Here is a 112,811-nt window from a genome sequence, read left to right as displayed (position 1 = left end):
TTAGGACCAGTAACACCAGTTCAGGCCAGGAAAAGAAATGTGCTGCATGCACCTTTGTCTCATGGTCTCCTTGCCATGGGAGACACCCAGAAGGTGCCTGAGAACTAGGATATTCCCAGCAGGGATGGCACTAGCAGAGTGCCAGCTCAGTGCATGTCTGCTAAGGAAGGACATGAGCACAGCCCTGACATGGGACTGGAGACATCAGCAGGGTCCCCATGGCTGAGCAGGGATGACTCAAGTTCCTGCCAGGTCTCAAGCACCATGGTGGTGCAGCAGGACACAATCATGGAATGGTGGGGGTTGGAAGGGCCCTGCAGAGCTGCTCCAGCCCAAGCCCCTGCTAAAATAGGTTCCCCTCGCTCAGGGGCCACAGGAACATGACCATGTGGGTTTGGAAACCTCCTGAGAAGGAGCCTCCACACCCTCCCTGGGCAGCCTGGGCCAGGGCTCCCTCAGCTCAGCACCAAAGGAGTTTCTCCTCCTGTTCCAGGGGAATTGTTTGTGTTCCAGCTTCTGTCCATTACCCCTTGTGCTGTCACTGGCCACTGCAGAAAAAAGTGTCACCCCATCTTCCTGACACCCACCCTTTAGGTACTGATCAGTGTTGCTGAGGTCCCCCCTCAGCCTTCTCCAGCTGAACACTCCCAGGTCTCTCAGCCTTTCCTCCTCACGCAGATGTTCCATCCCCTCAGCATCTTGGTAGCCCTGCACTGGCCTCTCTCCAGCAGTGTCCTGTCTCTCTTGAGCTGAGGATGCTGAGCCACAAAGCCCTGAGGTTGTTTCAAGGCCTCAGTCGTTCTGTTGGTGAAAACAGAGGTGAGAGGGCAGCACCTCCAAGAAAGGAGATGAAACGAGTCAGGATGGAAACTTAACAGGACTCTGAGTGCTCCGACTTCCCCAGTAATGAGAGTTCTGTGTGCGTGAGGGAGAGAGAAAAAAGCCCTCTGTGAGCAATAAAGACCTGTGGCTTTGCTGACTGGAGGCACTGGTGCTAATGAAGTCACCAGAGGGCTGGGATTCCTTCAGCAGGTCTGACATTGTCCTGTATAACTGCTGTTTGAACTCAGACCGAGGAAATGGCAATAAAGCCACACACCGGTGTGACCTGCCCAGGCTGCAGCTGATGCCTCTGGTTTGCTGGTGCTTGCAGAGCATAGCGGGGTGATGGGTTTGGGAACAGGGCTCAGGGGAGCTGCTTGGGGGATAGGATGCTCAGGTCACCCCTACACCAGGCTGTGAGCACCTACTGGGTGCTCACCAGGGAAACCTGAGCAAGCAGATGCCCAGGGGGACTGTGCCAGGAGCCCTGAGGGCACCAAGTGTGTGGAGATCAAAGGCATGAAGAGAAGGGCAGGGACAGACCATCAGACAGGCACTTCCCACATTTGATTTCATGCACACTCAGCACAGAGAGCCATCCTTGGAGACTACACCCAGCAAGGGCCAGTCCATAACCACGTAGGCTGCAGGTCGTTCCCTGAAAGCAATGGCTTTCTACACACAGGGTGCAGTTAAATACATACCCTAAACACATCATTAGCATGTTGGTGTTTAACACATGAATATAGTAAATAACAACCTAAACATGCACTTCGTAGATATCTACCAAAAAAAAAGAGCTCAGGGCCTTCATCTGGCACCAACAGCAGTGACTTTGGAAGAGGCTATTTTTGGAAGGCTCACAAATGTCCACTGGGCCCCCCATTTCTCACTGCAGCCTCTTTGATTTGAGCAGAGCCATCCAGGAGGAGCTGCCAGCAGGGACGAGCAGAGGGACGGCCCTCAGCCTCCTTTGGTGCCTGTTCTTAATTAGAAACCTTGTCTCTATGTCTCCCATGCCCTTCCTCAGGGTTAGTTGCTCTCACCTGCTTAATCCTGGGAGATTATTTTATGTCCTTGTTTGAAAAATAACCCAAGCACCCCAAACCCTTCAGCTTTCCTTCAGTTCTTTTCATTTCACCTCATTTAATTCCTTGCCAGCTTAATGACTTGGTAGTAATGAATAAAATGAAAATTAGGGCTTAATAAGTGTTAAGAAAAGACAAGGTTTTTTTCTTGCTGATGGAGTGTGCTGGTGGGAAAGTGGAGCCTGGGCAGAGCACAGAGATAACCCCAAAGCTCTTCCTGACCTTGAGACAGGTGATGCCAACTCTGAGCTGTGAGTGGTGACAGGGACAGGCTGCAGCCAGTCCTGGGAGAAGGATGCTGGGGGGAGGCAGAAGGAGGGGCTGGCACAGGGTGCTGCTGGAGAGGAGGTGACAGTGCCCAGCTCAGCATCCCAAACACCCCGTTACTTTCTGGCCAGGGCAGGGGCCAAGCCAGGGAGGCAGCTGTGTGCTTGCAAGCCTGGCAGGCTGGGAGAGCTCAAAGGCTGCAGCAACCCCCACATCAGGGGAACCCTGCACCCCATCTTGACAGGACAAGAGGAAACGGCCTCAAGTTGCCCCAGGGGAGGTTGAGATTGGAGCTGAGGCAGAACTGTTTCCCTGAGAGGGGTGTCAGCCCCTGTGCCAGGCTGCCCAGGGAGCTGGGGGAGTGCCCAGCCCTGGAGGGATCCCAAAGCCGTGGGGCTGAGGTGCTGAGGGCCAGGGGTTAGTGGTGGGCTGGGCAGGGTGAGGGGAGGGCTGGGACTGCAGCAGCTTCAAGGTCCTTCCCAATCAAAACCATTCTACGATTGTATCTGGGGAAGTGGCTTTGGTCCTACATCTTCTGGTGGGGTGGCACCTGCCAGGCTTGTGTCTAGGTTCCTCAGAGCCCAGCAAGGCTGTGGTAAATCCACCCCTGGGGCTGTGGCTACAGCACCAAAACTGCTGTAACATCCCCACACCAGTCACTGACCTGCTGTTGTCTGCCTGCAGGGCCAAATCCTTCTCTGGTCACCTTGGTGCTGGTGTTAGGCTGGAACAAGTGTCTGGCCAAAGTTGGCATCAGACTGGTAGAGATGTAACATTTGCCAGGGGAACACAGCCCAGCACCAGTGGGCGGGTTGGATGGTGCTTTTTGCTGACTCAGCTGGAGCTAGGAACATGCTGACTCAGCAGAAACAGTGCTGGCAGGAGCCCTGTAACTCTGGCAGACCCACAGCTGATGGTCCCTGGGCACTGCAGGCCTGAGCATGACCCTGGGCAAAGGCTGTGCTGGGGAGGGCAAGTCATCAGAGCAGCCCCTGCCACGCTGCATTAGCTAATTGGATGTATGCTCTAACTAACCAAAGCAGTGGGGCTGATGAGTACAACAGGAGAAAAAAGGTGCAGAACTGACCTACCACAAGACATGTTCAAGACTCACCTCTCCCCATGCACCCATCCCCTCCATGTGCCAACACCCCCTGCCACCCTCCTCCCAAACACAGGGCAAACGCTGCCAGGCAGCCTGAGCCCTGGCACAGCCCCAGCATGGACAATACTGATGATTTCCTAATGGTCCCTGAGAGCCATCTCTGCCACCAGCCACCTCATTGAGTAAGCAGCTCCTCCATCATCTCACTTGCAGGCCCCCCAGCCATCCCCTGCTCCCACTCTCTTTCTGGAGCAGTTTGTTCCTCCTGCTCCCAGGCACTGCCACTCTGGAGATAATGGACATAAGCTGGAACACAAACAGTTCCATTTAAACATAAGGAAAAGCTATTTGACTGTTGAGGTGGTGGACCCCTGGCCCAGGCTGCACAGGGAGGGTGTGGAGGCTCCTTCTCAGGAGGTCTTTGCAAGGAAAAGAGGGTTTCCCAGTGCACAGACTAGAGGCAGTTAAATGGATTTTCCCATGTAGGGCTCAGCCAAGCTGCTGAAATCCTCACCAAGGGTCACAGAGGTGGAGAAAACCCTGTAGGCTGAAGAGGAGAGTGGGTGAAGAGCTCAAAGAGATGGGGGGAAACCACTGAGGCTGAGGAAATTCCCAGAGCCAAAACCAGTTGACACTAAAGAACTATTAGAGAGCTTAAACACAAAATATAAGGAGAGATCAGACTCCTTGAGTTCCTGTCTGCCCTTGTGCATCTGCTCATGGCTGCTCTGTGGGACAGGAGACCTAAAACCAACTGAAAAAGCCCTGATTTTGTGGCAGGCACCTCCAAGCAAGCCCCTGTGGGGAGGAGGGGGTGGGAAAGCCCAGGCTGGTGTGGCTGTGGGAGCTGCACTGGGCTGGTGGGTGCCCACCCCTGGAATGGCTGATGAGGGGGTGGGTGCATCTGCTTCCAGGTGAGTGCATCGTGCTGGGAAAATAACTTGATTTAGATGGGGAAATTTATTCCTGCTGGCACTGTGTACTATAGATCCATAAATAATCAGCCCTTAAAAGCAATTGCTTCAACTAAATCAGAGAGGCATGTAAACATCCCAAAGCTGCATGAGTAATAAGGGGAAATTATACTGTAGAAGAGGTTTTGCTACTCGCCTTCATGGCTGTGCAGCGGGGCCTGTCCTGGACAGCATCTCCCCAGGGCTCCAACAGCAGAGATGCACATGCTGGTGCTGTGAAAGCTCCTCAAAAGCTGGTGCTGGAGAAGGAGCCTCTGCAATGGGGAGGGCTGGGAGCAAATCCTCTGGGAGTCCTGTTGCACCAGCTGAGTTCTTCAGCTCCAACCTCAACCTCTCCTGGGGCAACTTGAGGCTGTTTCCTCTTGTCCTGTCATTCATTACTGGGGAGCAGAGTCTGACCCCCAGCTCCCTGCAGCCTCCTGCCAGGGAGTGTCAGAGAGTGCTCCTGTCTCCCCTCAGCCTCCTCTTCTCCAGGCTCAACACCCCCATTCCCTCAGCCCCTCCCCAGCACCCTTGTGCTCCAGTGCCCAGCTCTCCTGCACCTGCACCAGACCCTGTGTGCCCCAACCCACTGCTGCCAACAAGCTTTTATCCATCACCAGACCAGAGAGCAGCACTTGGATTCAAAAGGATGCTCCAGCCCCCAAACTCTCTTTTTAATTGTTTTTTAATTTATTTTTTTGGTTATAAGCCTCATAAGTCTCCTCTAAGTCAGATCCCACTGTGACAAGCAGCTTCAAAGAGCCCCTCCACATTAGAATCAGCTGCTGCTCCCACACAGCCCAAGATCAGAAACACCTGCAGTGGGGATCGATGGCCTGATTAGGGGGGATTGATTGCCCTGCCTCATTAGCATATCGTTAGTGCTGGCCCCACGGCTGGCCCTGCTCCAGTGGGCCGTGACCTGGATGGATTAAACAGCACAGTGCTCTGAGGAGATGGGAAATCAGTGAGCAGAAGAGGGGGAGGCAAAACCCCCCCCAATGGCATCCACCTCATTACCCTGAGGAGGCTTTGGGTGCTCAGCACCCGGCACCCTGGGAGCATCACAGGGGTAGTCCCCAGGCACAGCATCCCTAATGGGGACCAGGGAGGGTTTCTTTGGGAGCTCCAGCCCTTTTGAACATTGACTAACAGGGTTTTTTTCAGTCCTGTGAGTCAGTAGCCCCAGATAGGATCCCATCTGTGCTGTGCGAGGCCTCGCCAGACTGTGTTTTAGGCCTCCATCCAAATAAAGCTGAAGAACTGGTTGGGTTTGATTGGTTGGGTGGTTGGGTTTTTTTTTCCTTCCCAAGTTTTGCACACAAAGGAAAGGGAGAGGAGCCCTGGTTGTTCCCAAGGCCCCGTCCAGCCTGAATCTCACCAGGACCCAGCCTGCAAATGGCTTACCCAAGGTCAGGAGGCAAGGTGCAGTGAAGAGCCTGTCCCAGCCTGTCCCAGCCTGGCAGTGGGTGACTGGAGGGGATGGAGAGCCCTCAGGGCCTGGCTTTGCAGGAAAATCCGGGTTTGTGCTAAAGACCTGGGCTGTGACACACCACAGCTCTGCTGTTGGCATCTGAGGGCACACAAAGCATTCCAGTTTAATCACAGGAGCTCTGAGAGGGGGTGGAAGGAGCATCCAGCTAGCTGGGCTAGCTGCTGCCTGACACTGGGGTGACATTCGCCCTGAGCTGAGCTCTGCTCCCATCCCTGGAAGCACTTTGGTTCCTTCTGGAGCTTTCAGACTCTTCTGTGGGCTGATTTGCACTAAGGCCCCTGCACATCCTCTGCTTTTAGGTAGGGAAAGTGATTCCCAGCCCCAGCGAGGGCAGGAGCACTGGAAATGCAATCATACAAGCAGCACCAGCTTCTTTGACTGCAAGCTCATTAAATGCTGGTGTTGGGCAGCAGCAAACTGGGTGTTTTGCCCAGGGCAGTTCAGGAGGAGCCTGCACCAGCAGCCAGCCCCAGGAACCCAGAGGGGTCACAGCCACGTCTGCAAGAGCAGGATTGTCAGGAAGGTCTGTTCTCAGCTTTTGAGCATCCAGGGGAAGTTCTTTCCTATTTTCTTTGTGTTTGCTTTAAAAACCCACCGTGCAGTGGGTTAAAGGAGCCAGGATGCTCGAGGACCCACCTGTGCAGCACGGGTGACCTCACATAGGGCCATTGTCCCCAGGAGGTGGCATTCAGGCATTGACACCTCTGTACCCATCTCAGGCAACTACACCAGGAACCATCATGGGCTGGACAGTGCCAGGAGCATGCAGGATCCTCCCCAGCCCCCTGCAGTGCAAAAAGGAGGGTTCCTGGCTTCCTCACTGCCCTTTGGGACACTGCTGCAGCCTTGGAGGCAGAGCCGTTCCCACATGGGATGACATCCTCCACGTCAATGCTGCCCATCAGCTCTCATTACACGGGGTGAATTATTGCAGGAGGCTCCTTGCTGGCAGCCTGTGTTCAGCCCTTTGCTGGATAATCTAACACAGCAAATTAATTAGCAGCGATGTGATAACGACCCGCGAATCTCATAACTCTAATTGCACGGCAGAGCTCTGGCAAGCACCATTTGATCTCCTATTGATTAATGAAACAGGTCCCCCCCCTTTCATGAGATGTCTCCTTTCCCACTGGCTTTTGTGGCACCAGTGTTGAAGAGGAAGAACTTATCTGAGGAAGAACCAGGGGAGCTGCAGCTGCCCATGGGAGGGACGCAGCAGCTGGTGGTTGTCACCTCACCCAGGGACTGTGTGCGTCCTGTAGCACCCCTCAGCTCCTCCAGGTATCCTGGGAAACAAGGGGCAGAACCCTGCTCCCTCTTGCTTTTTGGCTACAGAGTCCTGAGGAGGCACCTCTGAGGGTTCCTGGTCACACAGCTGGCATGGAGATGGATGGCCCAGAGCAATGCTGCAGTGAGACAAAACTCTCCCCTCAGCCGTGTGCAGTGGGACAGAGCAGGCAGGTATCTGCTCTTCACCTCATCAGCAGGGACCATGTTTCAAGCAGCTTTTTTGTTTCCAAGAAAAAAAACCTTCCTGAGCTTTCCCTGTGTTTTCACAACTGTAAGAAAGGCAAGTGCCCCCACTCCCCTCCTGTCCCACCTGGTGCCAGGCTGCTCTGGCCCTGAAATGGCAGCGAGTAAGCAGGATGGAGCTGAATTAGTGACCCTCCCAACCCCATCGCTTTACAGCAATCATTACACATTATTGTATGAATAAGTAATGTCTTGCCACTGATTTCCACCTGTTCTGAGCGTCTCCCTGTGATCTCTGTGGCTTTCAGAAGGGGAGATGGAAACAGAAATCTATTTTGTAGGCAGCAGAGATGTTTGAAGCCTCCTTCATGCAGCATTTCAAGTGTTTATCTCCTTCTCTCAGTGCAGCTGTGCCTCCTCCGTGGCAGGCGGGTGGGACTGAGCACATCAAGCTCTTGATGTAAAGTTTTCGCTGCTGCAGGTCCATCTCCTGGTCCAAAGGAAAAGTTGTTGTGAACATCATTAAAACCACTAAAGAGAGAAACAAAGCCCAGCAAAATTGGGTTGACAGCTGGATCCCAGAGACTAATTAATTAGCTGATTAACCGTCCACGTGTCCGACGTGGGTGGCTCCTGCATCGCTTTGCTCGTTAGAGAGGGGAACCTGGGGTCTGCAGGAAGGTGATGGGATGACAGATGAAGAGGGGAAGGCAGAAAAAAACCCTCATGTGCTTGGCATGGTGGGGATAACTTGCTGTTGTTTAAGTATCTTCTTTCTCCCCTATGTAAGAGGCAAAGAATTAACTAGGTTAAAAAAAGGTAAAGGTTGGTTTACCGTCCCCTGTACCCACCCAGCAAGAGGCAGGGTTATGAAACCATGGCCCTCAGGAAAATAAACCCACCCAGAAAAACTCCCAAATCCCCCCCCAAGGTTCCTCTTTCCTTCTTGCCAAAATAAGCAGATAAAAAAGTACTGTTTTGCCACCAAACCTGCCTCATGCTGTTCAGGTGTTCCCCTCCTTTCTGAAATTGGCCTAAATCCTCTATTTTAACATCATTTCAAAGCAAAGAGTCAAGATACTCCATTGTTGGAGTATTATGAAGAAACATTTTGACACACAACCCAACCCTCCATTCATCAACTCCTCATCTAAATCAGCACAAGTTCATGAATAATTTCCATCAGCCTGAAAGTGTTTCTGCCTGATGAGCCTCAGCCCGGAGCACCGGCACGGCCATGGGCATCCCCTCCCCGTGGCACAGACCCAGCAGTGGGATGCCCCTCAGCTCCTGGGAACCCAGCACCTGCAGGACTTCTTGGGAGAAGTAACCCAGAGTCCTCATGAGTCTTGTCCTGGGTTCAACATGGGGCAGATTTCATCACTTCTTGCTCCACAGTGAGTAAACCAAAAGCTGTGTGATGTAAAACCTCCCAACGTGCTTATTCCCAACATGGGGGTATCTCCTTAAACATTTTGCACTAGTTTTGTTCTTCTGGTAAACAAGAGCTGTCTGGAGTGATAAAGAAAATCTCACCCTGGAGCAAAAGCCATGAAATAGGGGCTTGTGTGGAGCCACTGGGTCCAGCCCCAATCCCAGCCCCTCCCCAGGGCAGAGCGAGGGTCTCTGCATCACTGGAGAGGAACTCAGCCATGCTGAGCTGTCTCTGGTCGCAGCTCTTCCCTCTCCACAGGGCTGCAGAAGCTCCCAGCTCAGCCCTGACAAGCTACAAGCCTCACTCCCTGGGAAGGGGCTTTCTGAGCTCAGACATCAGCATTTCAGGGTGATTTGGGAGGCAGGATGGCTAAGAGCTCCCATCTCATCTCCCTCCTCCTCTCCACTGCAGGCTGACAGCAGCATTGGTGCATGCTGCCCTCCTGGGCTTTCACACATACCTCAGCAGTGCAGGGGCTGCTTCTTGTTCTCATTTTCCTAAATAAACTTCTCTACAGCAAAGATTTTTCTGCCCTGGTTGGGATTACACCAGAGGGTCCCCCCTGGTCCCACTCTGCTGCCTCTGCGGTAAACTGACGCAGGAACCTGGGTCTACATCCTCTGTCTGACTTCAAACAGACTATTTCTTATCATTACTTTTTCCTTATGAAGTCTTTTGAACCATGTTTTTCCCTTCCTGGGATCTCTTGGAGCCAGCACGTGGGTGTTGAGTGAGGCTTCACGGCATCCAGCTCCACAGTGAGCAGTGGCAGTGGGGTTAAGATGGAAACTCTCCTCCTTACAATGCTCACAGCTCTGCACAGTTGATTTTAAGCTGTTGGTAAGGATCTCAGCAGGGCTTCCAGCTAACAAATGCAACCAGATAAGCTGGGAAACACTAAACATCAGCTAAAGCACCTGTATGTTGTCACAGGGCTGTAGCCCAAGGGCAGTTCTGGCAGCCAGGGCTGGCTGTGGGCAGTGGGGCAGATGCTCCCTGGGGGTTTGCAGTCTGGCTTTTCAGCAACACACCCCTGCCCCATACCCAAACACCACCAAGGAGTCAGCCCCCACTGAGCCTCTCCAGGTACTTTTTGCCCACAGCCCCCTCCATCCCCTCTCCCACCCATCCCACGTGCACAGAGCTGCTCTGACCCTCCTTTTCCAAGGGGATCCTTGTGCTGCCCATGGGGAGCAGCCAGCAGTGCTGGAGCTGTGCCACAGCCTCAGTTCCCAGGATAGTGAGGCAGAAACTGAGCTGTCATTCAAACCCCCTGAACCTCAGGGCTTGGGCAGCACAGGCTTTGCAGATGCCAAGCACTCAGAGCTGGATCTGAGGTGCTCCATGTGCACACGTAAGCAGGGGATGCCCTTGGGAAGCATCTCCCTTCAAGCAGAGGTTGTATTTCCACCCAGACATCAGACCATGCCCTGGCCCAGTTTGGCTGGTGAGATACTGCCTCTGCCACAGCCACCTGCAGAGAGCCAGAGGAACAAACCAGGCCTGTGTGTGGGGAAAAAACAAAACTCAGAAAATGGAGAAGAAAAAGAAGATTAGAAATGATAAATGGCAACAGAAACAACAACAACAATACACAGCTTTCTCCTCAAACTGTTCTTTTAGTCCCAACAGCGTCTGCTGCACAGAGCTCACGTCTCAGAATTCACAGCTGCTCAAAAAAACCCCAAAAAGCTCATGAATTATTTATCCCAGCTCAGATCAATCCTTCAGCGTGCTGTCAGGGAGGAATCAAAGCCCCAACAAGGCAGGCAGGGGAGGAAGCAGCTTCCAACCCCCCAGCCCGAGCGGCCAGCGGCTCTGTCAGCTGGTGTGCTGCAGCTCACCTCCCTCCCTCCTCATCCTCATCCCAGTGCCCATCCCAGCCCTGTGCAGCCGTGGTGCCTGTGCTGGCAGGAGTCCTGCACACGTGCCCGGCTTCTGAGCTCCTTCCAAGACCCTGCCTATTAATAATTGATGGCAAAAGCTTATTTTAAGGCATGTAAGTCACCTTGTTCCCAGGGAGGCTTCTCTCCCTCACCCCCAAATCCAGGCTGTTCTCACCAGCATGGCACTACTTGAGGGCCATTTATTGCTGGCTCTGCCTTGGCCACAGTGACTCCAGCTCCTGCCTGCAGCCTCAGACTCCTGAAATCCTGAACCTCTCCAGCAGCCAGCACCTGCCTCCCTGGGGGCTCTTTCCTCCTGCAAAGAGGAATTGCAGGAGCTGAAGGAAGGAACTTGCCCCAGCCCCACTGTCTCTTCAGGGCTCTGTAGTTGCAGAGAAGAGCAGAGGATTGGGGCTCACAGGGACTGGAAAGATACTGCTTGTTCCTCCTGTGTGGTAAAGGAGTCGAGGGTGGCATGGAGAGAAAGGAAACGTCAGTCTTTGCTTTTCAGAGAAAAACACATCCATCCTTGCAAAGAGATAGGCAACCTCCCTGCACAAAGGGATGCTCCAGGCTTTGAACTGCAACCAGGGGTGACTGCAAGCCCTTTCCTCACCCTGCCAGCAAGGCCTTTCTCACAGGAGGGGCAGGGAGAGCAGCCTGAGGTGATGCTGGTGCTGGGGTAGAGCTGCTTGATGCAGAGCTGCTCATGAACCTGCAGCTCAGAACACCATAGCCAAGCACCCCATTGTGTTAACTCAGTGCCTTACCCCCTTACCTTGGAGAGGGGTGGCAGGAAGGCATCCCTCCTGCCATCACTTCTGAATTTCAGGACATTTTCCATGGTTCCTGACAGCAGCAAAGAGCCCTGTACCATATCTGCTCCCAGCACTGCTCCCTTTGCCATGAGCTCCCCAAACCAGCCCCAGTTCATTCATAGGGCCCCCAAAACACTGTCCCATTCCCAGGGTGAAGAACTCGCCTCCTGAAAGTGCTGGTTTTGGTCTCTCCATCTTTCCCACTCCAAGCCTTGTGCTGTCAGTGCTCTGGTTTCAACCTCCTTCCCACAGCATCTCTCTTCCTAGAGCATCTCCACTCCAGGTGCACTGTTCCCTAATTAGTCCCCACGAAGCAATGGGCCTGTTGTTAACCTCAATCCTGCTCTCAGTCCAGAGTATGTTTTGAGATGCCCCACTAGATCCACTTCTCCAAAACCAAGCACAGTTTGGCAGTCAGAAAGGCAAGAGCAGAGGTGGGAGCTGCCTGCACCCAGACCCCATCCCCTGCCATACCCAGGGGCCTGGCACAGGTTTGCCTTTGCAAACCCCAATGAGGCAACTCACTGCCCCAAACCCCCACAAACTGCATTTCCCACTGCCTTAGCTTGTACCCCAGCAGCAAGGCGCAGTGGCTGCAGCAATTCTAGCAGGTGCTGCCTCACTCCCCACAGCCCACACCCCCGTGATGCTCTGGGGGAGCCTCCAGCACAGCCCCTGAATTCCCACAGCACCTTCCCCACTGCAAAGCCATTTATCACAGTGCACAAGCAGCTCCCTCGCTAAAGGCCACACCATGACAAAACGCCAATAGGTGTATTTACATTCAATATGTCCTGCTAATCTGGCCTTCAGAAAGCGTCTGCTGAATCTGTCCTTTCCTTCCTGGGCATCACCTCTTTAATCAGTCTCTCGTTACTGATCACAGATTGATTTCGGTTCCAGTAGCCAATAGGTTTTGCCTTGTAATTTTCAGCATCACGTTTAATTAAAGCAAGGTGGGTCTGACCCCATCAAATCATATCAAAGTCTGTCTAAGCCCCAGGTGAGTGAAAACACAGGCATAAATTATTGATTAATCTTTGTTCAGATTAATCTATCACTGCCTTTTCCCAGGCTGCACGAGGCTGGAACTCACGAGATGGTTGTGTAGCGGTGGCTGTTCTGGCCTGGCAAAAACCTGCTCCCCGAGAGCATCACCTCCCTCAGCCCCCTCTCCCAACAAACCCCAGCCCTGGGCAGGGAGGGTGCAGGCTTCACCCTGGGAGATGTTAAACCTCCAGAGCTTTGGGAGAAGGATGCAAACTGCAGAGAGAAGGGGGACTTTTTAGAACAAACAATCCCTGTTTCTGCACAAAGCTCACAGTAAAGGCCCTTGGGCTGGAAGGGCAAGTGGCTTTCCCTCATCTGCGAGGCCCTGGAGTGGAAGAGTCAGCAGGAGTGATGGTTGGGGCAGGGAAACCCTTCACCCCTGCCTGGTCACCAAGCAATCCATGGGAACCACCACAGAGCTCCCAGCTGGAGGTGAGTTTATGTCAGCATGCAGAGATGAGGATTGACAAGAGGTGGCTGTGATGGGGAGAGAAAACGGAGCAGACAGGAGGGGAGCTGTCTGGTGAGTGCTGGAGAGGTTTGCCCTGGGTGAGCACAGGAGGGTGTTGTGTCCTGTTTCTTGTCCCCTCTGGCTATTGGGTGAGAGCCTGAGCACAGAAATGATCCAGAAATGCTTAAAACCAGTAAGTTTTTAGTGGAGTGCCTGTGATGTGGCTCGGCCAGAGCCAGCTCCTCCAGCACTGCAGCAACCCAAACCCAGCGAGCAAACACGACTTGGATTATGAATAAAGATGGAGCCAAGGCAGCTCTCCTGCTCCTGCCAGCAATCCTGCCTGAATACTAATTGCTAGTGGAAGCTGAGACCACTTAAATGCAGCTTTGGGGCCAGGGTCTGGAAGAGGCAATGGTGTATTTGCACTGTTTGTTGGGGAAAACAGGTGGCTTTGCTGGATCAGAAAACTTCTGTTCTTGGAATAAACTTCAGATGCTGCCAAAAGCTGAGAGGGGTGAAGGGCTGAAAGGAAATAGCTGGAGACTGGGGAGGGATTGCCAGCAGCATGGGATCAGCTTGTGAGTCAGCAGCATTAGCTCTCACCTCAACAAGCAATCTGCAAATTGTGCAAATCTGCTTTTCACAGTTCACCTCACCTGCTAAATGGCCTTGGATTTACAGCTTGGGTGTTCACGCTTAAAAATGACTGAGTTAATGAAGAAGCAGAAGGGAGGGAATTAAAACAAACACAAGAGAGTTTGGGCTTCATTTGAGGAGGTGGTTGTAGCCATCCTGTGTGAGGCTTTATGCTCCACAATGCCTGGCTGAGCTCCTTTGGCAGTTACATCCCCAGAAACACCTGAGAGCAGCTCCCAAGCCGGGCATTGCCTTTGCTTCCCTGTTTCTCCACCTGCTTGCTGCAGCTGCAGCCCCTGTCTAAAGCCCTTGCCATGCAGGAGGATTCTTTGATCAGGTAAAGATTTCCAATCCTTCCAGATTAAAACTCTCCTGTCATCAAATGCAAACCGGACAAGGGGATCAGTCTGTGCAAGGAGAAGATGAAAGGGGCTGTGTTACCCCTCCCTCTGTAAAGTGGTGAGATCAATCCCAAGTTTCCACTGGGATAAAAGAGCCCATTCAGCTGCAGGTGAAACTGCCTGGGAAGGAGGAGGCAGGAGGAGAATGAATCGGTGGGAAGAGCCACCCCAGGGTTTACCTTTAAAGTATTTTTAGCACTGAGCTCGAGAGAAAAAGCTGCAACTGAATAGTTCAGAACAGGACGAGTAGAGGACATCTGCATCTTGTGGAGTTACCTCTGCAAAGGTCCTCAAAGCAGAGCTGGGACCAAAGAGGAGAGGAGAGGAGAGAAGGTTGCAGTGCATTCAGCTGCTTCTTGTGCTGAGCTTCTTGAAAGTGTGTGGAAGGAGGATGGCAGCTTTAAAGTGTCTCTTGGGGTCTCACCCCTTGGCTTTTAGATCTTCAAAAGAAAATCAATCAGCTTTGCAGGCAGGGCTGTGTGTGGGAAGGTACCTGTTAGCCCCACTCGTGTGAAATCTCAGTGTTCAGAAGCCCTTGGCTGATGCACTTGATAATCTTCAGCATTTCACAGAGCTGAGCCACCATTTAGCCCCTTCAGTGCTCTGAGGTCGAACCATCATCCCTCAGAGCAAAACAAGTGCCCACGCTCTGCTGGGGGCCAGGCTGCATGCCAGTCTATGCCACAGGGGCTTTTCCACAAGCACCAGCAGTCAGCCACCTTTTCCCACAGAAACTAGGAATGTCAATCCCTTTACAATCCTTAATTCAAATGGTGTTTGCTCTCCTTTGAGATAATGTCATCCTAATGTTCTCCAACTGGCTGCTATTCATCTTGCACCACAGAAGGACAGATCATTATGAATAGAGGGAGTGGGGGGATCTGTAGCACAGATTGATCAAACACCTTAGAAAAAAACCTGATGTGATTTATGTCTGTATTACACCAGAGATCAGGATATTCCTTTAAGCTGGTCCCTTAGCAAATCCAAGTAGGTGCCCCACACACAATGGCATTGTTTCTTTAGCTTGTAAATGCAGTGTGGATTCATTTATGGGCATATAATTCTATCCTGGTGGGAACACCACCTTCCTGTGAACAGTGGCTAAGGGCACTTGTCCAGTGCAGCTCCAACCTGTACTGGGCACCTGACACCTCCCTTGCCCCAGTGCTGCACATGGGGCAATGTCAGGGCAACTCTCCTTCCTTCCCTCTCCCCCAGCAACACCAGGCTTCATTCTCTTTTCCCACACAACATGGCTGTGAGACGAGCATCAAACAGCTCATCTCTTCTCATCCAGCAGCCCTCATCCCAGACCCCATGGAGCACACCACCCCTCCAGCATCCCTGGAGGTCTCAGGCACACGCAGCATCCCCTGAGCCTCAGTCCTCCAGCACATCCCGTGCTCAGACAATAGAGGACACTATTGTTACTAATACAATAGTGGGATCCAGGCTCTTTGCCCAGCCTGTCTCTAACCTCTTACTCCTTCAGAGGTTCACAGATGCCTACCCATGAGCCACCTCTATTTTATTCAGCCTAATAAAGCATCTTCCCTCGTCCCAGAGCATCACCTCATGAAGTTTAACAGCTGCTGCATTCCCTCCAAGAGATTGTTGCATTGCTGCACCCTGGGACCCATCCAAGATCTACCAAAGCCAGTGGAAAACTCCCATTGACATCAGTCAATCCAAGATGACAAAGATTAAAGCCTGTGATGCCTCAGGGATGAAAGATAAACATGTAACTATTTTCAGAAATGTACATCTTCAGGAAATCTGATTTTCCAAGGCCAATAAAACCCAACGTTGCCTGTTGTAATGAGAATGAGGCAAGTGTTCTTGTCCTGCAGACACTGAGCTCGGGGGGGAAAGCTGCTGACATCTAAGCACAAACTTGGAGGATGGAGTGGAGCTCCTGTGCCAAAAACCCTACTCAAAATCACAGCAAAGAACACCACACGGCTGGAGACTGCAGCCCTGATGGCCTTGGAGTGCACCAAGAAAGAACAGCAAATAAACACTATTTTTTGCATCTTTAACAGAGGAAGAGGACAAAATGCCACATATTCAAGTGTGTAAGTTATTTCTATGGAGTAGGAGCCTGAAAAGGAACAGCTTTACCTAACCAAAACAGCATTAAACCAGACCAAGAGCGTGTTTCTCAGTGCTTCAACAGTTTTGGGTGGCAGCACTGGTTTAAAAGGCAGCTGACATCTGTGACCTCCAGAGGGTGCATTTTTGTTTCTGGGGTCTATTTATTTATGTATTTATTGTTTTTATTTAACCACTTTGCCTCCTGAGTGCCCTTTAAAAGCTTTATTTTTTCCACACCTCCTCTCTACCAAGCAGTTTTCACACAGTGCTACAGCACTAGATGTGGGGAAAAACAAAGCAAACCCAGTTTTAATCTCCAGGGCTGAAGGTGTTATTTCTTTTTTGTTTCTATCACCATTATTTAATGATAAATATTTTCAGGACTCCTGATAACCTGGGTGAGGGCATATCGATTGCTCTGCCTTGTGCTAGAAGGTGGCTTGTGTTAAAAAAAAAAAGAGGTTACTCAGCTCTTTTCTAGTCTAGAGCCTGCTGGGAAAAGGCCTGTGTTTGGCTGCTTTTGAAGTAGTGGTGAGTCACCTTCCCCTCCCTCTATCCCCAAGAAAACCCTTATAAATGTTCTTAAACAGAAAAATGGATACTAACCTTTCTGCTGAATTCTGTAACAGTCCAATAACAGTAAAACAAGCAAAAGAATTGCTAACAGCAGCAAATACCTTAGTTTGCAAACTGTGATGTCAAATGTGGGACTATACCAAGGATTAAAGTTTATGAAGAAAACATCCAGATTTAAAACCTTTTGAGTCCAGTAGGTTGAGAGATGTTCTCCTCCTCCTCTACTCTGTCCTGGTGAGGCCTCATCTGGAGTCCTGTGTCCAGCTCTGGGCTCCCCAGCTCAAGAGAGACAGGGAACTGCTGGAGAGAGGCCAGAGCAGGGACACCAAGATGATCAGGGGACTGGAGCATCTTCCTTATGAGGAAAGGCTGCGGGAACTGGGGCTGTTTAGTCTGGAGAAGAGAAGGTTGAGGGGGGACCTCTTTAACACAAGTATTTGAAAGGTTTATGTCAAGAGGGTGGGTTGACACTTTTTTCTGTAGTGTCTTCTCACTGGACAAGGGTAATGGACAAAAGCTGGAACACAAGAAGTTCCACTTGAGGAGAAACTCCTTTGGTGCTGAGCTGAGGGAGCCCTGGCCCAGGCTGCCCAGCGAGGGTGTGGAGGCTCCTTCTCGGGAGGTTTCAAAACCCACCTGGACATGTTCCTGTGTGACCTGATCTAGGTGGACCTGCCTTAGCAGGGGATTTACTGCATGATGTCCAGAGGTCCCTCCCAACCCCCATCATTCTGTGATTCTATGAAGTGTGAGTGTTTCTTCCTTGCAGCGGGCAGTATCCCCTGCACACCTGCCAACTCCACTGGTATGAGCTGCAGTGACCACACTCACCTCTGATTTCCCCAATACAATTAACACAGCAGCCAGCAGAGTTGGAGCAGGACTTTTCTTCCTTACTGATCACTCACTGCTCCTTTTAAGGATAACATCATCCCACAATGCTGTTCAATGTTTCACAGCACAGCTTCTCCACTCTCTTACCTCAGCAACTTGCAGTTTTAATTTCATGGGTGTCTGTAATTATGTGTGTATAGAGGGGCACAGGGAAAACAGAAAGGGAAATCTTGAGAGCTTAACAGCTTTACTTTTTGGCATGTGTCGTGAAATGCTCTTGGTTTAATTTTGTGTTTTTCAGCAGAAGAAAAATATTTAATACAAAGAATCTAATTTGTCTGTAATCTTCCATGGCTGTTGCCTCCAAACCATGTGCAGTGGTGGAAATTGAATTGAGTGGGAGGGTAAGATCATGAGCACATCATACATCAGCATCAATCACTCCTCTCTGCAGTTACAGAGGGGGAATTGTCATCCAAACCTCAGAGGTGAATTCCCACGGTATCTGAGCAGAACAGACCTTTAGAGCATGGTTTTGCTCCCTTCCCTTAGCCAGGGGCACACCTGAGATAGAAAACCATGTTTTGGGAAATTGAGGAACAAGGGGAGTGTGTGAGGGTTTCATCACAGCACAGTCACCTCTTGGCTCAGGAGGAATATACCATGAGAGCAGGATTTATATAAGAGCTGGGTCAAAACTCGAGAGAAAGACAATTAAATGCCATTAAGCTTCCTGTGAAGGTCCTGTTCCAGCAATTCTTGCCCAAACCCAGCATTTTTGGACCTTACCTGCCCCTGGCTCACCTTGATCCCCAGGGCTGGACAGGCTCCATGCTCCCAGGGACCACGTTCCCTCCCTCCAGTGGGATGCAGACACCAGCCAGCTCCTCAGCAGAGGTTCCCTGATTTGCCATTCTCATCTGACACTTTGCTTCCCTTCAGGTCCCCCAGGACAGTTTCAGCCTCTTCAGCGACAGGCACCGATGTCTGGCTGACTTTTTCATCTGGCAGAACATGAATGGTGTCCACAGCTCAGCTCTCCCTGTATCTGCTCTATAGATTGCTCTGAACCAAGGGGAAGCCACAGCCCCGTTGTCATCCCTGAGCCCCGGCTGCTGGAACTTCAGCACCTTTAATAACCAAAACACCTCCTGCTTTCTCTGCAGCTTTTTAAAGAGGGATCATAGGCAGTAGTGAGGATATAAGGGAAGAAAAAGGGCTAAAAATACCTGAATAAACCCAAAAATGCACGCAGGAAATGCAGATGGTGAGAGACAAGGGCATGGCAGCGTTGCACAAGCACAGGCTGCCTCTCCCTGCCATCAATTTTATTTTTATACCAAGGCTGTGGTGAAATTTCCTGCTAATTATTGTTCACCTGCAGCTGCCGAAGCAGCAGCTTGCTGTGCAAACTCAACAGCTGAAAGGCTGGTACCATGGGTTAACTGTAATTGGGTACACAAACCCCGGCCTGCGCTCCTGCTTCACGAGTGGAACTCTTCCAACCACGCTCTCAATGCAAATATTTGCTCTCATGAATTCAAAATTCTCCCACCATGAAGATTTTTAACAGATTTCTTGTTTTCTGGAAATATTCTTCAGCTGATTTGCAAGAACTTGTTGGGAGATGTTGGACAACAACAGAGGCATGTTTAAACCCCAAACAAGTCTCAGCATCTGAGCAACAAAACATCTCCGTCCTTGATCCCAGCCCTCTCCTTTTTCAGAGCAACTTTTTGATCAGCACAAGCCTATCTATTACCAGCTCCAAGGACTCTCATTTTAAATTAGCCTCCTTATTAACATAAAGCTGTCCCTGGATTCTCACAATTCAACACACAGTAAGATTCACATTTACATTCCGCCCCCCCCCTTTCCTTTTTGCTACACAAACGTGGTAATCAGGTATTAGTGCCACCTTTGAGCTTCACAGAAGATGATAAAACCCCCCTGGTTGTTGCAAAGGCACAAGGCTCCTGCCCTGCCTGAGGGTTCCCTGCACTCCTCCTGTTAACAAGGAGCACATCTGGAGAAGGCTTTTGTTTTGATCACTTGAAAAGGAAGGAAAAAAGACGACCTCAAAAACTGGAACAAGTTCATGACACATACATGTCTTTATAGGAACTAATTATCTGATACTGGAATCAGAGTCCCTCGAAGCAAGAGGAGGTGACACAAACTCCAATGACTCTGAGCTTTGTTTCAGGGCTGTTGCTCACTAAACAGCCGACTCTGGCTGGACTCTGGCTGCTTCCAACCAGCGAAATACCACAGACAAAACAGCCGACTTCTGAGGTAGAGAAACTCAGATGAAGCCGTCACTTCCCCCATTTACTTGCAGAAAAACCTCTTCTGAAGGACAGCAGGTGAGTTTAGGAGAAGAGAAGCTCTGCCTAGCAATAGTGATAAACCAGGGAAACTGGATGCTTCAGAGAGGTTCAACCTCTGAGAGGTTCAGCCTCGATGGAGAAGTTTCCATGCAGAGCTGGGGAGAGGAGTCTGGGACGTGGATTAAGGTGAACTCACTGATGGAACCTGCTTTAAGAGCCAGCTGTAAGGTTGATCTGTCATCCTATTGCATTATCTGAACTAAATCCTTCAGATGAATGTATACTGAGGTCACACAGACAGAGGTGCAGTCAGCAACAGAAATATCAGAGGTGGGTAACAGCTCAGTGAATCAGACAACAACCTCCTGTTTAACCACCTCGCAGGGAGCACAGGGAGCCATGGCTCCCAGCTCTCAGGGAAAAAGCTCTTCCTCAAATTCAGTCTAAACCTCCCCTGGTGCAACTTGAAGCTATTTCCCCTTGCCCTGTCATTCATTACTTGGGAGCAGAGACCAATTGCCATGTTGCAATCATTCTCAGCTAACTACTCTTAGAAAGACTACTCACAGGGTGACTGCAGAGATAAAGGTGCCCAGTCCTGGCACTGCCTTCATGAACACCCTCCACTGACAGTGTCCTGGTTCCTTTGGAAGGTTTTGCTCGTGTTTGTAATTCACACATCTGGAGACATTCGAACAACCAGATGAGCCAAGGCTTGAAATGAGGATTCCCAACACATGCAACAACTTACCAGTTGTGCTCTCACAGCTCAGTAGTACCTAAAGGACCAGCGCCTAAGACATTCCAGCACAATGCAATGCCCTAAGGCTTCCAGTGAGACAAATAACCTGATATTTAAGATGCATTTTTAGCCTGAAAAGCAATTTGCAAACCCAAAAAGTGATTCCCACAAGCCTCACTGAAAGCACATGTACCAAGTATGCAAGAAGGACGCTTTTACCCACCTGTCAGCCCTGGGATTCAGTTCAGATGGATCTCCTTCCGTATCATCATCACCACCACTTAAAAACGTTTCACCAGAGAACCTGTGTCTCATGTGCAGGAACCTTTGGGTTTTCAGGGAACCTGAGCAGCCTTTGGTGGGTTTAGGTGAGCATGTCAATTTCTGGTTCAAGAACTCACAAGCAGCACAGCCTGGTACCCAGAGCCCTGCTGCTGTAGGTATGGTTGGGGTGCCAAACTGCTGCTGTGAGGCTTCCCCTCTTCTGAGGAAAATTTAAAGCTAGAGGACAGACCAAAGAGTAAAAGGAAAGCACCCCACATCTTCTTTAAGCCCCTCTCCAAAAGCTTAGGCAGGAATGATTCTGGCTTTTAAACAGGGGACTGTTCCTAGCGCTTCCCACTCTCTCTTACTGCATTTCTGGGTTAATATCTCGATGTGGATTGCTCTCAGTGGTGCACAGCTCCCAATTAACCTGGGGACTAATTCAAAAATATGTATTTGTTTCCAAGTAGACATTAAAAACTTTGTAAGAAGGTAACAAATATACAAGAAAGGGAAGAGACCTAAAAGGCTTTGGTTAGAAAATTAAAGTTGTTTGCCATGGCTTGATGGCTTAATCAGTTGATCAATATTGTTCACAGGGCAGGCAGGGAGGGAGCCATGAGCTGTGATGAAAAATGCATGAGGGGACAAGGGAGACCTGGGAGTAGAAAATTAAAAAGTCAGCCTGTTACATTTGTCCAATATTGGCAGAGAAATTAAAGTGGCTCAGGGAGGGGTGCTGGGAGGGAAGAGGGGCACAGGCTGCAGTATGCACTGCATGTCTGCTGCGGGTTCCCTTCACCAGGGCCTGCACATTAATTAAGTTCCTTTCTTAGCAAAAAGATGGATTTTGTAACCTTTAGCACTTGCAAGAGCCACCAGAACAGGAGGTGGGGGTTGCATGTGGGAAAATAAACCAGGATTTCTCCCCCTGGGGGATGTGACAGAAGATGGACTGTTCTGAGCAGGGTGACTGAGATGGCACTACCCAGGAACAGGCCACACGCTCTTCCTGCAGCACTGGGCGAGATGAACCCATCACCGTGTGATGAACAACGCTGCTGGAATGTACAGCTCTGTAACACTGACAGCCTCAGCCACTAAAAGCAGCAGTTGTTTCTGCAGGTAGATCACTTCCCTTTTCTCTCTCTCAGTTAAATTTGGCTGTGACCGATCCTGCGGCTGCGCTTGCCTTGCAGAAATAACCACCAGGAGAAATGCAGTTCTAGAAGATGCTCTAGAAGAGGTGAGAGCCAGCCACTCCTCAGGGACCACACTCCATGCTGTTTGCCTTTTAAATGGCTCAGATCTTAGAAACTGCAACAAACTCTTAACAACAAAAACGAGGAGGTTGCTCACCCTGCAATTAAAAGTGCTTTTTGCCACCTTGTAACTAAGAGTGGAAAAGAAAAATAGTAATGTCTGCTGTCCAAGCTACAAGGCTGAGGACAAACACCAAAATGCTGTACTGTGAGCATGGCTTTTTAGTTATCATCTCCCAGTTCCTATTCCTCACATTCAAAACTCAGCACAGCTTCTGTGTGCCTTGGAAACCTGCACCTCAGCAATAACCAAGCACTGGCCCTTCCCAGCACTCAATACTTGCAGGACAACAAGCAGAGAGAAGCCCATCCTGCATCCAAACTGCTGACATTCATAAAGCTTGGGAGGAATTTAGACAGTTGAATTCCAGTCCTCAAAATGGAAATATTCCCACCTGTTGCACTTAAGGGCTTGCAGGGGTGGACATCACTGTTTCTACCTACGAGAAGATAAGATTCACTCTTACTGCAGCTTTCTGGGGGAAGGAATGTGACAGACTGGTCTGTGTTGCATGTCTGTAAGACAATTATCTTGTGCCTACAGTGAATCTGATGATTCTCCATCAGGCTCACCAATTACAGGTTTAAAATTTCAGGCTCAATTAACACACAGCCTGGCTGATGCTGTTTTCTGCAACTAATTACCTGCAAGTGCCAAGACACGATTCCACGTGTAATACTTTTGTGAACTTCAGGATTTGCTTTCTACACCATTATTTAAGTATAAACAGCACAGAGCAGCTGGCAGCACTGAAAGCAGACTGGATCCCATATTACATTGTTTTTATTACCAAAAAAGAAATGCTTACACTATCAGAACCCAGGCCTTCCAATTAGCACAGCAATGGGATGGATAGCAGGGCCACTTATTTATAAGACTTCATCTCAACTAAGATGCACACATTGTTCTGTCTTGGGTGATCTTTGTACCAAAGTGACTACTTGGGTCAAATAACAGCAGGAAAAGTTTTTTGTGAGGTAATTCAACTGCAGCTGGATTTGAAATGGCCATTAGCCCACTGCCATGGCAATATTTCAGTCTGGTGAGGGGGAATAACAACAGATGAAGTAGAAAAAGCAAAAAGACTCAAGTCTCACTTACCAACATCCTCAAACCAGAAGGTGCTTGTTCTTCATACTCAATGTTGGGTCTCCAAAGGAAGCCATAAATATGATTTTTCTTTTCAAGTTCCTCTTTCATACGAGTCAGTCACACTGTCCTCGCAGGAAGGAGCTGCTGTCTTTGGGAGCTCAGTCTTTTATGTTCCCAGCAAACACAGTTACTTTAGTACCATTTAAGTACAGGGTGATACTCAAGTTTCCTCATTTTTCAGTCTCCACAGCTATGAAACAGGCTGTTTCATAAATGCTGCAGGTTCAAATTAAATCAAGCAAGTGCTTTGAAATCACTGAATATCATGTTCCAATCAGCTGCAGAAACAGTCTCTCCCCTTCATCCCCTTCTTTCTATTAAATGTGATTAATTCAACACTCCTTGATGAAACCCAAACTTTGCCACTACCAAAGCGTCTGTGAGGGGTAGGTAAAAGGAAGATCAAACATTAGTCTGCAGCACTACACCTTGGTGTCACTTATTTGAAAATTAACTGAGTGACAAAGCTTCTCCAGACCTCCCCTTACCAGGTCCCAAAAGCAAGCTTATTACTGCAGCCTTTGTGGCTTGTAAAAGAAACAAGAGTGTGCTAGCAAGAATGACAGTAGAATCAAATTGACTATTGGGAGCTGACAGTTGAAGCAAAGTCCTTAAGAAAATATGAGACAAGACACTTGACCTGCCACAGCCCCTGGCCAGTGAGTGCTGGCCTGTGCCAGGCCCAGTGACCTTCCTGGTCTGGATGAAGGAAAAATGGCTGAGGCTCATAGGAGCCAAACACTCCCATCCATTCTAAGTGCCACGATCACTGGGAGAGATCTTACTCTTCACTGGTGTGTTGCATGTTAAAGCCTTTAGGAATCATGCTCTATGTGGCTGTGCTGCAGAGGCTGCGCTTTAGGGCTCAATTACTTTACTACTTTCAGTTTGAAAACACGATGAGTTACACACACACTCACTGCCTACCACAGGTTTTCTAACTACTTAATACGTGTCATTACTATTTTAGTACAGGGAAACATCTGTTTCCTCCCCACCTTAGAAAGTACATTGCATCTTCCAAGCTGCCACATGTCTTTGAAATTCCATGTTTAATCAACGCTATAATCTCTTCCACCAGCTCCCAGAGAAGCAGCCTTGCAGCAACCACTGCCCTCCATCCTATCAGCATGTATATTTAAATGTTTCCAGCTTTTTCCTAAAGAAAAGAGCAGTGTCGAAAAATCCACACCAAAGCCAAGGATTTTGTTGATCAAAATGTGAAATAAATAGCACAAATTCTGGAATACAAAATTTATTTCAAGCTTAGAAAAGTCTGCAACGTTGCAAATTCTGTCTCAAAACACAAACTGTACAATGGTACTTTCATTAAGGTTTAGAATAATGATTATTACGGCCAGATCTCTCCCAGATGTATCATTTCAGCTCAGAAGCATCAAGCAATTGCACACAGCTTCTTACCATCTTCTTCAAAACACATTAGTCTCACATGTGCCTTGCAGACTGATGGCTTTTAGACAGTCAGATGTATTAGCGCAACCTCACTACTTAGTACAGGATGAAAGGTTCAGAAATGGAATCACCTATTAAACCATCAGCTCTCTTCCGAGCCTGACTGTGTTCTCTCCTCACGTTACCAAGGGCTGGGCTGCTACTGCCTGCAAGTGTCATGAAAAGCCTCAAGTGTTCGGAAATCCCTCCATGTGGGTGGCAGGCCATCCTGCAGAAACTTTCCGCAGCGCTGGCATGGAGCCTGGAACAGCTTTATGTAACTTCTTAACCAGGTCTAAAAGGAAAAGGGAGAGAAATTAAGAAAACTGGATATGGATGTTCCCCTTTGTCATCGTTCTTGTCAAACAGCGATAGCAAGGACAGAGGATGTACTTTGGCGAGGCCCCAGTGAGGTATACAGTGATTTTATAAACACAAACATACCGAAGATTACAAGGTCACCCTACAGCTGAATGCCCATTTAATTAATCATCTTTTGCTTTTTTAGTCACTTAAGCAAATTTGTTAAAGGGGATTCATGCACTCAGAGCAGGAGAGATCTGCAGCTAGAGAATCACGATGGAGAGCAATGATTGTAACGCTCCTCATATTTTTACTGGAATATAATTGTTCTTGATGGGTACCTTCTTCAACTGAATATTGGTTTGTCTCTTCCTATGATCATCTATCACAGCCCTGCTGCAATCATACTGCAATGGCCTGAACTCTTCATAGCTGAAGATATAAGGACTTTCACTGCAAGCTAACTAACTTCCTCACTAATGCGATTTTAAGATCAATACTCATTGGTCATAAAAATCCTGTACCATTTAAAATCTGATTACACTGATAAATATACATATAAAAAGCTAATGCTGAACAATACAGAGTAAGTGATGGTGTTTCTGGGAAAAGTTCCTGCCCCTGAAGTGGACCGTTGCCATCATCATACACAGCAGTGACTGCATGACAGCGTCATACATAACTCAATTCCCGACTCAAGGAGATACACAACTCAAACCCACCTACACCAGCAGATTTATACCGTGAAGGATGCACATGAATCTTGTCATGTAAAGTTCTATTGAATTACATCGATAAGAGAAAATTGTTCTCTGAAGAAGAGGTCAGCTGAGTTTATTGAAACAAATCCTTCCATCTTCATCACAGCCTTCTCTATAGCAACCAAACCTTTGGCTGTCAATAACTCTCCTCCAACAGAACTAGATCTTCTCTGGGTTTAGCAGTAAACGTGGGGACAAGGGCAACAGAACACTACAAGTAAATTGCTGTTATTTACTTCAGCTTGGATGGGCTTTGCTTGCACTACAGAGAAATCGAATTTTCTGAACCACAATACAAAAACAGGTAAATGAAGTTAAATTGTGCACTTGAGACATCTGTTGAAGAAAAAGACATTCTTCAATCCCATCAGAAAATTAGGGCTTTGCTACATCCTGTCATGTGGATTGCACAACTGACGTGTGAGAGGACAACATATTGACACTTCTGGTGTACATCTTGTTTTGCTTTATTAACAGTTTTAGCAGTGTTTTATCAAATAAATAAGGCAGGTCCGTGGCTTAAATGTGCTATCCATTCTATTAAACATTCATTTGTACAAACATGTTGAAACATGGATTTGACCAGTAAGAGCTGCTTTCACCTTTCCACACCTATTATTTTAAGATGCACTCCAAGAGAAAAGACCTTCACAAATCAGCCAGGCTCCCTCACCTGCTGTGCTGGTTTGTTTGTTTAATAAAACGGCCACTAAGACGAGAGGAGTCTGACTGATCTGAAATTACACAGTGGAAATTAAAGAAATAAAAGACCCTGTGCTACTGTAGACACCTCGAGATTGGGAATGGCAATTTTAGATTTCTGGGTTTAAAAGCCTCAGCTACATTGCTCCAGGTAAAGGAGTAACATAATGGCACTTGAGTGAAGGAAAAAGTCTGAAGAGCGGAGAAAACTCTCCCCAAAACCTCCTTTGGGAGAGTACTGTAGAGAGAACAGCAAGAGTCTCTGCTGCCAAAATTCATCTTGGTAGGAGGAAATCTGAATCATAAACCCTTGTTTCCACTTGCTGATTAACAGGGCTGCTTATACACAAGCTTATTTTACAAATACAATTCTAAATAGAAGCAGAATTAAAGGTGATAAACATAAACCTGTATGTCAAGCTAGAGTTCAGCAATAACAGTGGAATACTTCAGTGAGTACTTCCTTGATTCCCAAAACCACCTGCTTTAGTGCTGGGCAAATACCTGCAACTCCCTATCACCCATTATCCCAGGATAATGAGAATGAACTCTTCATCCCTGTCCAGGTATCAAAGAATTACAGTCATTCTCTACTCCCTAACTTGTTTAAACAGAGGAAATGAGAACTGCATCAGAACTGCCTTATGTCAAAGACTGTGAACAGGCTGAAGTCCATCTGGAAAAATGTATTTACCAATACACTTACCATGAAAGATCTGACTACCACATCTGGCATTTGAGGCAGCTGGTAATGCAAGAGAGCAGTGGTTGCATGATCCGTCACCTGTATCATACAAAAGAAGAATATATGCTTATTCATTTTAGACCCAGCAGTGCTAATCTGCAGGATAACAGTATAAATTCCATGAGGAAGTAGCATACTGAGGATTATATGACTGTGAAGACATTCTCAAAGTAATTTTGGGTAGTTTTTCACAGCTTGCTTCCATTCCCTCTGCCAACTTCATACAAGAACCAGCTGAAGTAATCACGATAAATAACTTTGTATGCACATGGTAAAAATCAATGGATGCTCATGAACATGATAAAAGCTCATAGTGTTGGTAAAAAATCTAAACTGGTAGCTAATCTGAGTCAAATCATGAGGAAGGAGACCAGCTCTATGCTATGGGGAACAACACTAAACTAACATGCTTCCCTTTCCACTTTGGACTACTGATCCAGCTGTAAAAAGAAAACAAATCTTCTGTAGCATGTAAAATAGAAGCATCCATCATGAATAGTTTGCTTAACTTCCAAATGTCTACAGCATAGCAGCAGAATCTGTGCTTCTGTGATTGACATCCCATGTATTCTGTGAAATCATGAATAGGCAAAGTCACTAAACAAATCATGCCAGAAGAAAGCACTTTGGTTTTATCTTAAATGTTATCATTTTAATTCAGTCATTTTTAAAGATACTATATTCCCTTAATCTATGATGAAAAAACATGGTCCATAATGGAGCTAAATGAAGTAGTTCTACAAGACTATACGAACAGAGATTAAGACATCAAAAAACCTCAGAAGTTTTTGTTTTGGTCTGTTTTAGTGAAACAAACAAACACACCAAAAACACCAGACCAAACCCCCACCCCCTTCCTCAGCAGCATTAAACATCTTGATTTGAAAATGCAATTCTACCAAAAAATGAGTAAGCTCTCTCCATTTTTTAACAGAAAAACTTAAAAATATTTAACTTTTATAGTGCTGTTTCAGGTTGCTTATTTGGAACAAACAGGAACTGAGCTCTCAGTTTCATTTCCTCGGAAACCAGGAATTGATCAGTATGATTATGGTTTATGAATACCTGCATTACTAAAAGATTTCTGATAGAAAGCTTTTTAATTTCCCAGTCAATCTTAACTATCTTACATCTGGGAATTACAGCAAGACAGAGTACATACAAAATGTATACTTACAACAACAATAATAACTAAAGAAAACTGAGGAAAACTAGCCAATGCTTTGATAAGATCTTTTTCTTAATCACTACCATTTAAACATTACTCTGGAAGAAGGTAGTTTCTGATAGTTATGATACAACTCACTAACAGCACACAGCCTGTCAGCCTCCTAAGTTAATAACACAGACCACAGCTTGCTGCTTCTCCAAAGTTCTAGGCCAAATGCAGAAATTCTTGGCAAAATTCTTTGGGCTGGACTCTGAAAGAAGTCAGGACAACACAACCAGGAGAGCTACTTCACATCTTGTAATCTATTAATAGCCCTCATCAGCAACATCAAAGCATCCAACAAACTATGTGATTGTCTAGTTAGTGATTACGCTGTTCTTTCTAGTTTTATCATGGAGAAGTAGTGCTCTTCTTGGGGCTTTCTATGTATTTCCCAGAATTTGTCTATATACTGTAGTAAACTTTGAGTACGATAACGTGTGAACTGAAGCCACAATCGCTCTTCCCAGCTAACTCCACTTGTTCTTAATTTGTAGTTAGTCTAATTCAGCAATGTGAATTGTGCTGAAGCACTCAAACTTTCACTGGAGAAGGAGAAGCTCATGCTTGAAGCTATTTAGGGAAGTGAATCTGTAAAAGATGCATTCCTGAATAAATCCATGTATAGACAGGCTGTACTTCACACCATACAAACTTCCTCCACACAGCACTACATCAAATCAGTTCATCCTACACTGGGGACTCAATCTGAAATTACACTAAATTTTAGAAACGGATTCTGCTCCCCATCATCCGTGATGACTCCCAGAGCAGCTCCATTCAGCGTGAGTAAGGACATGTGATTCTGACATTGCAAGGGAAAACTTTTGGGACTCTGCACAGTTTGGTGAGTTTGCAAGAATACTCACTAAATGGACCTCAGCCTGCTTAAACCATTTATATGTTACCATTGAACACACACACACAAAATTAGACAGAATGTAACTGTGCTTTCATAGCACAGCATAACTCAAATCAGTCATTTCGTCTAAACACATCTCATGTAGTGTTCAGAAATGACTGTAACCCAAGCCCAAGCTATGTGATTTCTTTTAAGATGGTGCTTTTATAGGATAGGACCAGACAAGTCAAAGAATAGAAAGTTCTGAAGATATTTATGAGCAGCCGCTCTCCTTCTGCTGTTATTCCTAACAAACCAAGGCTTTTCTTTTTTTCCTGCATAACAAAGTTGTTTTCAGTTGGCAATGAAGAAAGTTCCTTAAAAAAAGAAATACTGCTATTAACAAATTTAAATTGACTGGCCACTTTGGGAAAAGTTGCACATATGCTGTTCCTATTGTAATGTAAAGCTAATGAGATTCCCCAGGGAGATAAAAGCCATACCAGCACTGCTAGAACACTAATGTTTCCTGAACAAAAAGGTGATTTCTACTATAAGCAAGGGCTGATGAAGTGCATCTGAAAAAGATTAAAGTGGGTGGCAAATCTGAGGAAGAAGAGTAGGAGAATGCTCCCCCCCAATCTATCAAACAAACATCATCTCAAACACCAAGAGTTGGGCATACCATAAACTGGCCAGTGTGTGGGAGTGAAGGGAGGAATAACACCCCCCTAGATAACAGAGATAATGAGAGAAAGCACAAACTGCCCAAGATTAAGAGAGAGGGGGAAGAAAACCCAAAAGTGAGGAAAAAACCCACAAGGTGGTGGTGGGGGAATCAGTGCTCAGCTTTATTAATGGGTAGACAATTTCACACCAAAGCAAAGCAAAACAAACTGCATATGCACCAGCTCAATTAAGGGTCACACTTTCTCTTCCAGCCAAGTTGGAATCAAACTAATTTATTCTGGGTGTAAGGTGACATTTTATACATTTCAGGGTATTACTTTATTAACTTCACTTTTACTGCTCTACCTTACCTACTGCTACTCAAGTTATCAGTCACTTTCTAATTTCTCTATCTCTTTTTATAGGGGAAGACATTCAGAAGAGGACACACTGATGGGCATAGCTGTTGCTCTGGTCCTTGAAATAGCTTTTCAAGAGATCTTGTAGAAAAGCTCAATATTTCGCAATTCATATATTGAAAAACACTTGAATTTTTGTCCAGAAAAAGAGGCAAAGCAAGGCAATCTCCTGAAGCACAATTCTGCCAAATAAAACAGCTATTGTTTAACTAAGCACTTTGAGACAGAGAAAAAGATACTTCAGCTATGAAAGAAAAACTCTGGCAGAGAATCTGAACAAGAAAACTTCCCTTCTTGTTAACAGTTAATTACATCACCTGAGATTTTTTTTACCCCCTCTTCACTTCCAAATTCAAGTTCATTATAATCACGTACTTCTTAAATGCATCTCTGCTCCCGTGTCTAGGGCATTGTATCCACCAGGAATACAAACCAGACTGACGCTGGATCAGATCTAATCTCCATTGCAATATTGTGCAAATTAAATCCCACTTACTTGTCACTCTTGGTGAACAACCATGGCCCAGCACACGAGCAGGGCTGTCCAGGCACTGGCGTGCTGCCAGAAACTATCTGCTGAGCCCACGCTGCCGCTCTGCTCCGTGGCACAGAGGGGACACACGCACTCCTGCCTTCCCTCTCACAGCCCACTGCTCTTGCCTGCTTGCTGAAGTTCTAAATAGCTCATAAGGCCAACATCCAGCCACGAGCAGAAAACAAAAGTCTGTTATTTGGCTCAACCAAGCCAACATCAGCAATTTCTAGAGCATTTCTTTACCCACTTTGATAATACCGCTGTGCTGAAATGTGCTTTCCAAACGTGACACATTCAAAATATTCAAACACAAAAGCAAAGACCTATGCTATAGCTTTGCTCCACCATAGACTAGGTATGTTACAAAGATGTATCAAGCTATACCTGCCACAAAAGCTAATACACAAACATACAAACCTCACATGACTAAATTACAGAAGCTCTCTCCTCTAGTGTTTTACCTCACTGTCAGTAAATCGGCCTTTCAAAAGCAGGTGCAAAACTTTAAGAAATAACTTTCCTTGCCACTTACTTATTGGTTTATTCCCTCAAGTATAGCACTGACAACTCCATCTAATATAAAGGGATTCTCTAAATCCCCTGAAAGTTTTCTAATTTTTTTTTTAAACCCTGCTAAGTTCATGGCCTTAGCAGTAGCCTATGGCAATGAGTTCGGGAGGATGCTCACAGCACTAAAAGAAAAAAGAAGGAAGGTTTTTTTATTAGTGTTCAGACCTTTTATAGCATGGAAAACTGCACAAGTGCCTTTGTTCATTTCCAAGGATTCCCATTACTCAATCTTCTTTCCAGAACCACGTTTGAATCTCTCTGGAGGGAACGTGGTGCACAGAACTCGGTGCCCAAGAGGCACTCGGAATGATGATAGATGATGCTTCTATGGACAGGCACTGATTAGCTCCACAAAAATCCTTTGCACACCCTTCCCTGCTCCCAACTCAGTAAAGCACAACCAGACTTTTCAGAACCACAGGATTTGTCACTTGTTTTCAGAGCTCACAGAGTGTTTAAGTTTTTATTTTGCTTGTTCTGCTTATTTGGATTGGGTCATAAGAGATTTTGTTTCACTCAAGGAAGTCTTTGAACAGAGCCACGGACCGATCAAGCACAGGAGCAATCGTGTGGGTGACCCTGGAACAGTCCATCTCCTCTCCTTGAACAGACATCATCAATAGCCCAGTATCTGTCTCATGCATGCATTCATCCTGCATGTGATTTTATTCTGAGATTACTGACAAGAATACATCTTCATACATTACAATACTTATGTGCCCTTGTAGTGGTGAAAATTGTGCTCCCCGAGTTCCATCGCTTTGGGATCACACAGCTCACAAACAGCTGGACAGACACAAACAGCTTCTCAAAGTTTAGGTTAAAACATGTCCTGGGAAGAAGCATACCAAGACAAAACAAAGTTTGTGCTGTGCTAAAATTGATGGGCCATTTAGCTGAAAGTAAGAATGGGACCCTAAAATCAGAGTGAAATGTATGGGTTTAAAGGCTATGCATTTGACTTAACCAAACTGATGATATTTCACAGCAAAGCCAGCTATGCTACTCTGAACTGAGCAGCCTGATAAATGAAACAGTTAATGTTTGACACAATCTTCCATTTTGATCCACTCATAGCACTTCCACTATTCTATATTTTTACCTCTTTTTTGAATGCAAAGTTACAAGTATTTCACCATTCTCTATTCCAATCTTCTGAACAAGGACCTGGACTTATGCAGCCCCCATGTACACCCTTCTTCCCACCAAAATGTTTCCTGCTTTGTTCCTCCTCTTGCACTAGTGGATCAAGAGATGAAAAGTGTTAAAATAAGGAGGTTTAAGATCAAAACAGTTGCCACTCCTGTGGAGTTTAAATGTCAGATCAACTTGGAAGTCTGAAAAACCTTTTCTTTGCTCCTTGTGCTTTTGCCCTTTCAGCCTCCCCTCTCTTATTTCCCAGCTCCATTCTTTGAATCTAACCCCGCTGGTGGATTCAATACCTATAAAGCTTATTCACCCCAGGACCAGATTCAAGGAGTCTCCAGGGAACTTGGAAATGACTGTACACTTTAACAGTAATGGGCCCTCCGGGAGCTGTCCCCCATCACATTATACACACTCGGGTATCCTGCCTAATAAGAAGGAGAGAGAAAAGGCTTGCTGACACAGCCAATGTTTGCAAACAAAAAGTCAGGACAAATTTAGCTTTGTCTGACAGGGTTGGATGGAAGATCAGAGGTCTCTGGTCCTTAACCTAGAAAGTCAAGCTACAACCCTGTGAGAATCTGACAGGCCTGCAGCTACCACAGGCAGGTAATCTTGCGAGCTCCAGATGTTGTTATATTATCATAGAAAACAGAGTTGGAGAATTTGGTCCAGCTTTTAAAGAGAAACAGCCCTGCCCTTCAGAGGGATGATTGAATTTAGTGTTAAAGGTGGCAGAGCTAAAAGGCCCACTCAGACTCCTCGGTGGGAGCAGTTACTCATATGTAGTTTTGTTTCTCTGCACAGCACTTTCACGTTGCCTTACTGGTGGCTGCCATGAGAAACACATTCCAAGAACATTCAGATGTGCTCTGACACATTTACTGACGATTTTTTTAATGGCATGAAAACATTTGTTCTGCAGCTCCTGCACTACAGATCCTACACTAGTAACAGTATAATAGTTTCTATTAACACTATTTTATCTGTTTCTTTCATTTTGTGGCTGGTAGATCACTAGTCCTGGATTTTATAAATGGATACAAGTACAACTGCAGAGAACAGAGAAAACCAAGCCAAGCACAGCACCTCAGAGAGAAAACTTACTATGCTGAACCACAGCATTTTCTATCATCTGTTTGAAAACTTCACTCAGGTCCTAGCCTTAACTTTAGCTATCAGCTCAACAGTACAGAATCTATTGATTACAAAGTACCATCACCTTGCATTTTTATCACATTTTTCATGCAAGAATCTGAGAGCACTTTGCAACCAATTCATCAATAGCTCCTGTGAAGTCAGTAACTATTACCCCAGCCTAAAAGATGCAGAAAACTGATCCAAAGACAGTTTAAGCTGCCCAGGGCAACACAGTGACAGAGCTGGGAACAAAAAACTACTATAAAAAAAATGTAGACAGCTGTTCAACTGGTTACAGGCAATCCTTTCTCCTGCAGTCTTTTCCTTCTGGTTTTCCTTTTGATAAATATTAATACATTTGTTATTATTTACCAAGAGAGAAGTGGACAACAGGAACTTGAACATTCAAGTCGTGTGACATTATTTTAGAGAATTCAGAAGGGATTAATGATTCTCGTTTTTCCTTTACACTGCACATTTGCTCACTGACCTCTTCCACTTTTGGTCTGAAGGCCATCACCTAGACCTGAGGAGAAATTTATGTATTTATGCTCAGAGTCATTCACTTGGATTCCTAAGCAAACCTGTACATTTACTCTGTTACCTTGTATAGAGGAAATTATAATGAAACCCTCAAGGTGTGTTATCATTTAGCAGGAAGGATGGCAACATGACTTAAACCTTCTACACAATCAAAACATACAGGAAGACAGTCTTATGCCCAAATGAGACTACAAGCTAACACACACATGCAGAAATTGACAAGATGCACTCAGTTACAGAACCTTAAAAGTATTCCATTGCAAAAGCTACTTAAAAGCACACTGATAAACAAGTTACTAAGATTTATGCCTTTCTACTTCCTGCTGTATTACCCTACTTGACACGAAGTATTATTGAGGAGTGATGGGGGAAAAAAAAGAAAGAATATTTAATCCACTCATCTGGGGTAAAGAACCAACTGCAGCAAAGATTTGCTTTAATGCTAGGCAGAGAGGGAGAGCAACCAACCTCCCCAAAAGCTCTGCTTTGATCTCTAGTAGGTGAATATCATAGGTCAAACATCTTCCCTTCTGACTGCATCTCAAATCTTGGAAGGAAGATGCACAAATACAGCCAATATACCATACTTTTGACCCCTGCTTTTATGCCCTTTTGAGTCCCTCACCCCTATTTGTTACATAAACTACAGAAGTAGATGAAAGGAAACCAGTGCACTAGCTGGAGACTTGAGATTCTTGAACTGTGCTCAAAGCTATGGAAACTGGAATTTAAACCCAGATCAATCTGAACTTGCAGCATTTTGACAAGAGGCCTTCAAAAAGAAACCTCCTCTCCCTGCCTGGAAAACAGGGAGATATAAACCTTCCCAAAATATACTTTAACCTTCTTAGTTTACACTTATTGCTCCCGTTCTCTCAGTGGTCTTTTCTTACTTGTCAGAATGGAATTCATTTCAGTAAGTCACTCCTTTTTCTTACACCATCATGGGAAGGGAAACAGGTGAAATAATGTCATGGAAAAAAATTCCAAACTCATTTGGAATGCAAGTTCTGCTGATTTATTAAACTGAAACCCTCAGGAGAGGCAGGTGACCAAAAACAATGAAAGCAACAAAAGAAAATCCAAGTGAACCTGAAACAGTCCTTCCTCTCCCAAAAGATTTAAACTAGAGTGCTTGAAGATTCCTCATGAAATTTTAAGACTAAAGCAGTATAATCTCCAATTTCCTATCCTAAACCATGGCCTGTAACTGTGATGGGAAACAAATCTAAATTAGTAGCAGCAGAAGTGATGTCCTTGTGTAATCACAGTTTTCTGTTACTACAGACCATTGGGTTTTGTTTGCAAGTTGTGACGGCAAAATAATACATTCTGAATTCTCTTACTTAAGGGTCTAGGTATTTAAAATAAACTCTGCATATGTTGTATTGCATTATGTAGAGAGAAATGATGTGAGACTTACCTTCTGAAAAACTTGATAGTTGGATTTAGACCATATGTCAAGCTACAGGAGAAAAAAAAAAAGTTATCCATTACCACATGTAAAGAAGAACCTTTACAAAGAAAAAGAAGCTAAACAGCTGTTCAAATAGGAAGAGCAAGCAAACACATCTACAGAGATGTGTTTCTCAGTTCATTACTATGACCTATTGCCTGTACCTGTTGCAATCCAGGAAAGGCGATTAGAGGTGTACTGCAGTGAAGAATAAATACAGCTCATCACAGTTTCAATTAAAAAAGAATACATGTACAGGTCCAGTTGAATTAATGTGTTCTCTTTAAAACCAGCAAAATCTTCATTCGTGTGGGACTGTGGCTGATCTATGCAAATATTCATCAGACTTCAGTCTGTTTCTAAAATGAGGGCATTTTCAATAAGTTTATGCTTGTGTTGTGTCTGAGTAAGTGATTCATTTACAAATGACACAAAGAACATTTAGCTGAATTAAGTCAAAGCACTGGTCTAGTGGGGCTAAATAATACATCCCATAGGAAACTGCATTACATTTGCAGAGCAAAACCCCTCACCACACTAAAAGAAATTGTAGAAGGTTGTAGATAACTGTACACATCTACCACTTAAATGTGTGCATAACATAAACTAAAAGAGCAACCTTAAGTAAGTATTATTAGCCCCAGAAACCAGAAGGTAAGGCTGCCCTTGTTAAGCTGCCAAATGGCTCACATATTAAATAATTTCAACTGACACTCTACTGCTCTTTTAGCCCAGCCCTGTGGATTATCTTGTGCTCTGTCAAGAAAAAGCAGCAGGAAAAACACAAGATGAACTTTCATCAATTCCAGACTTGTAAATCACTTTTTTTTGTACAGGTCCCACTGTACCCACAATTCCATATGTATAAAACTTGTCATGGGAAAGGTGTTTGATGCAGACCTCAGGAATCTCAGCCTATACAGAAAAAGAGGGTTTTTTTTGAGGGAATTTATGAAGCAGGGATGGTTTCTCTAGTGCTTGATAACATGGTTGGTTTTTCTCCTTTACTATAAGGTAGAACTGATTATTTTAATTAAGTCCTAGCTGAAATTACAAGACTTTTAAAAGGCACAAAGAGTCTGAAATGAAGAAAGTTATCTGAAGTGAGTAAAGCACACTAGAGGGAGGTGCAGGAGGAGAGGGGGAAGGATGCTGAACCCAGTTAATTAATTCACATTGCTGAAAATGTTCAGAATGCTAAAAGTTACCACTCTTTTAAGTGTAATGCTGTTAAGGGGCCCACTTCTAAATGCCAGTACAGAAGTGACTCTTGAATCCTCAGTCTGGACACGAGGTGATGTTAAAAGACTTTAAAAATCACTTCAGGATAGATGTTTCATGGCTTAGTACCTCTGACCTTGCCGCAAGACAAAAGGCAGCTGATGTCTCAATGCCTTTTCCAGGTTAGATGAAGATGGAAATACCCTCAGGCGTGTACCTACAACCTTTTAACATTTATTGGCTCTTGGGGGGGGGGAATCAAGAATTTGTGTGAGCACCAAGAACATTCATAAGCCAGAGTCCGAAGCAGCAGTTCAGCCTGGACTTGGACCTGAGCGTGATTTACACTAGAGGAAGAGACCCGTGCCTGCTGGGAAGGAAACGTGGCATTTCCATATTAGAAAAGTCTACATCTGAAAATAAAAAATTAATGCATGTTTTAAAAAGCTGTTTTCATGTATTTTAATGCTTTCTTTGACCACAGATGGAGTTGGAACGTATATACAGTTTTGCTAACCTCTAGTGATCAAACCAAGTATGTGATCCTCTCTAGTTAGACTCAACATCTAAGAAAAAAACCCAGCATTTAAGATGAGACCAGTGGGTTCTGAATGTTCATTAGTTGGCATGAAGATTGAAAAGCTGAAAAAAAAGTAATGAATGTCTGTCTTATGGACAGGATGTTATCCAAGTTACAAAGAAAAAGCTACTAACCCCCCCCAAACCACATGCACACATCCTAAATGACTGCCCACCTTTCCCCCTGAAACAGAGGATTAAGGCAGAGGCGGATTAAAGAATGCATCGTTATAGGTCTATTATTCTTCAACTTTTCACTTTCAATCGAGACACACATTTGTAACTAAAAAACTGCTGAAAGCACAATTTCAGGGCATCCTCTGCATGTGAATTAAACTGGGGCTTTTTTTTTCCCAATGCCCCACTCTCCCCACCCATCCCCAGCATAAGTAACAAGAGGCCATTTTCTGAAGGTCGTCTGAACGATTTCAAAGGCGGTAACAAATCAGAATGTTCCCTGCATCTAATATCAAACAGGTCCGGTGCCAACACTTATTAGAGAAATCGGATTCAACCCCCCTTCACCCAAACACACACACATCCAGCTTTGAAGTGGAAAGAATGCAGGGATCAGAAATTACCCGAGAGACAGCTCTGCCTGTCTTTGAAGCTTTCCTTTGATACTACTATTTCTTTTCCTCTCTTACACTACGAGGCTAAAAGCTGCCTTTTCTTATTGATATGGGGTAATTAATGAAGTCATAGCATTAACATAACCCAAGTTCCTTAACGTGATAATTCAACAGAGACACTTAGGTTTCTTTAGTTAAGTCTAAGGGATGCAAAAGTAAGAATTTGGCTAGGCAAGGATGTTAAAGTAACTCTTCTAAATATGTCCTGTGAAGGTGGTTCTTGGTCTCTGCATCCAAAGAACAGCATGGTGTCATTATGCCAAAAAATCCTGGTATGTTTTTATTTTTATTGGCAGACTAAGGCTGCTAATGGCTCAGCTGACAATGAGCCTGCTCTGCGAGGGTGAGCTGCATGGCTTCATTTATTCAGGAATCAGGACAACACTAGTAATTAATTACTATCCATGGTTAAATTCCAGTATACAGCAACTACGTTGGAGTTTGAAATTAAGGATGGCAAAGTGCCATCAATAAAACCACGGGGCCAATTAAAATGCATCAGTATGTGATGGATACAATGGGTAAGTACAGTAAGCGAGAGAGACTGCAGAGTGATCATCAGCCAGAACCCAGGACATGACAGAAGCTGCCAGATCTCACCTATTGTTTTCGCAAAGTGTCACCAAAAATGTCTAAGTTATGCAGCTGGCAAGCTGGCAAAGACATATTCTGCAGGGTTTGTGAATAATTCATGAGAGAAGTACATGAAGCACTTAAGAAACGCAACGATCCTTCGTCTGTATAAGCAAAGCTTGAAAATAAAACCCCAGAACGTAGTGTCTTATTTTACTCACTGAAACCTTAAGGTTTCTATTTTTTTCACTTTAATTTTGAAAGTATTTAAATCTGTAACAGGGACTACTCAATTTAACGAGACCTCAGTACAGCAGAAACCACGTGAAGCTTTCACGTAAGTACCTGTCAACCTACACAGCACAATGTACAAGCACATGGTGAGCGAAATAATGCAATGAATAATGCAATGTCAGCTTTCCTGTGTCACTGCTGAGGTGCCACCATGCAGTTCCACATCTATGAGAAACACCTGAATTTGTTTTTTTCTAGACTTGCCTGAAATACCAGAAGACTATCAATGTCTCTGCTGTTTGCATTCATCTCTTCCTTTTTCCCAGCAACACAAAATTTGCTAAAACAGTTGTACAAATCATTGGCCTCTTCTGTGCACAGTCCATTTTTCACTTACAGTCTATGTGATCATTCAGCCTCTTGCTGATGGCCATTTCTTCTCTTACTGAAGACAACTGAACATATTTTGTTCCCGCAAACACTGTTCTACGTGGAGAAATCACTCAGTGAATGTCACTTTTGTTACTTTAAGGACCTCCTGACTTGTGCAGTTCAGAGGATGACTCAGCAGACCCTCATTCAGTAAGGAAGCAAGGATGCTGTGACTTATCCTGTGTCCCTTCCTCAACACAGCTTACAGAAAAGACAGAAGCTTCAAAATTGCCACATTACATGACAGCACCTAGTTAACCTTACTGCTGCTGTTTACAAATATTAAACGCTTTCTAGGAGTGCATCAGTTAATCCCCAAATCAGCAATTACTGTGTTAACTGCTCAATGGGAAAACAATCTCCTCCTACTGTGATTCTGAGGGTTCTCTGTGTTTTTATTTAATAAAGATGATATGTGCTCATCTCCTTTTTCATGCTCTTCTGAATGCTAGTGCATTTCTTTTTCTATCAGGCTAGAAACTGAGAAGCTAGAATACTATGGCGAAAGCTTAGTGCAGTACTTTCCCAACAGCATCTGTTGTGACAGGGAAGGAATTGGAATGGACTCTGTTTGCAATTGACTGCAATCACTCATTCCCAGCAGGCACAATAAGTAAAGCGAATCATTGCAAGAGCACAATCTTATTCTTATTCTCCAATTACCAGTGTAGTTAATTAGTGAAAAAGAGGGAGCTTACTGTTTGTCAATATGTGCTCCAGTTGGCAAAACTAGCTAGCTATGCATTTATTCAATCTTCCAAGCCAAATTCACTCGTGACTTAAGCGGCTGCAACTCCCATTCTACAATGAGACGTTCCTATTTATACCTAAAGCGCAGACCTTCAGGTTTGCAAAAGCCCTGGATGGCCCAATGGAATAACAAACTGCCACGTAAAGGTCACAGGTTCATACAGCCTCGTGGGAGCAGTCACATAACCTATAGCTTTGGACGCAGAAAGCTAAATCAGTAGAAAACAGACTCCCCTGCAGACTGGCTTAAAGCAAGAAAACATGCCAGGTGTTAGCATTGATGGTCTGAAGAAGCTGAAGTGCTCCCCACTGACAGTAGAAAAAGGTTAGTGCCCTGTGCCCACTGCTGGCCTCTGAGAGTCCCCCTCAGAGCAAACGATGACAGGGAAATGGTATATGGCTCTCAAGAGAGTTAATATTGTGCTAAACAGAAGCCCAACGCCAGATGCAGAGTTTCAGAAGGGAACTCTTTTACTTAGCTTCTCAGCACATATAGCATCATTATATTTCAAGGAAGCTTCACAGGAAACTGGATTCATCAGAGAAAATGAGCACAACCAAATCAAGTGTGACACAGGAATCTATCAGGCACTGTCAGTGCTCTTTAGGCAGACTACTACTTCACTTCTGAACAGAACTCAGGTGAAGAGGGGCTGGTGCTGTAAGTCTGTATTTTTATGCTAATATACAGAGTGTGTGGTGCAGCTGCTTCTGCAGCAAAGCAACATTTAAACCTGCACATCTGAATAATGCAAACCAAAACCGGGCAATTCTTACTTTACTACTTCTTGGGCCAATCTCCCGCCCTTCAAGTGAGACTCTCTCACCTGAGAAATACAGCTGTACAGCTGAAGGAGACTTCAGCAGATCAGCTCCTGGCTTTTTCTGGGGAAGGGATGTTCAGACTCAGAGCCGCTGAACTCTGGGTCAGTACACAACGTGCCTCTGTGCTAAAATACAGCTACTGCTTTTGAAAGGAAAAGGAGTCGCACCTCATTATAACATGGCCTATGGGTGTCAAGTACTCATCTTGATATAATGAACTTCTTATTTTAATAGGCTTCATAATCAGACCAGAAAGCTCCAGAGAGAAAATGTGAAACATGGAGGTATTTAGTACTGTTACTGGCAAAGGAGAGTCCTGGCGGATGTCTCGGTAAGAGAGACCATTCCACCCTGAAAAGACAAACAAGCTGAGCTGAAGGCCGTCAGGTCCCATTAACATCTCCTGATGCGCTAAAGGGAGCCATATGGAGTGTGTGCAGTCAGACAAAATTTGAGGGTTCAAGCAGGGTGAATTGTTCATAAAACAAGTCACTTGTGAAAACAGGTAACACTTGCTCTAATAGCTGCTGTTCAAGATGTGCTATTACTGACAAGCAGATTACTGAGGATTACCGGCCAATGATTCGCACAGTTGCGTTTATCAACTCGAGGAAAAAACTAACCCAAGATTTCCCAATAGCTCTCAGAAAAGAGAAAACCAAACCTTGGGCTATTGATGTGCTGGTACGCTGGAAAAATGTTTCCTCAGTAGACACTATTAACGAGGCAACCAGCATCTAAGGTGATAAATTAGAAATTCAAGCAAGGGCTTCAGAGGTTAGAGAGCAGTCAGACATTTGGGCATGAAAAATCCAAGCAAAGCATGATAAATTTAAACCTGAGCATTTTGCAAAACACTCACAGAGTCTTTTGACAGTTTTATGTTTCTGGCATACTCGTGATAGGATTCCTGTTCTCTGTCATTCGAATACCTGGTAAAAATAAAATGTAATGTTGCTGGATACACAATAACCTACCTTGCCATCCTCAGTGTAGACATTTTCATTGTACCCTTTTACTATCGTCCGGTCAATGAAGAGGCTCCGCATCACCACTATCACTTTTAACACTTTTCCTAAGGTCACCTGTGAAGAACAAGAGAAGGACAAAAAACAAGCTGAAGGAGAGCTGCGCCTGAATTCACAAGACCATCAAGTTAACAACTTAAGTTGATACAATTTCAGTTTTCAATGTTTTATAGACAGACCAAAATAAAAGCTCTAAAGTCACTGTGTGTGTTGTGAGGAAGAGACAGATTATACAGTGCAGAACAAACAAACATTCATTTGCAACTGAAAATGTATGAATTCACAGAATTCCCTTGTGTAGACAGGACACTGCCAAGCAACTCTCAATTTTATTAACACCACAACTCAATAACTTGTCAAAAACAATGAGCAAATGTGATTGTTTTCGATGTATTTGATATTCTCCAATACAAGTCCACTTAGAGAAAAATAATTCGAAAGAAGAAACAGATTCTTCTAATGCAGGTTTTTAAAGGATGCCATGACTTTAATGGAAAACATTTTAGGTCTAATAAAAATGTTAAATTATTTAAAAGGAAACTACAGTTAAGAAGTAAAAATGTGACATTTTCAAAGGTTTAATTTTCTCCTGTGAAAGTAGTAAAGCATAACGAATAAAACAAGTATCATGTAAAATATTTAGGGTCAGTCAGGGTATAACAACAGAAATAAGCCTAAATTACATTATTGACAAAAATGCAATAATGAAGGCATTTTAATCTAAAAATCAATTTACATTTCAAAGATGAACTTGCACTTCAATATTGTTACATCTAACAATACTGTGTGTCTGACAACAATTCTTTGTGGTTTGTTATACAGAGATTATTACACAGGTTTCCTTCACCCACAGAAGTATAAAACTGAGACGAGTTCACTAAAATGAACTAAAATGATAAAAATTAGTTCACTTCAATATTTTCCAACCAGCAGCAGCTCATTTTCCATTGTCTGTGTTCCAACATTTTGTCCAGTACAGATTAACACATGCCAGAAAAGTTGTGTTTTTACTGCTAACCTTTGCAGGCAAATCCACACCCAAAGAAATCAGTCAATAGGCATCTTTATTGATTTGTTAGATGTTTTTCCTTTTTAAGTCCTGCTAACGACTCCTATTTACTGCCTTGTTTCAACACCCAACCTGATGCAGACTAACTAAAAGACTAACAGGCAAATCAACTCTGAAGTGCCAAGATGCTTTTCCCCCAGGAAGACAGAAAATCTGGCACAAAGACTCTTCGTCAAAGCTGATGCAGGGACCATGCTGCTGAAGGAGAGTTGGGAGGGGAAACGGTGGGAAGAATGATATTGGATGCTGAAGAACAGTTACTCAAACTTGCTGGGATATTCTGTAATGAGACCTAATTGATCTGCAAACAAAGTGGCAGAGTTATTCAGCACTTGTATCAAGAGTGTTAAATACAAAGTTATGACCCAGAGGTGCTTTGGTCTATAATGCTGATCATCCACTGGAATTAGAAAGACAGTTTTTGTTGTAAAGATGAGGAAATGGAGTAGCTTTGAAAAAAGTTGTAAATGCATTTAGAGTTGTTAGTTTTTTAATTAGTTTTTCTACCTTAGTAAGAATGGCACTTCATTAGGGTATAGGTCTACTAAGAAGACTGACTCTTGTAACTTCACACCAGGCATCAACCACACACAATCAAATTAAAAGGAGGAAAATACGAAATTTTAAACAAAAAGAAATGTTAATAGAAGACCAAAAAGGCTGCCCTACAAACATCCAGACTCAGCTTTACCTGTAATGTTTCCTATCTCCATTTGCCTTCACACACATTAGTGGATGCTTACTTCTCTTCCCCGCACCTACGATATCTCACATTGCTATAAGGTAAAAAAAAAAAATGGATGAAGCTGATCTGAATCCTGTGTGGGATGTTCCTGAAAATCCTCAGAGTGAACAGTGGAATGTAACAAACTGAAAAATCCCATGTTTGGCATTTCAACTTGCTCAAATATACTTATTGCACAAACCTCCCCACAAGATTTACCTGCGCAAATGCTTTCAAGATGCTTCTGCAGTAGCTTGCTACCTTTTCCCAGGTCATCTGTTTTCACACTCTTCCAATGACTCACTCTACACTTTCAGAATCTCTCAGCTACCCAGATCCCAGCCATCATGTATCATCCAACACTGAAAGGTCAGATTCCACAGACTGGTCCAGGACAGTAGGCTTGATCACCCACTTGCTTGAATGTCAAACAAGTAAGGTTACACAGCGTAAGGAGCTGTGTAAAGCCATCCTTAGATGGGTACCTAATGGTGAGCTCCCTGAAGAAGGCACCATTGTCGCAATTTCAACTTACATAATGGTTGTACAAGAGGGTCTTCTCTAGAAGCAGGGGAGGCAATGCAAATGAGGGATAGAATGCATTGCAACTTTGGCTGGGTTAGTGCTAGGTTGTCTGAATAAGCTCTTACAGTGCTCTGGCACCGCAACAGAAAACTTCCCTTGCTGCTGCTGTTTTGACACAGGATTCCTGTAGGTTTTATACTGTCTGCAAGAGAGATTGGGACTTTCAGATGATTTTTGTAGGACCTCATCATTATTTAAGTCTGACAGAAGCAGAAATTTTGTAAAACTACGTGTAGCTCAGTGAAATTATAGTTCATCATTTTTACAGCACTGAAAGAATGAGGCTAGTAGCACACAGAATAAACAACAGCCTGTCACTAGACTGGAGGACGCTGTTAGATCTGGAAGCCAGAAGTATACTTCACAGCTCTTTTCAGGGTAAAGCACATTCCATATTGTACACAATAAATGAGATATCTTTTATTTTTCCCCTCTAATAATCACAACTTGTAACTGTTTCCAGGACTTAATGTTACTGTTCACCTCTAATGTATTTTACAAATCGTGTTTTCCAGCAACCCATTTGCTTTCAATGCCTGCTCAACTTACCTAACTGGAGTCCATGTTCAGCAAAGATCTATGTGGGGAATATAATTTATACCTATAGTGATACAACTGTGTCCCCACAGATCACCTAAAAGAATGTAATAAAAAAACTAATGGCTCTGGTAAAAAAGTAATTTGGTAGCTGTACTCTGAGCTCCTGTAGGTATAGGTCTCTCCTTCTGGAGGTCAAGACTTACCCAGATAGTCCCTTTTCAATGGGCAGGGAAAGGTCTCTGCATTTCCACATATATCAACTGCAAGAAATTTCTTTCATTATACACAAAAGATACCTTTCAATTGTGAGAAAAAGGCAACAATTTCCTTTCTAAGCCAACTTTTCCTATTAAATTTCAACTTCTTCTGTCGATATCCTGTTAAGACAGCACTTGGCTTTTTAATATTTTGCCTGAAGGATATATGCCAACTCGTCCTTGATGTAGAAAATTTTAATTCAAATCAATACATGTACAAGGTCACTTTAAAATTCAATTAATATGAATGAAAAAATATGCCCCACAGTTCCACGAGCTGAAAATGGAACAGTTGCAAGTTAAATACTTCTGTAGCTTCTGTTTTGGTCTGTGTAATAACAATGTACTTTTAGCTTCCTTTTAACTAAACTATACTAAATTCAGACAGTTAAGTTATTCATAAATCCTCTGCTTCCTAAAATGGCAAGCTCCAGAAGAAGGTAGGACAGGCAGCTGATTGAAATCTGCAATATTATGCAGCTTTTCTGACAAAGATATATAAAATAAAAATCTTCTTGAAATATCCCAGTTTTAAAAATATTTTGTCTATCACCAAGATAATTCTCAAAGAGCATATGACAGATATTGTATGCCAAGAAAGGGGGAGGGGGAAACAGAATAATCAGTGAGAATGGTTTAGATAATTTCTTGTAAGACTGCTAAAAAAAGTGCCCATTTAACACCACTTACAATTGGAAAAGAAATAAGTATCTTTCCAAATAAGTCAGTATTGGGGTCAAAATTAACTTTACAAAATGAAAGGGATCAAAATTAATTTACCACACCAGAATTCTGCCTGGAGGAATTCTGCCTCCCCCTTAGTTTTGCCTCCTCACTGAAACAGATAGCACATGAAAAGCCCATTTATAAACAATTTCTTTAAAAATGCATTAACAAACATTCTTTCTCCAGATTTACTTAAGATTTTGATGTTAGGAAAACCTATGTTGAAAACTCCAAGCTCCAACGCTTAGCAAAAAAATCCCAAAGCTCCAGATTTCCTCTCAGCATCCCAGGGAATTTGCTGCTGATTTGAGCTGCAGATGCTCTGCAATGCAGAGCTAAAAGATAGGAACCAGTAGTTTCAGTTCAAATGGGTACCTCCCTGCTTGCATAAAAAGTAGCACAAGTTTGTATGGTTTTTTATTCACCTTAGGAAATGATAAGGCAACATCAAACCAGAGATGTAACCAGGCTATACAATTTCTAGCTAAAGGCCAGACACCTGCTTCTTAGCGTACAGCCTGACATAAGCTTGTCCTCCCACTCGTGTATCTGTCTTACTAATCAGCACAATGCCTGGAAATCACAAATATACACACACACACACACAGAGTGAAAAATAAGCTTTTCTATTAAAAATGAAGTTAAAAAAAAATCACCTAGACTTTCAACTAATTTTTTTCCCTGATGTCTCATCTGCTGCTGGTATGAATGCTGTGCTTTCCCCTCACATCCTCATTATTCTTTAATGATGCCTATTTGTAAATAGCAAGATAAGATGCAATTAAGCCATTAGAGTCTAAATAAACAAACGTACTAATTAGGTTCTTTACAAGGATTTCTTTTTTTGTGTAAGGGCTGGAATTTACCTTTCATTAGTCTAACCTAATTGCAATAGTGCATGATAAGAACTCAACATAAATGAAAGACTTCACATGATTTTGCTGTATTTAGGATGAGCTGGTGATCGTCTCCCCTCAGTAACACGGTATATTCTCTTATGGTGAATAAATTGGCTCAGACTATTGTTCAAAGGTTTACAGATTTTGCCAGTGGCTACTCACACTTACAGAAGGGTCATGTTAGTCCAGTGTTTCTACAGATGATGAAATGGATTTTGCCTCTTTATTCCATTCTAAATTATAGCACACCAAGAATTTTACAGGGACAAAAACAATGTCTGATCTTGCAGAACATAAATCTATGGGAATACCAACACAGACCTGCGAGCCTTTGAGACTGCACAGCAACCCCGAGGCACAGGAACCCTGTGGAGGGAGAAAAGCTGAGGACATTTCTCACAGGTCTTTCTCTACTTTTTCTACTCTTGCTCGCTCATTTTCGCATCAAAAGATTCTTCCCCATCTTCCTCATTCTTATATTAGATAAGCAGAGAATAATTTACCATTTACTTGTCATCCCCTGCTCGTGAACTTCGTTGATTCAAGACACTGTTCCTCCACATCCGTGACCTCAAATGCTGACAATGCTCCAGAGCCAAACCCAAGGCGCTGCAGCCACAATAGCCCCACTATGAGCTCAGAAGTGATTTCCTCAAGGTCCAGCTCACACACGAGATCCTTAAACATGCCTGTAGTTTGTCAAACATCAAAATCTACCTAGTGTCTCCAAAAGAGTAAATCCCTACATGAATATTCATCCTATGTGCCTATAATCAGGTGCCTAAACCACCTAACATGGTCAATAGCTCTATATCCCCACCTTTACCCAGTGTCATCTCTGCACCAGTTTACACATGAACCACCAGCTGGTCAGGAGGAACCGCTTATGTTGCTGAGCATTTTGGAGAAAAGATTGTTTTGAAGAGCATTACATTGTTTCCAATCAGGTATGACATCAATACTGATTTTAAATGACTTAGCAAACTTCTCCTCCTCCTCCTCCCAGTTCCTTAGCATCAGGGGCTCTAGAATAGAAACCACTTCAGCAGCCTTTCCTAATGGACAAATTATACATTTCTAACAGAAGATAATAATGATTTTATGTAAAACACTGATAAACAAAAATGAGACACAAGAAATTATTCAGTTTCAGCAAGCAGATGTCTAGCCTATTTGCAATTAATACAGCCTACTTCCATACAATCAGACTGTTTAAAATGCTTGGAACAAGATTTGAAAAGTTCAAATGCAAATATGTCTGATTTTATGAAGAATGAAAAAAATTGTATAAAAACATGTTTCACATTGTTATGAGAGATCTATTAAAATCTAGGCAATGGTATATAGTTCTAAAATCAATTTATCATTAAAAATTGTAAGAAAATGTGAAAAGAAGAAATCTTGATTTGTGTCATGAGCTTCAGTTTGGCAGAAACAATTCAGGTTTTCCAGTTGGAAGGTAGTTATACATATCACTATGCTTTAGAAACAGCTCAAATTACAGAAAACTATTCAATTATCTGTAAAAATATTTACCCAGTGTTTGTAACTTCTATGGTGGTGCTTTTATACAGCTTTACAAACACTGGGGATACATATGATTTAAGACCAATTAATTCCCAGATGAAGACAAGAAAATAAGTTTTCTACCCCTGACTAGGACTAGTTAGATACATGACCCTAAGGAAGTCATCTGTGTCAAGTGAAGAAGTGGGGCTAATGTTTACTGTTTTCCAAAGGATTTCAGGTATTAGTGAATTGTTTCACACAAAAAAATGTTGTGAATTTTGATAAGGAGAATCAGGTGTGTGATACAAGGACATAATGATCACAGCATCAAACCATTCTGTTGGAAAACAAAATGTCTATCTAGGAATACAATTAATCATTCAAAAAAAGGCAAAAATCTACATACTTTTCATTAATTAAAAATCAGCTCATGTTTTCTTAACATACAAGATGAGGTTTATCGATTTACAATTCCTGGCATTTGACCAACAAAATCTCACCAAAACCTTCAGGAGCCTGCAGTTCCCTTTGCTGCTGCTGCAAATTAATTTTGCATAACGCTGTTATTAAAGCCAATACAATTCCATGTTTAGTCTTTTTTATGCATAGTGTGATTAGAAGATTAATTGAAAAATCACTAGTGAAGATTGGGATTAAACAGCACCTTGAAATGCCATGATAAACTGCTTTTAAAATCAGTGGAGGATTTCACACAGCTCTGAAAGGTTTCAATTATTTATGTGTTTGGTCTGTGTAGCTAAATCCAGACTAATGAGGTACAATTGTCGTGTATAAATCTAAAGCACAAAACCCCCTCCCTTAATGTCTGGAGGAAGCAGTAACCTCAAAGGACTAGGAGATAGCAACCTTTCAAGACACAGCATTTATGCTCTCAGGAACAGTTTCTTCTTCTTTTTCCTTAAAATTCTCACCTTATGTGAAAGCTGTTCCCTGGTTAGGAAGAATCCAGCTTAACATAAAGATTACTTGCCAGAAGACTTAGACTAGCAGGCTCACATGGCTGATCATTATTGCTCTTGAAACATCAGGCAAACCTTAGACTGTGAAAGTCTTGCCTCTACAACAAAGGCTACAAACTGATTTCTATGTGCACATGAAGTTGTGCAGTCTGGGGCTGAAACTTTGTGTGTCTTTTGTTTTTCTTAAAGATGGTTTATTTGGCAATGTCTCCAACTATTCTGAAGTCTCAAAGAATCTCACAGGCACTCCCTTCCTCTTCTTCCCCTCTCCTTCCAATCATTTATACATTCTTAAAATATGCATACTGCTTACCAGTGCCTTTGAAGATGATGTTTTTCTCTGGTAAATGGAATGATTGTGTTTAAAAGTGTTATAATACCTAGACCTCTACGTCAAACACCTTCACAAGCCATGGTATGATATCAACAGTTCAAAGATGAAAATGGTTGAGATGACAGTTGGTCAACTAACTCTGGACAAACAATATGGTTGTAAAATATTTTTAAACAAAATAAGCATTATCTGAACCCTTTGGTATTGTGGTAAACCACACTGCTGCAAGGGAGCAACTCCAAATCTAACCTGGGATAAGCTCAGAGTTAGAAATCACAAGCTCTGAAGGAACCTCCCTCTTCTGGGGGAGGTGCTCTTCACACTGCCCATCCTGCAACACCTTCCACTGAATGACTTGTGGCTGAAAACAGCAAAAGCTTTTGTAGCAGTCAGGGCCAGATGGAAAGTGCCATATTGGCAACATCAACTGAGACAGATGGGAAAGAGGGAAAACCTGCCTAGAAGAAAAAATTATAAACCCATCACATAGTCACATACAAAAATACTTTAAAAACAATCTTTTTGATCTCTTATCCAAGGAAAACATGCATACCACTGGTTCAGCACAGGGCTGCTATCTTGTAGCAACAATAATATCCTTGATTTAGAGAGAAACTACAAGGTGGAGTTCACTAAATTAATACTGTGTGTAAAACAGGCTTCTTTTAGTTACAATCCTTCTACCCCACCTTATTCCTTATCAGTCACATCCAAGATAATTTACCCACTTTCCTAACCGTGTCTGTATCTTGAAAAGCATCATCTATTTTCTGACACTTACTATATGCAAAGTGAGGCTCCAAGAGAATGGAAAAAGGGTTCAAATAAGGAAGTAAAGGCTGACATTTTTAATAGCAAAAGAGTTAAAAGTCAGCTTAAGTGGAAATGCAAAAGCTTCCACGACTTACAGCTTCTTAAAACTGCACTGATGAATTCAATTCTTTTCTGAAATACATTGTTCCACTTGGTAAATCCAACAAGTGCAGATTAAATGTTTTCATGCCAACTGTTTATTTTAACCTCTGACTCAGTTAATCTCTTGCAAATTTGGGACTGTTCAAAGGAAGTTAATAAAGGGATGTTAGTCGATTAATTAAAACTAAACATAATCACAACTGTAGTTACTATAGAGAAATTAACAGAAGCTTTGAAAAAAACAGGTAAAAAGATCTAACCATCAGAGTGTTTTAAAAGTCAGCAAACTCTAAAACCAATATAAAATCTAAGGAACAGCCCTAATGTTGACTTATATTGACTCAACAATTTTGTTTTGACAAATTACCTGATTTTCAGATTCATTTTACAGTTGGATTGGAAACAAGAAAGATTCTCAAATGTACACTATATCCAAGCCTCTTGTAATGGCCTATGTGAGAAAGGAAAAATTAAGAGGATGTGCCATGAGAAGTGAGAGATGGAAAAGGCTGATCTGGTTGCAGTTCTTCACCTGTGAATACAGTATATTTTATAGTTTTATTTAAAATTTGGGAAAAGATGTGACTTCTCCTTTCGCCTTAATAGAGAAAAATCTGCATCCAGCTGCCACACTGGACTCTGCTTCCATGTGGCTGTCATAGTACATGTCTTTAAAGCTCTTCCTCTAAGTACAACAGCTGCCTCTGGAAATTGATGTGAACAATAGGTTCTTCTGGAATGAAATCTTGCTTGGTCAGGCAGAAATAAGTCAAATATATTGGACTTGTTTATCTCTAATCCAGCCTTTACTGCTCATTTACTTCAAAGGCAAATTCTTGACTTCATCATATAACAGAAATCCACTGATCCAAGAACAATCTGAACAAATTTAAATCATATTGGTTTCCTTCTTTTCTTCCACCATTTTTTACGTCTTAATTACCATATTTGTGACTCATTCATTGCCAAGACTGCTGAAAACCACAGAGAATATGAGTTTGCATTCATATTTCTGCAATCACATTTAACAATAGAAGTAGCAGATCTTTCATTTAAAGGTGAAATTCTTTTTATCACTCATTTGCCTAAGAGCAAGAAGGATCCTACATTGCTTCTACAAATGAAGCACAGCATGTTTCTGAAAAAAAACCCTTCAGTAACCTGCATTTTATGATCAGTAATTAAACCCCATAAGAAATCCATCTCGAGGAGTTAAATAATCCAACTTACCAGAAGCATTGCTGAGGTTCCATTTGGCCGGGAGAGCTGGATAGACATTTCAGGGAACATCCTATCAATGCGATTGATCACATCATCAACATACCTACCAAACAAATGAAAACAGCAGAATTAACACACTCTCTCTGTGCCACAGACTCATGATTCATATTGCTTTCAAACAATGTCCACGGGATTTTCCTGAATTAGTTTCTCTTTAATATCTGCACATTCTCCAAAAATGCCTGCAAGTATAATTTGAAAAGTTACTGATAAAAGGAAACATACCAAAACTCCATGTAAGTTGAAAATTAACTATGCTACCCTTAAAAACATGCACTCACTGAATTTTCAGTCCAAATCTGTCAGCCTCAAAGTCTTGCCATTGTACTTCTATACTTTTGCCTCAGGGAGTCGAAGGATCCATTACCAAAATTACCCCTCCAGTGTAAGAATTCACAGTTGGTCAACTCCTTACTCTCATTTTGATAAACTAAACAGAGGTTTGGTCAAAAGTCTTCAGACTACTCCTAGGGATTTTTTTTTTTTCCCAAGTCTAATTTATTTTGTGCACTGGTGACTCAAATTGGCTAGTACATTCCAGGAGTTTCTCTGGGGTGGTCAAACATGGGATAAAATAAACACCTTTTCTGCTTATGCAGGCAAAGTCTAACTACGTACAGTTGTCTTGGTTCCCTGGTATCGTAATAAGAGCTGACGTCCATTAACAGTAAAAACTTCCTTTCAGAGACCTTGTTTCCCAGGACACGTGGCCCCATCCCATGAGCATGACTCTCATTCTTCAGCCATTCCTCTGGATGAATTAAAACACACAGTATTTGCTTTAGCTGAGGTTATGCAACCGTCTGTATCAGCTGTGCACTCATCTGTCCTCTGATACTACTTTCAGATCTCCTGAAGTACACAGAAGGAGGGAGGGACACTGCTGCCCTGTTGTCATATGCGTCTACAAACTCTACAACTTTATCAGATCCAGGAATTACTTTATTGTATAACTGTTTTCATGCCAGCACACATCCTTCTCTGAAAAAAACATGTTGGAAAAAGTGCTTGCCCCAGGTTAACAGTAAAACTGAAAAACTGAATTGTTTCCTTTTAACTAACTTAAATAAAGGCAGAAATTCATGGTCTTCAAAGTTATTCTTATCAATGTTAATTGCTAAACTCTGCCCTGAAAACTAAGAAGGTTTCCCCATGTTCCAATTGCTATTTTGCAAGGGATTAAAAATCATCTGGAAAGAAAAAATAATTAAAAAGAAAAATCAAGAAAGCAACATTTCTACAGTTGGTAAAGTCAGACCACTTTTAAAAGTAACAAAAGAATGGAATTAGTTATGACAATTTTGCATACAAATCTTAATCCCCACTTCTCTTTGTGCAGAGAAAAGTTTCTGCATTCACTTGACTGGCTCATTAACAGCTTGCTTGCTGATAAGCAAAGTCAAAACACCCATAAGCCAAGAACTTCCTTAGCTCAGTGAAAGAGAAGGGTAAGACAGTGCTTCAGGATGAGTAAGCTACCCATTGACAGCACGCACCTAATTTTAAGCATTACTGAATCCCACACTTTTTTTTATACATCACGAGAGTTTAGACTGGCTTGTAAATGCAATTTACTCCAGGCCCTGCAAATAAATCCAGCTATTGCTTATGTGTGAATAGAGATGACTGATGGTGAAACACCCAAGGAGAGATTTTTCTTGAGGTGCTTCTTGATTAGTATGTGATTAGGAACTTACAACCTTGCACATTATGATGCTGATTATTGCACTAACTGAAATTTTCCTATTTGCCAAGCTTTGGGCAACAATAAGTTAAAAACAAATAATATATGAAGTTGCATGAAACAAGCCACTGGTACAGTCCATATGCATTAAGGAAGGAAAATTTGAGGAATTTAAAATCATATAAACAATAGTTGGACTTGGGCATTTAATCTGCTTAGGTTCTTCCGAAAAACCCCAGTGGGCATGTACATTTATCCTTTGAAAATGTGATCCAGGCTAGCTGGAGGTAATCAATTCGTCAACTCTTTCTTAGCCATGATTGTTTTTTAAATGTAAAACTTGTCTTGACCACATACCTTAAAATTTGACTGTCCCCTTACACCACCTGAGCAGTATAAGACAGAACAAGGAATTCACAAGGAGCTTGTGAAGCGTCTTCCCTTTAAGTGAAATCGCACATACAGCAAAATAGACATCCTCTAAATTTATTAACCAGATTCAGAAGCTACTTAAAGATGTGTTACTAAGATATTTTAGGCTTAGAAGTTTGTTAATTTTGTATCACTCTCTGGAGGTCAGTTGACAAAAAAAGAAAATTAAACCCCCACACTTAAGGAAATTCAATGTTTTACTTTGGCAAGGCTCATCAGCTCTGTCAGGACCATCCACCCAGTTCGCCTTGTCATTGCCTTCTCAGTCAAGAGGGTGTCAGAAAACTCAAGACCAATATGGTAAAACTACATTGATGTATATATCATTGTTTTGCCCCTTTGCCTTTTTTCAAATAGTCATTAGGGTTTCCCAAGGACTCATCAGAACAGAAGGGAATCTTCAATGTGTATAGAATTACTAAATTAGCCTGGCGACACAGCAGCCTCAAATATAAAATGACAAACAACCTAATCTAAGGCAAAATTCTTCTATAGATATGCCCTTCAGAGAGGACATCTGGTAAAACATCTTGTGAAGGAATGGATATGATAAATCAGATGCAGCAAAGTAAAGTAGAAGTGTAACTGGTGACGACTTCAGAGAAAACCGAAGAACATGTGATAAAGACAAGATAAAGTGCACTCCTAAGGCTGTCTGAAAAGGGTCAGAGAAAAAGCTGCTGTCTGGAACTTATTTTGCAGAACTAAATACATTCATTTAGTGTCAAAATAAGCAGAATCACAACTTACACATCTCTGTCCAATGAGTTTTAGCTCGAAAATGTGATAGTTCCTATTTATATTACAGAATTTCTTCCCCAGTCTCAGAGAAGTGTAGCACTTGAGGATGGAGAACTCTAATTTTACTTTGCCAATAAGCACTTCTAACTTTTAATGTACTTACACACATCTCAGTTTTCTCCTGCTTACAAAAGATACTGGTTGGAATGAGCACTTACAAACGCAGGAGCAACAAGGCAAAGCAGGGAAAAGCAAATGGATTTGTTCAAATATTTGGCATATCATAAGAAAATAAATTTCTCAGCTTCTCCTCTTGTCCTAGAACAGGCATTGTTCCACCTACAAAGGGTTGAATAGTGTCTAGACAAACTCCCTTCCCATAGCTTCTCTAACCTGCAAAGGATGCTCAGACAGGTCTGAAGACAGACAGCAAATGACTGCACAAGATCATGCCCAGTAATATCCATATTTAATTGCAGCACAGTATTTAAACTCTTTAAAGACAGAATTTCACCTTATTCTTCTAGGCCTCAAGAGACAATATGAGAACATCTTGTAATTGCAACATCTCATTCTAGTCAAAAAAGCTTCAAATCACTGACAGCTACATCCTAATCCAGATATGTAGACATTCTTGTCAGAGAAGAACAAGACTCAACTAACAGGACTTCCGATCATTAAATCATATCAAATACTAAAGCAATTTTGCTAATGTAATTTTACTGGTTACAGGGAGGATTTTTCAAGAAGCTTTAATGGCACCTTCGTACCAGCTTCCCTCTCCCATTTTTTTTTCTCTTCTTTCTTTCCTTCATGACACAGAATCCTGATTTTTAAGGAGGTTTTAAGATTCTATTTTTGACAGAAAATCTTTCTTTAAAAAAAAAAAAAAAAGATAATAGTATCATTCAGGGATAGGCATTTGACTGTGCAACAGAAGCAGTCAGCAACATGAGCCCTGATATCAGATGCTTGCCAAGGCTGCAACACTATCAATTGTTATTTTTATTTTAATGTAGCAGAATACTTTTTTCCTACAAATACTCTATATTAGTACTGCAAAAGTCAAACCACAACAATCTACTTCACATTAGCAAAGAAAATTAGAATGAATTAAAAATGTTTTACTCCAAATGAAGTCTCATTACAAACATGCACAAAAATCAACATTAGGATAAAGCAAGTGAGAGATTCTTTGAAAAATCCCTCTGTCATTTTGCCAATGGAATACACAAAAATCCTTTAGTCCGTAGCAGAGGAACAATGCCTGGAATGGACAGAAAACACTTTTGAAGCCAGTTAGAAAATACTGTTTGAGGGACTCATTAGTTATGCAAAACACTAAATGAGAATTTTCATACTAAAACATAAAGTTGACAAGGTAGAAATAATTCAGGAACCACCTTTAGAGATAAATGATCTTGTAAAATTGCTTTGATTCACACAAAAGGCCACCCAAAAGACAGTATAGTACAGAAAAGTAATTCATTATAAATACCTTTCAATTCCACACTGGACAGATGGTTTAGTTCTGTTCTGTGACCTCTCCCTCTCTCTTTTTTTTCTTTTTTAGCTGGATTAGATCCAGCTATCCAATGTTAGTGTGATGTTTAACAGCTTAGACAAGATTTAAATAGCATTTGTCGCACACAGTGTTTAACTTGCATGCTGTTCATTTTTTCCACTCAATACAATAATTTAAGAAACACAATATAGATACTTTATTTCTGAGGAGGTCTTTTGGAAAAAAAAATTGCTTAATGATCTTGGGGAGACACAGAGAAAAAAAAAATCACACATTTGTAATATAAAAGAGCATAATCTCTCCTAACACACTTGGTGGAAAATACCACATACGAGATGAAGAGAAACTCTATGATTCTGTTAACTCCTGATTCACAATGTTCCGGTCAGCAACTGGGGAAACTCTCATCACTCACTCACTAGTACAGTATTTACTTGCTCCCAATATTTAGATTTTTTTTTTGCTTTCAGCTACTATTCTCAACACAGCTAATAATTTCCAGTATTTTCAAAGCATGGTCTGGCCCTGCAGACTCTTGCCACCACATGTAGTGTTTGCTAATGAAGGCTTTGGTGCACAGAGTTTGCCTGCACTCTACCAAGACCTAGCTATATTTGGCAGAACTAGACTCAATATAAACTTAGAGCTTTTAGAGTTGCAGGACTTAAAATATTATAGATTTGATAGACTAAATAGTTTTCAGGCAACCTGACTAGAGAAATATTATACCTTAAAACACACAAGGTAGTCACAGTTCTAGTGTGATTTATTAATTAATGAAATGAAGTTTTAATTTGATTCAGCTACCTGCTGAGCAAGTCACTGCAGGTAGCAAAATCAAGTTGATGGAAGGCTTTTCAGAAGCATCAATTAACAATAGTTATTGTAACAGTGACCTCTGCCAGCTTTTGTAAGATGACACTTCCTGCTTGGATAGGCAAGGAAGAGCATGAAAAGAAATTCAACAACTGTCACACTAAGAAAGTGACTTAAAGTCTCAATATTTCTGTTACTGCTGTCAAACCTTTATTCAAGATATTATACCAGAAAGATGTTTCCTCTTTCAAACCAATGATTTCTAAGTACTATGAGGGCAGATGGAGCAACTCTGAGTCTCTTACTCTTAAGCTATGCACAGTTCTTCAGTCTTGAGGCTACAAGACATGATCAGTGTGAGGGAATTTCAGCACTTGAGTGTCTTAGTAACATGAATCCACAGGTGTGGACTGTAAGGAACAAATTTGCTAAGATACCTTGGACAAAGGTCCTAAGGAATAAATTTGCTAAGACTCATGCTCAACTCCACTCCACCATCCAGAGGAACAGCAAGACAACACTGAAAGATTCAACTCCAAACCTGAAAGGAGGCAGCTTTCCATTTATTGAGGCAAGTTTGCTTGATTTCAACTTTACTACGGATGTTATTTTGGTCATAGAGGAATTACGTTTTATTACTGAGTGGATGCAAAAGATTAAGTTATGTGCCTAAATAGTCTAGAGTGTTTACATATAAACACAGGGTGGTCTGCTTCAAAAGCATATGCACATATAGCTGTGTCAAACACTTAACCATCTGCACTTCTCACTCATAAAAGGCCAAACCTGGTACAGCACTTAAGGATGCATGTGAAGTCTTTTGGACAGTTCTCTAGAAGCCAAGGCGGAGTGTTTAAGGGTTGGATTTACAAAGACATTTAGAAACCTGAGGCTGTGATTCAACAATTTTCAGTCTTCAGCAGCAATAGTGACATAAGGCACTGACACATCCCCTCCCGCACACTGCAGCATACAGCCCCCTCAACTGTGCTGTGCTGGAAGAGCTGGATCACACAGCTGATCTGGCTTTAAAAAAAACCCCACATAAAAATGAAGAAAAAATGTATTAGTTTAAACCTAAACTGGTTTCATGATTCAGCTCCATGTGTGGCTGCACATACTATGTCCCAGTACAATTCCTGGGCCAGCAATAGTACACTAGGGTCATTCTATTACAACGGGATACTTGTATTGTTTATACGACAAACAATTCTGAATTCTTCACTGCTACTTTGAATCCAGTGATGAGTGACATGGTGTAAATCTGCAAGGAATCTCCTCAAAGGAACAAGATGACAGTGATGCTACAAATGCATGCAGGTTCTCACGCTGAATGCTTATGAAATGCAAACCTGCCCCTAAATCAGTCTCTGGCCATCTGCACATTTATGCTAAGTATGAACACCTCTTTAATGCACTCTGAAAACACACATGTCAGTGCATAGTTTGGTTTTTAAGACAGAGCAAAAAGATCTCTGTTCAGAGTACCAAATTCCAGTGCACCACCTTAAAAAGCATAACTTAAAGTTTTCCTTATTAAAAATCACAAATACAGACCTTGCAGTCAAATTCCCACAGATTTACTATATTGTTGAAATAGCTTTCTTAGTACTTCTGTGGAACACTCTTCAAAATACCTTTAATTCACAGCAGTAATCAAGAGAGGAATATGGATATTAGAATGTGTGAAAGCTGGTTAACAAAACAAGCATGCATCTACTTCAGTCATCACCAGGATCTTGTCTGAGCCTGTTACTAGTCTGTGTTTTATGGAAAACATTAACTCCTTTAATACAAACCTCGAGAGGAAAACAGCCCTCCCTAACTGTGCAGCATCAGTAATAGAATTTCAGAGGCAATACTTCACAGCACATATGAATTGTTTATATTCCATTTCTTCATGAAACTAGATGTTGCTCCACATCCCAGCAATAAAGGCTAACAACAGTAATTTTCAGGGACCTGGATGAGAATTAGAATTAGTACATCAGTGTTTATCTATAAAGATGGTTCTTGAATTACTCCTGACTTGTCAAGTAATTTGTGCCCCACCTGTGAGTCTCAATTTGCACACACATACATGGTTTCATACATTAAAGCTTTGCCAAAAGTCCTCAGGAAAAAGAGATCCAGCCAGCCTTGTAGGAAATAATACAAATTAAAATAAATCTTTTTCACAACCAACATACAGTTCTCCCAGACAGGGTTTCAAAAGTGGATTATCTCCACCCTCTCTACCCAGTGCTGTTCTGCAGAGTTTGAGGTTGCTTGAGTCTGTGCTATAAGGTGAAACAGCTCCCCTGCACTCACTAGTCAATCATGCAGCGAGGGAGAGAGGATTAAACTGCGACAAGCTGATATTCAGCAAACACCAGACGGTGCTTTGACAAAGGTCTCAAAATAATGCATCAAGTTCAGTCCTGCTTCTAGAGAAGACAACAGGCTGGGCTGGTGGGCTGAAAACCAGCCCAGCCAGACTCCCAAAGTAAACGGGGTTCCCTGCAGATGGGAAAGGTCCCGTTGTGTGGGCTGACCGCCTGATGGGATCCTGATACTGCACATAACTCCACGTTGATCATTCCTGAATTCAGCCTTTTAAAGCTAGAATTCAGTGGTTTAGAACATTACTTTCAGCTCTGCTACTGAAGGATTACTTCATTGAATTCATATGAAGAATTACTTCAACGGCAAAGTCTTCTCACTTACTTACCTTGTACTTTATTTCTCTCTTAACAGAGCAGAAATTACAGTACTTATGTCCTTTTATGAAAAGCAACAGATGATGCATGATACCCATTATGTATTCTATACCAATCAAAAGCAGCGAGATTTTACCTTTGAGTGGAGAAATTGATGAATAGGAAATAGAGTATGTTGTGCACAGACCTTTCTGTATGCTATGCTTGACCATATGACAAGCACTGCTGGAAGGCAGAGAACTTAGTGATCACTTATGTTAGGCACATCAAGTCCTAGAACTTAGTGAAGACAGCACAAATTCCAGAGCATGGGAATTCTCTCTCTGGAGAATGGCTAACGTATCAACATGGGAGAGCAGAACAGATCATTTCACAAGACAGATTTTGTGGCAGTTCAGTTACCCAAGCCTTGACATTCTCTGCTTTTAAAAATGTGTCTCCTACTTAAGTCTGATGATTTACAGGCACTATCATGTGGCTTTAAAACATTCTTTAAATTCGTGATGGCTCAGTACTCTGAAAACCTGTCTCACTGGAATTTCTCATCCTTACCATATGGTTCTTCTAACTTCAGTGAAAACCACAATAGCTTATCTTTGCCATGGTTGCATCTAATGCAGGCATCAGCATGCTTATCAGAGCTTGTCTTCACTAATGCATGTAGGGTGTGCTGTGCTGTTCAGTAATGACTCTGTCATAGCTAACGTTTCATGACCTGTCAGAAGTGACTCGGACTACATACTCAAATTTTATGCAAAACAGTTGAATTCCTACAGATCCAAGATAAGACACAGTGCTGTTACCTTACAATTTGCACCACACTTTTGGTGTATTTTGTAAGCAGATTTCTAAAGTTTGTAACCATGCTAACATCTAAGTGTACTTTCATACTTGTACTTTGGGGGGTTGGACTACATGATCTCTAAAGGTCCCTTCCAACCCCACCATTCTATGTTTCTATAACAACCTCCCTGAAGAAGAAAATTAGGCAAGGGGAAAAGCACAATCAAAAAAATCCAATCAGACACATGAAGGCACTAAGTATACAGTCTCTATCATTTAATTCAAATCCTCACAATGACATAATTATATTTCTAATTTCTTCCATGATAACTAAATTCTCCTGATAGAACAGATGTTGGAATACATAGGACTAGGAAATAAAGACTCAAATTTCAGGCCTCAAATACAGTCACTCAAAAATGGCATCCACTTTAAGATGTAGTGCTTTATTAAAATTATAAATTATAGTAAAAACAGACAAGTCTTAACAGCACTGGTTCTAAGGGTACTTAAGATACCTGACATCAGCCTATAAGGACACCTAAAATCAATTTATTCTTCTCTAATTAAGAGGGAAGCAAAAAGGTGAAAAAAACCCATGAAAGATGAGATACCCATCAAATGATCACTTGTACAGTCCAGTGTAATTTATTACACAAACTTTCTCCAAATAGACATTTACCAAATGCCCATTTCAAATCTGAGGTAATTTCATAATTAGTCCTGATTTTTTCCTCTTCATGATTATGCTCTGACCAAATACTTCAATCTTCCCATGATATTAGAGATATAAAAAAAAAATCTATCTCAAAACTCACAGGTTTATCAATAGATTCCTTCAAGGGCATCTTTACACTCCAGTCCGAATACTGCACATCACAAGTACAATTAAGCATTTATCAACTCAGCAGCTCTTCAAAATATTATTTTGTTAAAAAAAGCCACACTTTCATCACTTCTTCCTCCAACATGACAAGCTGTTCCTTAGGTTGGGATTTTTTATAGGGCTCATGGAAATAAATTGCGTGGCTTCCACTGAAAGTCAATGTGGGGGAGGAGGGCTAATTCCCTTAAGCAAATTATCTGAACAAAAATTTTCTCATTAAACCACAGAGTAAGTTAAAGGAAAGGGGTTATCATGGCAGTTACTCTTGAGCTTGCCAAACACAGTCCTGACTCTTCAGCAAAGTGACTGTGGAAATTCACTGCACCTTTTTGGCCGTTTTCCCACTCTTGTAATCAGGTTCCCTCTCTATTTCCTCTCACACACAGGGATCAGTGTGAGACCACAGCAGAGATCAGATGGGCTTTATGTTCACTGTGGCTTTTTAAAGGTTGGACTCTCTGCTTGGCATGTTTTTCTCCACTGCACTCAACAGGCAGACCAGAGTTTAAAGTGCTTTGCAAGGCTGAAACTTGGGCTGAAGTCAAAGAAATATCATGGTAAGTAAATACAATTCTGCTCATAAGTGTATTTTTGTTCCTGCACCACTTCACATTACCTGCAGAACTTCCCTAAAAAATAAAACATAAACTAGCTTTTATGCCAAATATATCTACAGTAGAATAACTCCTTTAGATCTACTCTGTTTGGAGCTATCAGGGAGAAATGTCCAGCCTAATAAAAAATAATAGTTCTGTTTATGTAAGTATATATAACAGAGAAAATTGCCTAAGTGAAAAACAAGGGAAGATGATCTCCTTAGGTAAATACAAACATGATTATTAACACTTCTAGCTTTTGTTCCCAGATACATTTCCCTAATTCTTAATATCAGTTTCACGAAAATCAAGCTCAAAGCTTGTAAAAACCAAGTTCCTCTAAGTAATGACAAGTTGGTTACCCAAAGTGAAGACATTGCAAATCAAGTTTCCATGTGTTCACAGCCCTTAAAAAAAGGCAAAGAAAAAAAAAAGCAAGCCTGCCCACTGTAATGTGAATGAGTGGCATGAAATAATCCTCCACCAGATGGGACTGTACATGGTCACAGGCGACAACTCAGACTCTGCCAAACAGCGTCTCAAAAGTTCTGCTATAGAAGGGACAATAAAACATTTTTCACAGACTCTGAAGACAATACCAGCCTGATAAACCTTTTCTAATCAGCCAGTGTCTCGCCTGCCTGTCAATGACAGTGTCTCTCAGCAGGAAGTGGTTTAGTATTCTAATAAGATGCTTCAATAAAGAGAGGGTCAGCAATGAATCACTACCATGAGAAGATTTAATTAGATTTTTTACACTGACTAACAACAGTCCCTGCACACAGGCAAAAATTTAAAATCTGGAGATAAAACACACTGTAATTTAAGGGAAGGTTACTTAAGGAGTTTTTTTTTGTTTAAACTTATTGTTTATATTTTTCCTTCTCTTGAAACAGCTATTTACATTATATAGTTACACTGCCCAAGCTTAAATGTTGCTTGACAAAAAGAGTTCAATCATTTTTTAATCAAAAACTCTCTATGCAGATCTTCTGAAACATTGCAGCTGAGAGCTCTGGATTTTCCTAGGAAAAGATCTGATAATGGCATAAACAAAAAAACCATCCAATTAAAAAAAAAAAATCTGCTTCACCACAAAGTAACAGCTACATAATAGTTTGCTATTGAACACATGTGCAATATATACCAATGCATTGTTTGTAGTATGGTGTATTAATTAAAAATATACTGTATAAAGAGAAGAATAAGACTTAGTTATATTAATACCTACAGCTGCAAACTATCTGTATTAGTAGATACAACTTTCATTAAGAGTAACCTTATATCTAAAAGCAACCAGAGGGAAGTTGAAGTCAACCATGAGGGCCAAGGCTATTATTTTCATCATTAGGAAATAATTATCTGAAATTCATAGTGCTACCAGGATAAAGGTTCACCTAGTAACATGACAGTAAGTTAAATCATTAATTAGCTAACATGCAGCCACTGAGAGTCAACCAGCAAAAGCTGATTCCAAAAAACAGTATTTACCCCTCCAAAACAGTGTCCTGCAGTTACATTTCCAAACATCAGGGAATTTACAGATGTTTCAAAGGCGCTCCATTCATGCTTACTTAGCGTTCATTACTCACTGCATGAACACATATTTCTCTATTTAGCTTTTGTTTAATCATTTCATTATTCTTCACTTTTTTGCCTAATTTGAATCATCAAGTTTTCCATAGATTAAAAGCACAAGCACAAAACACATTTGCACTGATTTAATGTCATATACGTCCTTAGTTGCACTTCATAGGTATTTTTAAAAAGGAAACAAAAACATCAGCTATTGATTGTATTGTAAAACTATTTGGCAAAAGACACAATGAGAAAAACACTGCACAACATCGCTGAAAAGGAAGCAAGAAGAAGAGAAAGCAGAAAAAGAAAGCTTGTATGAAAACAAATCAAAGGTGGCTACTGTTACAGCCTCAGCTGCACCACTGAGAGGCTCACTGCTGCTTTGACTGTCTTTCTGCAACTCATCCCATTATACCACAGATAGGCTTCTTCCTAAGCTGCAACTAGTGATAAGTCAGCAACAGCAAAAGACAAAAGATATGGACAAACATAATGAAGTGCTCATTTTACTCAAGGGCTTAAGAAAAACCCCAAACCCTAAAACATCCATAAATAGGGGCGTGTACATATATTTCCCAGTACCACAGGGCCATCAAGAAGTACTTTCCATTCTCATGTGCCATATTACACCAGTGCTGACACATCTGGAGAGACTCTATACTCAAATCAGAGCATATGTTTTCTCAATATTTCCTCTCCTTCACACTCAGGAGATGGAGATGAGCTTTAGGAAATGAGACTTGGATTTGAAAGCTAAGGGAGTCAACTATTTGGACAGAACTTACGGGAGAGAAAATAGCCGACCAGAACAAGTTAACAGACAAGGAAATACCTGAAACAACCTGAAAACTAAGGACCATCTAATGATCAGGTACTCCACATACCTTGTGTACATCAGCATTTTAAGATGTGTGGAGAACTTCAGCAGGTGTCTGACATTTGCAAAATGCATCTCAAAGTATCATTATATACAGGATCTTAAACAACACAATTAATGGCAAAATCAAATGCTTTCCTAACAGCTTGCTGGTGGGGGATGAAGCCTAAGATACAATGAAAATTAAGCAGCTTAAATATATACAAGCATAGAATCAGACTATTCAAACATGGTACTGCAGATAGATGCAAAAGTACAGAGCAGAAGAGAAAGAAAAGTATTACAACACTCAGGCTTCAATATCAGAATTTCCATCCACATCGACGACCTAATAAAAAACAGAGAGAAGACAGCAATTGTGGAACAACAACAACAAATTAGTAGCAGCAGATCATATTTTAGCCATAGTAGCAAAAATTATAATTGATTTTCTGTCTGTGGAATTAAAGTTGCTATCTTTGTACTGAAAATAAATTTTCATTTAAAAAGCATAATCACATGTTAAAACAGTTCTACCTGGCATTTTCTGTCAACAAGCTAATTTTACAAGTGACATTCAAGAGCCACTATTGCTCTGTCATGTCAAGAAATTCGTTTCACTTCCTTCAAAATAGATTTGCTTATCTATTATGCTGTAAAATCACACTGTTAAAGAAGTAACCTTCTCTCTAAATGAAGAGAAACTTTCAAAGTTGAAAGGATCATGGAAACATCAACATATAAACTGCTTTTAAGCACAGTTTCAGATTAAAAACCCCAGTCATACAGATCCTATTTTAAATCCTAAGCACTCCTTTCAGTTAACTCGTCTACATGATGACTTAATGAAGTTTCTCAAAAAAATATGTTTTCTCTCTGCATCAGTCACCTCTCCTGAAACTCTCCTTAGAACAGGGCTATTTTCAAGATAAAGGTTTTCAGTAGACCTGTTTAAACAAGAACAGCACTAACTGGAACATTTGAAGCAGGTCAACTGCTTTGATGATAGCTCCAAGTGTAGTTTTCTCGAGATATCCTATCCTTCACAGTCTGGAGATGGAAAAAAAATCTTCCAACCCTGCAGGTTTTCAGGATTCAGGTAGGCAGTGTCATGGCTACTCTGATCGAGTTGTGACAAGGGACCATCTTTGAAAGAAAGGCTATAGTAGGTAACCTCCTGAAGTCCCTTTCAACTTCATCTCCAACTGGAAATCAAAAATTCAGAGTTGAGAGCCTGTAGTATCCACTGCCACAGCAAACTTTTCCATTAATGCCTACTGGACTAGAAAATACAAAAGCTGCAGTGGGTAGAGAATTGGTAGAAGTGGTACCTGAAGAATAAACACACAAGGGAACAGCTAGAAGAACTTCAACTATGAAATCTATTCCATTTTCTCAGTGGACAGATCACACTTTGGTACCTGAAACACCAAACCCGTGTTTACGGGTAACAATACACCTCTGTGACATTCAGCTACTGAGCCTAATTATTATTACAATGAACCCAATTACATTTAAAATTGATCCACACAATTTAAAAGCAATCACTGTTTAAACTTCGGTATTATTTCTAATGAAGGTAAAGTAGTTAGATACGACTTTGATTCTTCAAACTATGAGTGTGCCATGCAGCTGATTAGCCCCAATTTCAGATCCAAGTTTGATTTGTCATTCAGTCCTTCACAAAAAGCTCTTTTATAAGACCTGTCTACAAGGCACATACAAATTTGTCATGAGCAAAAGCATCATCCTTGCTGAGCAACTGTCAAAATGCAAAAGCTGGAAGGAAAAGAAGGTTCTGCATGTAAAATAAGAAAGTTTAAAAGTCTGGTTTTCGGCGTGAGGGCATCTTGGTTTTATAGTGCTATTTTGGACACAGATACTAAATTCTAACTTAAAATACATCAAAACAGTAGGGCAGTTTTTGCCAGTTCTAGAGCGCATTTGACTTTAACACCAAACACTGAATGCAACAATCAGCAAAAGAGCTCAACAATTTAGAGATTCAAGAAGACTAGGGAGCTTGACAGACTGACAGGCTCCAGCCAAGCTTGCTGTGTAATTATTTCATGTGTCTGCACTTTGTCTTCCATCACTGAAATGAACACCTAAAGGCAGGAACACAAAGGATACAGAATAATACATCACCATTCACTTATCAGAATGAACGCTGACAGAGGCTAGTTAGAGCTTCCTATTAGGTCTTGCAAGTAGGAATTAGACAGTCATTTGTTCTTCACAACGTGTCACTCCTGAACTTTGAATGTTGTAAAAAATTAACTGGTCTTGAACAACTGACATTAAAAGACAAAAATCAAGACTCTTCCTTTGGATGAAAGCATCTGCCTTATTGTTAATGCCTTCTCTTATTCCAGTTTTGTACAAATGCTGAGTCACGTTCTTCTGCAAGTTCATATGGGGAAATTAAGGCACAGAGCAACTAACAAGAAAGTAATTTCCTTTGCAATACCTTATTCTGGAATCTCTTTAGGTGCTTTCAACATACATGGTACAGAATGAAAAGGCTGAACACTATTCTACAACTGTATTTTGTGATGGATGGAAACAAAGTATTACAGGCAACAACAGAGCATAATAGTCATACCCAGAATGTAACCTGTATTTGATTTCATTCAAGGTATCCCGGTAAACTTTGCAGAGATTAAACAAGTGATTAACTACTTTACCATGATCTCTGTGCCAAAGCATTAGCTTCTTTCTCAAAACAGATTTTGTAAGTACAATCCCGAGCAACTCAAAAGAAAAAATTCATTTCAATGCAAAAATTGCTGCATGGAGATGCTTTTCATTGTGAAAATTAGAGGATTAATACGGGATTCCCCTGATCACAATTCTCAGACAATAAAGAGACTGCATGCAGCCACAGCAAAAAGTTAAGACTAAGTTTGCCAATGTTAACAAGGTTTTCCCTGTCCCCGGGGTTTTACTCCCTGTTTTAGCCATGCAAAGGGAAGAATCGGGAAAAGAAACTAGCAATGAGGCAAATGTATCTACATGAGATTAGAAATGTACATTACACTATTAATACACTTGCTTTCAAAACGAAATACACACGCTATTGAGTAAAATTACTGAATTTACAAGAACAGTGTTATTCTTTATTAGATAAAACCTAATACAAGAGTAAGTGCGTCATAAAATTAAAGTATCTGGAATGAAAATAACAAACAGCAGAGCAGTGTCTATAAAAGGCTGAAAACCCAGTCACCTGACCCAATGAAGCTTCTAGTAGCTGCACTGTTAAATAATTGTACCAAAATACTCCAAATAATTACCAATGAAGATTGTATTTAGATGAAAACTCTATGAAGTTAGCAGCTGTAATTTGCCACCTAAGCTTTTTTTCAGTTAACCTATCCATAGGGCTCCTCATAAACACATGAATACCCAAAGAATGCCCTAAAGTGAAATTAAAAAGTAATAACAGTTATTTTTAACATCAAGTAAAGAAAGCAGAGCAAAAGAAGTTGTTCTACTCTGTATCCTTCTAGTTAGAAAGGGCATTTAGCTGTCTTTTCCAGACTCAGAAGTCCAGTTAGTCAACAGATTCTGAATACAGCCACCCCAGTCAGCACAGCCAGCACAGCCAGCCCACCATCCACTGTGGTCCTCTCAGAGAAGAGAACAGCCCCTTTAGTCCCCAAGTAAATCCCAGTCTACAGTTCATTACCAGGGAAAAGTTTTCCTTGTTGGGTAGAGTCACTGTCAGAACTACAGAGGACTTTGGTTGCCTTTATTCTCACGTATGACTTAAATTTCAAACTTTTTTTTATTGTGATATACCTAGAGCTTCCTTCACCTCAAAAGCAGAGGTTTCACATTTGAAAGTGTTTCTGTTTCCCCTGACAGCACAGCTCTTTAGTTTTCCTCTCAAATACCGAAAGGTTACTTGGAATCATGCAGAAGTACAGAAATAAAGTCATTAATAAATACATTCACAATATATTCAGATCACATCACACTATACAATATCATTACGCAATAACACTGTTCCTGCTAAGCCCCAAAATATAAAGGCCTTCTCCCTCCACCTTATCACAGCTCTGCTCTTTCTGCTCGTCATCTTTGACGAGGGAACATACATACAACCAATGCAGATGGAAATACTTGCTGTAATGTGTTTCTGAATTTGGCAAGCTGTAGTTTTAATTTGTTCTTTTCAGATTGATTGTCTGCTGCAATAAAACAGTCTCTAATCCCCCTTCCCCAAATAAAGCTAAAAAAAGGGGGTTAAAGCAGCTGTATGATGAAATTGCGGCTTCAGCAAAAGCTTTGATATCGTTATTAACTTCATACAAATTTGCTCTCTTATCTAGCTTGTTCTTCACTAATTAGTCCAATCACTGATAATGTATGTTCCTTTTTTGGACACAGAAACATGCAGTTAAACTAGTATTTGCAGTCTATAATTACACATGAAATCTTCATCCTTAACATTCTCTTTTACCGAAAGTGCAGGGATTCCCTACAGGGCAATATTAGTGTTCTGCTCTAAATGCTGCAAGGGCATCTTCTAATGGTTGGGACTGTGGAACAACTTTTAATTAATTGCCACCTTTTACTGGCACAGTTCTCACACAAACATTACCTTTAAGGCAAGCATACATCAAAGAGTCAGAAATTTGCTCCTTTACAAGGTAGCTGCAGTCCCCAGTAACACTAACATTCAGTAAGGCTCCACACTGCCCCGGAGCTGTGCCCATTCCAGAGAATGAACATGCAGATCAAGACACGGCCCAAAGTTTCCAAAAAGAAAAGAGTTTTCTCATTTCCCAGCTATAGAGTCTTCCAGCTTATCTTCTGCAAAGTAGATGGGAATTATTTCAAACCACTGTGCTCAGTCACACAGGGCTGCACATCGCACTCTGAGCAATCCTATTTGCAGGATTAGTTTGGGGAATATGACACCAAAATATCAACAACAAGCAGTCCCAGGCTTCTTTGGTTAATGTCTTTAAGACAGGCATGTTCATGGAGGTGTGCACTACAGGGACATTTAAGCCAAGGCTACGAGTCCATACCAGCTCACAACACACTAGTAACTGAAGCTCTATACACTGTAAAGAAATAATGAAATCTACATGTATTCCCTTTCCACAGTAGTTGGTCAGAATATTTTTTTGAAAAGTGAACAAATAAACTAGATTTCTCCTCTACCTTAAAATACACTAAAGTTTTACAACACAACTAATGCATGTTTCACTAATTTACCAGGGCTAAAGTAAGATCAAAGATCCTTGTCTCTTGTACTTGCATTGATAGAAATTATTATCTGGATAATGAGTATCATAAGGAACATTTGGTTTTAGTCAAAATCTTTTCTTTGGACAATCTGTGTTGATCAATGCCTGCTGCTTTTTTGTAATTACTTTGTAAGAAAATATGCAGCTGTATAGTACTTAATGAAATGAAATTCAGCATGTATCTATAGCCAAAAAAAGCATTGATCTGGTATAACAAAACAAAGAAGATTATTACAGAAATCCCTGCTGGCAGATTTATCAACATATTAGGGGATCAGATCAAGATTAAAATTTTTAAAAGGATGATTTCTAAAGATCCACAGAACAGCAGAAGTGTTGACTCAGTATTGAGTTACCAAGCATTAGACTCAAGAACGGCAGCTGTTACAAAAAAAACCAACCCTCAAATCCCACAGAACTTTCTCACAAAGTCATGTTGTACCCAGGTAGTGACAACATAGAGCACACTCATATGACTACTAGACCTCTGGCAACACCTAGTGAGCTTTCACAGAGGTCATCCTATGACCTAACTACTGACTACAGCCGGAGGGCACAGAGCAGAGAAGTGCCTCCTCACATCACCACTCCTCACATACACCCTTAATAAAGCACAGAAAAGGACAATCAACTGAGCCCAAGGACCCATAGACTGAATAGGGAACAAAAAAAAAATTACATCATCTGCCTGCCTTCTGTATCTTTAGTATCCAAATAGGTTAGAAAACACAGATATGATTTCAAAGCTAAGCGTGAGAGATAACCAGAGTGAACTGCAGTGAAAACAAAATAGAGAAATAAAATAGATTTATAGCACCTTATTTAAAAATTTACCTCTTATACTGAAATAAAAAAGTTCAACTGGATTACTCCCTTCTCCCTTTTTGGGAATAAAGCCTGGTAAAGTATCTTTGGCTACGATGACTAATCAATGTTATAACCCTGGTAAGTTATTGGATTTGATCTTGTTAGGAAAGTCCCTCATGAATCAAAGCAATACCTTGGATTTTTTTCCTTTCCAGTTAAATTATTATTAACTATAAGAGAGAAATTGCTATTACATATAATAACAAGCTGCTCTCTTAATATTCAAACAAAACACACAAGAAATAGGACAAAGCAATAGCAGCTCCATCACCACTCCTCACCTGAGAATAGCCCTGCCACTGAACTCTATGTACCACTGTCACTGTCGTTGACATGGGCCACTAGGAAAATAAAAATCTCTCTCTTTAAAAGCTTAGAATCATCTTTCATCCAAATGAGAAGGACTTGCTAACTCGTGTTACATTTGAAAATCAGAGTAACATGACCCTCACATGCACAGATGCTCTCTTGATAAAACCCACTTCAAGAAAGGTTAATGATGTGTCATCACCTAGGAATTCTCCCTCAAAATTTGTAATGCAATATAGGTTCAATCATGGCAGATGCTTTCCCAGCTTTGGGATCTGAGTGCCCCATATACCAAATCAAAAAGCAACTAGATCAGCTCCAAGCTGTCTATTAAAGGTTGCCATTGAGTTTAAGAGTAACTTAAATCAGAATTTCTAATACTGTGATAATATACTTAGCAGGAATCCAGACAAACAGCTTTCTTAGCTTTAAGTGGTGGAGAAATCCTGATGAGAAGGAAATGAAGAAGTTAGGATTATGTAATTACAACTTTTCCTTCCATGCCCTGAGATACTACTTCAATACTTAGTGTATATAAGGAAACTAGAAGTACTAAGGATCTCACTAAAACTAAGCCAAAAGGTGAACCCTGTCTCTAACAGGGTCCAGTGTTGTGTCCTTAAAACAACTTGTCTAAAAGCAACTGTTTTCATCTCTGCTTAGTTGGCAGAAGGGAAACCTGAAGAAAAATTCAAAACAAACCAAAACGTAGCTGTATCTTAAAATAACTCAAAACTATCATCTTTTCAATAGCTGCTGAAATTCATTAGGATCTGAATTTCTCAGCTCTTACCTTCCTGTAACAAGGCTGTCAAAACAGTGGTTTCCTGTTTACTTATTATCCTCTATTATATTCTACATGGTTTGAAGAATTCACTTGAGGACATTACTATTCTCTGAAGCAGTGTTGTAGGTGGCAGTTTGAATAGGTTCTTGTTATTCTGAGTTTTCCTTTAAAGAAACTAAATACTACACATACACTGTGTTCCTTTGAAAAATTCTAGAGGATTCCAGACCACCCAACCATAGTCATCTCAAACCTCTCCACTACCACTATATTTAGAAAAGAATGGAATACTAACCCCTGAAATGCACAGCATGGATTTTATAATTGAAATAGATTTTTCTCCAGAGAATGGACAGATGCTCACAAAATCACCTGTTTAATAAGCACAATCCTTTTTAACACAGGTTATGAAAAACTAGTACTCTTACCTAGCTAGATTAGCTTTGGTACTTAAAGAAGCAATATTTGAGGGAGGAAAGCTAATAGTTTGGACCTTCTGTGAAAAATAATGAGCTTATTAATACATAAGACCAAGTAATATTTAACAAAGACTGACCACAAAAACAGACACATGTGCAGGGATTAAAAAAGAGCAGAGAACCAATTGACTATGATTCTTTAAGTGAAAGTAAGAGTTATTCAACAAGCTGATGAATACAGTATCGAAAGTTTTAAATAGTCCATTTAGTTGAACCAGGTGAAATAGATACTTGCAAGTTGTGAACATAACCTCTGGAAACACTAAAATCAGTGTTATCTGTTCAGAGTAAATGCAATCTCACTGTACAGCAATAAACTACAACTTGCACTAGAACAGCTTCACAAAACATCTGCATAACAGGTGTTCCTCAATTTACTACAAATAAAAATGCAACAGTGCAATGATGCAACCCATACTGTGCACAAGACACCAAATACTCAAATTAAGTAAATCTACATGGTATGTGGCTGCAAAGTAATTAAACCTATTCATGTAAACATTACTGTCTTACGTTATAAAGACCTAAGTTTTAATCTTTTTTCTTCATATAAAAAGGGATTAACTTGTGGAGCAAAAGGGTCACATATTGCAGCAACATGTTCTTTCACAGTTCCTGTTGCACTGCCTTGTTAAAGTCAAGCTAAAGAAATACCGTGAGAAACTTAAAACATGCACAGGGATATTAAATGAGCTCCTAGTATTGAAAGTTATTGGAAACTGATCTCTTCCTTATTAACACAATTCCCCATCATGTACAAAAAGATATCTCCATGTTCCAGAATGCAAACAGAGTTTTAATCTTTAATTATATTCTCAACCTCAACTCTTCTGGAGAGAAGTATAGATGTGGGCCTGAGGATTATTGCTTTATTACATTATCATCTCTGTGGTATTTAATGAATATTGATATTTAATGCAGCTTTGCCAGTAGGGGGAAAGAAGAATTTTAGAACTGCACAAAGAACTTCTGCTGACTTTTGTCAAAATGGAAAATACAGCCACACACTTTGCTCTTCTACTCTTGAACGCTTCTTAGAAGAGGCCCAAATTGCTACAGCTCATAATACTGAATGGGATTATTGCAATAACAACACTTGCATGTTAAACAACCATATAACCCACAGCTTATATATCAGGTGTAACACTCCACTGGTACATCAGATTCTGATTTCAAAGTACAAAACCCCAGCCGGGATTTCAGACCTGTGTAACACAGCGAGGTGAGACTAGAAAAGCACAATTTAGAGTCTTAAAAAAATACAAAACCTATGAACATTTATTGGCTTAAGCATGCTCTGCCATTATCGTTAGAATAATCTGCCTCTTTCTTTCATAATGGAAATCCCTGAACCTTGGAAGCAATTAGATGCTGTTTATAAAACAAAATGATGAAAAAACCTTTCCTCCAAACACTCTTGGCAAAAGGCTCATCAGGATTTTTCTTAATATAAAAATGGCAAATTAAATTCCAAATAATTTGTTCTGGAAATTCTGATGACTGAATGAGGAGTTTATATATATATATATACGTATATATGTATATATATATATACATACCTTTCAGCTAACTGATAAAAATAGCAACCTTTTTCAGAATACTACATCAGTGACTATTTTAAACTAAATTCCTTCCTCAAAGCTCAACTTGTGTGTCCTGAAGAAAGCTCTTCAACAAATACAATAGAACAGTACTAGTTATATGATAGAGACATTATAATTGATGTGACATCAATGCTATGAAAGAACACCACTTTGACTATGCTAGTATTGAATTAAACTACAGTAAACACAGTTTGGAATATATAAAGTTGTTTTCCAAATCCAGATCATCAGATACCTGTTGAATCAGTAAATTACGCTTTTAAAAGAGACAACTCACATCTTTACTAATGTAGCTCCAAAGGATGAGGGAAGCATGGACTTCTTTTGAATACATCCATCTTCTCTAAACAATCCAGATGGATTATAATGCATGGAGAGCAGAATAGAGACCTATTCCACCTCACTCAGAGCAAGTGGCAGAAACAACCTGAGTCTCTGCTCAGAACTCTATCCTCATGTTCTTATCTCCAAAACCAATAAAATTATCTTCACAGCTCTTCGTTGCTTATCTATCTAGAACAATATAATAGGCAGCACTGTCTGTTGGTTGTGGAGAGTTTTTTTAAATAAAGGAAAAGTAATTTTGCTGGTCTGCTCCTAGCAACACAGTACAAATTCACAGAGATCTTTACTCAATCTACTACAGCCTTTTCACTGTCAGGTTAGGGCATACATCAGAGCACAAGAGATTAATATGACAAGTTGAAGAGCCCTAAAACAAAGAATAGGACTCTCTTTTACTCAAGCCTCTCTGTCCACTGAGCCTAAAGTTGTCAAACAAGAGCCAGACTTCCACTTGTTTATAGTGTGTTTATTTCCCCAAACCTGCAAATGTCACAAAAAAAAAAGACTCTAAAAGGCACCATAAAGGGCAAGATTCTTACTACCTTCTGTGGCAAGCACGTTCTTGTTCTAGCAATTTCTTTTCAGATAGAGAAGACAGATGATTAATCTGGGAGCACTGAGAAAGCTCCACACAGCAGAACTATCAAAGTTACAAGGTTTTCAGTTGAGATCCCTAAAAATTCCCGTTAAAACTAATTGATCCTCTTGTGTGTGCCAATGAATTCAACTGCAAAAATATAGTCAACATCCTGTGCTTCCTCCTTTCTTTCTTCCTCCTCATGTCACAGTGACTCACTGCTGTCATTTTGCACTTAGACAGTGACGTACCAGAGTCTGTTGGGCTCTCAGCAGGATGGTCCACTGGCAGAGACTACCTGTGTGGGCTCATTGCTCTCAGCCACTCCAGATTCTGTGGGGTGTAGAATTCTGCTCCCACAGGGTCCTGAGAAACTGCTTTTGAGATGTGGTGCCAAGCAAAATAATACAAGATTAACCACATCAGCTACTACATTTCATGAGGAAAGAAAAAACTAAGAGCCATCATCTCTTATCGTATTTATTTATTTCAAATCAGAAGAAGGCATCCAGGCTTTCACGAGGGTTGTATGTATATGCTTCCCTAGTCACTTGGAAGGAGCTGACAGCTTTCAGCACTTCAGCAAACACTGCTTTGAGATTCTTTAACAGAAGGAAGGAACCAGCAGCCAGATGAGAAGCATGTGAGGGAATGCATCTATTAGCAAGTACAGGGAGATGTCTTGTTAATAGAAGACAGAAGGAGGGACAAAGCAGGGAAAGAAAGAAGCCAGCAGTTAGTCATTTTCTCATACAGATACATTTGGCTAGAAATGAGACACATATCAATCCAGTATTCCTTTCTGCACTTTCACAGCCAGTAAAAACCAACACTGAAAAGCAAAACTGAACACCAAAAGGCTTCTCTTCAAAACTGTTCAATACCCTTAGGAGCCTTCAGATAATGAAAACAGTGAGAAAATGAACATTTTCCTGGTAGTGGTTTCATAGGACAGAGACCTTTCATTTTTAAAAATACCTTTTTGATTCAAAATTGCTGCTGACATTTCAGATATCTGCTAGTGAAAAAACAGAGCCTCCTGCCTCCAAACCAGAGCACACCAAAAGATGGTCTAAGGCTGGCAAGAGGCAAACGAGTGGGCCCATCAAGAATCAGCTTTGCCATTAGTGAAATCCCTTTCTTTGCGTCCTACTGAGACCATTAAACAGGAAAAGAAGGCTGAGCTTCCATGACAGACTGAGATGGTTTGGGGTTTGTTTTTTAACAAAAAACATTTTGGAGAGGATAGAAGAAAAAGCAGAACAAGGAAAGAGACTGTGGGTTCAAGTGAACAATGAATTAACAGAGCACAAGAATCAAGTTTTCTGTCACCATCCTTACGTGAAGGGATATAATTTGTGTAAGTTCACAGTGTGTGGAATAAAACTCGAGACTCACTATAGCAGTAAAAGATCAAAGATATAGATTAGGAAGATAATTGCCCAGCTTGCATCACTAGCATTTAGAATGCAATGAGCTGTGACATGTTCTCTAGTGCTATCTGTATCTCAAATGAAGACATGGTTAATATCAAAATATCCATATGCCAAATCTGCATTAAAATAGAACAGTTTATAGAAGATTCTTCTATCCAAAACTTCACCTCTGTTACCTCCTGAGCAACAGTGTTCTCTGCACTCTTTTGCTGGCTGAAAAGGATTACTGCAGTGTTGCTATTTGCTCCAATCTGCTATCCTGAAATGACATTTTGGCATATAGCCAGTTTAACTATCTACATTTAAGAAAAGCTCTAGATAATATAGTTGCTCTGAACAACATTTAATATATACTTGACTCATAGCACATTGTTACTCAGCCCAAAGACTTGTCATTGAACTTAATTTTAATAGCATATATCAAAGTAAAAAAAAACAGACAAAGAAATAGTTACTCTTTCCTTGACTAATCAATAAAGCTAAGAAAATACCCCTTGAATTGCCATGGGAAGATTAGTATGCAGTATGCCCTTTCAAGGAGATATGTAGTTTTGTACCTGGATGTTTTCTTCATTTGCATTTTATAGAGAATAAAGAGAAAGGGAAAAAAAAAAAAATCATAGCATGATTCATCATTATTTGCATGAAACTACAGCAAAATCAAGATATTAAAATCCATTTGCCATACTGCTTTTTTTAACACTTTTCATAAGTCTGTTTTCATAAGACTTTTCATAATCTGTTTCTGCCCTGTGTTGGAGACATGCTATTGTGCTCAACAGGTATTTGATTTGACTTAATATAGCTATTATTCTCTTCTTAAAATACACCAAGATAGCAAATAAGGACAAATATGGAAAGGTCAGAGAGAAGGAAACCAATGACAGATAAAGGGTCAGCTCGATATAAACATATTTTCCCTATGAATAATGCCAGTAGTGGCAACAAGATACTGAAGCATAATTCAACTACTAGCTAAAGTTGAGTTACCACACTAAAATTTCATTCTGTCTGCATATTCTAGGGAAATGCACCATTGAAGGAAAAAATCACCTGCTGATAAAAGGACACACAATACTTTTAAATGCCTATATTATATACATCATATTAAGATTTATACAGCTGCAACTTTTAAAGTACAGACTCTTCTGTGCAAAAATAGAAGCCTGCTCTTTCTCTCTCACAACGTGTATTTCAAGTAACTGGAGAAGCCACAATTCAGAAAACACAAAACCAATCCAACATACAAAAATATTTTAGAAGCCTCTGAATAACAACGGTGACAACTGGTATCACAGGACTTTAGTTCACAGTCTTCTTGAAAATGTCCATTTCAATCTTTGGATAAAGCAAGAGAAGAAAACTAATTAGCCAGTTTGTCATAATACAATCCTGTCTTTTCCCAGAAAGGAGAGATACTACATCTTGTTTTCAAAGCTGTAGTTCTGCTTGAGTTGCCTTTCTAACGATTCTTCTTCATCTGATGCATAGGTAAAACAATAGAACATTTAATGGATTCTTGAATTAGCAACCCTTCAAAGTTAATAGACAATGGGAAAGCTCTGGTGACTGATTTTTTTTCATTTCACACAAGGAGAATACTCTAAACTTCCTCTGATTCCTTCAATAGCTTACGCCTGTGGACTCTAGTGACAACAGGGTCTTCTATTATTACAACTATGAAGTTTTTAGTACCATAGTGTTTATACATCAGTGACCCTTGTTCTGGGGAAAACGAGAAGGCGGCAATTTCCACAAACTACAAGGATGCTCAGTGCAGTGAATAATTGCCTAGCACTTCATTTTCTACATAATAATCATTTTCTTATATACAACTAAATATTTTATGCAGTTTATTAATTTATAAGCTTAGTTGTGGACATCTCTCTGTTTTTGACATCAGTACACACACTGCCTGAAGTGTTGATACTCTGTGTCCTCAAACAGTTTCTAAGTGTCCTCATAATTGCTTGTCACCTGTAAAAGAGTTTTAGATCCAATGCAAAATTAACATATGGTGAACAGATGGACTCAGAACAGACGTTTGTCAAGAAAGTACTCACACCAAAGACTTTTTGGCTTCAGCCTTTTAGGACCTTCAGAAAAGTCCTACTTGAAGCTCCAAGTCATACTAATCAGGATAACATCATTCCTCAATGACAATCTTGTGTTGCAAAAACTTTTATGGCCAGCTACAAAGAAGAATCCTTGCAAGTTTTCTGTTGGATCAGTGCCTCCACAAACAGAAGACAGAAAATATTGTTTCCACAGGGTATCCCACCCATCCAACAAGAATGTTTAACCTTGTACAAAACAAAAATGCAAACATAAAGCTGCTATTATGATTTTTTTTTAATTGCAATTAAAAAATTTTTTAAAACTTCCCCTCCCCCCAATTCTTCAAAATATTCCATTACTTACTGAGGAGGTAAGACAAGAGTTGTTGGCTGGGCTTTTGGTCTGCGTTTGGCAGATACTCCCATCTGGTTGGCTGAACGTTTCAGAGACTGCTGATTCAAAAGGCCAGATGCTAGCCCGGCATGGTACTGCAACTGGATAACAAAAAATATATATTAAAATACAGACCACTGCTGTACTCTGTGTCAGATCTCTACTACCTCTACTCCCCTGATTCAAATTACAGCCACTGAATAAGTTAATGTATGGTATTTCATACATACTGTTTGGATGGAAGATGATACAAACAAAAGCATGTAAAAAGTCTGCTATGAAACAGTTATTACAAAGAAGTTATGCCATGGGGCACTAAGATGATGAATCAAAACCTTCCTCTCAAGTCCTAACTCTTCTGAAACTTAGGCTTGCTTAATTTTAAGTGAAGGCTCTTTCAGCTCTCAAGGGATCAAGCACTCTCACCTTTTGAAAGAAGGTAAGAGGAAGAACAACCCTTTCTCTACACAAACCAGCTTTTTAGAAATTATACTTATTTTTCTTCAGCATAAACACTCAAAACCCTCACAATGAACTTTTCTTCACAAAAAAACTTAGCCCTTAAAAATGCCTGCTAGCACACTGCCATAGCATTGCAGAAAGCTTCACATTCAGTAGCTTTCTCATCTAACCTTTTATTTCACTTGCCAATGAAAGACAAATTTATGCAGGATACAAGATGAATCTGCAAAATTTTGAGTGCATTCCCTCTGCTCTCAGATTTACAGCTACAGTGCTGTGTCTGTCCTGAAACCAGCCCCAAGTGCAACAAGTTACAAGCTCATCTCTAAATACTCTCCATTTACATTCTTAGTTCCCCATTTTTGAAGGGAAGGATGGAGGGTGGAGATACGGTGTCAGACAAACACAATTTCCTTCATTCTAGTTGCCACATCAATGTGTTCATTAAATTGTCTAAAGATCTGTTCTGAAAAATGTGAACTGTTTAACATATTAACAACTCCAATCCCATGGTTTGCATCTAAAAAGGGTTAGTTAGGAAGATATGACTTACAAATGTTTAGCAAATGAAGTGGTCTTAGGCAATGCTGTTCTGCAGGGCACTGACTGAAAAATGATGGAAACAAAGCTTGGTAAAGCGATCTACTTGAAAATGGCTATTAAAATGAGTGAAGATATCCTGTGAGCCAATTTGACTCAAATGTCTGTGCTCAGAGCATCCATAAAGCTTTTTAACAGACTCCTGATTTACTTGGCTGCTTTGCCATGTGATCTCAGCTGTGGTACCACATGAAGACACATCCCATTCCTAATGGGACGAGAACTACGCTCTGCCAGGGAAGGAGGGGATTGTGTTGCCCCAACCTCTCCACTTAGACCAAGGAATTTAGTTCAAATTTGGTCTTCTCCAACAGATTTCAGAAATGAAAAACAAAAATCAATGAGAGCAATGGACAGTACAAGTTTGAAAGGCAATGTTTCAAAGTGTCAGGGGCTTATTTTTTCAATCTTTGCTCCCAAAATTTGCAGCGAGTGCAATATGCAGGGAATTAAGGGGAAAGACAGCTCTGGCAGAAGACCCCTCTAACTCCAAGAACACGCTTTTTCCTTTTCTTCTTGCATCTTATTACAAGAAGTTCTCCTTCAGCCATTTTGTGTTGTTGACACCACTCACTTATGTTCACTGTGCAGAATGACAGTTCAAGTAAATAATATCATTTGAAAACTTGCTCAAAGATGAAGATAATCACTGGTGTTAATCATAGATGGATTTTAAATGCAAACTTCTATGAACATTTCATACCCTCCTGGCTACTCTGACATTTAGTGGTCAGGAATTTCAAAAAATAGGCTTTAAAAATAAATATATTCTAACAAACAATTCTGTCCTTGAAGGCTGACTCCTAGTGATTAAGCTATTTTTATTAATTGTAAGTATTTCTTTATAATCTACCTTTGCTCCCAGGAACGCAGATCCAACTGTCAAAATCTATAAGGCCATTAAATATTTACCAAACCATCCTTATAATGGGAGAAAAGGTCAAAGTTAATAAAACTGACAGGCAGCTTCTGTCCAACTTGATTTATGCATTATTAAAGTATCACATTCTGCATTGCACAGAATGCATTCCTTTCTAAGGGGCAGAGAGGTGTTAACTGAAGAGATAAGGAAATTGTTTCTTAATCATTTGTTCTGAGAAGCAGCAACAAGTCCGAAAATAATGCAAAAGCAGTACCACCAGCATCAAACCTATGGCCAGGAGATTCAGTGGTCCTGGTGGATAATAAATGTGACATTCAGTTCCTTTTTCCTCTTGCAAAATAAACACTTTTATCTGCCAGCATTGGCCATGATAGCAAATGCTCAGCTGAAAACAAACCCATCCCTTTAAAATTCCTGCTTACTAAAAAGAGAACGCTGTCTCCCAACATACTCTCTTCACTTCAGGGGACACACATGAAATGTGTTCAGAAGCTATCACGGGTGCTAAAGGACTCATGCAGGGAAGCTAAGATGAGCTCATGGGACACAAATCCTGTAAGGGTTAATAAACACACAGAAACTGCATTTAGCTCCAGAATTCCCTGACCCAGAGACTGCTGGTGGCTGAAGAACATTGGAGAATGTTGTATACAGGCACGTGCTTACAGTTGCTGTTGGGGATGAGACACAGCATGACGAGAGCCTTTGGTTTGACTCAGCAGAGCTGCTGTGTGCCTTGGTCAGTGTCTACAGAAGGGTGGTTCATGCAGGAAGAGACCCCGTGACCCAACACAGCCTAAAGTTGGACACTTGTGGACGGTCACAACTGTTAAGGGTATTCCCAATGACCTTACATCTGCTTCTGACAACCGTGCTTACTTAAATCAGCAGAACAGTAAACAGCAATGGCTTTATTCATACAATATGCTAAATACTCACTGAATCTGTGTATCAGTAGAGCACTAGATAATATTGCAAATCATTTCTTTATCAGTTGTTAAAGAATTCCCCATCATTCAGAGGCATTATTACAGCAAGCATCCATGAGTTTCAGCTTTGGGGAATTCCAACTGGTTTATGTGAAGGTAAACTTTACTTAATGATATATTCCTCTAAAATTTCAACAAGATTGATCTTTTTTCCTCCAATACATGGAGATGAAACATAAAATCTATTTCAGAAAACTAAGAAATAAAAACCAACAACAACAAAATCAATTTATAACACTTAGCAGCTAGGATGAGCACCAGTGCCAATTTGTACAGCTTTATGATGAGTCTCATGATAGCTGATATTTTTCTTAAAACTGTGGTTCCAAGTAGATGTGTGAATTCTACATTTTAAAATCAAAAAACTCTAGTTTTCCAGGATGTAGGAAAAGTACTGAAAAGAACACTTCAAGACATACAAAAGCTTTACCTGAAAGTAAATAAAATCAAAACTTACATTACTTTCACAGCTCATTATTTTTGAGATAAATTGTTTTTCTGTATAAATGGCAACATGGCCTATTACAGCAACAGCATGAAGAGAGGTTGTGGTGAGGTGGGGATCACAGGGTCATTCTAGAGATAAATCTTTAAGGCTTGGAGCAGACAGAGAAGGTCTGCTACAGTCTAAACCTAAACCTGAACAAATGCAGCGAGGTCCCTTTGTTCAACAGAAATGTACTGACCGTGACATTCTATTTTGTCCTATAGGATCACTCTCACAGTGTATGTTATAAAACCACAAACATGTACACAATGCTAATTTTAAACTTTTAAAAGTAAAGCTTCATCCTTAAATCATGCTGGGTCTAAAGGTCTTTAGTTTACATAATTCATGGGCTGGAGATTTTGCATGTGCTGACTGCTGACCAAACAAGTCATTACACTCCACTTACTGACAAGGCCATTTAAAGTCGCAAAAGAATCAGTTTGGTAGGAAGAAGGTAAGAATTGGGGGAAAGTGTACACAGTGGAGGAAAAAGCAAACCAAAATCACTTAGAGCATTTACAACTGTTCATGTCAACTCACAGGTGCACAATAAATTTACATACTAACTTTATCTAAAGCTTTTTAAAGCACCAATAGGTTTTCTTTGAAAAATGAAATTCAGAAGAACGACTTTCCTTTGTAATCACATAACCCTGTTGTGGTATCTTTCCCATTCTCATGTAAATGCTTATTGACCACAAACTGAATAAACATTTTTTTAATTATCTATATCTGAGAAAATGCTGCTTTCATTCCTCCACGAAACAGTTTTACAGAAGTAGCTGACAGACACTTACCCATCATGGAATTTTCCAAGTTCACTGTAATGCTAGTAAATGCAGGCACATATGCCTTCTTCTAAGATCCACAGTACTTTGCCCCACATCATTAAACTATTTCTCCCTTCCAGCTAACAAGGGATTTGTCTATTATGATAAAACTCTGGTCCTTCTTTTAAAAAAAGCAATGAGCAAGCAAACAGGACACTCCCACAGTTTCATCTCTGCAGACTAAAGAAGGCAAGAGAGAAATTACACTACCTTAATTGATATTTTTAAGCTTCTCTCAGATAATGAGGATGGTTTGGAAATTCTCTTTTTCTCCAAACAACGTTTGATCATTTTAAGATAGCTGAATTCTTGACTTGGCCAAAACAGCATCAATAAACCAAAAGAAACGTCTCCAATTTCTTTACTCATTCGTTTTCCTCTTGTGAAGCTGGGCTGTAGGCTTCTCAATTAATAGGAAAGCTAAACATTGTCTCTTCACTCTAGTTTACAATTTAATTAGGACACTTTTTTTTCCTACTTTTTAAAAGCATTTATGTCCCTCAAACAGTTGCTAGTTTACAAGAATATTTAAGAAACAAATACCTAGCCACGATGGGAACAAAGGCTACCTCCATTCCATTATCTTTTTAAAACCTGTATAAAAGTTATTGCAACTCTTCCTAAATAGCCTGATTCAACCAAATTGCAACAGCTCTTATTTGCATTGCATTCAGATACACCATGCCATTGCCTCACCCTGGTCAATAAAACAGGAAATAGAGAACATTTTGAGGACATCTACCTGCACATGCTCCTACACGGGCAATCTTGCTTTTCCCTTAGGTCTCTCCTCCTCCCTCCCAAAGCTAGGGAGTCAGAAAAACAAGCTTAGGCATTTAGATATATATAGAAATATACAATAGTAGGAAATGTATTGGTACATATCCCTGTTTCTTTTAATGCTCTGTCTTCACTACATTTTTATTCCATTCTCTCTGATTTTTATTTGAGTGCTGTTTTAATTAGTGTCAGATTTCAGCCTTAAAGTGTGTTCTTGCCTTTTTTTCCTTTCGAAAACATTGAAGTTTCGCTGATGAATGACTGCATCAATGTTCCCTCACTCCAATACTGCTTGCAAGCCTTTGGCTTTTTACTATGCAGAGACAGCAAATCTGGCAGTGCTTTCTTCAAGGAATTGGTCAAAACTTCATCATCTGCATCCTTGCTGCCAACAAAATTACCAGTGCTGTTCCTTTTGCTGTTCCCTGCAAAAGCCACTCCTCCTTCCATTTGTTTTTTTAAAGTATTCTGGAATCCACTAAACAGTTACATCAGTGACATGTTCTTGCTTTTTGGATAATGTCAACAAAAAGGGACACCACACAGCCAACAGACTCAGAATTGAAATAGATAAAGAAGGAGAGTAAGCATGATCTGGAGCTACACACTACTTACCTCTTCAGAGAATCTCTATTTTGTGTTTAGGATTTATAATATAAATAAATAATAAATAAAATATATAAATAGAAGAAGTAAATAAATAAATAATGCCTCCAGATGCTCTGGCTTTAACATATATATTTCCTGAAAGGTAACTAAATGAAATGGTATTTCACTGGATGTGCAACTACAAGCCAGATACATAATAATCACAGAGAAGTGAGCAAATTATTACATTGCAAGACAAATTACAAATAAATGCACAAAATAAATGACAAAATAAAAGTACATGCAATAACAATGAGTAGTATTTTCAAGTAACTCTGAGCTCAGGACCAGTAGTCTGTACAGAGGTTGTCCACTAATGGGCAAATGGTCTTAAGCGTCGCTCTACATGATATATTCACACTCGTATGGTAACTTAAAGGATTTCATTAAAGTCTAAAGACCCAAGAAGTGCACTTGGATCAATATTCAACAGAAAATCCAAATTCCTTTTGACAAAAGGATTATCTTTGCATAGAACAAATAATATGTAGCAGGGAAAAGGTGTCATTAAAACTCCAGACTGAATACGGGCACAGTGTCCACTCTCAGTGCTGCTGTGCTCCCTTGAACACCTACCAGAACTCTGAATGGAAGACATTGCTTTCACACTAAAATTAGTATTTTCTAAAGCTCTAGACTAAATCTTTTGTGTCAGGGGCTCAGGTGGCTGCTCTGTCAGTATAAAGAATGGCCCTCTGCATCCGTGACAGGGGATGCTCAGGTGCTTATATAAGAAATGTGAAGATACTTTAAAACTGAGTGGTAGAATAAAGGGCTGCAATCAGCTACAGAAACACTTCAAATTGTCTAGCAGCATGCCATGATTTGCAGCACTGTGGTTGAGCCTTACCATTATAACAAAAAAACTACTTTTCAGACAAATAAAAAAGAAACCAACCTTCTCTTCAATAACATGTCTATGAGGTGCAGCTTACGTAAATCACACTAGTCCAAGTCCTGCCATCAGACAAAGGACAGAAAGATGGTCCAAAAACAAGTGAGGGGAATCCAGTAGTGGATAAGCAATGCAGCAGTAATGACTCCTGCTATTTGGGCTGCTATCTTTTTTTCCCCTTAAGCTCATTAAATGTAATATTTTTACTTTCTGTTAAATGCCCTTCCTTAGTTTTAGTGCATAATTAAAATGCATTAGCAAATACTCATATGGAGTGTAGACAATAGGTATCAGCCCAGTCATGGGTATTTCTGCCAGCATACAGAGTCTCCCATGGCCTTTCTGCAGGGGAAGTTGTACTCCATGACCAGAACTCCAGTATGTGGCTTAACGTGATGTGGGTACGCCATGGAAAAGGATAAGCTCTGTTAGGTCGTACCAGACATCACTGCTCTCTTCGATCAGAGGTGATCATGGTACTAGGATAGCGGAATGGGTTGCATGGATATGGTTTAAACTGAGCTGAACTTGCCAGTCTAGGAGAGAGTCCTTCCTTAAATGGTTACTTCTGCTAATATCCTCTTTCTTTACATCTAGCAGGCATCCCAAAACAATGCTGCTGAGAATACTGATTTCCAGCCTGCTGGCAAGGACAACCAACTAAACCCTGAAGCAGGACAGTTACGTCTGGAACAGCATTGTATGTGGCCTATTTCCCTATATTAACAGAGCTTCAGAATATTCATGATCAGATTAATTTACACTCCTTCCAAGACAGCATAAAGTGCCCCACAGAAAGCATTCAAACAAATAATGACTGCCAAAACAGGTCACTGTGTTAGCAGTCGGAGAAAAAGGTTTAAACTCTCACCCAGAAACCCCAGAATCACCGTAGATGACTGGAAGTTAGAAATAAGCTGTGCTCCGGACAATGTGTCAAGAAAAAACACATCATCTTCCCCCTTTAAAATATATCACGTTCAACACTGAAGGGACTTCTCTGGGGTACTTGTTTCAAAAGATGGCCTTAACCACTGTACTTGCAAGCAGAATGCTGAGAAGTAATGGTCAACAAAACCTGAAACTTTGTTCTGCTCACAAGGCGATTAAATGAACTTTTCTGCCCTTACTCAAGTTTTATCTGTTCAAAAATTAATGATATATATCGGAATTCTGTCTCTAACCTGACACTGAGTTTTGGGAGAGAGAGAACATTCCTGCTGATCATGAGTAGCAGTGTGAGCTCTTCCTTCTTAGGTAAGTTTCACTGAAATTTTTTCTCCAGCTACAACAATGTTATCCATTAACTAACAACTCTAAATTTGAACTCCATTATGTTTGGATTTGTCTTTATTTTTTTCCCACACTCCAGAATAGTCTTTCATGGCTTAAGCATGGACATTCAGTAATCTTATCTCAAACAGAAAACCAGAAGAAAAAAACAGTTCTCTGCATTTAATTAGAACATTTACATGAGAAGCTGGATAGTCATAGGCCTGCAATCCTTGTAATTTATATATAAGGTAGAGAAATCACTTTACTCCATACTGCTAGAGACTAAAATGTGTTTTACCACGAGTTTGTACAATACATTATAATAGCAACATACAGACAAACTTTATGACAAAAGTAAACAAGTCCCTCTCCTCTCACGACTTTTGAACACCTCTGGTTTTAGATGACCAAGTTGTAATGCATGAAATTAAAAAGTCAACTTTTGAAAAGTTTAAAAGATATTTCAAGTTAGACATCCAAAAAATAGGTAGACATTTATAAAAGTCTTAGTCAAATTATTTCTTTAGACTTCAAAGAGTTAAGCTATGAATGTTTTTAGGAATGAAGGCAGAATCTATCAGGTTTGATTGATAAAAGTGTAACTGTTAACTAAGATTGAATAAACCGAAGACTGGCAACATTTCTTTCCAGAATAATATGCTTCCTCTGCTTTTTTTCAGCAGAGTGCACATAAATCAAAGAAATGTTAAAGAGGCCCATATATCACAAGCTGGCATTTCTAAACTATTTACAAAATTTGTAATAGTCAAGAGGATGGAAAATACAGAAGTGTGTCCAGCAAAGTTACTGAAACAAAAAAGGAAGTTCTACCATCCCAGCAGGGTTAATTATGGTTGGAAACAGCTCTTGAGTATAGAATTTTGAAATATTGAACCAAACCAATTCTGATAATCACAGAGTTACAAAAAGGAAACAAGACAGCATATAAGCCAAAAAGAGAGACAAAATGGATTTGAGCAACATGTTTGTTCCACGTTTAAGCACATGGTTCTGAAAATAGATAAAGCAAACGTTTTAATAAGGCTTGAAGAACATACAAAAGCAGGGCTGACTTGGCATCTGCAACAAGAGAGCCTCAAAAATACCAGTAAATCTAGCACCTAGTTGTATATCCATCAAATTTTCACACACCAACATCTAAGCATACAACAGACTTATACAGATGAGGTTTTTCTCAACAACTTATACAAATGAGAATCTCATCTCCTCTTCTGAAATCAAATACATGGATTATGAAAAGTTTATCTGTCCATCTGTTGAAGATATCACACTGACTAGAGAGTGCAAAAGCCACGGAGATGTTTTACAACCAAATCCAAAACTCACTGTAGTCTAAAGTAGTGTAAAAGCCATATGCTTTGCAAAAACACCTTTTTGCTACACATTTTTTACCACAGCACAAAGAGTAACAGTTCGAAAGCTGCTGTAATTTTTATTGCTGAAAATAGATCACATATTCTTACTCTCATCTGCCATGCTCGGGTAAGCTAACTGATCAGAAACCAGACAAACAAGGAAATGCTACATGGTGTGGTGCAATAATAGCTAAAAAAGACATACTGCATTGCAAGAAGTTACCCACAGTGTGCAGGTAAAGTGGCAGCTCAGACAGCCTGAGATCAGGACCAGGATAATGTGCCCAACAGAAGGGTTTGTTGGAATGGCACATTAAGAAGTTTTATACTTCACTCTGTCAGTGTTAAAGACTTCCAATAGGAGAATTTCAGACGAAGCCAGGGAACCTCAGAAATACCTTTAGGAATAAAGCAAAAGGGATATACTTCATATTATTTTCATGGGAGCTTATAATTATACTGTAATTAACTCAATTACACCACAAGATTAATAGCCTTTAAAACGCTCCCAGTCATTCATTACAGGCCTAATTAAAACTCTCTTTTGGTGCTGAGCCAGCAAAAAACATGAAACTACTAGCTAGCTAACCATATATAAGTGTATATATTATTATCTTTATCATGCTGTTTGCTTCCATGGTCACAATTCAGTGAGCAGTTTGGTTTGGGGTTTTGTTTCCTTTTTAAAAAAAATAAATATCAAAGACAACATGAAAAATGGACAAGATGTCACTTTAGAGGCTTCAACACCTGTAACAGCATATCAGCTCACTACAGCTAACCAACTTTTGCTGCAACAGTTAAGGACTTCTACAATAGCAGATGCCTTTCCTCCCACACATCAATTAATTTGCAAATGCACTCAGGTTGTAGAAATAATGAAGTGCTGAATGCTTCTCTATTGACAAGTTTTTCAGTCAGGAGGTGGATGCTGTAGGCGAGGTGCTAAAATGTGCTGCTGCTATATGCATGCCAAAAGGAAAGACATGCCACATGAAGCTTGGTCCACAGCTAAGAGGGCACATGAGTTATTTTACTTACCCCTCTTTCACTGGAACCAAAAGGAAGAAATCGTCTCCAAAAGCTTTTATTTTATTGTGCTTACCTAGGTAGTTATAACACACCATTTATAGTGGGATCTGAGCTTTTGTGCTGACCCAAGAAACATTTCATATTGGAGGAGAAATGTAGTGGTTTCTTTCAAATATGATGTATGCTAAAAAAAGTTACATGAACATTGTTACAGTTGAGTATTCAGTAACTAGGAAATGCTTGAATTCATGCTGCCTATGTGATCTAACCAGTCTGCTTGTGCTAAGGAGTCACACTTTGATTACGTGCTTCTTTCCAAAAGACCTCAAATTACCAGTCTGCAGGATTGCATGGATGAAGAGGCAGTTATTCAGCACTCATTTTCATGTACAGAATGATATTTACAGTACTTCCCACAATGCCCACACTTATCTTCTCAGATGCCTTCTATGAGATTTTCCTGCTTTATCTTGCTTCTTTATAAATACTGTTAAATTTACTTTCTTATTCCACTCATGCTTGGTAGTGATCTGAGGAATCTCAGATTTTTAAGAACACTACATGTTTTTACTACTCACTATATTTGTAGTAGAGTTTCTATAGATAATAACTTCAGTCAGGTGCTCAGCAAGTCTTCAGCCACAAAAGGCTTTGTGTCAGGTCATGACAAGTTTGGAATCTCTACCTCCACTTCTATCTCTTGAAATAAAGGATTAGTTGGTAGCAGTTCACCATTATTTTCTGACTTGGTCAGCAACTAATTGAAAGTGAAGTGTATCTTGCCAGACAGTCTCTGAAAATAAGTTAAAAACTGAGATTCTGAACTTTGAAATTTTATACTCTGGAGGACAGCATTTTCTCATGGAGACAGACACTTCTCATTTTCAGTTCTACAATTAGTAAGCACAGAACAGAAAAAAAATACCTCAGTTACACTATGGTTAAGAGCCTGAATAGTTGGTGTTAAGCCTTTACACATGCCTCCTAGGAAATATATTAGGTCAACCTAAAAGAACCTTTGTGAACACTTAGTCTTGCCTCTTAACTAATTCAAGTTACTTCTGTGTTTATAATTTAGCAAACAGAGCTAATCAGAATATATGTGTGCTCAATTTTCAAGTTTCCAAGCAAGGCAAGTCCCATACTATTCCTCTGCAGTTCCTCCAGTGTTTAATTGCCAGCAGCATTTAACTGTGCACCTCAGCCACAGTCTGAATTTGTTACACTTCAGTTGCCAATTACTGATTTTTTTTTGTCTTTGCTTGCTACAGTGAAGACCCCTCTTAGACACTTTTCCCCCCCTCAGTAACAAGGTTGCTACAAAGCAAGTGAGTCATCCGTTACCTTTTCTTTTCTAAGTGAAATAAATGGAACTTGTTCGATCATACAGAGGAGTGTAGGAACTCAAATGCTTTTAATCTGTTCTCTTGTCTCTCAGCTAGAACACTCCAAATTAACAGGCACCTAGACAAATGGTAACTAAGTAGTTTTACAATTAAAATAATGATTAAAATAATTTTCAAGTGTTAACTGAAAATGTTATCAGTACAGGTACTAACAGGTAAGGAAATTTGTTGTTAAAAATAGATAATTTCTGCTTATTAAAATATTCAGTTTTGAGATTGGTCTTGTCCTTTAAAATTTTTATAGCATCTTCAGTTCCAATTTGAGATTTTCATATAGGGTAGGCAAACCTTCTTATGTTCACTATTAAATGCAAGACACCTTCTTGGCATGATCTGCAATATTAATATAACAGTACCAATTTCAATAGCAGCAATGTAGCATCAACACATGCATATCTACATGAATAGAAATTTAACCACGTATATCACTGAAAACCTTAATATGTCATGGGGAGAAAAAAAAAAGCAGATCTAAGACAGCTCAAACACGACTTAAGATCTCCTCTTTTGCCATATAAACACATGACCTTGTCATGCTTCACAAGGTAACACCAATGTAGCTGATGCAAGAAAACATATGCTACTCTTTATTGGACTCAAAATAGGAATAGAGGAGAAAGGGAATGATTCCCAGGGCCAAATGCAGGTTTCTGAAGACTAGACTCGCAGCTGTCACTGTATTCGGCACAAACTGTCCCCACCTACACAACCTCTACAGCACTCCTGTCACTGATTGCCACAACAGAACTCGAAAAATACCTTTTGGAAATGATAAACACTACAGACTCTTTATTTAGCTAGGAATTTGCATTGTTGTTATCAGAAGAGTTTTCAGACTTTCAGACTGAGCCATTTTTAATTTGCTGTGGGACACAGTTGAAGCCACAGGAAAACCTAAATGATTCATTTTTATGGATTTAAAAGGAGACTGACATATATTTGACTTTTCATGCATCAGCTGTCTTGCAAGCACTCTTCAAAAACACAATTACCACTTAAATGTCTACCCTCTAACCCACAGACATTTCATCTCCTCATCTAAATCTGGACATGTCTTATATCTACATTTTGATAAGCACCAGCAAAATATTATCAGATCAAAAAATCAGTACCCCAGTTTAAGGCATCAAGTAAACAAGTATTATTCTCACTGCTTTGTAGACTTCACCATTAATAATGAAGTAAAAATGGCAATCATCAATTTACTGCTTCAGGTGACCATCATAAAAAAAAATAAATAGAAAGTTAATGTGGTTGGCCACAGTGGCTTATCTGGCATATTTACTGGAAGACAAATTAAAAGTACTAATGACCACAACGCTACAAGCAAGGTAGTAAGTAACGTTGGACTGGAATACAAAATTCTTCTACCCAGCTTCATTTGACCAAGAGCTGCATTTCCTCTCTTAAATCATAAGAAAAACTTCTGTGATTGTTTCAACTTCTTTGCCCTTTTCTACCAAACACCACACTACTTACAAGCCTCAAGGATATAATGGGCAGAACAAATGGATGATACTGGGTTTTTAATATTTTTTCTGAACGTTTCCCATTATAAAGGGGGGGAAGCAAAAACAGAAAGCATCACAACATTTAGTCTTTTGAAAAAAGATGAGGATATTCTAAGGGGGTTCTGCTTCCCAATATCTTTATCATCCAGCTCACAGCTCCCCAGAAGGAAGCCTACAGTGAATGGCAGAACTGCCCCATGACATGTTATTCCATGGCAGAGGCTGCCCCATGCAATGCTGTTCACTCCTGTATCTCCCAGCCTGATTGAAATAACAGCAACAGCAGCTTACTGGCTTCAGGTGCCTCAAAGACAAAAAAGCCTTCAGCTAGACTTGAGCTGCCTGACATTATATCCAAAACAGAGAGAGGGAATAAGTGTTTTCTTTGCTGTTCAATTCATTTATCATAAAAAGCACTCCCTTAAGTCGGGCTGTAAAACTCCAAAGTCCATCTGACTCAGGAGAACAGCATGAACTTCCCTGCACATAGTTCCCATTGTATCAATGTGTCACTACCATCCTACTGTGAACTGGTATCCACCTCATCTATTAACTGCTTCCCATACAATCACAATACACATAGTCTGCTGCCCTCCAAAACAGCCACAAAATACTATAACCCTATATTCTCACTTCTTTTTACCTCTCCCATGAAAAAAAAACAAACCAACCCTTTCCCTTCTATCAGTTTTGAGCTGCTCAGAAGCAGGCACTGTACAGAGGTAAGCATCTCATGGTGCACATTGTTGCAGCTGCAGTGAGAACTACTGGAAGTGACCAGTTTAACCTGAACAAGGAACTGAGAATGTAAAAATGTATTTAAAAAAACCCCACAAACCCAAATCTGCTCTTTTTTTGTCTTAAAGACAGATAAGGAAATTGTATTTTAAAAAAAAAAATCCAATTGTAAGATTACGATTGTGTTTTGAAACAGACAGAAGCTGATAAATTCAGCATTAAGTTTTATAAAAGTATCAACTTCTCAGCAGTGCACATACACAGTTGAAAAGGATCTTTCTGTACAAGATCACACCGCCAGCAATATGACAAACTCATGTGCATTTAAGGAAACTGGGGCGGGGGGAGAGCAAAACACTGCTTTTCGCAAACTGTAATTTTTTAACTTGTTTCTGTCACTCTAGCTACAAAATCTTTTGTAAATGAGGCCACTACCCACCTATGTCCCAAAGTTTATCAAGCCAATAATTCATCAACACGAACAACAGATGACAATTCAACTATAGGTTTTGCCTGAGGCATTAAAAAAAATTAAAAGAGCAAGGACAACTTATAAATAGTGCTGAAGAGCTGAAGACTTGCTGCTGGCACACTAAACAAACAGGAACAATTGAAAGCCACGAGGCAGTTAGTAATTTATACTATTGAGCCTAATGCTTGGACAGTAAGGAAAACAGATGGCTCTGCAATATGGAGATGACTCCATGGAAAGCAGTCGGCACTGGGATGCTGCAATAACGGAGTAGCAATAGTTTGTCTGGTTGTTGCAACAAACACAACAAGTGAATTGCATCATTTCAGGGTATAAACCAAAAGTAAATGACAGAACAATAGAATATAAATTATCACAGTTAGCTTAAATACTTGATAAAGTAGGGTTTAGTTCAGTGTGTTTTGGACAGATAGTTCTGGGGAAATAAACGACTTCAACCCACCTGGCACTAACAGCGATCCTTTTCCTGTCCCGTCCCCATCCCAGCAATTCTGCAGCACACCCAACGGCTACAAACGTCAGCTATTTAGTTCTACTTTTAGCTTTGCTTTAAATAAAAGTGTGCTGAGTGCAAGATGCATAATGAAGGCTCAGAACCATGGAGATGGCACAGACTGCAATTGGGCAGCATTAACAAGCTGTGGGGCTTCTGTTTTTTGGGTTTGGGTTGGGTTTTTTTCCCCCTTCTGGCAGACAGTTAATTGGTGAAACAAAACCAAAATTTGCCAAAGGAAGTTTCCAGCTCCATGCTGGAACAGACAAGCAGCTGGATGGATTTGCTGCTACCTCAGTTTGATTATTCAAGACTCTTAAAACTTTGCCTGGTCCATTATTTTTTGAAAAAATATTCTTTCCATATTTACCTTAAGTGTAGTGAACATGAGACATTAGTTTTCCAGACTTCACATTGTGGCTGACAAAGCAAAACACACTCAACTAGAAAACCATCAAAAGAATCTCTGAAAGAGGCCACCTTAAATAAATGCACACGAAATGTCTCTTCAGTCCACTCAAGCAGAGTCCTCAGCCACTGCTTTATGTCAGTGTCTATTTTAAAAGCAGGTCATGGATGCTTACAGCAAAGCTGCAGACCCTTGAATTCTATGCATCTGGGAATTACTACATTTTGCAAGTTAGCACATATGAAAATGCACTAAGGACAGTTCTCTCTGAGTTAATTTAGACCTGGGAGTTCTACTACAAATGACCTCTGTAAAAGAGTTAATGTTCCCTACAACAGATTTTTGGGGGCAAAGTGACTCGAAAAGTCATCTTTCTGTGTACTGTTAATATAACAAAACCCTTACTATAGCACCATCAATTATTCATTTACTAGCCACATGAAATCATAAAGTTACTTTGCAATTTGTTCAAAGATTAGCTAAAAGCATTTACAATGCAGTATTCTCTGATTCAGGAACAGTTCCCATGCCATTAGAGTCTATTCCATTTTTAAACACTTTTTCTCCTCTGTTGCTCTATGGAAGATCCCACGTTGAAGGACAGCAAGCTTATCAGTACAGGAAGAGAGCAAAACTTAATATTGAACAAAATCCTATCAAATTAATATAGCAATAATATAGTTCATGAGGGAAAAACCTTGAAGAATAATGTGTTTCGGTTTCTGAACTTTCATGAAATCTTTTTTTTCCCCCCTCATATCAATTTTTTTTTTCACTTCAAGACTATTTTTGCTTTGTTGCAGGAAAAACAAAATGTACCTGAGCAGGTGAATGTTCCACATCCCTGCTGTTTTTAGTTCAAAAGTAGCTGACTTTGGCAAAGCAGATGACTCGTTTGGGTTCTTGCAAAAAAAACTGTATGCAGGTATGCTTGCCTATTTCATGGGAATAGGCCTTTGAAACGTCCTATTTGCAAAACATAATATTCCAAAGCTGTACGATCTCCATGGACATCAGTATAATACCAAGCTGCTGCATAAAACACTACTAATGAGATGCTCTTTAGATTCTCCACAATCAAAGGTCTCCATCCATTAAGAGGGTTATTCTGACTCTCCCATCTGTCCTGTACTTTGAACTGCCAATATTATGCTTTGGATGCAACAACTGAATGGATCATCTAACAAGACAACTACACTGCAGCTTTCCTCATAGCCTTCCCCTGAAAAACATTTGCTTCTTCCATTTCTGCAGTGCTCCCCTCTGCTTCAGGTCTTCTTTAGGGAAGGTATTGGCTTGAAGGAAATACAACTAACTAGCTCCCTCATTGACAGGAGAAAGTAAGAACATTGACTTGTGCCCTTTATGTATTGATGCTCTAGATGAGTAAAATGATGTACAGGGGAAAGCAAAGAGCATTAGAAGCAGGTATACAAACCAGAAAAGCATAGTAGCAATTTTATATCTTTTTCAATCTTCCTGAGATGTTATTACAGTTGACCTTTAAATCTAGCAGATCAACCAATCAATTCTGCTGGAACAACCCTGTCTATGTGGTCTAAGAGTATACCCACACTTAAAAAAATTCCAATGGCTACCTGGCACAGTCATTTTATTTTGCTGTAAAAGTTACCAAGATTTGTCTCAATTAATTATACTTGCAAGAAAAACACAAGATGAAAACTGCACCATCAGCAGACACTAAAGGTCTTAGCTCCTTGCAGGATGAATGCAGTATCAATAGTTATTAGGGTGTATTCATACAAGGTACACAAGAGGGATGGAAAGAAGATGTTAGTAATCTCACTTAATTCTAACGCAGCCCCAAGTTGAGTTTTTTAGACTGTGGGAAAAAAATATGCAAGGAAAGCTATAAATACTCCAAAGTATTTGCCAAGCATTGAATTAGAAACTGAAAACATATTTAACATCTTTTCAAGTAGTAAAGCTTTTGTGTCATATTAGATTTGGGTTTATTTCAGATGATAAACTGTGCTGGGACAAAATGACTCAGAGGCTTCAAGATCGTATTTGTCCACAGTGGGCTCTGAAGCGAGCTCAGCAACCACAAGTGATCTTACTAATATGCAGCATCTCTCAGATTTCTTAAAGTACTCATTCTGTAGCTCAATCCTCATTTTATAAAGGGGAAAACAATGACAGCATAAAAAAGTGACTTGTGAATCCTCATCCAACAAGCTATGAACAGAGGAAAGAAGGGGATATACAAATCCAGGGTCCCTCCAGTCCCATGATGAACTTGACAACACTGCCACTCCAGAAACCTTTGCCCTGACCATCAGAAACCTGTAATTTCCACACACAGCATCATTGTACACTTGTACTCACAGAGTCAACAAAACAGAAAGTTCTTCTATGCAGAAAGTCATTAACTTCACTCTGTTATATGCTAGGGTGTCCAAAAGAACCAGACAATTGTAAATGAAAGGTTAGCTTTTGCTTTATCAGACACAAGAGAGCTTACAGGCTTCATCTGCTCTGTGATCTACAAAATTTCTACAAACAGCTTTGGAAGAGGCACCAAGCAGTGCAGTCAACCCAGGAAAAAGAAGAGGAAAAAAAATATGGCACAAAGCAAACTGAAAATGCTACATTGAAAATTCTGAAAATACAAGATTTGACTCCAGAGTAAAACTGAAGCATAAGGCAAGCCAGAGAACTTGTGAAGTCTGAGTGCAGACAACTGCAGAGAAAACTCTAAATAGAACCCAACTGAAACCATATGGGTAGGGCAGGGAACATCAGAATAAAAATGTAACTAATGGTAAAACACACAGTGATGTTTTTTCTTAAAAGTCATGTAGGAAGAGAAATATATATCCAGCCTCCTTGAGACATAACCTTAGGGGGAGGAGGAAGCTATTATTCTTTTAACTGCAGCTTATTTGATAGAGAAATGACATTTTCTCTGAATGAAGAATTCTTTTAACATAAAGAAAATCCAACTTCTGAAATGAGACAGAGCTCAGTAACACTGCAGTAGTTGAGAATGTCATGATTTCCATCAAAAAAAACTGTTTTGCAGAGATTAGGAACAGCTGTTTCAAACTGAATTAGACTAAAACTGGAAACAAGCTGTCAAGACCCAAAAAAATATATTTTATACATAAAAGAATGTATTTGATTCAGCTGTTTTATCATGATGGTCAGCCAAGAGAGAAATAAAGTAACATTCTAAGATTCCAGACGTTGTCACAAAGACTCTCTCATTTTTAACACTCTTTATGTAGATTTATTCCTTTGAGCATTTGGAATAGGAGAAATGTCAAACAGCTCATATCACAGATTCTTGAATATTTTCAAACCATGGGCAGCTTAAAACAGTTTAGAGACACCTGAGGACTCTTTCTGCTCTAGTCCATGTTCTCTGCATCTTCTGTAGCAGTAACAGGATGGTGCAAAAAGGAAAATACACTCAGAGGTTGTTGACATGAAAAGATTAAAATAGTCCACTTTAACCCACCACTTGTGAGTGCCACTATATGCACATAGCTCCTTTTTGTGCACGCTTGCAGATCCTGGGAGGCTTTTAGTCAATATTTTCAATATCGATTTCCACAGGAATTGCAGTTTCAGATAACGAGAAGTAAATACATCTATTTTAGAATATACTGTAAAATGTCATATGTAGATATAATTCCTTTGCATTTAATGGCCCATGTAGCATATAGAGCACCTCTTATACTATGCCACCACTGGTTACAGAAGCTTAGAGAATCCAAAAACCAAATTAATCAAGACTGGCACTGGTTTTGAACAGAACTATTTGTTCCAACACACAACTCTCAACATCAAAGACCCCTGTGATCTTATTACGTGCTGCAAGAGACAGCCATTAGACTCTGTTTTCAAATCAAATCTAAAGTAGTCTTGAAAATATTCTTAGCATTTCATGATCATTACTTTTCATAATAGTGATATATACTCATTCTACCCAATAAATATATTGGTTATTACTGTCAGCTTGTCAGTATACACGCTTTTGAAGAAGAGGTAACTGGAAACAATTCAGGAACATGTTAAAAAAAAAAATTCACACTCCAAGAAATGTATTTATAACTCACTAAGACATCAGGCAAGGGTATAACTGCAGTCATGTGTCGTTTTACCTTTCAGATTACACCACAGGTTTAGGCATTTAACTTGAGTACTTAAGTTCTCAGCAAACTCAGTGGAGCACCATAGCATGATTGAATGTTTAGCACTAAGCTAAGAACCTTACAAAAGAGCACAAGATAACTGCTACTCAGGATACATAAACTTTTGATCTTTGTGTGAAAAGATAAAATGTGAAAAACTAGCACCTGGTAGAATCAATCAGCTTTCATTAAATCTCCTTTTATTAATTCAGAGGACATCTTTTTCAAAGCACAGTGTAATAGAACACACATTAGTGGCTAAAAAACATTATTCACCTTTTTTTGTTTCTTGTTCATTTGGAAGCCTTACATTGAAGCATTTCAAATTAGATAAAACAAACTGCTCTACATGCTTGGACTAACCTTGTATTGGCAGAAATAGTGATAAAGATGGCTTATCAGTACATGTTATCTCCAGAAGTTCAGGATTTTACAACTCTTACAAATTTAAATGCTAACTCATACCAAGATTTACAGTAACAAATGGAGTTAAGAGTGAAGTAGATCTGAGCACAATGTGCCTCTACTCTCAATGTGCCTCTACTCTCCTACCAATCTCTAAGACTGTCCCACTGTGACAGTACTCAAAACTTTTAGGAGAGCCAAGATATGCTTCTGTAACTACTGAATAAGTCTGACAATCAGGCAAAGTTACACAGGCTACAGTTCTTATTACCACATTTAGAATATTTTCTCCATTTCTAGTCCCAGATGACCCAAGACAGGAGACAGCACAGAAGATACCCAAGCCCATTTCTCAAGAGGTAACATTTTACGAGAAACAAATTACTTTATTTTCTGTAGAAGATTCATTCATCAAAGCCCCTACAGAAAGCAGAACACCAAATTCAAGTATTCCTAAAAGCTATGTCAGATACCCATCGAGGTTTGAAACCAAATTCACTTGCAAAACCAAACATTTTCAAAAGAATGTAAAATGACCATCTGTGGACTTCCTTCATGTCACAAGTACCAAGAAAAAATTATTTTATTAACAGGAATATTTTGGAAAAGAGAAAATTCACTCAAAGGTCGTAATAAAATATACTTCTATCTATATCAAACCTGAAAGCCAGGCACAGATAAGAACAGTAATAGCAGTGATAGCATGGTCTGTAATTTTTTTATTCACATTCCTCAATTGTCACAGCATCAGAGACACAAAAGACCAACATTCCTCCAGGGCAGAATTATTCCTCACAGGAAAATAAAAATCAGTATGCATTGATCCCAAGAAGCAAGAGATTTCAAGAATCACCACGGACTTTCTGGGTTAAGCCTTCAACATCAGAAGCTCAGTATTATCTACAGCTGAATATAAAACTGCTGCCACATTTTTGCCAACTATACGTTTCTATAAAGCCAAATCAGTGTTCTGAATGGCACTTTTGATTACATTCAGTTTCTCACACAGACTGTTTTCAATTTTATTAGCTTTTAGTCGATTTCCAGATTTTGTAGCCCAGTTATCAACAGCACCTGATTAAGATACAATGGGGAAAAACTGAGTACTGTTTATATGACATTCAAACAATTAAATCGTTCTGTGAACTCAGGGGGCCAACATTAGTAACTCCAAAATAGAACTTGAAAAAAAAGATTAGAGATGAGCACACTTCAGCATTAAAAAAAACAAATAACAACCACACATAAAGACCTGACAACAACAATAGCAGAGAGCAACAGGGTGACATCATGAAATCTTCCATTTTATTTGATTTCCTCTAGAAGCTATAAAAAACCCTTCCATATAAAGAATATCAATGGGATGCTTATCACAAGTATCAGTTCTTTTATATTAGTGTTCATATTCCTTGAATGCTCTTCATATGAAGGCCCCCAAATGCTTTACAAACATTTTTAATTTACCTCACAGAAAGTGAGACACAGCTTTGAACTCTTGGAAAACATCCTCTGTGCTTTCGTGGTGGCCACCATCCACTAGATAAGCCAGGCTTTCATCACCAGTCATCATGTTAATCAGAGCAACTGAGAGCTGACAGCAGGTAAACATGACATTCAAAGGCTTGTTGGGTCTGGTTTGGTTTGGGGTTTTTTTTTTTTTCCACAGCATTCTTTTTGTTCTGCAGTTCTACATACTCTTCCACTAATCCCTACACATGGATCTCCAGTTATACATTGCTGCACTTCTCGACTTCTAAAGACTTCTCTTCCAATTTAATGGTTGTACCATGACTTATTGATCTATGTACTGCATTTCTGTGCCTGGGCATGGCTTAGTTGGATTCAAAGTCTGCTATTCATACAAAGCAATGCAGTTTAAACTAAATTAGTTTGATGACCACATTATACAGCTTAGACAGGGAAACTGATTACTGACTGACAAATGACATAATTCAGCCATCCAACATGAGCTGTATGAAGAGTTCTTGAAGGGGAAAACAAAAGAGTTAGGGGAGGAAGAACCAGGAGTGGGCAAAAGTGGTTTGGTTAAGCTACAGCAACATCAATCATTTCCATTCTGAAACAAGCTAACAGCTAGAACATTAATACTTATCAAAGAAATAGGGGAAAAAACCATCATTCATTAGCAAATAAAGGTGTTGCAAAGCATTAAATAATTCCCACCAGCTGACAATGGGCTGTGATTTATAATACTGTGTATTGATATATCACGTCCCATAATTAGGAAAAGTGAGAATGGTTCTGCTTACAGCATTATTTTGATCAGAGTCTTGAAAAATACTGTTGAATAACAAACACCAGGCACAACAACAGAAAAACACCATATCATGCTCTCAGGCTGCTTCATGTTTGAAAGAAAGTATACTAACAAAATCCAGTGAGAAAGGCCAATTGGGTTTGGACACACATAACTATTTCACAACAGCATTCTAGTGTGAATTATTACTATTACAACTCTGGGAAGATCACAGATATAAAACATTCAAACTACTAAACAAACAAGCCAGAATCAAAGGCTAACTATTTCTCATTTTTTTAAGCAACAAGCTGTTCATCATCACTTTTCTCTTCCTCAAGTAACAAACTAACAACAGTCTACTAAAATGTCAAAGAAATTCAACTAATCTGCAAACTGGCAAAGGCAGCATGTGGCAAATTCTCACCTGCCACAGCATCTTTACAGTAGTGTAAAGAAAAAAAGAAATTGGTCATTTTCATTTCCTTTTGTTCCAATTATTAGGTGTCAAAACCACTTTTACATTTATATATGTAACAATAAAATAGTTAAGACAGCCCTGGGTTGGACTTTTGCTCAAAGCCAGCATAGGAATCAAAAACAGCTGAAGATCCCAGGAACTCCCAGCTGAGAAGAGATAATGCCCCCTCCAAAAAGAAGATTCACATAACTGATGTTATCCACCCCCAGTGCTCCCACGTGATCCTTTAGGTATCCAACACACAGTAGCCAGTGATTCTGCCTTTACTGTTGATATTATTATTATTGGCTTCCCTGTTTTCATTATGGTTTTCACTATTTTTCCTCTCTCACTATATATATTTTTGAAACTACTATTGCATAGCTCAAAGACCTTCAGAAAAATTTCATATCCCACCTTTTCCCTTCTCCAGTCAAGTATACATAGGCTATTGTAATTCCTGACCAATCATTCACCCTCTTACATTTTGGTATGAGCACTTTTATCCTCATCATAGCTTTTCCCGTTAATTTTCCCACCTCACTATAGTATCAATGATAATTTGCACACTTCCTTAATTTACACTCCTGCCATGGCTAGGCACTCAAAATCAACCCTGCAATAATAAAAGTCAATATTCTCCAGGCAGACAACTGAGCAATAATTAATAACTACAGCAGTTGGAAGCAAAGAGGTAACCACCTGTTTCCTAGTCATATTAAAGAAAAAAAACCCCAACATTAATGTAATTCTGAACAGCAAGGTCGTTCCACCAAACATTTGCCTAAAATTGCACAAAATTAAAAGCCCTTAAAGGGTATTTTTCTAGACTGTCAGACAAATAACATTAGTCACTAGCTGTATAATACTTGGCATCTACAAAGCATTTCTGTCCAAAGAACCAAATGCACTTGAGACACATTTAGACTAGAAACCCTCCCAAGAAGTAGGTTAAGCATTATCATCCTATTTTATCCAGAAGAAAAATGAGGCACAGAAAAGAAATCACGGATTCTGTTCAAGGTTACAACAAAAATTAATACGAAAAGCAAGAATAGAACACAAGTGTCCCAGCTCCTATTTTGTGCCAAAAACCCCCAGTTCGTGTATTGTTCACTTTTCTGCTGACAGGAATATAAACACCTATGCCTTGTCTGCCCAGGAAAGGAGTCCACAGCCAGCAATTCCCAAGGATCTTTTCACTCCAGCTTCTTCTATGAAGCACTGATTCTACTCGTACAAAACAGATTAAAATGTGCTTGTCAGAGTACAACAGAGACATCCTTGGAGGGACTTGTGACTTTGCTTCAACTCAAATCTTATTTTATTTTTTTCATTTGTTCCCTTTTGTGAGCAAACCAAGGGATTTTGGTCACTTCAAATCTTTTCCTTAAGTAATTTCTTTACAGCTTGTGCTCACTGAGAATACCTGTACGTCAAGCTGCACCACTAACCTTCTCACTCCAGCAAGCACAGGTGATATCGAAAAGCTGCCTTCAGAAGCACTGGGCAAGCAGATAGTCTGGTTACTATGATACAGTTTTCTTCAGTGCCACACAGTCAGTAATATTAGAGCACATCTGAACAGAAAATGTTTCCCAATTTGGGTTGATGAAATCTGAGCACAATAAGCTGAATCTCCAGGCAACACCATGTCACAGTACAACACTGCATTTTTAATAGTAACAGTCCTGAAAGGACAAAAAACTTGGCCATCTGCCTGAACTTCCAAAGAACTGCCAACACAATAATTCAGTTACATTGTCCATGCTACTGTAAAACTCCATTAAATGCAAAATGTTTGAGCGCGTCCCAAATTTGAAACTAAATGTTGCTTGGAATGAACACTTTGTTTTAAAAATCAAGATCAACAACAACAACAAAAAAATTAGATAGTGTTCCTTTACTATTACAGTTAACATTTACTGTCATTTGTCGTCATTAAACTCAATATTTGTGTCTAATCAATACTAAGCTACCAAGGACAGTTGTAACAAGTCTGGACTTCCTCTACAGGCTCCATTGATTTCTTTTTTTGAGACCAATGACAAACACAATTTACACAAATAATTTATCAGGGAACACACGAAAATAATTTAATAAAAAGAAATTAAATATTCCTTTCCTCTTGTGTCACATGGCACAAAATAATTTTAATTCATTCATGATAATCTCCAGAGTTCGATTTTAAATTTATGTACATTTTATTGATGTAAATTTTTTCATCCCTGGGAAAGTGATGGAACAACTCATCCTGAATGTTATCACTGAACATATGAAGGATAAGATGGTTATCAGGGAGACTCAACATGGCTTCACCAAGGGGAAATCCTGTTTGACCAACCTGGTAGCCTTCTATGAGTGCATAACCAGCTGGCTAGATGAGGGCAGAGCAGTCAATGGACACACCTCAACAGACACTGCCTCAGGCATGCACAGGGCTAGGATATACAAATTCTTTGCCAAGGGCAAATAGGATGAACAAATACACACTACAGGCAATAAATAACCTCACTAAGGTAGAAGATGGAAAACAAAAGTTTATACCTCTCAAAGAATAAGTTCAAACTCCTGGGTTTTGAAAATCTGCACCTACTCTGACCAATAGCATTACTGTAGCTGGATCATGCAACCATATAATCACAAGCTTTATTAAACAGTATCAATATGGATAAGTATATAATATTAGGTTAATCACATCAACAAGAAGTATTTCCCCCCCTCAAAAGCACTTTGTCACCCAGTATTGAGAACAAATACCAAGAAACAAGCAGTTCCTTAGTAAATGATGCTTATTCATGAGATAATGGTCTTGCCTACTGTCAAAAACAAGCAGCACCCAGACACGACAAAGGCCATCATAAGAGCACTTGTCCTAAAGAGCAACAAAAGCAAGTTCTTCCAGTGCTTCATCATAAATGAGGTCACTTCTCTTTTTATTAAAAAAAAAAAAACCAAGACAAAACCAAAACCATCAATATTTGAGTCAAGTAACTGACTTTTTAAAATTCCTTTCATCTAAACTTACAGCTGATACATTCTCCCTTGTGGTAGCTCTCCTTGAATTCAAACACAATGCAAGAAGCAAGTACCTGGTAATGAGAGGTCAGAGGGCAGCACTCTGCAGATCCAGGCCTGACTGTTCCAAGCAGGATCAGGCCACACACATACAAACCAGAAAGCCTTCCCACTACTACCATGATCTTAGATTTCAGCTGTTCAGACACAATCATATTACAAAAAAATTCAACAGCTAAGATGTGCATAACTACTAAAATCAGAATTCAAGTACAATTCCTAAATAGAGACAGTGCACATAAAAAAAACTCACGCAGACATATACAAAATTCCTAACTTACCAGTAATACTTTATCTGCATTACCCATAGAGAATAATAGCTCATTTTTATCTTCTCTAACATTATACCTCCAATATTACATTAGAGGGCACATATGGATCCTTCTGGGAAACAGTACTTCAATGGTAATGAAGAAAAATTCTTTACTTAAATAAAATTGAAGGGGGGGGGGAAATAAACCTTATAAGTTAGACCTAAATACTGTTCCATTGCTACTACATGCCTCCATGCACCTCACAGTCAGCAAAGTAATTTAGTTCTATAAGTTCTACTGATACTTGAAAGAAGCTAAAGCAAAGAAGAAAAAAACATTTAGCTCTTGCTTGCAGTAAGATAAACTTCCTGTGTTTTTCAGCTATAGCTTGAAAGCTCTGTTAAACACCTGGAAAAGTACAGTTCTTTTGCAGCTGGATGCGTATGTAATTAATGTATTTGACAAGCTGTGTGTTCCCAAACAGCTGCTGCCATTAAAATAGACAACTTTACCATCTGCAAAACTATTGGGTAAACTACAGTAAGTAAATATCAAGATGACAGGTGCTAATAAATAACAAGCACTGCCAAGATAACACACTTCTGTATGGAAAGTTCTAATTTTTCCCACTGTACTTTTCTGCACCCCTGGAGCAGGCAAATTTAAGAAACAGAGGAACCAGTGTTGTGACTCACAGGAGTAGTGAAATAAGGTTCATGGCAAATATCTCCAAAATCACAGTCCTATGCAACCCACCCCTACTGCACTCAGCCAAAGAGTTTGGTCAGTAAATTTGCACTTGCACCTAAAAGTGAGTCTTCCCACAATACATAACCAGCCACAGCTACAAGTATTAATTGTGCTAAATAAAACTAGTTGGAAAGTATCAGGCAAGTCTAATCTCCTGTATAAACATTCACATCCTAAACACTGAAATACTATTTATGTGATGATCTTCATTATACTACACACTCCATATTGCTGCTTCTCCCAAAAAGCTTGTCTGTGCATCCAAAGAACAGATCAAATTTGGGCATTTGCTCGACACACCATCAAAACAAGGCTGCAAATATAAAGAAATAACTGCTCTAACATCCAATGACTCATGAGCCACGAGGAACAATTAAATTCCATCTGAGGCTGTATTAATAAGAGAAAAAAAAAAAAAATCAAGCTATTACTTGTGCAACAAGTTTTGTCAGAAAAAGTAAGAGTCAGAAAAAGTAAGAGTCATAAAGGTAGATATTACCTACACCCAAGTCTACAGAACTGTACATTCATACACTAAAAAAATAATCCATTTGGTGTAAGTCCACTTTAAAAAGCTTCATGTGGCTTATGGTCTTTGGAAGGTTACTGTCACTATAGTCTCCAAAAACTGGCTTTCTTTCCAAAGCAGAAATACTAATATAGGTGGACCAATTAAAAACGTCTCAGCTTTTAAACAGACTGTTATACAGGATAACTTTTGAAATGCTAGGGTTTCTTTTTGTTTGGCTTTTTGGTGGTTTGAGCGGTTTTTTAAGAATTATTATGTCAGATCTCCAATTTTTCTTTGAATTTTAGATAAAAAAAAAACAATGCAGAGAAGGGTTTTTTTAAAAAAAAAAATATATAGCACTACGTATAGTCCTCTGATATTTTGAACAGTAATTTGTTTCTCATGAGATAGCCCAGTAATTACTACCAACCTTATTTATCACTGTTCTACAAGCTACTACTACCACTCTCTCCATGTTTTAAAAATAAACAGAACACACCCAAACATGAAACAAAACACAAAGTCTGGGTACTCATTTTCCTTGTGTTTCATGAATGTCCTTTTGAAACTGCACCATAGCATCAAAATTCTACTCCGTCTATCCTCCCCTGGCAGCCATGTGGCTACTCATGCCATCAGTAATGCACGAAGAATCAAAGAGAGAGGAAAATGCCCTTATCTCAGCTCATCAAAAATACAAGCAAGCAAGCCACAAAGGGGTCACAAATTAAAAATCAAATGCAGACAGACATAAAGTGTATTGACACATCACCACATCTAAATCTCTCCTTCAAAGCAACAGAAAACATCAGACACATCATAAGAAAAGAAGGCTGCCACAAGACATAACAAAATAACACTTATTCAAGAAGTGAATAGGGTCTTTGCTGCTAACAGTAAATCCAGCAGGTAATGCTCTCACAGAGGCAAAACATCTGTTGTTACTAACAGGAACAACCTATTCATGCCTGCTGGTTACTGCAAAGCCTAGAAAGGAGCCTAGCAAAGTTCAGAATAGTCATTAGGTAGAAAGTAGCTATTTAAATACAACTTAAAACACTATCTTTTATTTTAGATGCAAAATAGAAGTAAAAGGAGACAGCTGTAATAGGAAAAAAAGAGGTGGTTTGCTCCTGGAACATTTAACTGCGTTTCCAGGATACTAAAACTCTCTGAAATCAGAATCTAGTGTTACAAAAAAATGTTCTTCAAAGCTCTGTAGGACTCTCAGTTAATAAGAAACTCCATTAGAACTACTGTGTCAAAGCTATTTCACTATCAACTGAATTTACTCTGATAATGACCTACAGAAGTAATTAGATCACTGAAGACTTAACTGCATTACAAGTTTAGAAGTCTTCATGTATAAATGTTAGATGTTCTTTTCTTAAAGTAGCAAATTAGTGTTTCTTCAGTGCCAATAATCTGCTGCTAACAGCAAGAAACACAAGCAAACATGAAACATTTTCTCAGTAAACCTCTACTTAAATATCCTTCCTGTCCCCCCTTTTCCAACAGTATCAGATTTCTATTAATGCTGAATTCTACTGATTTTAGAAGACATTTGTGTTCTGAAAGTGACTGTAGAAACACTATTGTAGTATTCTGTTTCAAAGCTGAACATTAGATCGGTTGTCTTCACACAACAAAAATTTGCCTGTGAAGTATTTGTGTAGTCTGAAAATCTTTTTTGCTCAGGCATTGCAATAAATAATTTCAAGTGGAATTGTTCCTTTTAATGCCCTAAATATTTTCAGACTTATTACTCTTGCTTACTCCTGCTGTCTTGTAGAAGGTTATTAAAAGCTAAAACTCTGGAACCTCTCATTAGTAATAATTATCATAACAAAAATTAATCCAACTTTTACCTTTTGCAACAGCTCACTAGTATTTCAAACACAATCTTAAGAAAGCTTTTAAATAAGTGTTCCTTTAAATATTTCTATCAAAAGTAATAAGTATGCTCAAAAAATTCAGCATGGAACAGGCAACCTGAAACATACTGTTGCCCAGACAGAGACCAGTAATAATTGCAATAATGTTTACTTATTTAATAAGATCAGAGGTGAGGAAAGGAGTACTGTCAGCCCACAGGCAGAGTACATTCAGAGCAGAGAAGGAAACATATCTATCCAATTTCTGTCTCTAGATATACTCAGCATACAGGTTTATGAAACTGAATTATGTTCATGAGAAAGATGTTTCCTTCAACAGAAACTTTTTTTAAAAATGTAAAAAATGGCATTAACATGATCTGCCTTTTTCTTTCTTTTTCACATTACTTAAAATTCAATGCAACATGTACAATCTGAAAACACTGCCAAAGCTGTTGAATACAAAGTTACTTCTGAGATCAGGTGTAAATGCTTTTTAGCAGCAGCAAACAGAAAGGCACCAAACTTTCTGAGGATGACAATTTCCTTGTATGTTTCTTTCCTAGAAATATGTTTGGAGGTAATATAATCTCTTTGTTCTCTGCTCTAATATCCCACTGCTTATAGTGTTTACTGCCAGAAACAAGGACAAAATGCTGATCAGCTAACGTGGAAAGTACTCTTCTGCTTGGGAGTTAACACCCTCTTTGAAAATCAAGGGCATGCCTCTATCACAGCAGTCTCCTCTCAATTCAAACACCATTTTTATCCTTGAAAGTACATTTAGGTATTTATTATGCCTCATAATTTCATAAAAAACTCAGCAATTCTGACAGTCTTAAATACTCAAAAGTCCACAGTATCACACATCAAACATTCTGCAGGAATACACAACCAAATTAGGCTGATCTATTCTGTTACCTTATTTGACCATTTGTAGGCTTGAAGAAGTTGGCTGTAAAGAGGTGTTTTGTCCTGAACAGGATCTAAACTCAACAGTCCACTATTGTGCAGGGGATGGTTCTCAGATGGTTTGCCAACTAAGTTGCTCAGACGCTCCAGTTCACTGAAAGAAAACAGAATGGATGTTTTTTTTCAAGGCAGATGTGCAGATACAAATACCTGAGATGTACAGTCCTCCTGTGGAGACAGCAATCACACATGAACTACACTTTAATATTTGAGTTTTAAACACTTCTCCAATTTGATAAAGAACATAATCACCCTCATAATCTAAACAATTTCAGGTGGTCTGTTAGTTGTTAAGCTCAGTGCTGCTTAAGAGAGTAAGTACAAGTCAAAGGCCTTTGCAGGACAACTTGGAAAGAGTCAAATTATGCCAGGTCCTTGTTCACAAGCACAAGCCAGGGCATCTTCTGAGCAATGCATACCCTCAGAAATAACAATTTCTGACTTTAGTATTACATGCAGTACTGGAAGTATTTTTTTAACCATCAAGCAGGCAGATACCTCATCATTTCATTAAAGAGCAAGAAAATAACATTGTCATCATATAAAGAAGAATTGTCATTAGTCGTAAACCTGGAGATGGCCCAGCAAACTTCACGATTACTTTAAGCAAGTAAACATATTCCAAGTGCCCAGGGCAATAAAGCATCTTCTGCTTTCCCATGAACAATTTGTACATTTATAGACATGCATAAAATACGCAACTAAAGCCTAACAAGCACCATGAAAAAAAAATCTCACTGTGAAATGATCTATTATTGCTTCATATCTCATTTGTCAAACACTACACTTAATAATAGCAGAAGTTAGGTAATCTCTAAAACTTGCATTAATCAACTGCAGAAGAAAGACTGTCTACTTGGCACAGACATAAAATGCAGTTTTTCCAAGTGACAAGGCTAGTCAAGTGCCTTTCCTTTGACTACTGGATGTTACATCCTACTCAGTAATTCAGAACTTCCACTAAATTAAAAGGATTCAGACCCTTCAAAAGGTAACTGCTGAAGGTCTCTGTAAACAAAAATCCCAACTATCACAATTTGCATTTAACGAAGGTTACAAATGCCAGCAATCAGAGAACTGGCAGTTTAGAGACTTACACACTTTACTAACACAAGATTCTCCTTTATTAATCATTGTTTCTCCAAGTTTCCATGGCCAACGTTCTTCCTAAGCCACTGTGGTGCTGTCAGTACTTATGAATGTGCTTACTATTTCTTGACAAAAGAATATCATAAAAATCAATGTGAACAGACAAATAACTGGGGATTTGTTGAACAGGGATGGCAGTCAATACCTTCACGACATGAGCCTAAGTCCATTGACAATGTTGACTTCAACACATCTTGGAGTATTCCCTTGCTACTTCAAATCTCTGCTTCCCAAACACATAATAGACTACGTAACACTTAGATGCTACATAATTTACAATATTTTAGGGCAGTTATGTTTTAAAAAAATACAAGTTACACACACTCCAAAATACTTCTTTAAAGTTATCATGCAAGGAATCAGGAAATAAATGGTCACCAAAAGACTGATCAGTGTATCTACTAATGCTGTGGAAGAGATGGTGAAAAATGAACTGGTGAAATTAGGTGATGAAGCCGCTCTCCAGTATGGTAGAGAGGACATGGACTGACTGCAAAGAATGGCATGAAAACTTCACAGCACTGAAATACTGAACAACAAACTGCGAAGTAGAGGAATGTAAAAACCACACGCAAAACAAGGCAGGTATGAGAGAACTGCTATCTATTATTGTTTGGGAAACAAGATTTTGAGGTTACACTCAATAATTCTTTAAAAAGCTACCAAGCAAGCCAAGAAGGATGACCAAAGAAATGGCACAGCTTCCACCCAGGGAACCATAAAGTCTTCTCAACTTGAAAACAATACAGAACAAAGAGATACAACAGAAGTCTACAAAGCTACTTACAACATAGAAAGGAAGAACTACATAACAAATTGTATCACTACCATCAGAACTAAAAATCAGCAAGGTCTATCAGCCAGCAAGGAACAACTTCTTGTACACGGGACCATGAACATTAAATCTCTGGAAGTCAGAAGCTGTGCAGGGAAAGGGCTGTAATGTGGTTGCCCTGTCTTTGGACAGCACTGGTGGCTCCCAGCAGGATACTGGTGAAGGCAGCAGTCCTCTGGCTGGATGCACTTGGGCCATCAGCCTCAACAGTGTATCTCTATTTACATGAAACACACCTGCTGGTACTGATGAGCTATACTTACCTGTACTACCTTTCCACCCTTACAAGTTTTGGTAATAAGATGCTCACTCTTGAACCACTTGGATGCTACTGAAAAGTCAGAGCCTAAGTGCTTTTTAACAAAAAAAAAAAAACCCTGAAAACACCAATCTCTTCAACCAGGAGCAACCACCTTGTCAATGCAAATCCCCTGACACCTCCTTTTTATAAAGCAAGAACAAAAACCAGGTAAACAGTGCGAGCAGCATTCACTGCTTTTGGAGACCTTGGAATGAAACACCACGAAGATGTAACATACACGGGGCAGGAAGGAATAAAGCGGAGCGTTTTCGCATGTATTTGCCTAAAACTTTCTCCGAAGAAACGGCATGGCCGGTCCTCCCCCGAGCGGACGAGCCCTGGGGGCGGCGGGGTCCCGCCGGGGGGGACTTCGGGAACCCGCTCCTTCCCGGGCCCCGGTTGCATCCCGACGAGAGGGGGAAGCCCCCTCAGGGCTGACTGCTCACCCCAGATCGCGGCTGACGGAGTGCAGGCTCTCCTGGAAGGCGGCCACAAAGCCCTTCTCACGGCCTTCCAACGTCTCCTTGTTCCGCATCCCATCCTTTAAGCAGTCAAAGACCCGCGTCACGCTGGAGCGCAGAGCCTGGATAGCGGCGATGGCCTGGGAGAAGGCCTCCAGGTTCACCCCGGGGCTCAGCACCCCCTCCGCCATCTTGGCCGGCCGGGCCCGGCCTCTCCCCGGCGGGCCGTGAGGAACGCGACGAGGCCGCGGCGGCCCGGGGCAGGCTGGGAAATGTAGTTCGGGCTGAGGGCGGGGCGGGGCGCGGGGCGGGGCCGGACGGGGCCGGGCGGGGCCGGGCGGGAAGCGGCGCTTCCCTCAGGCGCTCCTCTGGGCGGGAGGGACGGCTGACCGCCAGAAACAATCACTTGTAAGTCTTTTATCGCCTTTTTTAACCTCAGGCATTTCTTCAGCAAAGGCAGGTCAGTGACAGGAGCGACTGAGGAGGGGTCTGCCCGGCCCCGGGGCCCCAGGGCAAAAAAAATGAGCACTGGCGTGAGCATCTCTTTCTTTCCTCAGAAATACAGGGGTTTTTTTCCAGTCAAATGCCCTCATTTCTTACATTTTCCTGTGCAATGCATCATTCTCGGGTCTCTATATAGGATATATTCCCTCCTCTGGGTGTTATGTAGATCCGCAGCGTGGATTTTCAGGCATAAACCATTCAGAAATAAAACCATTAAAAGCCGGAAATAAAGCCATTTAAAATAGGAAGGGAGGGCCCCTGTCCTGCTCCAACAACTGTGCTTAGGTTGGAGCAAACAAGAATATTTCTGTAAGTCTTAACACTCATGTATAGACGGAAGATTTGGAGGTTGTGCCCAGTGGTAAAATTCATGGCTCAGTCTGAAAGCAGCAGGAGGAGGATACAGTCTTCGTTATCGAATGTTTGCAAAGCACTGCAAACTTCCAGAGTGCTATCGTAGCACTAAGTAGTACTAGTTTGATTTTATAGGAGCTGCTTATGTTTCTGATGCCATCACCAGCTCTTTTCACCCTTAGAGTGCAGCTAAAATAAATGGAGCTAAAATAAATGAAGCACTGTGCAAGTCAATAGTTGCTCCAGACAGAGTAAATTGCAGCACAGGGCTAAGTTTTTTGTTTTCTCAACTTCTAAAATAAATAACAATGTCTTTCATATGGGTATTAATTAAATTCAGTAAGCACAATCCACACAGATCCTTTAGTCAGGAGTGCTGGGGTTTTTTCAGATGTAAAATGGAAATGGATATGACAAGGACTGCCAGATATGTCAGTGGCGAAGTGAAGCGAGGCTTTGCCCTCCACTCAGTGACACTTTCCTGTCTATCATGCGATGGAGTCTGAAAATTGCATCCAATCAATTAAATGTTCTCAGACAACATGCGAGGTATTGGTAACTGAAACCCTATTACTTTGCATGAAGAATGAGAAAATGAAAAGGCTGAGGTTTGACTTCTCCTGCTTAGTAATGCTGTTGTATCTGAGCACAGAGGTAAAGCAAACCTGG

The 112,811-nt window shown here is 40.5% G+C and overlaps 1 protein-coding gene across 1 annotated transcript; it reads right to left on the bottom strand.

The window, feature by feature from the left end:
• Window positions 1-24,443: 24,443 nt before the first annotated feature.
• On the bottom strand, window positions 24,444-111,508 carry MED27 (mediator complex subunit 27). The gene is made up of 8 exons (XM_062011829.1): window positions 111,270-111,508; window positions 108,488-108,632; window positions 78,478-78,608; window positions 51,739-51,832; window positions 41,920-42,027; window positions 35,664-35,705; window positions 27,129-27,206; window positions 24,444-24,951 (listed from the first exon to the last, which is right to left on the bottom strand). The coding sequence occupies exons 1-8, from the start codon at window positions 111,473-111,475 to the stop codon at window positions 24,817-24,819; spliced, it is 939 nt and encodes a 312-aa protein (XP_061867813.1). The 5' UTR covers window positions 111,476-111,508; the 3' UTR covers window positions 24,444-24,816.
• Between the last annotated feature and the right edge of the window lie 1,303 nt (window positions 111,509-112,811).

This window comes from Colius striatus, chromosome 19, assembly GCF_028858725.1.
Source record: "Colius striatus isolate bColStr4 chromosome 19, bColStr4.1.hap1, whole genome shotgun sequence".
Lineage (NCBI taxonomy): Eukaryota > Metazoa > Chordata > Aves > Coliiformes > Coliidae > Colius > Colius striatus.
This window is presented reverse-complemented; position numbering and strand designations above follow the sequence as displayed.

Bases quoted from the DNA above. Each gene is read 5' to 3' on its own strand.
- MED27 (XM_062011829.1), bottom strand. From the start codon at position 111,475: ATGGCGGAGGGGGTGCTGAGCCCCGGGGTGAACCTGGAGGCCTTCTCC. The intron at 42,028-51,738 runs GTAAGTTGGATT...TGTTCTTCACAG, and splicing joins GAACCTCAGCAATGCTTCTG to GTGACCTTAGGAAAAGTGTT. The intron at 35,706-41,919 runs GTAGGTTATTGT...TTTCTCCTGTAG, and splicing joins TCTACACTGAGGATGGCAAG to CTTGACATATGGTCTAAATC.